Source organism: Dryobates pubescens, chromosome 5 (genome assembly GCF_014839835.1).
Source record: "Dryobates pubescens isolate bDryPub1 chromosome 5, bDryPub1.pri, whole genome shotgun sequence".
In the NCBI taxonomy this organism is placed as follows: domain Eukaryota; kingdom Metazoa; phylum Chordata; class Aves; order Piciformes; family Picidae; genus Dryobates; species Dryobates pubescens.
In genome coordinates this window covers 22,756,709-22,898,216 of record NC_071616.1, presented here as the reverse complement: position 1 = coordinate 22,898,216, position 141,508 = coordinate 22,756,709, and the positions used below count along the sequence as shown (strand labels likewise).

The window sequence follows — 141,508 nt, the reverse complement described above, 5'->3', positions numbered from 1 at the left end:
ACATAAATAAATGTTCAATTGTCTACTGCTCTCTAAGATTTGTTTCATACTAGTGATCTAAGGGAATTTATGCATTGACTAATTGGATCACTTCGGGCCAATAAAGTTCACTTTATTCACCTCTTACTCCTGTACTTTCTTGTATTATATTCTTCTTTGAAAACAAAACAAACAGAAAACCCCAACCCTAACACTTAGTACGGACAGTCAGGTTACTATTTAGCTGAGTGGCATTGTGGAGCTATGGGTGTGGGTTTGTGTTCATCAGGAGCATGCAAGAGCTGGCAGTATAGTTAGTGAGGAAATACATATATATAAAATGCAGCTCCTGCAGTCACGCTGTGCATACTGTGTACATCACCACAAGAGTGGGAAACCTAGGACACTGTGTCGCAAAACAAGTGACTCTTCTTACAGGGAGTAAAGAGCAGCCTTGCTTTCACAGATTTCTACCCATGGACAGAGGTCCCTTTTGAATTAACATCCTCCTCTATCCAAGGCAAGCAAATGTCTGTTTGGGAGCAAGAGAAGGTTCCAAAAACCCCTACAGATTGAGCAGTCTGGAAGAAGGCACAAAATTAATTTCTGGATTTGAGGCTGAGAAGGCAGAGCAGAAGAGCAGGAGCTGGTCCTTAGCATGAGGTTTGCATAGGCTCCTACAGCAAACTGATGCATGCACCACATTCACACGAGCAGTGCTGAAAGAGCTGCTGCACATCCACAAGGGCTACTCCTTCCCTTGCTGCTCTATATGGGCATTTCCTCCTGGAATGGCTTGAGTTTTCTACATAAAGGGCCAAAGATCATAGGATCTTGAGCACCAAAATTCATGCATAGCTTCTTTAAACATTCAAAGCACTATATAAACATTAGCGAAGCCTCATAAGATGAGGTAGGTAAGCATTATCTCTCCCTCTCAAGGTGTGGTGAAGTGACTTGGCGGAGGCCACAGGCTGAGTCACTGGCAGAGCAGGGTTTACCATTCACATCTTTTTGAAATGGTGTCTCCTGGTTTGGCTGGAAAGAGTCGCATGTGGTCAGGCAATGCAGGCAGCCTGGCACCACCACCAACCAGAATCCCCTCTGCAACTATGGGGAAGCCTGCTGTTTGGTTATCATAAACCCTGTCCTGAGGTAGCAGGGCATGAAGGCCTTTTAAGCTCACCCCACCAGCACAGTTTGTAAGCCTCAGTGAATTAGGTTTCATTGTTACTCTGTCAATGAGGGGAGTAAAATTGAAAGGAATTAATTGAAGAAGCCTGAACTCATGGTTGCCTCCTCAGTCACAGCTAAGGGTGTGACTGACAATGAGCAAACAGCCTGATTTTTGGAAGTTCAGGACATCCTCTCTGTTGGCTTCCCACCACCTCTAAAAATCAGGCCCTTCTTAACATTCCTGTCTTGGTTTCTTTGTCCTGACTTCCCAAAACCAAGCAGAGTGTTCTTCTCTAGGTCAGGAACACTCCCCAGCAGAAAGCGGGCTCTGAGTGCCTACACTGCTCCCCAGTAGTGCCTCCTCAGATGCCTTACCTGGGGAAACAGCCAGTCCGTGGTAAGAGTAGGGGATGATATTGTGGCGTTTTTTCACATATTTCTGAGGAAAAAACCCCACCTGACATTCAAGAGAGCAAAGCCACCAGTGAATACATCCAGGCTGGGGAGGGGTACACTGTGCTACCCTTCTGGAGGGCGGAGCAGGGCAGCAGGTGGCAATGTCATCAGACCACGCAGGGATATTAGGGGGCTTTTGCAGCTTGCCTTCCACAGGCAGCTCCTCACATCTGAGAATATTGGCGGTGGAGAAGGAGGCAAGACCAGGCTCTGAACACCTGGGATAGCAGGCAGAGGACCGGCCTCCCCACCTTAGGCCTGCCCAGAGGCAGGCTAAGTGGGAAGCAGCTTTCCTAGCCAGGCGCCGCGCCGTGCCGTGCCACGCCAGGCATGGAGACTGGGCCAAGGCGGGCATTCACATCGCGGCGATGAAATCCACCCCCTTCAGAGAACGTGACGGGCCGGTTTAGAGCTGTTTTGTTGATTTGTTTTTTTTTTTCACAGCTCCGGCCAGGCGAGGGGATGAGGGAGGGTGCCGAAGGCAGGCGGCCCGTCAGCGGCAGCTCCTGTCAAGAGGGCGCAGGGTGGAGTCTCTTACTCACCTCCCGGAGCCACCTCCAGCTTCGGCGAAACCTGTTGAGCAGTTTTCCCCGCCTCGGTGACAGGGCGGACGGGAGGAAACGCGCCGCCTTGAAACAGGTTTGTCCTTTTCTACCTGCTGACGTTTGGCTGCCTCAGATGATGGCTGGAAACAAAACCGCCCCGTCAGTGCGAAGGCAGCCTGGAAAAACTGGTCGTGTGAGGGGCGAGGGCTGCATTCCTGGCTGCCGCGGCAGGGGACGGCTCATCCACCGCGAGGTACCCGCGCGGGTATAAAAGGGCCCCACACGGTCAAGCCGAGGCAGAGGGGTGGCCACGGTGGGGTGGCGGGGGAGCGGCCCGAGCTGCCGCTGAGCTGGGTCCTCTGAGCAGAGTGGCTTTTTCTTGGTTTTCTGGTTAGACTTTTCTTTCTTTTTTTTTCTTTTTTTTTTTTTCCCTTTTTTTTTTTTCCCCTGTCGTCGTCTTAGTTTTGGGGGCTTGTTGTTCGCTTTGGTTTTTTCCCCTCTTTATAAAGAAAGCTTGTTGCCTTCAAGCTTTCAAAGCCCCCCCCCCCCCCAAGGCCGGGGTGATGTTCGCGGGACGGTGGCCATGAGTAAGTGGCGGCGTTGAGTGAGGAGCGTGAGAAGGGCGGGCGGCAAGTAAGAGGGAGGGAGGGGGCGGCGGGCCGGGCAGGTCCGGGCGCTCTCCCTCTGGTGCTGGAGCCGGCCGCCCGACAGTCCCGTCTGTTTTGTCTCATCCCCAGGTCCGCCGTGGCGAAAGGAAGAGCCAAGCCCGGGCCAGGAGCGAGGGGGAAGCGCGTCCCCCGCCCCGCTCCCCCCGCGGACCGCGGCTCTTCAGCCTCCTTGGTGCAGTGGTTCTTAACAGTTCAACAGTTCTCTATCATAATTGTGAAATGTTTAGGACCACTTGACCAGCGAGGCCCGGGCATCAGGCCGGCAGCGGCGGACGAACGAGCCCTTTGGCGCCGCCGGAGACCTGCAGTGCCGGCAGCAGAGGGGGGCCCCGCTCCCGGCCGGAGCGACCCGCCAAAATAGGGTTGCCGCCGGCCCAGCTACGGGGAGTGGGGCGGCCCTGGGGAAGGTGGAAGCGTACGGGGATCGGAGGCCAGCGGGAGCTGCCCGGCCTCGCGTCGCCGGGATCCCGGAGCACCTGGGAGGGGCGGTGAGAGGGAGGAGAAGGGTCCGGTATGGCAGAGAGGGGTGCCGAGCCGCAAGACCCGGCGATTGCTGGGGTTCCCTCTTTGGGGATGGCAGAAAGAGTAATGCCAGTGTAAGCGACTAAAACAAGTTCTTGCATGTACTGTGGGAACTGAGGAGTATAATACCTTCAAAAGAACAGGTAGGATCAATCCTGCAGCTGCTGTCGGCTGGTCTGTTAGCGGCAGGCTGTTACTATGGGACCATGTATTTTGTCCTGTATTCCCCTTATACGTTCAGATGCACAGTTGTTTTGGGTGGGGTTTTTTTTTGGTTTGTGTTTTCGTTGTTTGGTGGGTTTTTTGTTGTTTTTTTTTTTAATAAATCGGATTGCCTTTTGACTCTTCAGGCTTCATTCTTCAGAGGCTTCCCACATTACCCCTGGTAATATATGCAACATGTATTTGGCAATAGCACTTTATTTATTGCATTAATTTTTCCTTTGAATGCTCTTCATACTGCATTTTCCATATACAGACTTACTGCAGGTGGTTAAAGGATTATCTGGACTTTCCTACCTTCATCAGAGTGAAGGTATTTGCTTCTAAGACTGTTGCATTGATGGCCTGGTTTGGATGTCCATGGATGTAAGTTGGATGAACCTTAGCTAAAATGCTGGATCTTGCAAAATACAGCTGAAGAATTTTGCATTTTTTAAAAGAGAAGAAAAAAAAAATTCCAGAAACAGCAATTCTGCCAACAATTTATTGTTTGTAAAAGGATAGCTTTGTAAATGAGAAGTTCATCCTACCTTGTGCTCATTTTTCTCATCCTTACCCCAAGTGTCAAATGGAACCAGACTAATTCATAAAATGGAATTTTACTACTTTAAATTTGATCAAGGAAGCTCAATGAGCCTGCCTATGTCTGTGTTTTAAACCATAAAAACTGGCAAGGTGTATATATATATATTCTCAACATCATTTCTGTGGTGCTGTTTGCTCCTAAAATACACCATCTGGCATGAACACAGGATGCATGAGTATATTTGCAGGTGATTCTGGTCTTACTGAAGTCAAGAAGAGTTCTGGTGTTCCCTGCAGTCCAGGTATGATTTTCAGAGGAGCTTCCAGGAAAAGCTGGAAATATTTAATGCACAGGCAAGCCTGATATATAAAAATGCTTTTTGGAGGCAGCCTAGGAAAAGCATGAATTTTACCTACTGCTGTAACTTAGAACAAGTTAGGCAAGGTTAATTACAGCATAATAGGGTTTAATTTAGCTGGGAATGAGGGTATGGTGGCTGCTAGCAGTGTTTCTCAAACTGCAAGGCTGGCCTCCTTAGGCAAGCTTACACAAGCCCAAGGCAAATGGAAAAACACACTGTCTGGGACTTGGCAAAGGTAGAACCTCTACATCTATTAATGATGATTCCTCATTTGCCAAGGCAATAATGAAAATGGTCTCCCAAGAAAAAAATGAACCAACCTGTCCCACCTAGGGTGTAACAATTCAATACTGTTGGTTCTGGGTCCTAATAAATGGCACTCGTTATCAGTGTCTTTGAGCACCTCCCAAATATTTATAAAAGTAACACTAGTGTTCTGCACACACAGTTCTCATTAATTTCAGCAGATGTTGTGAACACTTAAACACAGCAAAGCAAAGCCCTGAAGAGTTGAAAATAGACTTATAAAACATGCTGTGGGTTAGATCCACAGCTGGCTTAAATTGGCACAGCCCTGTTAATTTTAGTGGAGCTACACTGATTTACACCAGCAGGGATCTGACCCAGTGTTTTTTGTCTCTTGCCCCATCTTCAGTTAAGTCAGATCCCCTCAGCTAGCTGTATCCAAGCTGTCTGATGCCTTCAGTGGGAATGTGTATGAAGCAGAGTTTCCTGCTTCCAGGGAATCCTCTGTGCTCTTCTCAGTACAGTTCAAGATGATGTGTTGTATATTTTTCTCTGTTTGAGTGCAGTGTGCCCTAGAAAAGTATGAAAGAAACATCTCTGATAGGGGTAAGAAAAGAGTTCAGTCTTTTTTTCCCCTTAAGGATAGCATCAGTCATTATGGGAGAACAAACCTGGGGAGGTTGTGTTTATGCAAAGACAAGACCTTGATGTTCTTGTGCTGGATTGTCCATGCAAAGAGAAACCTCCACTGATTACTCACAGAAACTGATTTTTCATTATGATCCATGGCTGTTTCTTTTATGTATATTTCATTCTGTGACATTTTAAAGGTGTGGAATCAGATTAATTTCTGTCTATTGTTGTTCCTCTTTCAGACTGGGTGAAATCCTGATGATGGGCTTGTAGTTGTCATAAGCTGGCAGTAAGCCATGTGGATGAACAAACAAACAAACAAAATCCCCAACAAATATGCAGTGAAAACCTCTGGGCAAGCAGCCCTTCCTTGTGATATTGTCTAAGCTAAGCAAAAGCCTAAGGGGATGAAGGGAGGAGACTCTTCTGCCAAATTTAGTCAAATGTTGCCCTACAGTTGTAGAGCATGCCTTTAGCTCTCAGACAATGCTCCAGTTTCTTATCTTTGGAATCTTGGCCTTTGGATAATAACATTTAATTGTGTTGGGTTTGGTTTTTTTTAAGTTTCCTTTTAAAATGAATTGCAAAGGTATTATGGCCAGACTGAAAGCATAGGTAAGCCTTCTGATTCTGGACTAACCCCTGGACTAAGGAGGTTGTCTGCTCTGCCCAAGAACAGGAAGTAGAAGCAAATTCCTCCCTCCCCACCCTTTTCTGTGGGCTGCTTAACGCTTTGGCAGCATCTTCTAGTTTCAGTATACACACGGATGTGTTGGATGGGATGCTGATTGGCTGGAGATTTGGGAGGCAACACCTAGTAAAGTATGCATTCAAATCAAATTCATGTTTGAATTAAGAAAGGTGTGCTTTGGGTTGCTCTTTCTTTGTCCTCCACTGAATAATGCCCCTCTGCGTAGGAGCAATCTAGATACCGGCGCTTCTCAGCTATTGAGCAATGCTGTAATCGGGGCATCCCAGACATCATACTTAGATATCATACTTGTTCTTGAACAAGAGGTAGTTGCATCTCTAGACATCCTTAAAAAAAAAAAGTGAAAAGTTGGTTTATAAAAAGCTAATTAAAAAAAAAAAAAAAAGTATTTCTAGTAATCTACATTCACAGGGGGTTCATGCATAGCTTCTGGAATGGTACTTGCAATGTTATTCACACAACAATTTCCATTCAGAGAGACCACACATCCACAACTTGAAGGATCAGAAATTTTTAGGCCTCATCTGATCATTTGCCTTTTTTTTTTTTTTAATTTGGGGTGGAAAAGAAGCTGTCAACTTTGTATCCTGATGATACGAATTAGTGGCTGTACTTCCTGCCCATAAATTGCCAGAATTTCAGACCACAAAAACGGGCGTATTGTGTTCCATTCTGGCGTAGCTATACCGATTTACTCCAGCTCATGCACAGACCTTGAAATTATTTTTCCCTACAAATAATTTTGTGCTCAAAACTCATGATGGAGGATTAAAAAATGTATTTTCCAAATACAGTTAATTGTCTGTATCAGCAGTTAACAGCATCACTGTGAGATGAATGGGGTGACAAAATCTGTGCTTGATTACAGTGAGGGCATGCTTTTTTTGCTAGCTGATCTGTTTCTGGTTCCCTTCTTTAACAAAAATGTGTCTAACAATCTGTGATTTTAGAATTTCCATTACTTTCATTTTAAACTACTTCATAGTATCCAACAATTTATATTGGTAGCTGAGGAGTGCTGGCAATTTATCCCATTAAATGCTTTTTGTTCTCTCTCTGTCTGACATAGAGACAGGCAATGAACATCTCCCTTTAGCTTACATGGCTTCATGTAATTTTTTATTTTTATGTTCTTCGACATGCTCAGGTCTCAGATAACATTTTATTGTTTTTATTTTTACTGATATCTGGGAATACCAGTAAAGGGAGTGCCTTTAAAAACATTAATGTCTATAAGCTTATCCAGTAAGGTTATTATATCTACTGATAGAGCTTGTTTCTTTCCCTCATTTTTTGTGACAAATTTGGATCACAGTGGGTTGGGGTATAGCAGTATTTGAAGCTGACTACTGTTCTGCCAATTTACCTTTTACTGGATACTTGAATATGATTCACCTGAAAAAAAAAATAATCAATATCTAGTTGCCTGAACTAACTTTATGGTTAGTGCAGACAAATGGTCATTCTCAGGTGTGATTCCTCTCATCTAACTGAATGGCTGAAGTGAGGCTCATTGTACTCTAAAAGTACCTATTTTTCTTACTTTGCTAGGTAGTGCTGCAGCATCATTACATCAGCCACAGGACTGAAACGTTGTGGACTATGGCTCCTTGAATCCCCTTGTGAGCCTCCCTGCAGTCATGGTCCAGTACAGGTCTTCTAGCTGTGCATAGATGCTCCGCTCAGTTGGTTATATCCATGTTGCTCCTCAGCTGCTAGGTTTATGTGAATCACCTTTCTTTTCTTGATTCCTGGAGTGCAGTGGGAAGCAATTTTTAGAACAACGGGTACTAAAACCTGGAATAATTCAGTGACACTTTTATAGTAGCTGCATGGAGGAGTACTTGTTCTGTAGTAGTTTAACCTTCACAGTATCATAAAACAGCTGTAGAGCTGGTTTTGGTGTCAAGATGAAATAAATTTATAATAATGTTTAGTTACCACATTTCATCAGTCTTATGCAGAGCCATTTTTGCCTGTAGCTTTTATCCTGACTCCATAACAAACCAGGACTGGGAGAACTGGCCTCAAACAAAAAGCCCTGGCTGGGTTTTTTTTTGTGTGACTTGTTGTTTGGTTATTTTTTCCCCCCCCAGGAACATTGAGCAGAGTTGACATGGATTAATACCCAAAGTGTGGAGTATTGGCTCTTTTTTTAATTTTACATGGTTTTAATCTTTTCTAGCAAATGTCATCTTTTCTGGGTCTTGCAGCATAGTCAACCTTATGAACCTGTTTGGTGTTGCTGGTTTATTAATTGCCCCTCGGTACCTTGTTAGCTTGTTATGTTATATGTTTTTGGTTAGGTTTTCCCCAAAGGCTCCAGTTTCAGGAGAATCTTACTTTAAGATTATTCCTAGCTCTCGTTGTGGCAGAAGAGTTTGGAACAGTAATCTGACAGCACAGAAATGCTCAGAAACTGGTAAACAAATGGAATCAAAGCCATTTTTACTCTTGTGACTTTTGTTGTAGGGTGGGGATGAATCATTCATTATGTACTCTTTCTTCATTTTCTTAGTGCTTGGAATTGGCAATATTGCATTGTAATAAGCCTCTAAAGATGTTCTCTATTAATATTATGACATCCAAACAGAAAGCAATTTTTTTTCTCTTGCACATGGGCTTAAAACCAGGAAAAGGCCTGTTGTTTGTGTGCACTGATGGATCATGACGAAAAAGATAGTAAAACTGCTATAATGATCTATGTATTTGTCATTTCATTTAAAACCAGTGATTCCCAATCCTAAATGCTGTCTGTCCCAACCTGCATTTTGCTGATACTACTACCAAGTCAGAAGGCCTGTGAAGCTTGGTGCATGGAAAGATTACTTTTGGTGGGCTGTTGAGAATAGCAGATTAAATTCTGGCAGCAGCAGACCTGGGAAGAAGATTTGTTGATGTTTCCATTACCTGTGGGGCAGAATTAGTAAGTACCTGGTTTCAGGCAAAAGAGGATCAAGAGCATGAAGAAGCAGCTCTTTGCACTGTAGTCTTGCTCATTGCAGTGTCTTGAGCTTCTTTCTGAATTTTTCTTCTCAGAATAAGCAATTTCCTGTGCAGTATGCTGACTTTTGTGAATCATGTTCCTGGGCACCTTAATCTCCATGGATGGATGGGATCTAAAAGGCAATTTAGAATTAGAAGGAGAAATTCTGACAGGATTTTTATTCCAACTTGATCCTTTCACTCTCATTGGAGCCTGTATGTAAACTTGCTTCAGCAAGCCATGCTTACCTTGCCACATTGACACACCTTGATGTGAACTCAGCAGAGCTGTCCAGGTTTCTGTGGGGCTTGCTTTTGGCTTTATACCTTAGCAGCACATTGCCAAATGCTAAAGGTCAAAGTGGTGGCATCCTAGGCTCCCTCTAACCAGATTCAGATGTAAAATTGTGAAAGGCTTATGCTCAACTCAAAGAATAGTGTATTATTGATTTTATAAACTCAAAGTTTATAAGGCCAGAAGAAGCTATTCGCATGACACTGATTTTAGATGGCATGTGTGAGAGGCTAGAAATATGAAATGCAATGAATATGTACAAAACATATATATTTACAATTTATAAATGACACAGAAACTACTCAGAGCCCCCTGGATAGATCCAGGGGACCTGTTCACCTCCTCCCCCCTCTCCCTTCCTCTTTCCCCTTACCTTACACAGTAGTCAAAAGAAAGATACCCCAGCAAGTCCACAGGAGAGAGAGCAAGAGAGGAAAGTTGTGAGCAGAAGCAGCAGCAGAAGAAAAAAGAAAACTGTTTATGCCTCTGCTCTATGTTCCCATTAGCAATCCAATTAATTATATAGATCTTATCATTATTTTCCTTTTACATCCAATGGTAATTTATTTTCAGTCTTTGCAGTCAGGGACTAGGCTGAAGTTCACCCTTCAAACTGAAACACCATTGATGGAGTGGAGAAGACAGTTTTAACTCAAATGGCAGGAGGCAGTGCTGAATACTGTAATTGGGATAAGCTAGTTCTCTCTCTTGCATAACAATGCTAATAGGATGTCCCTGAAATATTTATGGTTTGGAGTGGAACACATCTTTTACGAAGACATGTGGTCCCATTGAAAAAACTAGGGGAATTTCCACAGTCTCTAAAATAAACAGGAGATTCATCACATATAATAACATTGTTCACATCTTCCTTCCCTATTTTTCTTTCCCTAGTAAATACAAACATATTTTTCCTGGCTTTTCTTATGCATTCCACTTTGTAACAAGGGTTTGAGGAAAAAAACAAGTGACCACACTGTTTTAAAAACAGGCACTGGATTTTTATGTTTGAGCAGACAGTGTATTAAACGTCTAATTCCCAGAAGAGGCCGGCACCTTGCAGTCATGCCTTTCCATCCCCAAACCCTAAACTTATCTCCACAATCTGTATTTAGACTTAATTGTCAGTGGTCTAGAAAATCAATATGTAAGATACTGCATCTTGCAGCCTGTCAGCACCCAGGGACACAAGCATTGCCAGTATGCACTTACTGTCCAATACTCATCGCATCTGGGCTCTTGTCAGTCTGAATCCATACAGCCATGTTCAGATGCTGTTCAGTGATGCTATAGTGATCAGTGAACAGCATTTCTATCACAGAAATTTCATCCTCTGGATATGGCTACATGAAGCAATGAATTATTGTTACTTGTTATTTATTGATAGATACAAGCAAATTCAGAATGTGATTCTATGTGCTTTTGCATAAAGCTGTATTTTTTTGGACAGAGAGATAACTAACCTGGCTACAAGTGGCTTCCTACTGAGAGCAAGTATCAGTGATCTTCCATGTACTATGAATTCCAGAAAGAGCATAGATTAAGATTATTATTAGCTTTTTATATAATGTATTTTGCATTTTTTTCTGAGTATAATAGTAATAATAATTTTAAAAGTTGTTGTCTATCTTCCTTTAAGAGCTGACAGAAGATCATTCAGAGGCATGAGGAGACACCTCTTGGACTTGGGTGCTTCTCACTGTTCTGCCATATTTAGCTGTGCCAGCATTAATATAACTGAAGCAGTTAAAAATAATACTGAGTTGACATAGTTGTAACAGTAAATCACCCAGTCCTGTGGCACTTGCTTCTCATGTGTGGGTTGTTAAAAGAAAAAAAGAAAAACTGAAAGCAAAGGGCCATTTGTATGGTGACAGCATGATGTGTCATGTCATCTTATGTGTAGAGAATATAGAACTCCTGGAAGTCCTGGTGGCTTAGGCTCTAAGCCTGGTGGTTTATCTCTGTCATTTGGGTGGTTTCAATCATGACTTTTAGGTCACAGGTATTGACAAAATGGAAACCATCATCTTTCCAAAGATAACTTCAAGCAGTACAGCTGAAGATTTTTCTACTGCTGTCACCATCCCTATAGCTGTGAATCTGACTTCTGAGTGGTTGGTGAGTCCAGGGCAAGTACATGCAACTTTGTATAAACTGGGGTTATTCCTGACTCTGTACTAGAAACTGAGCAGCATCTATTATGGATGTAAAAATAAAAGGCTTCTGTGGGATGTGGGATAACTGCCTAGTTTATCAGGCAAGGCAAGTTGATTTAGTAGCTTTGGGACCAAGGTCATTTACAATCAGCAGGTGTTTGTATTAAATGAAGATCTGTGAAGCTGGCCTGCCAAAACCTAAAGGAAGATAAGATGGCCCTGTTTGGGCTAAAACTGGTGAAGCAAGGCTAAAGTAACATAAATATCCAACTTCAATACAGATTGTGAGGCCCGGGGTGCCCTAACAAGGACTTCTGCCTATTTAAGTGCAATTGTAATATTAAAGTTGACACCCCTCATATGCTGATGATATTCAGTACCATCATGCCAGCTTCAAAATGAAAGTGCTGGCTGGAGCAAAGTATCATGAGACTTGAAGTTCAGATTGTAACATGAGAGGCTTCCCATTCCGTTTGCTACTTCTGCTTTCTGGGTTTTGGAGTGTTCATCTTTTCCACTGGAGATGCTGCGAGGCAGGGGGGTGGGGTTGCTAACCTCTGCTTCTGAATTTTGCTGTGCTTTTCTGCAAATAGGATAAGGTAATTGTGTATTGTATCCTTTGCACTGAAACTCTTTATCTCAACCTAGAGGTTTGGTTTTTTTTTTTTTTTTGTATTGCTATTTTCCCTGCTGTTTGTGTGAGGAGACAGGGGGGCTTGTGAGAGTGGCCTGTGTTAGCCCAGGACCACGCTAAAGATATATGACTATGTTCCTCAATTCTCCTCCCAAATCATTCTAACATCACCTAGAAGGCAGGAATGGTCTGAGCTAGGCTCTAAAACCCATGAGAGGAACATCTCTCAGGAAGTGAGGCAGCAGCTGCAACAGGTATATGCAAGCACACCAGTACTAGCATGGTCAAGGATGGTCAATGGGTTGTGCCTCTTTTCCTCTACCCAGCACAATGACACCTTTCTTGGTAAGAATTGCACCTTCAATATGTGGCTGAACTTTTGCTGCATTTCTATTTTATATTAGTGTTATTGGGGAAGGGGAAAAAAAAAAAAAAAAGGCAAACATTAATATTTCCAAATAGTTCCAGCAAGTATCCTGGGCTTGAAACAGGAAGGCTATGGGATCTTACCCATAATGTGACTGTGGGGCCAAAAGAGCTACTATGTAACCAGAGGATCCAGGCTCTTCTGCTCTTCATGAAGAACAGAAATGGTGGATTGACAGTGTGTGGATGGGTGAGTTTAAATGAAGGCAAGAAGGGGAATGGATGCCCTGGTGGAGGAAGAAGAATCAGGATGAATGTGTTATGAGAAGGATAGAAAAGAAAGTGTCTCAGGCGATAATTTAGTTTGGGTTCTTTTTCAGTGAAGATGTGACTCCTTGCCTCTCTCCCAGAGAGGCATCTGCCTCTGTGTGGGAATGCTACTTTTTCTGGCCTTTTCTTATCTTTCCCTTGCCCCCTCTGTTTCCCTATCTTATCCTTCTTGACTCCTTACATCTTCATACATCTTCTTCCTGACTGCATTTCTGAAATTGTGTTTCATTCTGATCTCTTTCTCCAGGCCCAACTGCCAGAAGACCATCAGGGAACAAAGTAATCTTTGTTGCACAAAGCTGCTGGTGAGTCCCTGTTAAGGTTTAGTTGGCATAATTAGTGAACCAGAGAGATTGCTTCTCCCAGTTACTGTTTCAGTCTTCTGAAAAAGATGTTTCTGAATTCTTTCCTTCCCTACTGGAAGCAAATGTTTCCTTTGTTTGAATTGATGAGTTCATCATTCCTTTAAATGATGAATTTTCATCTGGTATGTGATGGACTGTTTTGGCTTCATATGCTCAGCAGAGCTGGCTGAATGCTTCTCAGCTATGCAGGCAAAGCAGCCAAAATTTGATACATTTTCCTATAAATAAGAGCAAGGGCCAAGTGTCTTCTGCAGTTAGAAGAAAAAATATTGACAGAGACATTCTGGCTTGACATCCCTATTTTTTTTTTTGGGGGGAGGGGGGGAGGGAGATGTGTCTGTATGAGAGAGCCAAAGATACCTTTCCCTTACTCCATAGCAGTATGTACCTTCTGGACTGGCTTTCTAGAGCTCTGGGAAAGGGAATAGAAGCATTGGAGCTCATGATCTTTTTATCATGTCTTATTGACTGGTGCTCTCTAGACAACTGCTTACTTTGCCAGTAGCTGGAGCTGGTCATGCTCTTCATTGCCTCCATGTTTGTTGTGTGCTGGTTCCGGATGGCCCAGAGGAGCCTTACATGCCAGTACAGTATTTGTAGTTTGAAAAATATCTCAGTCTGAGAGGGTGCAGAGGGAGTGCTTTCCAGTTTAGTGAACCATTTGTAGTTTTAAGTGTCATATTATGCAAGAACCTGTCATCACTTTGTTAGTGAGCTTATGACACAAAATGTTTTCCATGTGCAAGACTGATGCTCTTACATCCCCTCTCTGCCATGTTTTACAGAAAATTGCACTCTTTCTCCTTTGCCTTCCCAGCCTGTCAGTGTCTTGACACTGATTCAGCTCTTCACCCTTTCTATCCTACGTCAGAAACTATACAAAATGCAGACAAATTTCTGTGCAACTGAATAACTCAGAAAAGAAGTTTTTCTGAGGAGGACCCGTTGATAAATTGATTGGTCTAGCCACTTGATTTTAAAGCTTCCTCTAAAACACAGTGTCATGCAGGATGGAAGGAGTGGGACATGGAAAGAAGGGAGAACCATTGATACTCTGCTGATTCATTTGTTTATTATGATATGTGTTTTATTCATTTTTCCTAATGTGCAGAAAGCATGGCTAAATTACAGCACTTGCCAGGTAGATATTCCCTGGTGTACTCGACTTTAGGCCGACTTTTCTTTGGGTTTGAGAGGCACCCTTGGCGCATAGTGGGGCAAGGCTCAGGTTCCTGATCCGTTCCTGGAGGAGCAGTGCCATCTGGTGAAAGCGGGATGCTGCTGCGCTGGGACGGGTTTCAGGCAGCTCCAGGAGAGCTGCTGCTGCAAGGCTGATATGTGCTCCTTGATTTGTATTTGCTTGAGGTTTTGAATTCAAGGTCCTCTGGTGTAGTTCTCAGAGTTGCTAGTGTTTTCCAGTCAAAAAGTTCCTGCCTGTTGCTGTGAGTGAAAACTGCTCTGAGGACACACCCAGATGTTGAAAAATAATTACCTGCTCTGCTCTTTGTCTCTTACTGGCAAAGCAGTAAGATGAGATACAGAGTTTTCTTTTTCTAATAAAATGCATTTAACAGTGAAATCTTTCTGCTTGGTTAAAAGATTGCTAAGGCACGTGGCTTTGGCTGAGGCAAGAAGAAAAATGCACTCAAAATCCACTGTGGTGAAGTAAATAACTCAGCAACTTCACATGGTGCTGGGTGAGCTGAGAGGAGATGCAAGAAGCAGCCACGCTGAGCTCTCTGGAGCACATTTTCTGACTGTGTTCCTTACAATATAATCTTCATTCTGTAGAGGAGGACAGGGAATTGGGGAAGAGGCTGTGTTTCCAGGGATGTGTTTGGTATTTTCTCAAGTTGTAAAAGCTGTAAATGCTTCTGCTGTGTGTGGCCAGCAAAGGTGATTCTTTCTGTTGCAACGTCTTGGATATTTTAATGTTTGTTGTGATGCTGCTTTGCCTTTTGTGAAAATATGGATGTGTAGACCTTGATGTTTCCTTTTCAAATGAGTTGTCACAAAGCAGGGTGTCCCTGGGAGCACCATATCGAGGAGATAGGGTGCTATTTGTTGAAGGCTAGAGGCCGGGGCTGGTTTGTTTCCTCTCTCTCAGCTCTCTCCCAGGCACGAAGTTTTCCCTAGGTCCTGTTTGCTGCCCAGGGCACTCACAACCCCACAAGAGGGAACTCTGTCTGGAATTACTCCATTATCACAAGGAAGAGGAGGGGAAAGAGGAGAACACCTTGTTAACCTGAATTTGTGTCCCTGCAATAGAGTGAAGAAGGTTTGCCTGTGGAGCCCCGCGGTCGGTGCTCCCGCTACCACAGGTGATTTTTGTTTCTCACGCGGTTAGCGTGGGCTAGGTAACACCACCCTGCCATGGAAGAGAGAAGAACCGTCCCCAGGCCCCTGCGGGAGCTTCACCAACCCACAAGGAGACTACATCACGGTTTCCCAGCTGCGCCAAGAGCTCCTGTTTTCCATACCTGCCGCACGCGTCCACCGCGGCGGGGCGGCCCGGTCACCTTCTGCCGGGACACTTAGCGTGGAAGGAGCGGCCTCGGACGCTGACGCTGTCCAGGGTGCTGATCCACCGCCTGCCTCCTGGGCCGTGTCCTATCCGCTGCTCGATCCCCGGCGGGAGCCAGGGATCCCCGTCCCCAGGCAGCACGGAAAGGGGACCAGGATTTGTGACCCCCGTCCCGCACTTGCGAGGGACTTCTTGGATGCGTGTTCTCTCACCAAAGGAAAAGGTGATTCTAATCAAACGGGCAGAGCTTGGGAAAAGTAATCTTTACTCGTAACACCCTCTTTAAAACCCGTCCAACCAAACATTAAAACAAGGCAGGATTTTCTGGGGGGCATTTTTGCTGTTCTTCCTACGGGCTGCTGTGACGCATCTGGGCAGAGGTCGCTGAAATAGTGTTAGAACCATAGGTCTATAGTGCAAGCAGGACACTAATGAATGTGTCTGGGTAGGCTGTTTCAGAGAGGAGGTGGTAGCTCAGACCAATCGTAAGAAACACCTAGGCAAGCAAGTGAGGGCTAAACTGGCATGAGGGTGACAAAATTAAGTGGGAGACCATGGGCTGTGTACTGTCTTTCTTTATGACTTGCAAATTAGAATGTAAATTAAAAAGCTTAAACACAGAGATCCCCATGCCTCCCAGACACAGATAACTGAGCATAAGATTATCTGCAACAGTCTTTCATTAAGCAGTGTCAGGCTTTCCTTCCCCTGACCTTCACCAGTTGTTTAGAGATCTTTCGATCTCCTCTTGGAGAGCAGGGTCATAAAGAGACAAGAGATCACTCAAGAGCAGGCCTGAGATCAGCTCTGGGCTGCTAAGCCTGGGCAGTGACAGAGGAGCCAACAAGCTGCTTTACCTAGCCATCCTCTATAAGGCAGATGATCACCTGCCTGTCTTGCTTAAGTCCCTGTTTTGCTCCAGACTTGTGAGATCCATTCTGTGGCCTGAATTGCCCAAAGTGAAGGCAAGACATGGTCGTGGCATGGCAAGGAGCCTTGTTAATGTGGTGGGAACTAAAGCATCCTACAGACTCCTGACAAGGAAGCACCAGTGAAGTGCACAGAGCGGAGAGTCCCAGTGGTGCAGAGAAGAGCCATCCAAGCAGGAGAGCTGCCCAGGAGCAGGGCAGAGTTAGCCTAGCTCACGTCAAGAACAACCTGAGAACAAATTTGCCTTGGGAGGTGAATTCGGCCACACTGCTCTGTGTGATCTTTCCAACCCTTCAGATGCATCCCACATGCAGAGCCACCGCACAGAGCTTCCTCTTGGAGCCCTCAGGCTGCAGCTGGCGACGTGGAGAAGCCCGGGGGCTTCTTTGTGAGACACCCCCGAATCCCGGGGGTGCCCTAGGCAGCCTGTTCAGTCCTGTAGCTTCACCCGAGCACCGAGTCTCCAGGGTGGCCTCATCCCCATCTGCACGGGGAGGTGGCTGTGTTTGCTTTTCAGGCTGGTTTCACCGATACGATCATTATTTTCCTCCCGAGTCTGCAAGGGCTGAAGTTTCCCTTGATGGGCTCAACTGCCCGACCTGCAAATCAATTAAACCCAGCGTCGGCACCTGGAGAGGCCACACAGTAAGCAAGCAAACAAACAAGCCAACCCCAAATAGGCGCCCCCGCTGCTCCCCCCGCACCACCGGCAACGCCCCGAAACCTGCAGCGCCCCGCGGGGAAATCGGCTCCCCTTTACCCCGCCACAGGGAGCGGGTCTGGACCCCCTCGGAACCGCACCCCACGGTTTCCCCACCACCTCTGCACTTCGGCCCCGGGCGGGACGGGGCCGAAGAAACCGCTTCTCGGGGAGGGTAGGGAGGGTGTCCACGGGGTCTTGCCGGGCGGCCCCCCGCGGGGCTTTCCCGTCCCCCGCTCCGAGGTTTGGGCTGCGCTTGGGTTGCCCTCGGGGCAGGCTTTGAAACGGGACCCGCTCGCCTGCCCTGGCCACGCTCCCAGTCCGCTCCGCCATCTACCTCTTTAAAGAATCACTAATTTATTGTGTTTTCCTTATTATGTTTTATTTAGCTATTCATGAGTTGTTTGGTGTTCCCGTGTCTAGGGCTATTCCTGGTCTGCTTTCCTTTTTCTCCCTCCTCCTCTTTCCTCGCTTTGATGTCCTTTTGCATATTATACAAACAAGATCAAAAGCTACTTTTACCACCTCCGCCCACCTCCTGCAATATTTCCTACGGGAGAAAGTGTGTTTCGGGTTGAAGCACTGCCTTGTTAGAGAGAGCTACTACCTAGCTTAAACATGAGGGTCGGGGGGAACACATGGGGAGGAGGACACGATGCCAAGTACATGAACTTTAAAGTGAGCCCTATTACTGTGGTATTTAAAGGTCTGATCGTGTCAGATGTAATACTGAAGAAAAATGTTATGATGGACAAAATGCTTATATTTTCCTGCGTATTTAATGAGAAGCTTGCCCTGGGCTATTTCCCCGTCTCAGAGGGCAGCAGATGCGGAAAGTCCTTGGGGAGAAGATCTTTGAAATTTCATCAGCATTCATGGGTGACCTAGCCTTTTCAAGCACAATGATAGACATGATAAATCATCTTTACAATGAATTCTAATTATCCTTTATATGGCCTAGATGCCTCTTGAAAAGCAGAAATCTAACACTTTCCCATATTGCTTCCAGATTTCGGTGACAGTGTCAAAAGTCTTGTGTCATGTTTCTTCCCTGCTGTGGGCCACATTGAGTGATATCAGCCCCAAACCCATGAGTGTGCAGGAATCAAACTACTCTATTAAGTTACATGCTTGCCTGTATTGAACTAAATTTAATTCCTTTCCTCTCTTACCCAATGAAATTATGTGGTGCAGTGTAAGATAGGATTAGAAGTATATCATTATAGCAATTAATACTATAATGCCTCCATGATTAGTGTGCTACATTGAATTTCATGGATTTTTGCTCACTGTTGCCTAGATTTCCCTTGGGTCCTCTAGCCCAAACCATTGTATTCTTAGTAAATTAAATGTGAAATCACAGCGATATACTTAGCAATTCCACTATCACCTGTATGGTGTATTAATAAAGGAGTCCAGTGCAACCTGTAAAGTATCACCTTGCAGCATGGGATGCGGGAACTGGGAAGGCAGATTTGTCCCTGCTCTCCTTGCCCAGAAGAGCAGTATTGTGGGAGCCCAGCACCACTCACTCCAATGCAGGCCACAGAGGGAATGGGGTTAGGCTTTTGGTTCACAGAGGGAAGCCCTTGCTCCCCCCTGCCCTTTTTTGGCTCTCCCTCACCTGCCTTTCCCCACCAACCCTTGGGAAGGAAGGTGGGGGTGGTCTTTAAAGAGGAGCCTGTTTGAAGTAGCCCTGATGGAAAATTGGGTTATTTCAGAGGTACAGTAATGGCTGTCTGGTTATCTATAGCCAGGGCTCTGTGGCGGGGAGATAAGATATTTATTAAGAGACCCATTTTAGTGCTCAGGGATCGCTTTCAGAGGGCCCCAGAAAAATGGACTTTATCTAGTCTATTATTATATACAGTCACCCCGTTGATGTTTTACTTTAGTTTAGACACCATGAATAAAAGCTAATAACTTTCCCTTCAGCCTGTTTATCTGCAAGACACCTGAGGGCAGTGGGGTAGAAAGATATTTGCTTTAATACGATTGATTGAAGACACTTTCCAGGATTAGTGGTGAGGTTGGGATTGCATATGGGCCCTCAGTACCTAACATTCAGGGAATATTTTAGACTCAAACTTTCCCAAGGTCTGTACCAGGAGCTTGGGAAGAGAGGCAAACTCTGATGGAGAGGGAAGATCTTGTGAGCTGGTGGTGGCCTGTAAACAGGGAAGAGCTGGACTCTTCTTGGGGTCAGACAAGCATAGCATGAGTGCTTAAACTTGGGTTAAGCTGATAATGTGGGGGATGAGGACAGATGCCTCAGGTCATCTCCAAAGTGGGTAACAGGCCTCCCTATTTTATTTTGTCCTGGATGTTTCCAAGCCTCTTTCCTCAATGCACAACAAATGACATTTGGTGCTTTGGGGTCTGGTGATGGGCACTGTGCTGAGGGCCTGTGTGGGACATTGTTTACCTGGATACATGATGTCCATTCCACCATTTTGCTTCAATTGGTTTTCCTTCCACTCTCCCCTTCATCCTCTTCTTCTCATCTCCTTGGTAATGTGACATCTTCCAAACACAAGAATCTTCCCAAGCAGGGCAATGCCCCACCTGTGTAGGGAAGGGTAGTGGAAGGGGCTGGGGTGGGTTTGGTGGGGGGGGGTGAGAGAATGAGTCTGTGCAATGTGGTGCAGGGCCTGGGGTCCTGCAGACTCCATTCCCAAATGGGTTCAGGGACTAGCTGACATACTGGCACATTTCTGGTCTGAGATACCTATGTCAGGAAGGAATGTAATAATGAGCTGAAAAATCACTTCCGCTTTGCCATAAGCATCTCACCATTCCCTTCTTCCTCTCCTCAATCCCAGCACCCCTTCTGTAGCTGCCTATGACATCTCTATTCCACCTTCGTTGTTCAGAAATACCCATTAACCCACCTTCCTTGTCTAACACACACAGGCTTATCAGCAGCTGGAAGCCTGGAAAGGGTGACCTAGTAAATTCAGAATAAATATTAAAATTCAGAATAAAGATTTCCCTTCCCTTCCCTTCCCTTCCCTTCCCTTCCCTTCCCTTCCCTTCCCTTCCCTTCCCTTCCCTTCCCTTCCCTTCCCTTCCCTTCCCTTCCCTTCCCTTCCCTTCCCTTCCCTTCCCTTCCCTTCCCTTCCCTTCCCTTCCCTTCCCTTCCCTTCCCTTCCCTTCCCTTCCCTTCCCTTCCCTTCCCTTCCCTTCCCTTCCCTTCCCTTCCCTTCCCTTCCCCCCCCTTCCCTTCCCCCTCCTTCCCTTCCCTTCCCCCTCCTTCCCTTCCCTTCCCCCCTTCCCTTCCCTTCCCCCCCCCTTCCCCTTCTCTCTTCCCTCTTCCCTCTTCCTTCTTCCCTCTCCCCTTCCTAATCTCCATTCTTCTTTGCTCCTTCATGCTCCCTGTCCCTTCCCTTTCCTTCCGGAGCACCCATGGCCATGCAGTACAATCCAACGTGCCAAGCACAGCCAAAGCCAGGCTGCGAGACAGGCAGTGCTTTGTCAGGGGGAGAATTGTGTGTTTAGTGGGAAGCAGAGGGGAAGATATTAGTACTCTGTCGAAAGCCACCCCACGATTAGTCGGGCAGCCTGATCCAACCCCGACAGGCCTCGGGGGAGAGCCCCACACCAAGAGCTCTGTCCACAATGGGGCACGTTTGAGGATGCTTGTAGGTGGAGGGTGGCCGCAGAGGCGGACTGTAGGGAGGGGTCCCCTCTCCCCCGGGGCAGCCATCGGGCACCTGTTTTCTCAGCCCTCTGCATGAAGAGGAGCTCAGTCCCTCCCTGCAGTCCTCAACCACTTCAAACAAAATTAGGCAGAGGGGAAAATAAAGGAGGAGAAGCTTGTCGGAGAAGTGAAAGGCTGTCGCCCTTCTGAAGAGTGCTTTGCTTGTGCTCCTTCAGGCTTTCACCACCCGCAGCCCTTTTTTTCCTTCTTCCTCCACCCCCTCCCCTCCCCCCCGCCTTTTTTCCCTCCTAAACTGACTTCACTGACAGCTTTTCCCTCCTTGTGCTCACCCCGGAGGAGGAGAAGAAGGAAGGAAAAAAAATCAAAACCAACAACCAACCCAGCCACTAAACCCACCCAGCAGTGGATGGGGGGAGGCAGGAGGCTCGCAGTGCGGGCTTCTGGCCAGCGGGCGGTGGGAGCCCCCTCGCTCGGCGAGCTGATGGCCGGCGGCGGGGGAGCAGGGTGCTGCCGGCCCCACGCACCCAGCGCAGCGGCCACCCCGGCCCCAGCGCCGGCGGGGCGCTGAACGGGGCCCGCACCGCGCTCGCTCGTCACTCAAGGTGCGCTGAAGGGGGGATAAACCGGGAGGGAGAGCGGCGGAGAGAGGCAGATAGAGGCAGGGAGGCTGGCGGGTCTGCCCGGCTGCTGGCTACCTCACCTCGGCGGCGCGCATCCTGGCAGATGAAGGAGTAACTCACCCGCGCCTGGCTTTCTGGCTTTTTTTTCTTTCTTTCTTTCTTTCTTTCCGTTTTTTCACCCTCCCCCCCTCTTTTTTAAGGGGTAGGAGGTGTTTGCTATTTTATCCCCTTTTTTACTCCTCTGTGTGTGTGTGTATACAAATACATCGCCTCCACTCAGGGAGCTGGATATTTGCAAACCCAAACTATGGCTTTTAAAAATTCGCCCGATGTCTCCAACGCCACGAGGAAAAACCCCAGCCTGCTGGAGATCGGAGCCTTGTGCTTGGACTCCGAGATCATCTTCGGCTTCACCAGCCACCTCCTGCGGAGGAAAACCAAGGTAAGCGGACCGTGCACCGGCCCAGGGAGTGGTGGGAGACGGGAGGAGGTAGAGGCAGGGTCCGGCTGCCAGCCCTAGCCCGGCTCACGAATAGGGGCTGGCAAACTTGGCGGTGCTAAGTTGGCGGCGGCGGTGCCGGGGCCTGTTTCAGCACCACGAACAGTCCCGGCGGCTCCGCGGAGCAGCGCGGGGGTGGGGGTCGGTGATACCCAGCCGCTCCCGGGGTTCTCCTCCGAGCACCGCGGCGCCTTCTGTGCCCCCAGCTTCAAACAGGGAGTGGGGGCACCGCATCCTGGTATTTCCAGAAAGCCTTTTTTACTTAATAAGAAAAAGAGATATCTCAGCCCAGCAGCGTGGCTCTATACCAACCGAGGAGCACACCCCTTTACCCACCCCTCAGCCCTGTCCAACCTCGGACTTGGAGCCACGAGAGGGTTTTGCAGCCATTATCCGGTCACATGAAATTTCGGAGCAAATTCCCCGAGACTTGGAGTCCCCCAGGCAGGCCAGAGAAGGGAGCCAGGGCACGCCTCCTGGGTGCGTGGGTCAGTGCCAGTCCTGCTTCCCCGTCTGCCCTCGAGAGGACAATCAACAGCCCCCGGGCAAAACCCCACTCTTCCCTTGTCTCTCCTAGTCCCCTCCACACTCAAACTTTTCTCGGGCTCCGGGCTGTCTGGGGACAGCGGCCGCAATACCCTCAGGGGGTCTGCCTGTGGTGCCGGGACACACATGGTCTCAGCCCTCCCCCGGGGGCACGCATCCCTTCGGGGTGTGTGTGTGTGGCTTCAGCCAGGTGCTCGGGAGCTCCAGGAAAGTTTAACCGGAGAGGGAAGGTACCTTTTGGGGGTGGATGTTTTTCTTTTTTCCCACATATGTTTTTCCCCATTCTTTGTGCTCGACTCCGCTCATATCACCGCAGACCCCGCCCCACGCTTCAGCGCCACCAGCACCCACCTGCGCGGTGGCGAGGAAGGAGATAGGGAACCGAATTTGGCATCGCCAGCGCAAGCCGCTGCCGTCGTCTCCCGGCTTGGACCCTCCGCTTCCTCGCGGCGTGCCTGGTCCTACTCCTCCGTCCCGGGTGGGACCAGGTCCTCCCGCGTGCGGCGGCGCGGCGGCGCCGGCAGGTGGCACTCTGGTCACAGCGACGGCGGCGGGGCCCGCGAGAGCCCCGCGGGGCCGCTCCCCAGGCCCCGGGTACGGCTCGTCTGGGCCCGTGGCCGCCGCTGTCCGCCGCGGGTGCAGCGTGACTGGATAGCCGACGGGCAGTAACGATAGACGGGGGCTTATATCCCTCTGTCTAGGGAAAAAAAGGACCCCTAACAAAATGTGCTAAATAAAAGGGCCGGAGAGGCAGCCAAGTAGACAATTAGCTGTGAACGTTAGTTACTCCATCTGTCAGATCAATTTTCTCATGTAGGAATATCCCGTCGGCTGGGGAGTCGGCCCCGGGAAGGGCTGTGCGCCGTGGCATAGTGCATCTGCCCACAGAGCGGGGCTGGGCACCGTACCCCCAGCTCCGCGCAGGAGAGGACAGCCGCAGGGGCGGTTCGGGGGAAGTGTGCCGCTGCCAGGCCCCCGACCCCCGTTTGCAGCTGGTCCGGTACCCACAGAGCCCGCTTTGCGCCCGAGACAGGAACCGACCCCTGGGCAGCTTTCCCGCTCCCGGGCTCCGCAACAGGACCAGCACGCCCAGCCTGGCCCTTTTTCCCTTACTCCCGAGGAACTTGGGTGTTGGAGTGTGAAGGAGGCAGCTTCGGGATTGTCCTCTCTTTGGTTATATCGGTTTGTGACTATCCTGTTAGCGTCACTATAAAATTGCATTTCCCCCCCACTCTACCCCCAACACCAAACCTAAAAGCCAGCCCGCCTTGGCCGAGTTCCCCCCGCCCCGCTTACCGCACCCCACCCGCCCACGCCCAGTCCCGCCTCCCCTGCCCTCCGCGCACTTTTCCATTTTTTCCGACGTGCTCCCGGTCCTTCCCCGTGCCGCAGTGGAGACCTCACTCCGCCTCCCTCTCCTAACCCAAACTTCACTCCCTGCTCAACATGGGAGGCAACATCACCTAGAGCGGCAGCCCGGACGGCGGGGAACCGGCGAGATCACTGTTGTCCCCATCCCAACCTTCGCCCCGCCATGGGCGCCGCCGGCCGGCCGCTCCGCCGGGCACCGGGTCTGCTGCATTAGTGGAGCGGGGCACGGGGCTGGGGAGCATCCCCTGCTATCATGATCACGGCCGCCGGCAGGAAAGGTCTGGGACCTGAGCCCAGGGCGCCGGGGGTAAGTTCTTACAACTCTCTTCCCCACGTTTGCATTTATTTTTCCTCTTCTTTTTCCCCCCCGCGAAGGGAGGGTGCGAGCTGCGTTGCCGGCGCGACCTGCGGCACTGAACTCTGCTGTCTTCGTAGGTGGCGGAGGGGAGCGCGGCGCGGGAGCTTTCCCCGCGGAAGAGGCCGCCGGTCCCCGAGGAGGAGCGCTGCGCCAGCCGCCCGCCGCCCGAGGGAGCGGGGGCCGCCGCGGGTGCCGAGCCGCCGCCGCTAGAGCGGGGCTGGTGCCGGAGCTGCCAGGCCCAGCTGGTCGAGCTGAGGAGGCAGGCGGCACGGCTGGCCGCCGGCGGCTGCCCGCCCAACGCCCCACCGGTAAGTGCGCCCACGCTGCCCGTACCCCGCCGAGCAACGCCTGGAGGTGGCGGGAGGCGGGCGTATGGGGGTGTGCGAGGGGTTGCTGGAGCCTGGCACCCAGCCCAGGCAGGGTCAGGTGAGCATCCCTGCGGGTTTGGGAGGAGAGCGTGACGGCAAACCCAGCGATTTTTAACCAAGGAGGGTTCTTTAGAAGTTCATGGATTCCCCGTCCCGGGCTTTATCCAAAAGTGAAACTGTGCGGCTGGACGCTCTCCCTCCTTACAGTCACCGGCTGCCAGAAACGAAAAACAACAGCGAGCTTGGCCGCAGGAGCGGGAGAGCGGGACGAGAAGCTGTGCGGTGCTGTGCGGGACGAGCTCTCCGCTTGAGCCCAGCCCCGAGACCCCGGGTGCCAAAGGAGCTCCCCGCCTCGCTCCGCAGGGGCTGCTACCGCCATCCTTTGCCTCCAGCCTGGGTGATAGAGTTTTGGGGATACCGGCTCGGTGCTGCGCCTGGGCTTTGCAGCACCTTCATACTTCTTACGAGAAGCTGCTCACAGCTGCGGTCCAGCTCCTCCTCCTGAGAGATCAAAGTGAGGCTGAAAAGCGCACACTCGTGTTTGTGGCGCTGGAGGAAAGTTTGAGCCGGATTGTTTTGTTGGGTTTTCGCTGTGCTTAAGTGTTCCTCCCTGGCTGAGGAGTTTATTCCTGTCTTCAGTATCACTGGGGCAAGCCGAGGCTGTGTCATATTCCTCTGTTCTGTGCCTCAGGGTGACCCTTTCTATCTGGTTGTGAATGGAACATGAGCATGCCAGAAGTTTCCTTTAACACATGTGCAGCTTTATTCTTGTGTATTGTGGTTGTCTGCAAAGTCTTTCTGTGTTTGCTTTCTATATATGATTCCAGTCCATTTTCCCTTCAGTAAGGACTTGTGAAGCAAAACTTTCTGAGCATGATATGGGTGAAAAAATACAGTCTTGATACAGAGCCTTGCCTGGGCACCTGAACAGATCCTGAGCTTTAGCTGACGGGGCAAAATGCAACAGAAGACCCTGAGTTTCTGTTTCAGGGCACACAAAATGTGTGTTAGGTTTTTGATAACGTTTGGAAGTAAAGCATTGTTTTCTAAACAATGCTTATCTGGATGTTTGTGAGGGGGTGGGGGGAGGGTCTGAAGAGGAAGCCAAACCCTACTGACCTTCATTTTCATTCAAAGAGTTCCTGTATGATCTGCAGAATTCCCATTGAATCTAAATATAGTTTTGTTTGGAAGTGCATTGTGGAGCAGTGTCTGAATGCACAGTGAGGTTTGTGTTTTCAGACCGGATCCAAAGCCCTTTGAAATCAACAGGAGTCTCTCTATTGACTTGCTAGGTTTGGAGCAGGCTCTTATTTCTGTGGTGTAAAAGGTCACGTATCTTATCTCATTGAATTCAGGACTGCTGGACCTTTTGTTTTCTGGATTGCTACAAATAGTGGAAAGACGTTTAATTTCCCTTTGTGAAGAACATGCGATAGGCTGCTTCAGTGAGGAGCACATAAACCCCTCTTCCCATTGTTGGGGTGGGCCTCAGCTGTAAAGAATAGTGTCCTATCTGGGAGGGGATCTCTGTCATGGGAAAAGAAGCCGCTAGTGCAGGAGAGTCAGGAGGCCTTGGCCAGGTGTTCAGGTGAGGAGACCTATAAGCAATGCTCTGTTTGTGTGGTCTCCTTCCTGCAAGTCTCAGAGGACCTCCTTGATAAGCACTTGATGATGGGTAAATGAATCCCTCTTTTCTGTGGGGTTTCAAAGCATGCCTAGGTATGTAATAAAATAATAGTCATCACAGTGTCAGAACCTTGACAGGCCTGATCACAGAGTAACAGATACCTGGTGTTTACTTACTGAGTAGTACACACTAGAGTTAGAGGTTTAATTTTTTTAAACACCCTCCCCCTCATTCTCCAATGCCTGTGAGAACTCTAGCCTGATTGCAAACTCAAACCCCCACTAATCCTGGTGTAGTGAGCAGCTCCTCAGGAAGGAAGATGCAATAAACAGTCCCACTTACTGCCTTCTGAGTGTGAAGTAGGTTAGCGGGAGATAACAGTCAGGGGTTCGGCTACTCAGCTGCTGTGAATTGGCCTTGCAGTAGGAATCTGATGCAATATGCTGGCAGTGTGAGCACTCTGTAATGTTTGTGCCAGAAAGACAGCTTGCCTTTTTTTTTTTTTTTCCCCCCTCTCTTTCTTTCTTGTTTAATTGTATAACAAGACATCTGAAAAAGCAGCTCCTCTCCATAAGAGTTTCATGCCCATATGATAAAAGTCCAAAGAGGTTTTTTTATAAGCTCTTCTAATGTACTGTCAAACTAAGCAACTACTGGATGAGTAAACACCAGAAGGCTACTGCTTGGAGCATGCTGCTCTCAAAGGGTTTACCTTCTTTGCCATAATAATTAAGGGATCTTTCAGCACAGATTCAGAAAGATTTCCACACCTGGTTGAAAACTCTTTGGAAAGGTGGGTGGGTGCCTGGGAGATGAAAGAAGGGCTAGTTTCCTGCTGTTGATACCTTTCCTGATGAAAGAGAGGAGGTGTATTCTCATGCGTGGGGCAGCTGACAAGGGATTGAATTCACATTAGAATAAAAACCCAACACAATGTTTGCAGTCTGCAGGGATAACAAATCTAATTGCTTGAGAGGGCTGTGATTCATGCAATGTTTGTGTTGCTATCCTTCCAATTAGAGGTATTTAAAATATATAAATAATTTAAAGTTTCAGTGCTCAGATGATGTGCATTGATTACAGAATACTGTTAGTTGTTTGTGTCTCTTTAAAGTCCTCCACATCTCTGTGGACAGCTGATGAAAAAGATACACCTCGTGTTTTGTGTTAAAACTCTTTAGCAGTTCTCTCCAGTACAAGATTTACTGCACCCTACACTGTTAATTTTTTTTTTTACTGCTGCTGCCTTTACAGTTTGCCACCACAGTGAGGCCTGTGTATGAATCAAAATGTAATTTTCATTAAGCATGGATACAAATGAGCAAAGTTTGATCTGAAATTATTCCAGATTAGCATTTTGGTATTGCAGTATCATCATCAGTTTCTGGGTCATGTACTAGCACAGGAAGAAACACAAAAAGGTGCCTTGGTTTATCCCTAATTAAAAGTTTTGTATGTGCCTTGCAGGCTGGAAAGCTGGTAACGGAACAGAAGATCTCCTACCTCCAGGGTTCTGGCTGGTGTGGAGAGCAGGTTGTTGTTCCTGGAAGTTGTTGCTGTTGGCAGCTGTGGGGCAATCCATGGCAAAGGGGTTGGTGGTCTCTGTCTCTTTCCCAGTTGGCAGATAATCTTGTCACAAAACCGCCACAACAGTTACTGCTAATTGGCATCACTGTTGGCAGTTTCAGGGAGAGGTTGAGAACTGAATGGGGATGTAGATTAAATTAGTAGTAATATTACATAGCACCTCAAATCTTCACAGTGCTTCATAAATGCTAATTATTTAATTCATTTGAATGATGCCCCTGTTGGGTAAACCCAAATGTGCTGTTATTTGTAAAGAGGTGAATGTCAGAGTAAGGTGCTTGTCTCCAAAAGAGGACAAGCAGAGACTGTCCAATATGAGAGATGTGCTTCTGCAGCTGCTGGAAGCAAACCCTGCACTCCCTCTAGTGCAGGCAATAGCCTTAAGGATATAAAGTTGCTGTAAAGTGGTTTTAGTTTATCCCTTAGGAGCAGAGGAAGAAAGCTATACTTGGCATGAGGAACACACACATTGATACAACTACATGCATGGAAAGGTGTTATACTATTATAAGTATTTTGGTTATAGAAAAGTAATAATAGCACCTAGAATGAAAGTGGTGTTTTTTTTTTTTTTTTCTTTTCTTTTTTCTCAATTATCTGTGCTGAAAGGAGGCCAAGACCAGAGGAGGATCCCTTTGGAAGTGATTAGCTTTGAGGATTTGAGGTATTTCTCCCAGCCCAGGGAGGCCTGCTCCCGACCCCACCAAGTTTGAACAGTTTATGTTGTAGATACTGCCAGTGCAGGCAGGTGTCAGAGACAGCATCATGCATATTGTATTGTAGCTTGAGTTCAGCTGAGTGCTTGCTGCCCTGTTTTTTAAGGGGTTCTTTTCTTCCCTGTTTTGTTTTTTTTTCCTCCCTTGTTGCGTTTCTGCACTGCATGTTACATGAGGCACATCACTGAAAGGCTTCCAGGAAGTTTGAGGGACAAAGAAGTTGAGTGTGGGCTCTTCATTGCTGGTGGGGTGGACAATGCTTTTCTCCAATACCTGAAAAAACTGTATTTCCAGTTGGCTGAGTAAGCTGTGAGTGGGTACAAAAAAGCATACTGCCAGGCCTGGTCTGTAGACAGTCTTGGTGACCAGGACAGGTCATGCCTTTGGTTGCCTAATGATCCATGAATCATTTGAGGGGGTTTAAGCACATCTTAGCCTGCCATGTCCCTAGCAGGGCTCTGTTACACCAGCTAGAGTTGGAGGAAGCCTGTGTTCTCTGGAAAAAGGGGGAGGATAGAAGTGGGCTTTGAGACACACTGTTTGCAGTGATGTATCTCAGCTATGCAGATGCCAGGCAGTGCTGCTGGATTAAATTTGAAGATGACTGTGGGACTGGAGCATCCCTCACAAGGAAAGGCAAACAGATATGTGGCTGTTTAGCTGCAGAAGAGAAGACTGAAAGGGGATCTGATCAATGCTTATAAATATCCAAAGGGAGGGCATCAAGAGGATGAGGGCAGACTCTTTTCAGTGGTGCCAGTGACAGGACAGGGGGCACACACTGGAACACAGGAAGTTCCACCAGAACATAACCAAAAACTTTACTTACAGGAGTGAGAACACTGCAACTGGCTTTCTAGAGCGGTTGTGGAGTCTCCTTCTCTGTAGGTGCTCAAAACCCACCTGGATGAACTCCTGCTCAACCTGCTCTAGGTGAACTTGCTTTAGCAAGAGGGTTGGAATAGATGATCTCCAGAGGTCCCTTCCACTCCCACTACATCCACTTCTGATTAAAGCTGTGGTCTCTTGATACACTGATTGCATCACCTGAAGAGTAGATGAAGAACAAAGTTTTGGGAAAGGCATGCTCTTTCCTGTGGGTTTCTCCTCTATGCTAAATAACCCTCACATGTTTCCATGAGAAGTAGAACTAAGGAAGGATGGTTTGTTAGAACAGCTGCTTTGCTCATCTCCTTTGGTCATCCCATCCCTCTGCATTAATCCCAGCTGTTCTCTCCTTGTCTTTAATGATTTGATAAGAGAGAACACCTTCTCTGCATCTGCACATACACTGCTTGGTTGACACTAAGGTAGTACTTGGACATCTGGCTTCTCTCAAAGAATTAATAACAGGTGGGTCCTATCCAAATTCTGTTGTGGCTAGTTTGTGAGAGTTGTGGGAGCTTGCTCTGAGCCTTCTACCTCAGCTTCAGGTAATTTTATTGCTTTAGAAGCTGTTAAGGAGGACTGTCAGCAAGAAGGATTGAGAAAAGGGCAACGGTGCAGTTCTTACTGCTTTGGAAAACTAGTCCAAGAGGACATGTAGGGGACTGAGGACTGTGGTCTCAATGTATGAGGGCCAGGTATGCTTTGTTGTTCCCACCTTGGCCACTCTGATGGCATGGTATTGGCTGGACTAGTAGTAGCAAGGAGAGCTCATGTGATACCTGGCTGTTAGTGTCTGTCTCCTCCCTGTTGTGGGCACCATTGGGTCCTTCCAGAGCCTATGTTCCATGTGGAAGAGCCTGGGAGAGGGCCCTATGTTCTCATCATTTTCCTGCAGGCTCATGCTTCCATGAAAGAGCGACGATCTGGACCACGTGGGGGTGTCTTGCAACCTTTGAGGTGTATGCCAAATAGGTTTGTGCTTTGAGAAGCATCCACTGACTTTTTGTGAAGTTTTTTGTCTCATGCCTCTTGTATTCTTTGTCAGCCTTTTCTGCTGAGTGACATGGTCACCTGGAATTTGAGAGTCCTCTGCAACAGAGAGGCTGTTTTCTTATTTCATATGAGGCCTTTCTGCAACTGAGTTGATGTGGATAAGTGAATGAGTGGGAGAACTGTCTCTTACAGATTCCTTTTTAGAGGAATCAAGTTTTCAGGGCTCTTTTCAAGCACTAGATAAGCTTTAAAGTGTTCTATATTTAACCTTTCAAAAATGTTTCAGTGGAAAAGTAATGCCTTAATAAATATGAAACTATGGGGCATTTTTTTTTTGAGGTGCACATTTAATATTTAATTTTGTGAGAGAGACTCTTGCAGAGACTTGGCTGCAGAGTGCTTCAGGCTATAAGCTCAGAAGTAGATTCCAGGTACGTGTGCAGTCTAATAACTGGGTTAGTGACAACACCATGTCAAATGTGTTGACACGAGCAGTTCCCGTGTTCCAGTCAGTGCAGTAGTCCCCATGCTGTATGATAGACTGTGGAAACTAATTGTAATGAGTTTGATTTAGACATTTAGGATTTCCAAGCATGCCCTTTTAAAACACAGGTGAGTGGGATTATCTTGCAGCTCAGATGCCTAAGGCAAGAGACCCTCTCTCTGGGGGATCTGAAGTGGGGGAGCAGGGATTGTGCAATTAGCTGAAGGTACTGCAGTCTCCCGGGTAGTTGAGGGTAATTAGTATTGCTCCAGCTCTTTTTCTAGCTAATTCCTTCAGCACCCTGCCCTATTAGGGAGAGGGGAGGAAACACATAAACCATTTCAAAATCCCAGGGGGTGGAAAAGAGCATCTGCTCCTAACATCTGAGGTTACTTTGAACCTGTTGAAATATGTAGTAGCTGCTTTATTGTTTTTGCCAAGTTTCCACCTACAGTGATCCCAACCTCTGAGTTGTTAACTGTGAGGTTGTGGGAGGCAGTAGTCATCCTCCTCTTCTCTGGCCCACAGCAGCTGATAGTGGCTGCTGCTTTGGACCTGGCACTGCAGGATATTGAAGTGAGGATGGCTGAAACCATGAAGAGATTTGTCTTTCCTAAGGCTGGGATTGCCCACCATGTGCACAGTTGCTGCATGGGTCCCCTGCTGCTTGGGTAAACCCCCCACCATCATAACTGCACTCTGTGGGTCTGAATTCCTTTTCCTACAGTGATGATGTTGATGTAGAGAAGAGCCTGAGTTTTGAGCTGTCATATGAATGCTTTGTTGTGAAAAGTGAGTGGAGATTTTACATCACCCTGTCTAGAGGAAGGGAATCTGTCTGGAAATGTGGAAGGTTTTTCCATTATGATGATCTTGCCTTTCTCAAAATTGGATTGCCTTCAGGAACTAGATCAGACTGCATAATGGCAGGCAGATGTCCACTTGGGAGTATTATATCCTCTTTTTCCCCCCTTTTATTTATTGGAAATTTATGGAAGTTAATTTGTTTGGATTTCTTTCCCTGTTGTCTGACTTCAGACCTGCAGTACTGGAATAACTAGTTTGTATTTATGTGTCCAGTACATACCCAAGATGAAGGCATCTTTAGGAAGGCTGGAGACTTGTCTGTCATTGGCTGTGCTTGTGATCAGGAGCAGGTTGATTTCTTTTACAAATGTCTACTGATTTTGTGTAGTCTTTCAGATGAGTGGGTTATGGGGAAGAAACTTGGGCTTTACTTTCAGAATAGTCATGCCTCCTGCTACCTTTGTTAAAAGGAGAAATTGTGTCCCATTGTAGGGATGCAAGATCTGAATATAATCCCTAGATCTGTCACTGACTTGGTGAATTTGGGCAACCTTAATATCCATGTGCTTAATTTCTGCTATGCACAGCAGAGAGAAAATGCTTCCATCTTTTTGTCCATTTCTAGTAATAACTGCTGTGTTTGTGGTGTTGTTGTTGTTGGTTTTGTTGTTTTTTTCTTTCTTTTCTTTTTCCTCCTGTGTGGTGAGGATTCTCTCTTGCTTGTATGGCATCAAGCATTATTGACTGCTGTTCTTAGTAGAGCTGACTGCTCCTGTAGTATGCATAATAAAGAAGAATATATAATAACACAGGAACACAGAAAACCATGGACTTTGTGATTTGCAACTGAATTTCCAGGTCAGGTGTCAGAGAAGGGGTTCTGGGGCTAGGGTCTCTGCAACAGCATAAATGGCAAGCAAAGCTAGGGACTTCAGATAAACTGTGAAGACAGTAAGAGTCCTGAAAATCTGCCTGTTCACCAGGAGTGAAGTGCTGAGGCTGTGGAAGGGGACTGAAAATGTTGTGTTGTATGTTCAGGCAAAGAGGAGCTTGGATTTAAGCTGTGCTGATGCTATCAAAGAGGGGTTTATCTAAATACTGCACTGTGCCTCCTTGTGATGAAACTAGAAAGCTGCATTGTGGAAATGTGGTGTGGCCTTGTAAATCAGAAATACTTTTCAGTGGCCTCAGTCCCTCATACTGCTGTTGAAGTTTATGCCTAAGTGTTTAACTTACCAGTTTTTCATTAGAAGTGTTTTATTTTTAAACGGGAGAGAGGAGGGGAAAAGAAAAAGATGATTTTGTGGAAGGACCCAAAAACAAAGCTTCAAATATTTATTCCAAGTGAGGGGGGTAGTGAGGATACGTCACTTTGCAGGAGTAATATATTCTTCTCTAGGATAAGTTAAAGTGAAGGTAAATGTTTGACGTATAGTTCTTTGGACTGAGTGCTTTTCTTTGAAGCTGCATGAGCTTCTAAGGCATAGCTGGCAGACATTAATTTTCATGTTAGAGAAAAAAGTTTAAGTGGTATAAATATATCCACCTATTTTAGGCAACAGAATGCTATTGTTGCATGTTTGTTTTATCATTAAGAGTCTGACTATTGTATGCATCACCCCAACATACAGTGAATCAGTGAAACCTCAGCACTTGCTCACACACAAAGGCTTAGGTGTACCTAATTACCCTTTTTTCTGAGTCAAGCCTTAAAATCAGTCTTTGATCAGCATTCCTGGAATTTGGCAGACTCTTCTGGGTTTCAGCTGGGGCTGGGCTGTCATTGCCATGCATCAATAACTACGCAGAATTGATTGGAACGTGCAAAAATGATCAATTTTTATTTAGCTCTTAGCAAATCTTCCCCAAAGCTGCAGAGGGATCTTTACACTGCTCTGTGAATGGGATGGGAAGCAGCCTGTACAAAACTGAAATGTGATACTTCCAGCTAGGCTGGGCATTGACTGGCTTTCAGCATTAACTGTGAAAGTGAAGCATTAGCCTTAGTTCTCACAGCGTTCAAAGGATTATGTTTAAATGTGTTTCCTGTTTTACCACAACATGGAATTTGTTACAGCGTGGTTTGCTGCTGTCAGTGTGTGTGTATTGATCAGTGCTGATTATACTGTAAAAGGGCAGCGTTTGGCTTTGTTTTAAGTCATTTGGGAAGTTAGACGTACTCAGCTTGTGTTGTGCTCTTTTTTTATTGCCTTGTGGATGTGGTGCTGAGGGATGTGGTTTAGGGGCAGTGGCTTTGCAGCAGTGGTGGGATTGTGAGCTCTAGGTCAGTGATTGGACTTGAAAAGCTCAAAGGTCTCTTCCACAGTTCTGTGGTTTGGTGTTCTCACTGTGCTGTGTGCTGCAGCATGTATTTACTCCTTTTGGCACTGTTGCTTTTCTCCTAGACTTCACTGTACAACACTACAGCTTTGTATGTAACTTTAGCAAGTAGATTTTTTTTTTTTTTCAGGGTTGCCTGCTGTGTTTGCATATTCTGTGGCTCCTGAATAGTTTAAAGGTGGCAGCTGTGCCCAGGGTACATCACAACCTTCAGGAAAGTGGTACTGATAAGTATTTTGAAGGTTGTGAGTCTGCTGGGATGGTTGAGCTCAATGAGATCATGCTGGATTGGTGGTACACATCTGATTCTCAAGCCAAAGCAGTGCACTGGGAGTTGTTACCATACCCAGGCTATGACATGTCTTTGTGGACTCTCTGGGATGTGGCAGTTTCAACAGTGTTGGAAGGAGGCTTGCACAATCAAGGAATCTGTTCATCCTTGTTTCAATGCTTTACTACTTTTGGGTCACCTGTAGAGGCTTAGAGGCTCTCTGTACTTCCTGGTGTGGAGTCATGAAAGCATTCAGCTCTTTTCTTGTTAGCTGTTGAGTCTTCTTGAAGTGCCTCTGGGCAAAACATGCTGGTGTTGCAATAGACCTTCTCTTTAACATCAAATTGTCTAGTGTGAAGTATCTACTTGTGTCTGCTGCCCAACTGCAGCGAGGCTCCAGCAACCAGTGGCATAGTTCCCAGGTTAAGAGGCCAAGAGCTGAACCGTAAAATGTGTTCTGTGCTTTTTCTCTGAAGTGCTTGGTAGGTGTTGGTGTGGAGGTGGCTCCAGAAGCCAAGACCACTGCCAGACCTGAGTAACCAGTCAGAAGTCTCCAGATGCGGAGCATCCCACAGAGCTTGTTTTATTGAAGTAATTGATTTTCAGCTGGAATAAACAGCAAAAGTTGGACATATCTAGCCTCTGTTCAGCTGGCAAAGCTTGCCTAGTGATGCCAGAGCACCTGGCATCCAAATGATTGAAGGAATGGATAGCTGACTAATCTCTGTGGTGAGTATGCTTGGGACAAGTGTAGAGAACATACCAAATTCTGCCAGTGTTGGACTGTGTGTAGTGTTGATAAAGCAGCTGAGTTGTGTTAGAGTTTTGGCCTGGATTTAGTAAAAGTGATTGTTGAACATTAGGAAAAGGGAAGTTTGGCTGACTTTGATATTATTTGAGAAACATTAGGCATGTTGTGATGATGCATCAGTTTCATGTTGAACATGTGTACATGTGTTTACTTGTATAGGGACCTGGCTACTCCCCTGGTGACAATGAGTATTCCATGAAAAGAGAGGAAGTAGAGTTCAGACTTTGAGAATGTCAAATAATCCCCACATGCATACCCTAATGCTGGGTGCATTGTGAGGAAGAGAGATGTTCCTGTACCACTGCCTGGCCCTGGACCATCTGGTTCCAAGGAAACATTTACTAGTGATGAGAACGTGAATACGTTTTTCTAAATTTGTCCTTTGAAGGATGGAGGTGAGGTCCAAATGTCTTCTCCGCTGTCATTTCTGGGCAATGCTGGTGCTCCTTTTCTAGTAGATGGATGGGCTGGTTTGTCCTAAATAGCGCTTCTAGAAGTAGAGCTGCAGAGCTTTTTGTAAGCTATCTTGAAGGTGATGCTGCGGGTGAAACACAGGCTAGAATTTGGCCAAAGACTATTTTGCCTTTAGCTTGTAATTAAATAGAATGGAAACCCTGAATTTCCAGTTGAAAATGTTCCGATTCAAGTGTAGTTTGTGTAACTGTGAATGCAGAGGTGCGTTACTTTGTTGTCTTTCTTTGAACTTTTTGTTGCAAAGAAAGGCAAGTAGGTTTGACATTCCTCCAACAAGCTCTCACAAGGGTAATTTTGTGTGGATGATTGAGTTTCGTGGAAGCACTGTAAGATACTGTCCTTTTGTGGGTTTTGTAAAGAGGAGATACAGTTGAAGTAATTTATAATATGCAGAGTCTCAGCGGTGTGCTGAGAGCGCTTCTTTCAGCAATTACCTGTGAGAATAAAGTAAAAAGCATTTATTATTCATATTCCAATTCCATATATTAAGAAATATTTCTTCTGATATTGTTAATTTTTTATTTGTAGGCTCCAGAGGGGTGTAGAATAAGACAAATATGGTTGAAGAAGAAAAAACATACAAGTTAATGTATTGAGTTTACATATTTTTTTCATTTGATGGATTTATGGTTTTTAATTACACCTTCATGTCTTGCATTGTGATCCCTGGGGGGGTTCTTCCTGAATTTCTTATAAATATGAGATGCTTCAACCTGCCACTTTGTGCAGTCTTACTGCTGCTTGACTGACCTCTGGTAAAGTTACTTTTAATTTGCATTTAAAATTTGAGACCTCTGCAGAGAGCTAAAGGAGTATAAAAATATTTGTGTGATTTAGAGAATTTCTCAGTTTGCCACATTGTGCCTGTGAAACATGGGTTTCTCTGATGCTTGCATAGAATAGTAACACTTTGTGGTCAGCTTTTGCCAGCTGATCATGAATAGCAACATGCTGGCCTCATCTTATGGCCCTACTGACTCCCAGTGGGGTGTTTGGCAGTGGAAAATAGTCGTGTCTTTGGTAATGACTCTTTGGGGAACTGTGTCTGAGTTTAGGGAAGAGTATTTCCAGAAATAAGTTGTCCTGGATCTCTTCAGATATGTATGGAACTGGATTTTCATTTCATAGCAGTTTGCATCATGATTCTTTTATTGACAGTAGAACCAAACCCTTTTGTCAATGGGTGGAAAATGAAGCATGTTGGCATTGCGTAGTTTCAGTTGATTTACACTGGTGAAACAGAAGAGGAAGACAGACTGCAAAACTGGGTCGATGTCTGTAGCCCAAATCCATCTCTCTGTGCATCTCCTCTTCATTTTTCTGTTCAGTGGGAACATAATTACCAATATGTGGGGGGGAAAAATTAATGCCAGGATCTGTTTGGTATACTTGGTATAACATAGCTTATCCAAGAGACAAGCAACCCAAGCTGATAAAACTCAAAATTTCCAGAATGAATTTGCCTTGGTTCTGAGATTGAGTGGGAATATTCAGCCAAAAATTGAGCCCCTTTTTTTCCGATTTTGTTCTGTGTTCTTTTATTATTCTGGTTATGGATCCTCCTAAGCACAAACAGCTCAAGAACAAAATAGCTCTGATTTGTGCTGTTAGAATTTAGTTTGGCTTCAGTTTCTTAATGCCAAGTCTTTTGATGACATGAAATGTATAAGCAGGGCTAGCTTTTTTGACCCACCCTGAGTTCTTCCCTGAACTTTTTATTGCCTTGGGAGGGCTTGACTCATGTTGGATTGGGCACAATCAAAAGCATGGACCATATAGCTAAAGAACTGCAATGCAGAATAAACACTTGACCCTGGGAAATGAACAGAAGTGAGAAAACAAAGGCATTGTTTTCAGAGGTGAGGCACTGGAAGATCTCTACTTTTCTGAGATTTCTTTTTGTAGTTTCCATTTTAAATCCTCTTGCTAGTCCAGGTTAAATCTAATTTTTCTTTCTTCTTGCTATTGGAGCAACATATCTGTTTGGCAATGTCAGAAAGTAGTCCAGGGCATTGTCTTCTTACAGAAGGCTCTACTTCTGCTTTCCTTGGAAGCAGTGGAAGGCCTGGTACCGAAGGATATATCACTAAGCATAATGGTACAGAAGCAGTTCACTTGCATGTAAAGGAGTGAGATGACTATGATTGTTCAAGAGAAAAAGATGTTGATTCAGTGTGTGAAAAATCTGATTCTTTCTGTACCTCAGAGGTATTTCTTAAGTCTGTGCTGGAGCAAAGAGTTAAGGTAATCATGATCTCACAGAGGAGTTAACCCAGGAGTCTTGTAGCTCAGCTGAGTAAAATGCAGGAGAGACATCAGTGAGAGATTAGAATAAGCTTCATTATCTTCAAAGACTGTTTACTCAATGGTTGGGGAATTGCTGTGTTTGTAGGTAGAGGTAGGAAATGTCCTCAGGCAGACAAAAGCTGATACCATTAAACAGAGCAGTAGTGTGTCTCCTCAAGTATCCTTATGTCACTTGGGTGTTTCTTCCTGGCTGCTGGCTGCCTCTACTTTTGTGTACACCACTGGTATGGAGGCTTTAAGAGACTGCCAAGGATGCTAAGCATTGAACCCAAGCACTATCCTGGTAGGTTTCCAGTTATTTCTTCCACGTCCTACTGACTTTGGCCCTATATAAAGTAATTGTATGGACAGTCTGTAGCCTCTGTCTTAGTTTTTCATTGTGTGCCTATAACTATTTTCCAAATTCCTGATAATTTTCAGAGAAGATGTTCTTACAGGGTAGCTTCTGGAAGCATACCCTGAGTTTTAAGGTGTGTGTCTCAGGTATGGTGGGGAGGGAAGGGAGAAGGCAGCAGGGAGTGCTGCTATTCAGTGCTGGACTATCAGCAGCCTGTCCTGGGATGTGATGAGTACGGGGCATGTGTCACAGTGCAGCTTTGGCTGTGCTGGGAAGCACATTCTGTACTTGATTTGGAGGGTTTGGAGGATTCTTGTGCAGGACCTGAATCTCTCCTGCAGAGTTCATTTTGACAACAGTGAAGTTACTTGTGAACACCAGCAAAAAAGGACCGTTTGATTTGCAGACTGCTGTGCAAAAGCTGCTATAATGTTAAGTTGGAGCCCACTAGGATATATCCCACAGGCAAGTGTTTAGGTCTTCTGTTTTTCTCATAACAGTCCTGTAAAAGTGGTCTTTGAGGACAATTTCTTCCTCATTGGCATTTTTTTTAAAAAGACAAAGCAGAGATGCAGTGTTCCAGGCAGATATATTTGTGTTCCCAGCTGTTTTGAATGCTCATTTGATGTTAAGTCTTTGTTCAATCCACTCCTGTGTCATTAATGACTCTGGAGTAAGTAGGTATGCAGAGCTGGAGGAAATCCTGTTTTATACGTCCCTATTCTAGGGGAGCCTCAGAAAGACTAACAATAATGCCATTTGGTGAGGTAATGGGTAAGTAGAGTAAGAAATAAAAATGTGATTACTCCTGACCAAAGCAGAAAAATAGCTTATGAAGCATAATGTTATCTTTGATACGTGTAGATAATCTGACCTGCTTCAGTCTGTGGATTATGGCATTAACTGGGGCATCTGAAATGGCTTCTTGTAAAGAACCTGTCCCTCAGGTTGTAAAGGAGTTGTCAGCAAATGCTGATGAGAATTAAAAAGAAGTAGGAGCCCAGTCATAACCCAGTGAAGTCACTTGAAAGGCTTGTCTTTACTTCAGTGGTCAGTTAATTCTTGCCTGAGGTGGAGGGCTGTGTTGCATAGCTCAGTGTTATCACGAGTCCAGTGTGGGTAGTGGTTCCAGTCAAGATGGTGGGTGGTGCACAGCAAAGCCTTGGGCTTGTACAAGTCCTCTTCATGGTCCTTTCAAGACACTGCTGGAAAGAGAAAATGGGGTCATCCTCCAGCTTTTTTTCCCTTTGCTAACTGAGGGAAGTTTAGCGGAAGTCTGCGTTTTCAAGAACCAGTGCTCTTGTGGGTATTCCAATTGCTTATCAGATTCTTGAGCCAAGTCAAGGATGGATTTAAAGCTTTTGATCTTGGTCAGTAGATGGACAGCAGGTAGAAAAATGGGATGAAATTTTGGTAGGGGTTTTAGAAACTGTTAACATTATCTGAGAAGAAAATGTGAAATTGTGTGTTTCGTGGTTTTACTTCTTTTCTTTTCTTTCCCCCCCACCCCCCCGCCCCCATCCGCCAGCTTCCCTAGCAGCATGTGTGAGTACAGCAAAACATCTCAACTCCATCCTGCTCTCACTGTCTGCTACAGGCTTCCCTAGGGACCTTAGGCATGTCAGCTAGAATTACATTTTTAGATATACTTACCCCATTTAGCATACACATTTTGCTCGGCGTGTGATTACAGACCTGTGGGTTGCATGCCCCAGAGCCCCCCTGCTGCTGTTCTTCATGTATGTAATGGGTTTTATGTGCATTACTCTGGTGCCTGCACTTAAACTGTATTTTTAATCTCTCTCAACCTTCATATTTTTGATTGTGAAACAGTAGTGATCTCTTTTCTTTGAGTAAGTGGGCAGAGTCATACTTGTGACATATTTTAAGACCACTGAGAAGGTATAAACTTATTTCAGTGTGTGTGATTCATCTTGTTTGGCTTTATTTGATTCCTTAAATGTCAGCCACTCTAAACAGTTCCTAGGACTTCACACTTTTATTTGGTGTTAGCTCATGAGAAGGCAGCTCCTGTGCTGACAGAAGCTTTCCCTTAAGAATTTGGTGTGTGATATGTTTAGCTGGGGAGAAAACCCAGTGACAGTTGTTCTTCCCCTGAAAGTTGCCATCCTGTGCTGTTGGTTTAATGGTGAAAGAATGCTGCAACGTGTTTAGCTGTGAAATGCCTCTCAGGTAGTGAGAGACGCTTGAGTAATGACAGAACCTGTGTTCATAACTGGCTGGCACTTGGTTGACCTAAGCTGATGGGTCTATACATAGACCTGATTCCTGCTTGCCAAAAGAGCATCTGATGTAGACAGCTGCTGGGTGTGTGACCCCTTTCAGTAATTTGGGCATGCGTGGGCATGTGCCTTCTTACCTGTTTCATGGGTGCGACTACCTCCTACGCTTTCTGCTCTCCTTCTGTACTTTTGGAGAGGACAGACCCAGCAGGAGACCTTGTCCTAGGCAGAGGGTGCTCTTGGACCCCTGATGGCAGGAGGGAGCTGGGAACTAGTGCTTATATTCTGCAGAGGAGCAGATGATCATGGCTCCCTTATGCAAATGGTAATTAGGATAAGGGGATGAGGGGCTGAATATGCATTGTATATCATGAGCTTGTAACTGTCTGGTGAAAAGTGCAAAAGGGGAGGTTGCTTGAAATATCTTGCTCTCCTAGACCCCAAATTTTTGTCTCCAAGGTGTAAGAGGGAGGGAAACTATCCATAAAAAGCTGCTTTCCAGAAACACTTGAGATCAGAGCCTGATGAGAATGTATCACCTCTAGTGTATCTTGCTTGTTTCAGGTTATGTTGTGATGGCAGTCCTGATCAGTATCTCATATTAATTTTCTAGAGCATGATGTGTGTGGATACACCTACTGCACTCAGAGATTTCACTGCAAGATTAGAGACATGTTTAGGAAGTCGGTAATGAGAGAAAAACGCGTAATTAAAAATGATATCAGTTTGGAAGCTCATCCATCTTCAGCCAGCTTGCCGGAAGAGAAAGGAGTCTTACACAATGCTTGGTGGTGGGAAAACACATTTGGCTTTCTACGCTTTAAACAGGAAGGAACTATTTAAATGACAGACTTACAATAGGACTTAGGGCATTTACTTGGGAATGCTGGCTCACATTGTTGCAGCATAATGTCGCAGTAACTTACCCTGTGTAAAGTTCAGATAAATCTCATATTGGATTTCATTTAATGATACCATCAGATTTATTTTTTTTTATTATTTTTTTTGAACTCTATAAAGTAATTGGGTCCTTGTACTGAAAATAGCATTCATATTTGGAGGTAGTCCGATTTACATATGCTGAATATTGGCTGTAATGTTATGAAGTTGCACACTTAACAGTTTATTTTTTTCCTGAGATATGCCGTTTTATGTGAAATATCATAGAGTCTGCAGCAGAATTTTAGCTCTTCATCCCCAATGACCATTATAAAAGTGCCATATGCTTAAAAATGTGCCTCGCACAACTGTGATTGTTCAGATTGTGCATTTCCTCTCATTTTATGATAGGATCCTTAGTTCAGAATAAAAATATTCTTTAGTAGTAGGAGAAGCACCATTTGGTTGTATATGGTTCATTATACAGTGTGGTAACTTTTAAGCATTTCAAATAGTAGAGGTTTGATGTCATTTTTCATGAACAGCTAACAGTACCTTGTTGTCATTTTTGCCATAGTATGTCCCCAAACTCTATTATCTTTCTCTTTGGTCCAACTTGAAAACACACAGAAGATCTAAGCAGATGTCAGAGCAATATAGCCAGGTGTACGCTGTAGTATTTAGCAAACTCTTAATTGCTGCAGGGATATTTCTAGTTAATGGATTTGTTTATTAAGTGCTTCTCTATGTTGTGTGTTGTTTGGGAATGAGCCTTACATACAGTATTTTCAGGCTGAGTCTGGCTGTTTTATCTAGTGACAACCTCAGAGTAGCCTTGCAGAAGGATGAGCTTTTTACTTAGGATGTTCATAGTGTAGTTGTCAAAACTGCTGAATTACTTGTAATTACTTGTGTAATTTGAGATTTTTGTTAGAATCATTAAATGCTTTAGAGTTGCGAATCTGACGCAGGTCAGAGGGCTGGAGCACCTCTTCAGTGAAGAATGGCTGAGATTGGGGTCATACAGTGTGGAGAAGACAAGGCTCCAATGAGATCTCAATGTGGACTTTCACCACTTAAAGAGGGCATGTAAGAAAGATAAAGAGAGACTTTTTAACAAGGCCTGTGGCCATAGGACAATGAATAGTGTTTTTTAACTAGGAGAGTGTAGATTTAAACTTGATATAAGGAAGAAATGTGACAAGAATAGTGAGATTGTATAACAGGTTACCCAGAGAAGTTGTGGATGCCCCACTATTAAATATGTTCAGGGTGAGATTGAGTGGGGCTTTGAGCAACCTGATCTAGAGGAAGGTGTCCCTGCCCATGACAGGGATGTTGGAACTATACATGATCTTTCAAGTTCCTTTGTAACTCAAACTATTCTGTGATCTTTGGATGGCTGCTGGTGGCAGCTGTTGGGTGTCCCCTTGTTGAGAGATGATGGCTGTTATGTCTGAGGAAGGACAGCAGATAAGGAGGCTGTGGCTGAAGTGACTCTCCAAAGACCAGCAGCTTGTGGTGGTGCTTTGACTGGGGAGATGTTAGTGCTCCAAGATTGGTAGTCTTGTGTCTGGGAGCTGGAGGTCAGCAGCTGTGATGGAGAGTGTTGGCAGCTCCCTGGCATTCCCTGCTATGCTTACCCACAGAGAAACAGCCATCCTACAGGGGTGCAAGGGGAAACACATTCTATTTTGGCAGCTACTTTGGGGGTCTGTACTGTTGTGTGTGAATGGGGAGATATGGAGATGGTCTGAGGATATCTCCGATTGCCCTGTGCTCGCTGCTCAGAAGCAGTTGTGTAGTGGGAAAAGATCATGATCCTGTGCAATAAATCAGATTTGTGCCAAAATTAGTCCATAAAGCCAGGATGGGGTCTCTTATGAGCAATATTATGTACTGATGAAACAACAAGAGAGAAAATCTCTTCCCAAGAATTAAATAATTGCTTCATTGATGAAAGGACCCAGCATCTGGCTCTTGTGTTTCATGTATTTTGTCGTGTAGATGTAACTGTTTGCTTTGTTCCTGGCAGTAATGTTAACTTATTAATGTATGAACCTGTTTCCAGGTCAGTAGAAAGCTGTGTATAAATCTTTATTACATGTACTTGATTGTCTTTAACTCTAGAAGATAGAATTAGTGTCCAGTAATCATATTGCTGTGCTGTTTCTGATTACACTGGTAGTCAGTGTGCGGTGCAATTCTGGTTTTATAGACTGGAGCTAATGTTATATTGATTAAAATAAAGGATAAACATCGGCCTCTGTTGTTGGCTGCTTAATTTTGTCACCTTTCTGCTGCCCAGTTTCATTGCCTCCTGTAATTCTGAGATGTGACTGCCTGCCAAAGAATGGCTTCTGTTTATAGAGCCTTAAATTTTAATATGTGGCGCTTCAGGTTGAAGTGGAGCTGCTTTTAGTGTTGGTGGGAAGAAGCGGATTGTGGCAGGGTCTTCAAGGACAGTGACTTGGCAGAGCACTATTACCTAGAAATGTTTTTATCCTAATGTAATGAATAGCTGCTAGTTCCTGTCGTTGTTTCTGTTTTGATTGTGTGCCCAGCTGGTGTATGGTGGAGATAGGATGTTGGGACAGGGCAAGGAAGTAACTGTCAAAAGTGCGTCTCCCTTAGGAAAGCAAGAATGTGAAAGCATGGTAGAACTGGGGTTTAAATAGCACTTATTTTAACTTGGTTTTCATAGTGCACTGTCCATGTGCAACTTTCCACATGTTGGGTAATGGAAAGTTGGCCCCAGAGGAAGTCACTTTGAAAGTCAAGCTGAGGATTATAAAATCAGTCACTGTTGGGTCACTAATTGGTGTGGAAGATAGGAATTTCCTATACAGTATGATAAGTTCATTGGCTTTCTGGCAGTGTGTGCACAATGAGATGTTTAGCCAATGATATTCTTTCCTGGTTCTGTTGTTAACTCAGGAAAAGCATCAGGTCATTTATAGATACACCCAAATATCTGGTTTGTTTCTGAGCAGTGAGGGGGAGGGTGGGGGGAGTTTGATGTCATGTTAGAATCTACATGTATTTTATGAAGTTTGTTTTCATCTTTTTGTGGCATAATAGTGAAGCTTGGCAGCCACATGGGAATCGTGAAGATTGATTGCTCTTGGTGTTAAGCATCTCACATCTCTGAGTTTATATCAACACAAGCCTTCTTCCAGCAGCAGCATCTGGCTTATTGGCAAGATCTGTGGACAGTTGTTCTGATTGCTCTGGAGATGCCTCTGGCTGTCATGTGGCTGCTACCTTGGCTGTGCTGCTTTGTTATTCTAGCTGGTCCCATTTCCATTTATTTCTTTTTTGGCTTACCTTTGATTCTGATGAAATGCTCCTGAGATTGTGGTCTTGAATAAATCTTGTCTAACTTCCTCATGCAGGGACTTACATGAGATGCTGATGTTAATTTATTTCAGTGATTATTTGCTGATTGGAGCTGGAGCAATAACATCCCAGTCTGTGCCTTCTGTGCCAGTTTTCCCTGTGAATCACAGCATTGGTCATGTGAAATGAAAATGCACATCTTTGAGCATATTCTGCCTAATAGGTTTCTCTGAGACCAGAGCTGCAAGCCTAAATCAAATATTACCAGTACACAGCCAGTGTCTGGGATGGTGCTGAGAGTCGTGGAACCAGCCACTTGAATTTCTCAAGCTGACCATTTGGAGTGAAGTTTCTGGCCTAGCTGATATAAATTGGCACAGGAGCAAAGAACAGTGTATGTCAGCTCTGGATTCACGTCACCTCAAGTGCTGTACCTGTCTGATTGTATGTTTTTTTTATTCATATACCTTGTGCTTTAAAAACATGATTCTACCAGGAGAACTGTGTGTTTGGAAGATATATAGGAGCAAAAAGGGTGATTGTTTCTTAAAATACTAAAGCATCTGTTTTCATTAAATAAGCATATCAGGGTTATTACTTCTGGCTGAAATTAGCAGAGCTGTGATGTGCAGGAGGCCAGAAGAGATGGTTATCTTCATTGGTCTTTAATGATCCTTAGAACTGCTTCGGCACTGTCCACAATGGCAGTTGTTTGTCAAATTGTCAGATTTCATAAGGGCATTATCAAGGCATGATAATACAGTTTTCTGGTTTTAAATGTGTATTTACATCTGTAACAGCAATAATAATGAGGCAACATGAGTGACGTGTATTTTTAAGGGATTAACCTCAAATTTGACATGTTGGAAACTTTGTGTTAAAATGTGGAGGGAAGTTTGCACAGTAAGATGTAAATTATCTCATCACGCAATAACTACAAACATTCATTTCATGACCATTTTATGAAATGGAGAGGCATGCTGATGAAAGAGTTCATTGCTGGTTTGAAATTAGGGGTGAAATGCTTCAACTTAGAAGGGGAAGTACCAACTTTGCATTCAGGATGAATGTTGTGAGGGGATTTCTTTAGAGCCCAAGTCTTACTGGGGCTGTAATTTCTCTTAAAAGAACCCTTTCTTCCTCTGTACTTAGCTTTTTCCGGGAGGTGATGAGACAGCTTCTTTTCCAAGGTCCCAGAACACAAATTAAAATAAAAATACCCTTTTATATAGTACCTTCAATTGAATGGAATCATAAATGTATCCTCTGATGTTAGGCATTTGTCTACATTTGTGGAATTTCTGTACAAGCAACGTTAGATACTGTAAATGTTCAAGTGCTCTGTAAATATGACTGGTAGGATGAGCTAGTGCCTTTCATCTCCTAGTTGCTGGGTTTAATAGGATCTGGCTTGAAGGGTTTTGAAAGTAGTTGCCAGGTATTTGATTGCTCCTGTGTCTCAGGAGATAATTTATTTATTTTTTTTTTCCCCTGTGTGTGAGGAGCCCAAAAGTGTTTACAGTGGTATTTTTGCCAGTTATCTGTGAGCATGTCTACGTGTATGTGTGGTATAAATAGACACATGCTCACTTTGCCAATGTGTTAATATGTTTATCTCCTGTGTCGTAGCAGAGCCTATTTACATAGGTTTCAAGATGTTCTGAGTGTGGGTGGAGCTGGCTTTTGTCTGCCTGTGAGCGTAGCCATGTTGATTTATATTTGTAGAAGAGAGACCTTAGGCAAGGGGAGTCATTCCTCTTTGATTACACCAGCCCTTTGGATGGGAAAAGTTGCACTGATTGTAGGTTCCACAGGACCACTGCAGGGCTTCTCACCATAGGGATTACAGGTGAGTAGTAATCACGGGACTGCTGTCACATGAGTGTCATTTGCTGGGCTGACAGAGGCAATTCTTAGTTGTTGCTTAGGTCCCATAGAAAATGGATAATGTCTTTTGGTCCTCAATCAGGTGTTACAAGGATTCAAGGCCAGATACATGCTTTGTTTTTCACAATGCAGCATCACCATTAAAAGGCTTGTTGCAAGACTGTATGATCAAAGAGTAGCAGCCAACCTGCCAAAAATAATGTTGCTATGGGAAGCCAAAGTACTCTCATGCAAAGCAATCAATTGGTCTAACATAGGACTATAGAAATAAATTGTTTTTGTAGATAAGAGCTATGTAATATTGTTCAGGTTATGGCTGTTGAAGACCAACAGGATCAACAAAACCAGCAACAAGTACCTTACTACTGATAATATTTTTCTTGCCATGTTTCTGCATAGTGTCTCACTCTGATAGTGCTACTAGTTAATGGTCCATGATGTGGTACTAGACACTGAACTTCTCATTTAAAGAACTCTTGAAATAGGAGAAGTCTACAAATAAGTTACAGCCATAGAACACACTGAGCTATTTTAAGTTTTCAGGAGCTCTTTATTAACTAATTGTTATCATTCTTTGTTCAGTTTATATATTTAGGGTTTTGATGGTCTGTCCATCTGTCATTTGTGTGTGTGTCTGCAGGAAAGCATCACTTGTTACTCTTGAAAACCTGATAGAAATGTCTTGGGGTCAGAGGAGCAACAGGTTTAATGAGAATTTTTTTTCTGAGGATTGTGTGAAATGCGTTGATAGAAGAACCTCTAGAAAGATCTGGACATGTGTCTCTGTGGAGAGATGTGGATTCATCCTTCTCATGCCAGCCTGTTACAAACATTTCTGATGTACCATCAGCAGCCTTGAGATGTCTTCCAGTTGTAATCTGGAGTGACTAGTTTGCATTCCTTCCCAGCTCCTTTCAGTGGGCTTTGCAATGAGGTTTTTTTGAACCTTTGCAGACAGCCTAGTTATAGTAATGCAACTAGTACTCTCTGATTTTTTTATTTTGTGTGTGTGTGTTTGTTTTTTTGTGCTGTTTGTTTCTTCAGTTCTTATTTCTGAGATTTTAATCAGTCTTGATTACTGTGCTTATTTCCAGGATATTATGGTGTGGTCGTTTGAGGCTGTGCCTTTAAGAACAAACACTGCTGGAACACACTGGCTAATGTTTGAACAAACACTGCTGGAACACACTGGCTAATGTTTTTGGTACTAGAACCAAAACATTCTGATATTCTAAACGAATTTCATTGGTTGATAAACAAAAATTCAGCTTTAGATTGTGAAGCGGTTGGAAAATTTTTTCCTCAGTTCAGTTCAGTTCGGTTTGGGAGTTGGGGGAGTTTGGTGTTTCAGCCTGTTCTCCCTGCCTGCTTCTTCTGCGAACTGCTGGACTTGGCCTTCAGATAAGCAAACACTAATCCTGCATGGGCTTTTGAAGCTTGCTAACAACTCTTTTCCTTAGTAACTTGCCTTTCTCTCTCTCTAACCCCTTTTTGGGGAAAAAGGGAGGTAAGGGGGGGAGAGAGGGGGTTCCAAAGAGGGGATCCCTCCCTGAGGGAGGGATTTTTGTTGTGTTATTTGTCTTTGCTGTGTATTTCTGTGTATATATTGTAAATACCTATATATATTGTGTTATATATAACCTGCTTTCCATATATGCTTGTAAATATATAGCTTTTGCTCTTCGACTGAGTTAGCTGTGGTTTCTTACTCTGTGGAGGAGGGAGAGCTAAGCCCTCTCTCAACCTACCACATATGGACAGATGGGAGTGGTTTGACTTCCATCATCTAATTTGGATTCCTGATATTACCTCCTGGACCTGTAGAGAATGAAATATATCAAATATGTATCTTTTAGCTTTAAGGGTAGATTGAAAGTGGAATATATAGCTAGTATAGTTTTGGGTTTCATGATGATGGGCAAAAGAATAATTATTCAGGGAGGCATGAAATTAATACAGGAATGCTGCAAGATGGAAAACTTATTGGTAGCCTAGGTTCTTAAAAAGTTATCTAAGGAGAATAGCATTTTGAAGTGTATATTCCTTGTCTGTCTGTGTCACTTGAACCCAAACAACCAGTGTGTTTGAAGAGGTGTTACTCATCTTTCCAAAACTAGGACCATAAGAAGGTGGGGCTGGAAAAAGATCTTCAGATCTTAAAAAAACTTCCTCCACTGAAATAGGATCACACATCTCTTGATCACTTCTCATGGCTCTTTTTCACCTGCTCTTCAGAACTTGTCATGAAAAATTAGATTTCTCAACATCATTTTTGTAGCACTTAACCACTCACCTTTGCTGAAAAGTGGCTTGATTTCTTGCCTTTCCCAAGTGGATACAGAAGGTAGTTGTTCACCGTGTCTCTTTGTTGCTACTTTTGGCATACTGAAGGATTTTGCTCAGTTTTCTGTCTTCTAAACTAAATAAACTGCTGAACTTCCCACAACATTTGTGTTTTCTAAACTGCTTTTTGTCCTGTAGACACTCCTCAAATGGTCTGTTTGAATCTACTGTTTATATGGCTGAGATCATACTTCACTCTAATGAAATCTGATTGGAGGATCACTTGATTCTTTGGGCAGTGTCCCCTACCAGCACATGTCCCTTAGGATCTGTGTATTTATCTTTTCTTTCTAATTCAAGATGAGAATAGCAGAATGAGGTCAATTATTCTATGCACCAGCATCTTAACTGAAAGGGACAACTGTGGATCTTACTTCTATCCAGGTTCAGAGATACTGTAGGTTCCAGGACCCCAGTTTCCAACAGGTAGCTGATGGCAAATTTGTGAATTTGCTTGCTGAAGCTCCTCTGATGAAGTGTGGCATTATAAAAAACCACTCAAGGATCCACTTTAAAGAGCTGCTGTGCGATGAACAGATTGGAGAGGGAGGTGGTGTCTCACATGTGCCACCTAGTAAGCAAAGGAACTAGAGCAAACTCTTCAGGCAGTATGTGGTCTGCTTGTGGTGGGCAAGTTTTAAATACATTTCATCATTTATTTTATGTTCATTGCTCCTTTGAGTTGATTAAGTTCCAACAAGGAGGACGAGGCAAAATTCTAAACTGCCATAGTACTGCTTAAAGTTCTATATAAACCCGAATTTTTTCAGCCAACAGGTCAACTTCTGTTGAAGCACTTAAACTGATGCAGTGGCAGTTTAATTATGGTGGAGAAGCTTAATCCTCTCTGTTTCTGGAGACAGACTGCTTAGTGTGGTAACTGTGCACTCTATGCAATGATATGTAGCTTGCGCAATGGCCAGCCCTTTGGTTGTGAAAGCTAAATCGTTTCTGTATGGTCCTTCAGTATTCATTTGCAAACAAATAATTGATATATGAGTGAGTGAAAGACATTTAAGAGGGTGGGATCCAATGCCAAGCACTGATTTTCATAGTTGATTTTAAACCTGCATTATGCTAATAAAGTTCATTTGGAAAATGTGCTGCTAAACATTCTTCTAATTGGATTCAGATGGTTGGACTGAAACACTTGTAGGGTTTGTACACAGATGTCTGGAGTGGTCTAAGCACTTTTTTTCCCTATCTGGTTTTTCTAAACCAGAGTTGATTTCACTGCGGCTGGTGTCCAGACGTTCTTGAACTCACTCATTAGAGGCCTATCTGAAACAAACAGGCACAGCTCTAGTGGGACAAATGCAGTTATGATCATTTAAACATGCTGAAGATCTCATCTGGGGCAGGCATGACTCTTCCACTCCATCAGGCTCTCTGGGCTGGGTTGCTGGTCTCTGGCCAGAGTTCATCAGTGAAGAAGTCTATCTCACAAGGCTTACTGTTGCAATTTGTCATTCTGGAAACATGGGATAATGCCTAAATAATTGTAATAGCAGAAACTTGTTTGTTTGTTTGTTTGTTTTCAATAAAATGATACCAAGAGTTGATGTTTCTGAGGTGTTTTGACAAGGCAGAATATTTTTGGTGTAGTGGTGCTGTGCTCTGATTTTCATCCCTATGCTGAAATTCATAACTACCTTATTATCCAAGCAGCCTGACTGGACTCAAACTGTATGTAGAGTAGGTAGCATTCAGTGTGATGAAGGTATTGGGAAGCATCAGTTTCCCAAGTAGTTACTCTAACACATAATAAGCACAACATAAGCACTCAGTTTGCTTTTAAGACAAAGGAGAAGTTGTGACTTTTTAATGCAGTCTAATAAGCAGAGTTTCTGTAATCTGACACACCATGCTCATAGACCAAACAAAATTTACTCTTTAATTTCAAGGAAGAAACAATTAAGGATGAAAACATATTTATATTTGATTTAAACCTGTCTAATTTCTATCAAATATTTTGTCTGAATTTCTGAAAGGTGACTTTGTCTAAGTGTCTATTTCTGAAAGTAACAGTTAAACAGAGGCTTTTCTGACACCAAAATATTGAGTGGTGCTGGGTATGAAACCATTTCCCAAACACTTGGCTGTTGTTCGAAATGATAATACTTTAATGAAGCATTATTTATGTATTTATTTTAAAAGAGACATTAAAGAAAGGACACAGTGGGTGTTGGAAGGTGGTGCCTTGGTATGAACAAAATCAGTACTGAATTTGCATTGTGAAGTTACATTAAGCCACAGACCCAAGAGGGAAAATTAAAGGATTACTTAAAACCAACAATAAACATGCAAATTAGAAGTCATCATTTTTAAATGAAGTAATACACTATTAAAAATAAGCAGAAAATTACAGACTAGTTTGGATGTGTGGTTTATAGAATACACCAAATGTTAAAATTGAATGAAATTAAGAAAAACATTTTCCTAAGGAAAGTAAAATATCTGCCTAATTAGATCGTAAAGAAAGGAGATTAAAAGTAATATTTTGTGATACAGTAATTACTGTTTTTCAGAAGTAGTCAGGTTCCTGTGTGTTGATCTAAATTTAACTGTGATAGCAGGTCTCTTTAGGGTCTTTTGTTTTGTTTGTGTCTTTAATTATTTTAAATCACAACCATTGCATTGACTACACTGCACGGCTGTTTGCTCCGATACTTTGCCAACTCATGGAGGCAAATCTGGGAGATCAGTTCATACCCTCCGGTTCTGTGAGGTTAAAAGCCAACTCATTGCAGGGGACTATATAGCAAGATAACAGGAAAGGCGGCTGAAACCATTGGGAGGTGGGTTGAGGTGCTGATGGGAGCCTGAGATGTAAATAAACCAGATTGCTCTCATTTCCTCTTTCCACTGTATTATGCATTCCAATAGCACTATTCATCTTTATGACAGACACCTAGTGCTTTAACTTTACTGCGGGCCACTGAAGTACATTAAAGTGGGCAGGAAATGGAAATAAATAGAGTTCAGTGGAGGCTGCAGAATAACTAAACATACCACAGTCACTTTTAGTGTGGGGTCATGCGTTTTTTAGCAGATTTATTGTATTGCCTGACTTTTGTTTGAAAGATGGGGGCTATTTAAAAGAGATTCAGTATACTTATAAAATAAGTAAGAAAATGTTCTTAGATATTTTTATTTTACTTTTCAAATGCTTGGGGATGCCAAAGATGAAAATAAATTGGGTTGAGTCCCAGCTGGATAGAGTCAGTGGGATATGACTGTGCGCTACCTGAGGTTGTTGTTAGAAACAGAATAATGGGATTGAAGATTTGAAGAAGTCTTGCTCCAGATAGCATAGGGGGAGGACCATTGGGTTAAATTCATCTTCCCCCTAAAGTCAGTGAAGCATTTGGGTAGAGAGGCTGGCTGAAATTTGACCTTACAAATGCCTCTTTTTTTTTTTTTTTTAAAGTCCATATGTGTTCTTATCACTTCGGAAATGTGGATTACTCTCCTGCTTATTCAGAGGGCTGTTTTCAAGGACAGCAGTGTTACACTGGAAGTTCCAGATACCCTTAATCCTCGGGAGATGGGACTTCTGGTGAATTCTGGTTTTGTGAAAGCTTTGTGTGTTTGTTTTGCCTCGATTGTTTATATTCTGATAAGATTAGGTCAGTAAATGAAAGAATTCACAACATGAGTTACTTGAAGACTTAACACTCATAGTTTCACTCCCTTGACATAGCTACTTGGAACCTTTTCTTATACAAAACCCCAAAACTAACCACTCACACATTTTTTTTTCCCTTGATTGCATTGAGCAGTCTCTGGTTTTGCTGAGCATAGTGTTCTCCTTTTCTTATTTTTCCCCCCCTGCCTGACTGCCATATAGTTGAAAGGAAGCATCAGACTTCAAAGTATTTGTTTATATGAAAGATACTAGTGGATATTTCACAATGTCATGTAAAATAAAAAACTAATTTGTAAGCAGCGTGGGAGAAATCTGGAAAGATAATTAAGATAAAAGAAATAATTAACATTGATTCTTTTCCACTGGGAAAGTACATTCCTTTCTCCCAAAACATCCTTTAAAAACGTCGTTTACCCAGGTCTGCATTTAAGTATATATTTCAGTGTAACAGTCAGTGTTTCTTCTTTCTTTTTAATTATCTTTATATCAAGAATTTAATTCAAGATACTCCTCCAGATACACTTGTGTTGCAGGAACTAGTGCCAGGCAGAACTGCAAGTAATTACTGGGGATGGTTGTTGGCAATTTGACTTTTCATCATTTGTTCGTCATCGTTTGTTCACACTTTGTGGATAGTTCCTTGCTGAAAGGATTAGGTTACAGATGGGTGGGTATTACTCCAGGGACTTCTTAAGTGAGAATCCAGATGCTTGGCTGCATCCACGCCTCTTGGTTAGTTTGGGAGTTACAAGTCAGTAGCTGCAGGTAAGATTTAAAGCTTGTATCTATTTTTTTCTCTTCAGCAATGTCAAAAGCTCTCCATTGCTCTGTGTTAACTAAACTAACGATCTAACTGCAAACTTCAAATACTTAAGAAATTACAGATTGAGCTAAAATTTCAAAACATTCTAATTTTTTAAGTGCAGTGTCACTGACAGACTGCTTGAGGTTTTCAAAAGAGTTCATCAAGGTCATCTGGTATTGCATTCTTTTGAAAACTTGGCTATGATTTTGGTGCTTAAGCCGTAACAGGGCTTTTCAGTTGATGGCCTTTGGTCACATCTCAGCAGTTTGAGCATGTCTGTAGTTTCAAGGGCAACAGTTTCAGGACATAGTATCTTACAGTTGTGAGATGCGAGTTCTGTTTGTGCCCTACAATGCAGCACATTGGTGTTATCTGTATACTTGAAACCCTGCATGGTCCTCACTGGATTTCATGGAGAGGCATCAGCAGTGGAGGTACACATCTGAGAGGGAAACACAAAGTAAAATTATTCCTTCTGTCTTTCTTTCTGTTAGCTGTTACTGGATGTGTTTTCAAATATGAGCTATTTTTCCCTACTTCTAGTTTCAGAGAGAGTCTGAAGGCAAACTCCGGGCTAAATGCAGCTGGTGTTGATTTAAGTGAAGACTTTGCCTTGTGTTCTAGTTGGAGCACAGTCTTGGTTTCCCATGTTTAGCATCCTGCCTGGTAGAGCTTGGAAGGACTTGCAGACCACGTCCATGTGCTGTTCCTCACACTGGGCAGTTTGCATGTGTGTGTTTAATCTCCCAGCAGCAGTTTGCAAGCTTGCTTGTGTCTGTAAGAACCACTTGCTGAAAAACAGTGGTTAATTCAGGTGCTTCAGAAAATTCTTGCTCATAGAAGTATGTGTAATTACTTTGTGCCTTGACCTCACTGGGGACTGCTGGGCTCCCCAGTGCGGTGGTCCCTAGTGAGACCATGTATTTCACCCTTCCAATACTCGCTGGTGTTTGAATGTCTGAAAGTTGTAAGCAAAAGTTAACAGATAGAGGCTGAAATTAGGGTTTTGGTTTCTGTAGTGGGAGGGGAAGCTGTGAGTTTTATAGCATCACATATTTTGCTTATCCTGCTGGTTCAGAAGGCAAGAACAGCATTTGGAAAGTAGGTGTGATAAAGACAGTGTAGTTTATTTATGCTGTGCAGGAGCAAAAGGAGTCATCTTTGTAGCACAGCAGACAAAATTGTATGTTTATTTTTTGTGCCAATTCCCCCAGCAACTTGCACACTCCTTTGTCTGCCTTGCCTCTCTGCCCGCAGAGCTGCAAGAAGGGTGGCTTTAACTGTTTCACCCCTCCCATGTGAGCACCTAACACATTTGGCGGCTCAAGTTTTATTTCTTCCCTCTGTAAAACATAAGAGTGTAACTTCCACTCCCGTCTTGTTAGGGCATGAGCTGCTGAAGCCGGGGCTCCCTGGGACCAGACATTGTCACCAGGTAGTAAAACCTCTTTAATGGGGTGGCTTAACTTTTAAGTCATGGTTAATGTTTTTAACAGTAACTTGTGTTTCCTCTGCCCTTCACGCCCAACCATTAGCCAGGTGTTTTTGTTGCACAGAATGGAAAAATGAAAGTAATTTACCAGTACAGCTGAGCCCTTGGTGAGGGGCTGCAGGACGATGGCTGCTGATGCAAGCTGGGGACCACAGAGGCTGGACAAGTGGGTTAAAAGGCTCCTTGTAAATGCTTGGCAAGCTTTGAGCACTGAAAGTGAGATGGCTCTATAAATACATACATATATATAAGCTATACATAAATTAAAAGCTTTAAATTTGGCATGCTGTGTGCTTACATGCTTTACTCTATGTAATTTTCTAAATAAATAAAATTTCAAATTTTTTGTGGTTCCTCCCTTTAATATGGCATCCACTTGATTTCCTTGTAACTGCAGGACAGGCCTGACTCTGATCTGCCTTACACTCTGAACTGTGTTTATGGAGCTAGAATTGGGGTCATTAATTTTCTTTACATCAAAAGAAGTAGTTTCTTTTAAATGAGAAGCTTGTTTCACCTAGTAATTCGCTTTAATTGCTTATTTGAAACTTTTGACATTTGATAGCAATTTAAACATTGCCAGATGAGACTCATGCAGTTGGGACCTGCAGGTGCTTCCTTGTGTGCCCAACGCGGATCAAAGGAGTGAGCCCAGGGATGTGCCTGGCTGCAGATGGGGCACCCAGTATTGGAAGGCGCTGTTTGCTGAGGCTGTTTGAATAGAGGCTGTGTGTCAGCCTCGACAAGAATTTGCTCAGAGGGCTCCCCTTGGAAAGGCTTCTGCAGAGTCAGTGCTGTTTGTTTTTCTTGGGAGATTGACTGTGTGGCCTTTGTTTTGCCTGAGGCATAATAGTGCTTGCAGCATGGAGTCTGTATGGTTTTTAAGTCTAACTAACCAATAGCACTTTCTGCTGAAGGGTCAGGAAAAAAGTTTCTAAAATGTTAATTAATTTTTTTTCCCCTGACTAATATCTGTTAATTTAATATTCTTCTCTTCTGGGAGGTTTGGAAGGGAAGAATTTTTTTGTTCATGAGGGTGAGCAAATGGTGCAGCTTCAAAAGCGTTTTTTACTGGGATCTAAACCTCAATAAAGAGGAGACAAAAATGTCTTTTCACTTCTAATTTTGTAAACTGGTCATTAACATGAATGCAATTTATTGTTCAGTCAGCAGCAGGAGGAGCTTTCTTTAACCTGAAAAGTATTTTAATTTTTGTTTTAAGTCAGTAAATAAACAATAATTTAGATTATTGCAGAAAGAGCAACTTTTGTTAATGGGTTTTGGCTGTGGGATGGTGTGATATTAGATACGCTCACAAGAGTTTCAGTCGGCTCTGTGTTTTGTAAAACAGATTAGAAACTATTGCAGGAGTAGTCCAGCAGCTGATAGTGAGATAAATTCTGTGCTACTCCTGCTGCAGAAGTTAGGCATTGTTTTAGGTCTTTCTGAATTCAGAGCAAAGAGAAATAGCACAGCTGAAAAAGAACGAGCAAAGCCAAAGTATGGTGCTAAGACTTCATGAAAGAGTTTTATTGATGTGCCTTGTAATTAGAGCCAGAATTAGTTTTCTAATAGGACACTCATTTCCTAGAGAGTGATTTCAACTTGGCATAAAATAATACATTTTAAAAAATGAGTACCAATCTGGGGATACCCCAGCATATGTTGGATGGCTGACTCACTAGCTTTTCATGCCCTCATTATTAACAAGCAAATTAAATATTTTCACTTAAAATAATTATACAAACAGACCTTTGGCTGCTCTGTGATTTCATTAAAACCTTAATTGTTTAGAGAGCTCGAGAGTGTGTGAAGTTGGGTCAGTTTTACTGCATGGCATTAGTCTTAAATTTACAACAGGGGCTGGATTTGATCTCTTGACTAATCTTTACAGTAACAGGCTTGGGACGGAAAGGTGTTTGTGTGTTTTAGGAGACAGGTAACTCTGTCTCTGAAATGGAAACACAGAGCTGGGTTTTAAAATGCCTGGGCAGCCTTAAATTGGACTAGTGAGGGGGAAGGGGTAAAAATTGCCCTGTGGAAGCAAAATAGGTGTTGCGTCTAAATCAGCTTCTTAAGTGTAGACATTGTCACGCCTTCACACATGGTTGTAGACTCAAATCTATTTCTCATCAAGGCAACTGTACCGTAAGGGAATATTGTGGCCATCTGAGTTGGAAAGATCAGAAATAACGGCCCTTGCTAGCAGAGGAGCTAGCTGTGGGCAGCACCATATAAACTGCCTTTTTATGCCACTTGATTAATCATTTCTGAGAGCGAGGACAACAGAACATTTAGCAGGACACACGCTAATGTTTTGAAGTACTTTAAAGTCTAATTTTCTTGGGCTTAAGGTGATGGTATGCCTTTGAAACACATTATGATATTTTCAGGTTCAACATCTCAGCTAACATTGTTCCTGAGCATGGGAAACACAGGCACATTAGATGTCTCCAAAGGAGAGTTAATTAGAAAAATCAGTATTTATCAAGTACACCACAGCTTCACTGTTTAATTCTGATGGTGATTTTCATGCTGGTTCTAATACAAATGAATTCACTTACAGTTTATTAATCTGCTGTGACCTGTGAGTCTTCTAGGATATCTGGGAGGATGAAAGGCAGAGAATTATCAGAACAGATTTAAAGTGCTTCTGTGGGTGGAGAGCAAATCACAAAGAACTATTCTTTCTTTTTTCCATACTTTCCTCCTTTCTTAATTATCATAACCTGGTATGTTTTTTCTCCCTTTTCCCCCTTCTTTAGGACCCACGATTATCAGCTTTAATTTTTGACAAGCTTCAAGTGCCTGAGTATTTACAGAAAAACAGGAATGAAGGAGAGAGCAGATGTGAAACTTGTGCCACTCACTTGAATCAGCTGAAGCAGGAAGCCATTCAGATGATGCACACCCTTAATCAAACCAGCTACCTAGAAATGCCTGACCTCCCACCCAGTGCTGGGGCAGCGACCAGTGTGGTACCCAGGATGGTCACTGTCTCTTCCCAGAGAGACCTGCCACTCATTGCTGGGCCAGTGGGCAGGCAGCCTGGAAAATCAACAAAACTCTTCTCTGGAGCAGAGAGGAAGAAGGGACTTGGATGGTCTCAAGGCTCAAGTGGTTTTCCGAACTCCAGCGTTCAAGTCACAGTGGCCCCCAGTGGCCTCAGCGGTGCTCTGAGCTCCGTCACCATTCAAGCTCAGCAGTACCTTGAGGGCATGTGGAGTATCTCCAGAGTAAACAGCTTCCTGCCTCAGGCTTGTCTAGTAAGTAGTAATTCAGATGCTTGAGTTTTGTTTACATGTGTGGATATACAAAGAAATAAAATTTTAGGTGTATACATATTTATGTTAGAAATGATCAGCTAATAGTATTCTAAACCATGTTTCAAGAGATGAAGAGCTGAGAAGAGCTTTAAATGATGTTCTGTCAGATGTCAAAAGGACTTTGCTTTCTTTCCTCAGATGATTTTGCATTTATTTTAGCTTCACGTACGCAGCTGATGCTATTTGGTTGTCACATACCTAGTGACCTGTTTAGAAAAACATAGAAGGCCAAGTCTCTGAAATTTTGGGACCTCCACTGGATTATATCAAAGATGAGCTCAACCTTCAAGTCTAGCACTGAACTTCTAAGGCTGTGTTCAGTTCAGCAGGTGCTGTTGATAGACTGTGATGGGGAGCATTAATTTTCAGATTAGGTGTGCTGTAAAACAGTTTGCTGTAAAGGAGGGTGTTCAGAAGGTGGCTGCAGAGCCACGTGCCTGTAAATGTCATTGCACTTGGATTTTAAGCATTGATGTTGGTTTCCTGTGTTCTCTGTGTATTTTAACAACTCTTGCAGGAAAGGAAAAAGATGTGTAGAGGTACATATTACCTTTTAAAACCAAGTTAATTACAGATTGTAACCATCTATGGAACTGTGTTAAGAAGAATGAGGTAGTGACTGATTTTGACTAAGACTTATTCCTGAACCATTTTCACATGTTAGTGAACAGGGAAGTTTGACTAATGATGAAATGTGCATGATTTTTACTTAAAGGCATTGTAGTAGGTCTTGCAAGACCAGGTATGTTGGTACTAAACACATTTAAATGTAACATAATGCCTTATATGCTGTTGTATATAAACACTACCTAATATTGCTTGGTAGCTTCAGCCGATTGAGCTCTAAGACCAACAGAGATAAATATTTGGGAGTGTTGCTATGTGGCATTACTTTTGTGGAGTGGCTGTTGTGTTTCTTTCCAGAAAAGGCTTGGAGATGTTTCCTCCCTCCAATGCTTCTCTCTCATATGGACATCTGTGAATACACATACATCCCACCTTTGAGGGGGTCTTTGTTTACACACAGTGAATCTCTATAGATGTCAGACTGCTCTGTGATTATTTTACATTGAGAAAAGGGAAAAAGCCCTGGCCCATTCAGTGCTTGATGGTTTAAGAAACTGCTGTTATGAGTGTTTTTCTCTAAAATGTTGTTCCATGTGTTAGGGATTAATTTGGCCAATGTAAGGCAAATGTTAATACCTTTTAATTGTCTTTTAAATTCAGTGTATATTGCAAAGATGTAGGGGAAAAAACACAAAAGGAAAGATACTGGGTTAAGATGCCTGCACTCTCTGAAAGCAGAAGCATTTCCATTTCTGTGCTTTTTCCTTGTCTGTCCTAATTCTTGTCTTAAATAATTAACTATCAGTCAGCTCCAGATTTCTTCCTGCTTAACGATGCAGACTGATAGATGTGGTTTTCCTTAACCACAGCATTATTTTAAGATAAAACTGAGCTGCCTCATTTAACCCCTGTGAAGAAAAAGTGTGCATATGCAACAGAGCTTAAGTGTGATCTACAAATGTGCAAAGAAACTCAGTATCCTGAAAAATAGTGACCCTTAATGAAAGGACAAGCACTGCTAGACTGTGAGTGTTGGAGGCTGCTTGGATGTGATCCAGTCATCTGTAGTAATATGGTTTTGGTGTTCCATTATCCTGGAGTCACTACAAGCACAGCTTCCAGGCCAAGACATTACCAGGCAAAGATGTTTACTACGTTACACAGCAAAGATATATACTTTTTTAGAAAGCACATGTCACATCTCAATTGGTCATTTTCTACTGGCATGCATGTAATTAAGCCATACAACAGGTCAAAATAACAAAACAATATTTCAACACATCCCACCAAATTCTGCCAAGTCTTTCTCCTCAGTTACAAGATGTTTACATTCTTTTCTAAGTCAAAGATTAAACACAGCCTTCTCTAACTCAAGCAAGGGCAAATCTTCCACTATATTTTCCTTTCTTTCTTTCTCTCAGTTACTGGTAAGGTGTGCTTTCCTAACTCAAGGGCAAAACATAGCTCTTCCAAAGCTATCTGAAAACAACCCTTCTCTTACAGTCATCTGCAAGGACAGTTTATATTTAGAAGTGGTTTTTGGAGAGAAGATAGGCTTTAGGTTTTGGGTTTTTTTTGTAGATCCTGGAAATTGCGTTGTGCATCTCTTCCCATTCTCTGCTAGTCTGAATTCTCCTACTGCCTTTTGTATTATTAAGAGCCTTGTGTCTGATAAAGATGTGTGGGTGGGTAAAGAAGCAAGTGCTTCTCCTGTGCTTTTCCCCAGAGGTACCACAGCTGTCAAAGGAGATAGGATTGGAGGGATTTCAGGAATTAGTTAGCATAGCCCTTGCCTAGGACATCATCCAATGCAGGAAACATTCTTGTCTGATGCTCATCTTGCCTTGTCTTAAAATTTTGTAAATATTTGAGTTCCCTGACTTCTGTAGGTAATAGAGGCTGAACTTCCTTTCCTATTAGAAAATTTGCTTGATTGACTTAAATCAATGGTTTGGGAGATGCTTTTGGCTATTCTTTCTTGAAGCTGGAGTCAGAATTTAGATTTGGGTTAGCCCAGGAGAGTGCTGTGGATGTACATACTTTTAGAGATGTTTGTTTTTAATAACCTTTCCCTCCCATCTTCTTGTGGGGCAAAGCTGGTCCAGCTAGAGGAATTCTAGAGCAAGAAGAGTTGCAATAGAGAGGATGGCATGGAATATACTATTTATTAGCTCTCATATGACTGCATCTTGGAGTCTTCAGTCCCTATTTATGTGAGATACTTGCCAAATTTAGAAGAAAAATGCAGCCCCTTTCCTGGGTAGTTTATATTCTCAGTTATGTTATGAATTAATTTCACCGTTCTGTAAAAACCTGTTTCACTGGGAATCTGTGGTTTTGCATTGTTTTCTTAACAAAGAGGAGTTCTTGAAACAAGCACTGAACTCCCTGGTAGGACACTTACCCAGGTGCTTTACCGCTCAGCAATTTAACTCAGTGCTGCATGTGAAATGAGTGTGATTAATTTTCCAAAGATGGGAAGATGGACATAGATAAAGGCTAGGGCTCATCTCAACTATTTTTAGCTGCCAAAGAGATGAGTGTTTATTCCAAGCTAGTTACTGAGGCTTCCTTTGTAGTTGTGAGAGAGCAACTGGCATCTCTAAGAGGTACTTTGTCCTTCTCATCTTGGCTGTTTGTCTTGGCTTACTTTGTCTGATGAAGGTGCCTGTGGCTTTCTGCTGGTGCTGGCAGAGCCCAGGTGGGTGACGCGGAGCAAACCCTTTCATGGGTGGCTGACACAGGGTGCTGTGTGCCCAGAACCTTGTGGGCATGAAAGTACAACTTATGCCAAACCTCAGGAGACCTCATACCTACAAACACTTCTTCAGGATCCATATTTTTTTATTTGTGGTTAGTTGTAATAATGGCAGTAGTGGAATTGTAGGTGGAGAGAAAAAAATCTAGTCTTCTCATCTCTCTCACCAAACTCACATATATTACCTTGTAATGTCATTTAGGGTTGCAAAAACACTTCTGGCTGAATGGTCAGAATAATAGGACACTGTAAATTTTTAATATATGTTTGGAGTTCAAGTGTGAAAAATCCATTATAGAGATTATAAATTTCTTGAAAAGGAATGTGTTTTGAAAGCATAGGGTGGGTGCTGCTCAATCTGAAATGATAACCATGGGCTGTGGGATGCGTGAAAAGGAACAGAAATTAAAGATCTGGAGAAAGGTCCAGGGAGGAAAGGTTAGAATTAAAACCAAATTGTAAAAGGTGACAATGTAATCAGCTTCTTTATTCAAGTGGCTTGTTGTAAAAAATTACAAAGAATAATCACCAGTGGCAGAGATAAGTAGCCTGACCAGACAGCAAGCACTGTAGAGGGCAGGGAGGTGGCATAACTCCAGGCAAGACAGCTGATTTGTAGTGGACAACTGACAACTGTAATTAATAAATAGTATTATATTTATATTTTTAATTCTAGACCTGACAAGTGAATAAAAGATTACTACTCAAATAAAATATGTTAGCAGTGCTCAGCATTGTACTCAGTTGAAGAGCAAGGGGAGTTTAAGCTTCATAGATGTGTTGGAATCTCTCTGAGAGGTAGAACATTAAAATCACTGAAAATACCTTGTTATACATATTAGAAGTCTCTGCATGTATTGTGGAAAAAGGTCTTACTGTGTGCTTTCAACTTAATGTGTTATCAGTATGCAGTGTTATGTACTGCATAAAAGTGGTAGCCATGCCATGTGTATAAGGAGATCACAGCGAAAGAGAGTTTGTTTTGCAAATCGCATTAGCCATAATGAAATCCTTGCCATACTGTACTTGTAATTTGAATATGTACAAGAGGTACTGGTTATAAGGTAAAACATTGTGGCTCCTTGAAGCTTTACCAGTTTCTAAGCTGCTTAAAAAATATATTGAAAATGCACTATTAGGAAATTTGCAAAGTTGGAGCACTGGAAAATTGAAGGTGACTTAAGTGAAACTTTTAAACCATACATACATAAAATTGTAAATTTATCGAAAGACCAATGTATGTCCCTGAGTGTAGTCCCAAATTTCAGGTTAGGTCTAAATTTATGGCCTGATTCAGTGAGGTTCAGACAGGGAGGGCTCACCCACAGCATGTGAATATACTGTGAAGTTAAAAGGAATTTTGTTTTTGTTTTATATGAAAAATCTCTTTCAGTCACAATTCAAGTTCTCCTGTAGTTCCTAGGAATAAGCCTTTTGCTTTCCCTAATCTAAAGCAGATGGACTCACGTGAGAGTATGTAAGCCTCTGCTGACTTTCCTTAAATCCTCTTTGCCTGTTTATAACAAGGAAGACTTATATTTTGGTTAGAAGATGCAATAAAAAGCTGACTGTGGAAACCAGATGGATGACAAGATTTACTTTCCAGCATTTACTTTTTTACTTGGATAAATGTCATACTAAATGGATTTTAAAATTAATTTAAAAATTCTTTCTTGATAACTTTCTCAGTGACCTTTTATTAATACAATGCATGAAATACATTTTGTAACGAAACAATTAAAATGCAGTGCTTTGACCGTAAATCTTATCTCTGAGACATCTGGATGACTTTCAGCTTTCGGACATTTCTCAGACTCCTTGTATTATAACATCTCAATTCTGCATAAGTCAATAGCAAACCCCAAACCTGTGGTGGGCCCAGGACTGCATAGAGGCTTTTCTGATTTCCATTTAGCTTAAGCGGTGTTGGCACTGCTGCTCTTGTAGAGGAAGTATATAAAGGAAAAGGGGTGGCAAAAAAAAAAAAAAGCTTCAAAGTTAGTGTTGGTCACTCTCTGTAACAAGTCTGAACAGCAGGAGGAAACCTTTTGATCCAAGTTACTAAATGCTTTCTCATACTAATCTAATTTATAGCGCCTATGGAAAAGTTGTTCCTGAAACTTACGTCTTGGCTGGGCAGTAATGCCTTGCATTGCACTTTACTGCCTTAGCAAATGCACAGGGAAGGATGACGCTACTGCTGGCACCACACATTCAGTCAGTGAAACCTTGCCCCAGCAGCCAGGTATCAGACCAGTTTAGAAAGTGTGGATTGGGAAATCGGTCTTAAACATGTTTTGTTGCTAAGGTCTTCATGCTTGTTTTGTTGTAGATTGCCCCCAGTGTAGGATGCTGAAGGTGAAAATGAGATTACTTTTTAATGTGTTCCCAGAGCGACTTAAGAATCATCTTAAGAGTTGACAGAAAGGGTAGAATAGAATAGAATTAAACAGGTTAGAAAAGACCTTTGAGATTACCAAGTCCAACCTATCACCCAACACCATCTAATCGACTAAACTATGGCACTAAGTGCCCCATCCAGTCTCTTCCTAAACACTTCCAGTGGTGGTGACTTGACCACCTCCCTGGGCAGCCCATTCCAATGGCCAATCACTCTTTCTGTGAAGAATTTCTTCCTAACATCCAGCCTAAATCTCCCCTGTCACAGCTTGAGACTGTGTCCTCTTGTTCTGTCACAGATTTTCTGGGAGAAGAGACCAACCCCCACCTGGCTACAACCTCCCTTCAGGTAGTTGTAGACCACAATAAGGTCTCCCCTGAGCCTCCTCTTCTCCAGGCTAAGCAGCCCTAGCTCTCTCAGCCTCTTCTCCTAGGGCTTGTGCTCCAGACCGCTGGCTGCAAGACGGAAATGAGCATTCTTTTACGTGAGGGTGTGGACTGCATCTCTTTATGTTGTGTTTGACACTTTTGCCATAGTATCAGTTTTACAGGTGTGGGACAGGGTAACTCAGCCTCTTTTGTGGCTCAAATTACCACCTGAGAACAGTTCTTTTGATGCTTCATCTCTCTAGGCTATGCAGTTGTTATTACAGCACTCACAGGGAAACAAGTCCGTACTCGCCTTTCCTGGCAATTCAAGTCAAGAAACAATAATAATGGATGTTGGCCCAGACTTCACCTGCACTTGTCAGAGGTAAATTTAAGATGAGAAGACTTTAGAGATTATGTACAAATGATAATCTACTGGATTAACTTTTAGCCCACAGGTCATTCTCTCATCCAGCAAGTGTATTGCACGCTAAAATAAGATAAAAGCTCACCTCATTTTTTTACTCAAAATATGTAAATTTTTGACTCTTTCCTTTAACTAGTTTTTCAGGGATGACCTTTTCTGTTCACTTAGTTCCCTTCAGCTTCTTTTGCTTCTCACTGATCCATTTATGGTGTGCATGTGCTCTACTATGAATTAATTCTCCAAGGAACTGGAGAATTTTGTTTGTTAGTCAATGCAGCCTACACCACACCAGCATTATAAATCACCTTACAGGAAAGGTTCATGTGTTTTTGACTGGAGCTCAGAAATGTCATCCAGCATTTGAGAAAGACTACATGTCTGATGTAGAAGTGCTTTTATGAGGCTGTCGTTGCTCTGCACCAGTGACATTAGTTGTTGAGAGTGGGCTGCAGCTGAACAATGCCCTTTGGTTTCAGAGGTTAATACAGCAGAGAAACCAGAGAAATTCAGATAGAGCTCAGACCTTAGTCATGTGCAGGCTGGTGGAGAGCAAGTTTTCTGCAGTGGTCTCTTTGTGCCACATGGAAGGGAATGATTTGCATGGCTGGATGCAGGTATGGATTGCCCAGTCTACCTGTTTGTGTAAAACAGGATTGTGAACCATACATTTTTTAGAAGGTGCTTTGAATTTAGCAGCTCCATAGGGTGTATACTGGAATCATGGCATGTTCAGTTTGTGGCCCTGCAGGTAGTCAAGCTGTGCACACTGTGATCACTGCTGAAAGCATCTCCCATTTTTTATTGGCATGAATGGTTGAGCATGTGGGAAATACTGATGCTCTTTGTTACTTGCAACTAGAGTCACTGAAATGCCCTGGGTGGTAGCTTCTGAAAGATGTTTTAAAAGCATCAGTGGAAAATGTATCTTCTTTTGTGTTTCAGCACTTCGAAGAGAATTTAAGATATATAGATAGAGCTCATAGATGTTCCAAGCATTTCATACATGTGTATTTAATGGAATGGATTGCCACTTTACTGAACATAGCATCAAATCAGCTCTGCTAATTGAAAAAGATTTTTCACATTATTGCTAATGATGTGACAGTTTTGTTAGAGATGGTGCATAAAAATAGTGCTACTTGAAATGACATTAATGTACGCATTTAAATTCCTTTTTTCCCATTTATGTGCATTATTGATTTTATTTCATTGTTGAAGAGGTAATGGATTTATAATTAGGATACAGTCACCGTAATCAATGATGAGATTATTAAGCTTATAAATAGAACTTTAAAACTACGATGAGGTAATTTCCCTGTGTAATGAAGGATCAATAATGAGAGGTTAACTTTGAATCTAAAAGTAGTAGATTCAGGCGTGAAACACTTCCAGAGAAGTGAGTTCATATAAATTATTATACAAAATGATGTTGTAGTGAGGTATTTTCTAATACATACCTACCACTGTCTGAAAACTGGATGAGTTTGTTCTTTTCTGAAACCTTAGTTGAAGGAAGTGTTTGAAAGCTGCTGTAAGCAGGAGTCCATTGTTGTGGTTTTGGTGTTACTGAGTGAAGATAATGGATCTGCCATTCAGAACCTCCCCTTTCTGCTTCCCAAAAGTGATGGTGGTAAAGCTGGGCAAGGCAGTTAGCAGTTGTAGTGGGAAGATTAGCAGTGGAAGAGTGAAGAAGGGGAGATGGGCCCTTGTGATGCACAGTTTGGGAAGCGGCTGAGGGCTCATGCAGAGTAGCTGTGTAAACATCTCCTTGAGTCTCACCAACTTCTCCTGGTGATCCTGAAGTACTCATAGACGCCTATGGGAATAGTGCACCCTTCTGTTACTAGATAAGCTGAGAAAGACTCTAGTGAAGAGACTGTGTGGGAACGATAAGAACATTAGAAATATCCTACTGGGTCTCAGCTGTAGTCTGTCTGGCCCAGGGCTGTCTCCAGCAGTGCAGCTGGAAATGGTGCTTAGAGCTGTGGAGCCTATCTGCTTTCTGCAGTCTGCTCATACTCCCCAGCATGCACAGTTGGGGAAGTCTCAGGGACAGATCCCTGTCAGTTCCCCTTATAGGCTTTCTGTCCAGGAATTTATCTAATTCCTTTTTGACTCTGCTGGCACTATCTGCTTCCATGGCCTCCTGTGTCAGCAGGTTCCATAAGTTCACTATCCCAGTGCAAAGAGTTGCTCATTTTTTTTCAGCTAACCCACTACCTCCAATACCTTGTAAAGCTCAGTTGGAACCCTCTCATCCTTTCCCTCTCTAAACAAGAGTCCCAGCCTCTTTCATCTCTCCTCCTGAGGCAGCTGCTCCATCTTCTTGACCATTTACTTTCTTGTCCCTTATTCCACTACCCCATCTTGAGATGAACTAGGACTGGTACTCAGTATGTGGACATCCTTATTGTTCTTTGTACCCTGCTTTGTGATGTCCAAAATTTCTTTGGTGCTTTTTTTTGTCTGCTGTTACATCTTGATTTCAGAGGAGCTGCCTCACTGACCCTTAGACTTTCCAGGTTGTAACTGCTAGTTTTGAGTTCAGCAGTGGTTTAGGTTATGTTCCCCTTATCTATGTCTGATCTCACCTGATACTACTTAGCCCACTTGCATTTGGGAAGTTCTGTGGCAATTCCTCAGTGTCATGGCATTTGGCTACTTGAGAGAGCTTTGGGACATTTATAGGCTTGAAGATTTCAGTGTAGATGTGGTGAATCATGACTCATTGCATCTGGATCACATGGTTCCCACATGGGCATTAAACAGCAGGTAAGGAGAGAGCAGCCACAAGAAAAGGAGCAGCATCTACACAGCTCCATCCCTAATCTGGGACCTTGGTGTCCTTCAACATGCAATATTCAGAGCTCCCCCTGTGTTTGCAAGCTTAACGCTGTTTCATGAGCTTGCCTGTAACTGAATCTTGTGCTCTAGATGTGAGTGTAGTGAAGACCCAGTTTTTATTTTAAGTGAGGGCTTGTACCTCTTCGAGCAAGATACTAGTCATTGGGTGCCCTGCATGTGGTAGCTGTCAGGCAAACTGATCCCAAGAGATGTTGTCTTTAAAGCAGTTACATCTAATACACAAGCAGTTAAAGCATGATTGAAATAGAAATGAGGGACAACAGTCTGTGTCTACCTTTGCCTTTATTTACTGACACTGTATGTCAGTCATTACAACAATATGATTGTAACAAAATTTGAGACCTATATTTCTTGGCAACATGGTTATTCCATTTTGCTGAGTAGAGAGTAATCAAGGCACAGTGAGATTTTGATTGAGTTGCCTGAAAACACTGAGAAATTATTTTGCCATAAGGAAGGTGACACAAGTTCACCAATTCAAAGCTCTGTATGTGTCCTGTGTGTTGCTGCTATTAGACACATCTGGCCTCTGGAAGTCAGTCCTAATGGAAAAGCGTTTGTGTTCCTGTAGGAAACCCAATCCTAAGCTGACAGACATTTGCATTATTATGAGCTTGTTAATGAATTCCTTTGCTTGCTTATATCAGACTCTGACAAAAAGCGGGGATTCAACTGTATATTTGTCCACTTGAATAAGCAGTTAATTTTTAATTTCAGCAGCAACAGTAAATTAAAACATCTAGAGCAGTACAGAACTGTAGTTTTTGGCTTTTTTTGATGTGCATTGTAACCTATTGTAATACATGTTAACAGGGAGGGCTCTGGGCACTGCTTTCTGATGCTTGCCTGGAGGCATTGCAATAAACAGTTCTTCTAGCCTGTCTGTTTTAAATCCACTGCACTGTGAAAGTCACAGTATGAGAGTATTTATGTGCAGCTGGATCTATGTCCCTCTTGACTTCTTTTTCATGTCCTCCTGACTTTCCAGGTCATAAGTTTACATGAACAAATAGGAGGGTGAAGTCTGCATGCCTGGTGGTCAGATAGGTGTGAAGAAGGTGAAAAAGGGCATCACTTGTTGCCTCCTTTGGTACTGGTGTCCTGAGTGGCCGAAATGTGAAGCAGCTGGTCCATTGTTGCATAGTGGCATCTCTGCCCTACCAGAGCCTTGGCTACAGAGACCTTGCATCCTGAGAAAGTAGGCATTTTCTAGTTGGAATCTTGCCCAAGGCCTGTCCAAAACCCTAATAAATTTCTCAAGGACCAAGGAGCATGGTTTAGGAAAGATCTTAGTCAAACTGAGATTCAGAGCCCCTAGTCAGAGAGGAACAAGCTGCTGCTTCTCCATCCTTGTGCTACCAAGAACAGCAGCACTGGATGGAGCTGGGTACATGTGCCCTGCATTTGGAGGATGAGGTCCTTTTTTTGTGCATGAACCACAAACTGGTAGTGATTTTGGGTGGTGAGGATCCAAACCCTTAACCTGTTTTAGTAATTCTGATATTAAAATGCCAAAACCCAAGGACCTTGAGGCTGTCTTTGAATCTCCCATATGACTTTCCAGTCTGTGAGAGCAGATGTGCCCTCCTATTTCTATTTGATTATACTTCTCTGTGATTTTTCTCCTTCTGTGTCAGCCAGGCATTAGCAATTCCTGTACCTGAAAACCTGTTTTGTGGGATATTATGCTCTGCATTTAGTTTACACTAAGTGTGAGACGCACGTAAAAGTCTCAAACTGCAGGTTTAGATATTCGTGTTTCCACATCACAACTGCAGGTTATAAAATGACTACAGTAATGTATTGCATTTAAAGAGTGCTCAAGTTATTTTATAATGTGCCTTGCACAATATTGTCAAATGGAAGTGAGGAGTTTATCCAGAACAGGTTTCACTTCAACCTGGTGTATAGGGCAGTCAGTCAGGAGGAGATATTTCACATAGAAGGCATGTGGAGGACTTGCTCATGCTTATTGAAAAGAAGGATTTTTAGCAGGAGCATTACCCATGTAGGGAATTACATCACATTTGTTCCAGTTAGTGGCAGCAGGTAGTAAAAGTCTTAGCATGAATCATTTAGGGGGAAAATGATTGTCTTATCATATACAAACAGTAGATGTAATATATTGAAAAATCATTAGATCAAGCAGCTTTTTATAATTTAATTGACTGTGATGTTCTAGTCTGAAAGGGGAAAATAGTAAGTTAAGGCAAATACTCAAAATTCTTAAAAAAAAAATTTAAATCCCCGTATGGACACAGGTTTGATTTTGCTAGCACTTCATCTGCAATTCACTGTTGAAGCCCTGCTGAATGTTTTCCTATGGGACTAATTTTGTGAAATAAATTGTGTTAAGTTCTGACTCTAATTACACAAATGTCAGACCCAGTGATGCTTTTCTGATTTTCTTGATTCCCTCTTCTGTGAATATGTTCTTGATACTTGTGTTTAGATATCTGATTATTTTGTATCTCTATCCAGCCTTCTGTCTGTACTATACTGCAATTATATATTTTTTTTTTCCTGGATTTTTATATTCCCATGTTTTCCTTGCCTGTCACCGGGCATATATTTTGTAGACAAAATAGCAGCACCTAGCTTGGCTTCTTTGGATTCCTGGCCAAAAGTCAATGTTCAGGGAAAGGAAATATTCAGGAAACTGGAAATATTTTTTTGGCTTTGCACTTCAATGTTGTAAAAAGCATGTTAGGGTCATAACTGTCCTTCAGATGGTAATGGCCTGACAGTGTACTGTGTACAGTACACAGGGCCAACTTTGCTACAGTGGAATTTTGGTCTAGTCTGACTTGTTTAAATCTGGGCAGATGTTTCCTGCCATCTGGTCACAGCAGGGAACTTGCATGCTGGGAATCAGGAATGGGGCAGGGGATGCCCCTGCTCTGCCCAGCATGACTCCATGGTCTGAGGATGTCAGGTCTCTTCTGTCTCATCCTGCCCTCTCTCCCAGACTTTGGCCATCTTAACTGGGAACAGCTCATGCTGTCATCGATTTTTGTGGCCTGGCCCAATTAAAATGCGTGTGTGGATGCTGCCAGACAAAATGCAGCTCTGCTCCCATACTCTCAGGACAGAAGCTGGGATCCAGTACTGAAATGCTTCCATCCATGACACAGGCACTGATATAAAGCACTGAGACATCATTCATTCCTGCACATACAGAATGCGTGCTATGACATTTTCAGATGTTATTGCTGTGCTCTTCCTAATACCAGTTTTTATGTGGCTTTGGAGAGAGCAGAGGGAAGGGGTCCTATGAAACAGTTTTAGAAATCCTTCCTTCAAGGATTAGCTGGTTTCAAAAGGGTTAATGGCTTGTATCCAGCAAAACTTTTCATAGAAAATGAAAACAAACATTGATCTCTGGATGCAGCTGCCTATGATACTTCAAGTATGCAGTGTAGTCAGTAACACTTTCTAGTACCAAGCTTGGAATTTCTGTGTTTGACCAGGAGTAATTTATGAAAATGTAGTAAAAGGTGAAGCACAATTTCCTCTCAGCTGCAGGCTGGAGTCCTCTCTGTGCACACTTTAGTACTTTAAAACATCGTGCAAAGTTGCTTTCATTCCTTTAGCAAATTTTTCCACATGCAATCCCCAGAAGTGCATGAGTTGAGGTGAGAGGTGCATAGGAAGTAATTCCTGTATTTAGCTCAAACCCAAATCCCTTTTCTCTTACTCATACCTCTTCAGCATCTGTAAGTGACAGAAACTGAAACCTTGTTGTGATAAACTAGTGTTCAAGAGGGTCCAATCACTTGTCTTTAGTTCTTCAGCTGCAGCAAATTTCCTCATACATGAGGCCTCCTTCATCAGCTAAGACATGTAGCTGTCTCAGGAGAGCTGAACATGGTTGTAAGAAAATTCTGCCACTTTGTATGGTGCAAGCAGTCCTTGAGGTTAATTCTAAGTTCAAAAGCATGTGGTTTGTGCTTTTTCAGCTTCTCACCATGCAGCAAGTCTGATACACAGTTGGACCAAATGACCCTTGAGATCCCTTCCAATCTTGTATTCTACAGTTCTATGATTGAATGACCATTGTTACCTCTGTGTTTAAGAATATGAACTGGATAACTGAAGACTTAAAAAAGATCATTTGTCTTCTGTGATAGCCTTCTGATGATTTTATCTTGCAGCCTTCTCTGCATTTTCACATCATTCTCCTTTCATGCATGCACAGAACTGAGAATAAAAGTTTCAAATTTACCCAGAAATTACAGATGGACTTTTCAAAAGTGTCTAATGTGGCAATGGCAATTTGCAGACATCCAGCATAGGTATGTTCTTTTGGAAAGTATGTTCACCATCTAGAAATACCAGGTTTGATTTAGATATTTAATGTTAGATGCCTGTAATGTTCATAATCATTGGTCTCTTAGAAATGTAGGTTTCTAAGTTCTCAATGAAGTCAAAAAGCAGTTAAAAATGAATGTATGGCACATATTGCTCATCTTTTTAAGGTATGAATAGCTTTTACAGGAACTGATCTGTTAAGAAGTTCCAGTCAGTTTTTGCAAATCTGTTACACTTTGCTGTAAAATTCACTGGAGTTTCATTCTAACTCTACAGATTTCATATTCATCTTTAGATTATGCCATCATTTAGATTATGCATAGGTTAAAGTGTGATTGATTAGAAACACATTGCTACTTCTGCCTCCTTTTTTCAACATTTTGATTACATCTGATTTTCTTTCTTGAAAATTCTGGTTGTCTAATATAACACCTGTTGAAAGTGAATGGAAATAACAGAAGATTAATAGGGGATTATTCAGACACTGTGACAGCCTGCTAGTGGTTGCTGGTTGGGTTTGCTTATAGAATTGCAGAATCATAGAATGGTCTAGGTTGAAAGGGACCTCTGAAGGTCATATAGTCCAACCCCCTCTGCAGTAAACAGGGGCATCCTCAACTAGATCAGCTTGTCCAGAGCCTTGTTGAGCCTCACTTTTAATATGTCCATGGATGGGGCCCCAACCACCTCCCTGGGCAACCTGTTCCAGTGTTCCACTACCCTCATGGTAAATAATTTGTTCCTAACATTTAATCTAAATCTGCTCTTCTGTAGTTTGAAGCCATTGCCCCTCATCCTATCACTACAGGCCTTTGTAAGCAGTCTTTCTCCATCTTTCTAGTACCAGTACCCCTTCAGGTACTGGAAGGCTGCTATCAGGTCTCCCTGGAGCCTCCTCATCCCAGGCTGAACAACCCCAGTTCGCTCAGCCTGTCATTGTAGCAGAGGTGCTCCAACCCCCTGATTATTTTTGTGGCCTTCCTCTGGACCTGCTTGGTCAGGTCCATGTCCTTCCTGTATTGAGGACTCCAGACCTGTATGCAGTACTCCAGGTGAGGAGTCATTAGAGCAGAGCAAAGTGGCAGAATCACCTCTTTTGATCTGCTGGCGACACATCTTTTGATGCAGTGCAGGATGTGATTGGCCTGCAAGTGCACGTTGTCTTCTCATGTCCAACTTCCTGTCCATCAGCATCTCCAAGTCCTTTTCCACAGGGCTGCTTTCTATCATCTCATCTCCTAGTCTGTATTGATAATGAGGACTATTCCTGCTCAGGTGCAGAACCCTGTACTTACTCTTGTTGCACCTCATGAGGTTCACCTGGGCCCATCACTCCAGCCTGTCCAGGTCCCTCTGGATGATGGCCTGTCCCTTTGGTGTATTGACAACACCACTCAGCTTGGTGTCATCGGCAAATTTGCTGATGGTGCATTCCATCTTACTGTCTATATCACTGATAAAAATATTAAACAGTACGTGTCCCAATATGGACCCCTGAGAGACACCACTTATCACTTCTCTCCATCTGGACTTCAAGCCATTGAGCATTACGCTCTGGATGCAACCATCCAGCCAATTCCTTATTCATTGAACAGTCCACTCACCAAATCTGTATCTCTCCAACTTGGTGATCAATGTGTTGTGGGGGACCCTGTCGAAGGCCTCATAGAAATCCAGAGAGAACACATGCATATGTTGTCCCTTATCTACTGACATATTCACTTTATCGTAGATAAGCCACTAGGTTAGTCAGGCAGGATTTGCTCCCAATAAAGCCATGCTGGCTGTCTTGAATCACCTCCCTGTCCTCCATGTGCCTCAGCATGGCATCTAGGAGGATCTGTTCCATGATCTTCCCAGGCATGGAGGTGAGGCTGACAGGTCAGTAGTTCCCAGGCTCCTCCTTTCTACCCTTTTAAAAAATGGGTGTGATGTCCCCTTTCTTCCAGTCTCCAGGGACCTCACCTGGCCATCATATCAGTGTGTGTGGCAGGTTGACTTGCATACTGCTCCAGAGTTTCTGGTGTAGATTTCCTGGTCTGTAAATTGCTAAGTCCATAGTAAGCTCCACTTACTATTAGCACTTGTGTCAGTTCACGTCACTCGGAAGTTCAGATGTCACATTGGATTTTTCCATGCCTGCATGTTTTAGAATAGAATAAACCAGGTTGGAAGAGACCTTTGAGATCATCGTGTCCGACCCATCATCCAACACCATCTAATCAACTAAACCATGGCACCAAGTACCCCATCAAGTCTCCTCCTAAACACCTCCAGTGATGGTGACTGCACCACCTCAAAATCTTCATTACTCCATCATTTAGTTTCCAGCAATTAATCACATGAGTAGTTCTGTTCCTTTTCTAAGCATCTCCGTTCCTGGATGTCATTGCCAGTAGATTGTGGATGGGATAGACAGACTCCTGCTTTTAAGCATTTTTTTCCTGTCATAACATTTCTTTGTGTCAGTCTTGACTCTAGCAGTCCTTAGTCTCTGTTTTTCTGCCTGCAATGCTAAGAAATCTGATCTTGTGAGACTTCTGTATTACGAAGTGAAGGGGTTTGCAGAGGGTTATTCAAAGTTTCCAGTTAGGCTTCTAGGATTAAATTAATCCGTGTAAATATTATTCTGTGTCTCAGCTTCAGACTTCTTAGGTAGGCTTTATAAAAGCATGTCTGTGATAAAGCATTAGTCAGCTACTCCATAATACTGACAATAGTATTAATCTTTTAAAAGCAGACATTCAAAAGATCTGGGTGCACTTTCTTCTTGGTGACTTTGCTGGGTACTGGGAATTCAGTGCTCAGCCCATGGGAATGAGTCCAGATGAAACTCCAGGTGGCCTTTCATGCACCAGTTGAACAGCAGTCACTTGGTGGATTTCCCCCCCCCCCCCCCCCCCCCCCCCCCCCCCCCCCCCGCCCCCGACACTTGGTACCTAATAACTAGGTTGCCTCAGTTCTCGTGAGAAAAACTCTGTTTGGGTTGTCAGTGTGTGAGAAAATTGAGGGTGTGTATGTAACTGGAAAGGCCCTGTAACCATCTCTGCATATCTCTAGTTGTAAAATATGATCTATGGCAGCACAAAATTTAAAATTTTGTGGCGTCCTAGGAAGTATTTAATTGCATTTGTGCTTCATTACAAGGCTGTCTCCTTTGGTGGAATTTATTTTAGCTAATTAGTTGGAAATGTCAAAGTAATATTTCAGATGACAGAAACATCATATATTATCATACATGAAGCAATTAACTCTTTTGACAAATATTTATTGTGGTGTCGTCTTTAATTAAATCTTCAGTGCTCCTAGACATAGAGCAGGTTCTCCCAAAGAGGAGACCTTCCCAGCACTGTCAATGACCATTTGACTGATGGGGCTTAATTGAATTTGGTACTGAGAGAACTGGTGGCCTAAACATGAAGATATCAACAAGACGCAATTTCACAATGTATGTGTCTGATATTTTGGCAAAATCCCAAAGTAATTTTCCCCCTCCAAACTTTGTGTCAGATACCACAGATGCATTATTCTAGAGAAGGTGCATCTCCAGTGACTACTGTTCTTCCACTGGAACGATTTGCAGGAGGAAAAAAATGTTGTGTGCTTGTGCTGCTAAAACAAATAATACTGAAAAGCAGAGCTGTATGTATGTTTTATAATATCTTATTTATTTATTTAACTCTTGCAGTTATTCATGTGGAAACGTGTTATAAACGTGACTTTTTGGTTAGTTCCTCTTAAACTGGTAGGTCTTGTAGATGATGTGCCACTGAGAAATAATTCCTGACAGTTATAACTGAAGCAGATAAACAGTTCTGCCACCTTCCAAATAACACTGTAAAACAAAAGGGTTCTGCTTACTGTTTTCTATTTCTTCATGCCTGTCAAATTATTTAACTGTGCATTACCCATCACAAATGGCCTCTGTGTTTTTCTGCTCATCTGCTGTGGTCATGGTTTTTACCTTCCTCTGTTGCAGGACCTACTGTGGTATGCTTGTCCAGCTGTATAATCCCCCAGCCTTCACCCTTGAAACGATATTCTTGGATTTGCTGTGTGAGACTACCCTGTCATAGCTGTTCAGCAAGTGCATTAACCCATACACCTGTTGTGTTTGTTTTTCTTTCAGGCAGAAACAGCACCAGAAAGTGGCCGAGATGGTCCCAATGTTCAGATCAGCTTAGGGCAGAACAATTCTGATCCCATGGCAGCAGGCAGCTTGGCAGCCTCCCAGAGCATGGTTGCTCCAGCCGGGGTCTCGGCAGGTACCTCAGCTGCAGCTTCATTCTTCATAAGGTAGCTTTTCAGCTTTCTAGTTTCTGTAACTGCTCATGGGTCTTCAAATGGTTGTGAAATGCTGTTGAGTTTTTGCTGTGGGTAGAAGGTGTAGTGTGTAGTTCTGGATACTAAGAGGTGGAGTTGGTCAGCTATCATGACCCAGGCTTTCCACTGCCACTTGGGAACAGGGATGTGATGGTGATGTCCTATTTTTCTCTCTGAAGTCCTGAACAGGAACCTCTGTTGACCAAAACAAATGTCTAGTCCTTAATGGCTATTACCACCTGTAGCAAGTCCATTATTCTGCTGAATAAAAGTGCAAATAAATTTTTTTTTCAGTAGTTGGTAGCAACAGTTAAAACAGTTTTAGATGCTCTATTATTTTAGCAGTAGCATAGGACAATCTTTTTTTCCCATTCTTGGGTCTTGTAACAAAAATGATGTGTTAGTTTTGTTTGTGAAATGTTTGTTGTAATTAGCAATGTTGATTAAATGCAATACGCTGTCAGGCAGATGGTATTTAAAACAACAAAATTCAGGGCTTTGTACTTGCATTCCAAACTCCTTTTTTAATTCAAAACTGAACATGTTTTGAGACAATATTGAAAAACGTATGTCTGTGGATGGCATTAAAGTCAAATTTATGCAGAGTGGGAATCCTTCTTATCATGTAATCACTATGGTAATTGTTTTGTTTCCTTTGCCTTGATCTTTAAAATGTTTTGCACCCTTAGATAAATCATGTGTGCTATATGTTACAATCTGACCTCTGAAGTAGCTCAGCTTTCCAAGTCCTGTTTTTAGAAGAACATAGTACAATTAGTCTTAAGGATTTTATGCCCACACATCTCTGTCCACAGCAGGTTGAGAAATGACTGCCCCAAGAGTAATGTGTGTAAGCCTCTGTGCTAAGTGTAGGTTTACAGTCAACACAGAGAAATGGTTGCCTACAGAGGATGATTTGTTTCATTTTAAGATAAGTGTCTGAAATCAGTGGGAGTGGAGAGGAAAGGTAAGGGGAATAGATCAGATACCTTTTTTTCTTGGTTAGTTACCAGATGAATCCTCTCCCAAGGATTCCCATCAGCACAGCTTTCATTACTGTATTTCATATTGTGGATATGAACAGTGTGATTTAGCTTAATCTGCTTTGTTTCAGTGTGAATCTCTGTCATAAGTAAATGTAAAGATTGTCACTTTCACTGGGGAATCCAGGAAGTGGAATATCCTCCGTGGAATTGAGAAAAAGAAATCAATGCCTAATAATAAGAAATAATACCCCAAACCTTTTTGTGCCAGTAATGCTTCTGTCACTGGTCAGCAAACCTCACTTCTGGTTTTAATGTAAAATGACAGATCCTTACTAATGTTTGTCATTGGCTTGATTCAAAGATGCTTGAAGTGAGCAACAAGACTGAAAATGTCATCATTGTACGTTGGATGAGGCCCTGATGGTTCCTTACGAATTTATCTTTGCCTTGAGTTTTACAGCTATGTGCCAGCTAAAACATTTAAAAACCCATTAGTACATTGCTTATTCCCTGCCCACATTTCCTTTGTTCAAAATTGACAGTCCTGAATTTTTTTTTTTTTGGTACAAAGCACTTCTGTTTCTTTTCTTGTGATCATTGTTGTTGGAGAGAGAGACTTAAGTAAGAAATAAATTTTTTCCTTTAATAGTTATCAGTTATCTGAATTAGTTTTGTAGCATTTTCATCATCTTTTCATGAATCAAAGAATCATAAATTGCTGATCAATGCATTCTAGCATTCATTTGTGGTGGTGAATGGTGCCACATCCAGCTGGCGGCCAGTCGCTAGTGGTCTGCCCCAAGGATCAGTGCTGGGCCCCATGCTCTTTAACATCTTTATTGATGATCTGGATGAGGGCATTGAGTCCATCATCATAAATTTGCTGACGACACCAAGTTGGGGGCAGGAGTTGATCTGCTGGAGGGTAGAGAGGCTCTGCAGAGGGACCTCGACAGGCTGGACAGATGGGCAGAGTCCAACGGCATGAGATTGAACACATCCAAGTGCTGGGTTCTGCACATTGGCCACAACAACCCCATGCAGAGCTACAGGCTGGGGTCAGAGTGGCTGGAGAGCAGCCAGGTAGAGAGGGACCTGGGGGTGCTGGTCAATGGTAGGCTGAACATGAGCCTGCAGTGTGCCCAGGCAGCCAAGAGGGCCAGTGGCATCCTGGCCTGCATCAGGAACAGTGTGGCCAGCAGGAGCAGGGAGGTCATTCTGCCCCTGTACACTGCACTGGTTCTGGGCCCCTCAGTTTAGGAAGGAGGTTGACTTGCTGGAACGAGTCCAGAGAAGGGCAACGAAGTTGGTGAGGGGTTTGGAACACAAGCCCTTGAGACATGCAGTCCTCAGCAGAAGGGGTGAGGACAAGGAGGAAATGTTCAGTGATGAGTGAGAGATAAATGCTGGCAGAACCTGCAGTAGAAGTGACTTACACAGAAACCACAAGTACTGGTGTATCAACATTTTTTTTTTTTCAGTGCTGATAGGATGTCAGGCTTCTTTGCTCCAAGTTTTCCAGTTCCATCTCCTTTTTCCCTTAGCACCACCCAGCCTTGAACATTTTCAGGGAGGTCATCCCTGACATGAACCCTTCACAGCAGCATCTACTTCTCTGTCCTTCGTCTCTCTGTTCAAATAATCCTCTCTCAGCAAGCACCCAGAGATGAAAGAGGAGTCATAGCACTAGCGTTGTGCTGTAGTCCCTATTAATTGTATTTGCTGATTCTTTCTTGACCATGTTTCTCCACTCAGCCACTTATGTTCTGATCACAGCAGGGCCAGTGTGTTGTTACTTGTGTTACACAGAGCCTGGCACATTTTGTTTCTTGGAATAAATGGAATTAATATACTGACAATCACACACTAATTATCTTTTTTTAAATTTATTTTATTCTTCTCCCCCCTCTCCAATTCTTTGACCACTCTGACCAAATCTGCTGAGTACTTCCATCTTTTCACAAGAGCCTTTATATAAAAGGGGCTATAGTTGGAACTTCAGCTTGGGTAAAGAACTATTTTGTCATAAAAGCGAAGTAGCTAGTAAAAATCTGTGTGTATATTACTATTCAGTGTACTGGAGTGCAGTTAGTTACTCTGGAAGACAGAAGTCTTCATACGGTGCCTGTGTAAACCACATCTGTGGTATGCTTAGCAGCTACAACAGGAGATAAAGATTTTGTTCACATGAATAAAGGACTCTAGTCTTGTTCTTCATGGGACAGCATTAACTGTACTGTGCAGGTCCTAACATAGTTAGCTTTTGGCTCATGGCATGGTTTCCTGGCAGGAAATGTGTCTTTTTTTCACATTAAAACTAGACTCTTTTTGGTTAAATGAAACACTTTGACTCTTGCTTGTGGGCTGTCTTGTGCCTGAGGAGGGGGAGGTCTGTGCTGAGGTTTTCTTGGTTGGTTGATTGAGTTTTTACACCAGTTTGTTCCTCAATGAGAGTCATAGCTTTTTGTGTGTAAGATCACAAACTCAGAAGCCTGTACAGAGACTTCATATCCTCACCTGGAAAATAACTAAGATCAGCAAAATGTTTACCTGGTGATAAGAAGTACACATGGTTAAAATGAATATTTTTAAGATAGTCTTTGCAGGGAATATATTGATTTTGTTAAGCATATGTGCAGTCCCAATCTACATATTCATCCAAAGCTCACTCTCATTTGAATGTCATATTTAATTTCTTCAAGCTTAATTATGTTCTGCTTTTAAAAAGAAATGCAAAGTGTCTAGCATGGAAGTGCTAAGTATTCGAAATCAAAGCCAAATACTAGAGCCAACAGACAGAAGGGTATTAAGAAATTAAATCAGTTTTAAGCTTTTTTCCTCACTCTGATCTGTTATAGAAGAAGGAAAGCTTTGATTTACATCTGACCGTGTCACACAAGCAAATTGCCAGACATTACTCAATGGTCATCTTAGTGAAGAACCAGAGATTTAGCAGAAAATGCAGCTTCTTAGTAGGTCACTGCCAGAATAAGAAAGGCAGAACAAAAAGTGCAACTCCTGGGCAGAGATGACTGTTAAGAGGCTCCCAGTTCACCCTTACAATGCAGGAGAAGTCTAATCTTGCATTCTTAGGTTTAAGAAGAATCAGCTGGGCTTTGTCCCTTGGTGTGGCATGAGCCATGCTTTGCTTAGTGCTCCACAGTTTATGCCTTTTTCAATTTCTTTCTTTTTTCTTGTGTATAAGGAACCTGAACAAACTTTGTATTACTATGTGAAAGTATGTGAGAGAGTTCTAGGACCCTTCTGTGGGCTATGCTTGCAACTGTGTAAATATTGAAATCTTAGGGTACAAAGCTGTCATAAGCTGGTGTGTTGTTTTTTTTTTTAATAATTTTTTTTTTGTTTGGTCACCTGGACACCTGGGGAAGAGAATAAATGGTGTTTCCAAGAACAGGCAGGAGAAGGGCAATGAGGAGGAGGAGGAGAAGAGGCATGCATTTGGGAAGAGGTAAATGGGCTATATGCCCAGAAAGAAAATAGCACTCCCTTAGGAGGAAAATCAAGGACCCTGAGAATCTGAAGCTTCTGGTGGCTGGTGACAATAGTGGCAGCTGGGTGTGATTATGGTATTCTAGTGAGCGCATGGATGTCTGGCCTCGATGCACAAGGACAAGCTGGAAGGAAGGTTTGAGCAGTGACAGGGCAGCTAGGAGGAATAAAATCTGTTCAGATGAAAATATATATAAAAGCAAGCAACCCTGAACAACATTGAGCAGAAGACAGCCTATTAAGTCACTCTTCTTAAATTTTAACCTTTTTTTTGATGTTGGGTTATTTTCACATCTTTTCAAAGTGATTTGGACACAGTGTTGCACTTGCTGCTGTGGAACTACTGCCTTTGAAATAGGAAAATTGCAGATACTTTACCGTGCAATTGCTGCTTTTGTTTAATGAATTAGTCTTCCAAACACAGCACTCACTATGCACTCAATATTTTTCAGGTTCTAAATTCTTTCTAGTATTGCTGGGTTTTGCTAGATTAAAACCATTTAAGTTAATAAATCTCTAGAATCATGGTGATGAATCACACCCATTATCTTTCTACTCTCATGTTTGGGAAAGCTTTGTCAATTTAGACATGATATAAAACATTACACATGGTATGCTTTTTACAACCAGCTTTTCTTGACAAGATATACAATCTCTGAGTAATATAATTGAACAACTTAAGAGTTAAAATAAGCATGATCATCTCTTTCTAGATTTAGTATATTTAATTGCATTTTAATGCTTGTGAGTTGTGGATTAAAGAATCTAATTATTCACTAATGAGCAGTAATGGTACATATAAACTAAGGTTCACTATCCTATTAGAGGCACCTGATGATTCACTGATAAGCATTTGGTCATTAGATTGACCATAAAATATAGTCAATAATTGAGGTTACTCATAGAGCAGACACCTTATCAGCTTTCGGCATGGTGGGACAGCTTGTCAGTACTCTGTGGACTGATTGTGCTGTGACTGAGCATATGATTAGGGTATTGAAGCAGTCTGTATCTAATGAAACTGCAGGAAAGGCATAGCAATATTAGCACAACCACTAAATGACTAATGTGTTTTTGTTCCAAGCCTCAGACACTTCAATTAGTTCCAATAAACTCTGATCTAGTGTAGTGGTAGGCAGGGAATTCAGATATTTTGTGTACGAGCTTTCATTACACTAGTCAAAATTTGTAACATTTCGGGGACAGATGAAATCTGTGTGGCTTTGATTGAAAAATGATGGGAATAATAAAGGCTGTCATTACCATTTATACTTTTTTTTTTCAGTTTAATTTTTGCATTTTTTCAGGTTCAGAATATTTTCTGAGACAATGCTTAGTGCCTGATTTAAAAGATGAAACTGACAGCAGCAAATTAGATGTCTACATATTCAGCTTTAAGGTCCATTCATGCAGTTCATCTACACTTGTACATATGGATCTACAGTTAGAATGGGTCCTATTTTGTGCCTTCTGGAACATTAGTCAAATAGCCTAGTTCTTGAAGGCTTTTGTAGAGATATTGATTTTACCATGCTTCAAACTGTTGCTGAGAGAATAACATCAACCTATTCTTCTTTTTTTTTTTTTACATGAGGATGCCTTAACATTCATAAATTATTTAATATGGAAAAGAATGCAAAATGCCTTTTGTCTTTCTGAACTCCTATTCAGGCTTCTGTGATGCAACCTTGGAAAGTAACCATAGAAACATGTTAAAAGCATCAACGAAAATCAGTAGTTTGGTTTGACAGTGATGCAAATTCTATGAAAGAAGATTATAATGTATTAGGAACACTTGAGGCATATATTACTGCTAACCTGTTAAGCCTGATTATTCCATGACTATCAGTACTTTTGGAATTTAATGCAGGGGAAAAAGGCACAAAATTTGAGACATACTTTTAAAAAGAGTTGTCATGTTTAAGTTCTTTCTAGCTAAATCACTTCAGCACATCATTCTCTGTCCTGTTCAAAGCTAAGCTCATAATGTAGTTCACCATGTCTCTGTTTTTAACAGCTGTAAACTTTTCCCCTGCACCCTGCTGGGATGCACTGGTATCCTGGCTTTGTGCAGAGCTGGCACAATTTAAATCTCTTTGACAGATGAAGTGGATATCTGAGTTATGAGTAAGCAGTAGTTCACCAAAAGGTGAAGGAAATGTGTGACTCATTGGATCTTGAGTTAGACCTTTTTGTGTTGACCTGTGGTAGTTAAGCTAGTCTGTGGGGTTGAAACAAAAGTCCTTGCTGTAGTTACAAGTAATTGTAATAAATTCTTGGTGAATGACAGGTCAAGGGAAGAAGCAGATTCACTTGTAAAGCTTCCTCATTAAGCATAACCCACACTCAAGAAATCCTACATTGAAGTCATGTGGGAAAATTAAATTTGGATTGGTTACCTAGGAAAGAAGGGTACCAGTTCTTCCCAATTAAGACTGCCTTGCTGGCAGATACATCCAAAACCCATGCATGGTTAATCCTACTTCTTGGTGTCATAGTAGTATCACAGGGGCTTCGACTCTTCAGGGGTATTGATAGCTCACTGGCGTTAAGCTCAACAGCCCCTCAGTGCATCAACCCATCTTAAATGCTCCACAATGCCCTAGTTTCTCTTGCTAGCATTTGGTCACTGTTGGAAGCTGGTCAGGAAGGTTGATTAGGAATTTGCATCTTGGGAAAGAGATACGTATGTGGAGATGAAATGGAACAACTAGCTGTTTCAGAGCAAGTCAGATACATAGTTAGCCTTTTCCCCTTAATGAATCCCCTCTCTGAATCTAGTGGGATGGAGAAGCCTGGTCCCAACAGTTCCTCCTCACTGCATCGTGCTGATGAGGGGAATGTCCTCCTGGCTCCATTTTCCTCTCTGCATGGAACCCAGAGAGAGCTAGAAATCCCTCATACAGGTGTGGAAATGGAGATGGAATGTCTGCTACTGAAGGGCTTGCCTTGTCTTGCTGGTGCCATGCCACGGCTGCTGGAATGTAGTTGCTAGCTGTCCCTGAGGAGTAAATGTGACCTGTGCATAGCACAGTGCAATGCAGAAACAGGAGATGGGGCAGGGGGTGCAACACGAAGCAGTATCTTGTATCATCTTAGGGCAGCTTAAGCTTTCCAAGTTGCTGTGGCAGCATAATACTGTCTGTAATCAAGCACAAACAAAAGAGTGTATGCTTTAGGTATATCCCATTTCACGTTAGCCCCTAAGGAGGATAAATTAGATGATAAGCCTGAATTTAGTAGGCTTTGTTCTTGGAAACAGCAGTGGCTCAGGACAGCATGTTTAAGAGCAGACCATCATTACTGGTATCATTGCTAATGCTGGATCATACATCTGCACAGTGCTTTGTCAGCACATGGTAAGCCAGGCTTCCTGCGATGAAGGGCTCATCCATGATGACTGTGAGACTGATGGGCAAACAGAGATGAGACACAGAGGTCAGCAGAAGGAGGAGATAGAGAAATTGGAGTAGCTGAGCAATGGCCTTTTGGGAATCATTGGCCTGGAAGACAAAGCTCCCTGTATTAGGGAGCTAGGGATCAGGAAAGACATCAGTGTTAGGGAGATGTTTGGAAGGAGAAGCCTCATCTAGATAGCACAGAGCACAGGGGTTATGTGGGAGCAGGGTGGGCTTTGCTGGAGGTGGCAAAATGAAGGGAGCCTGGTACTAGTCACATTGGTAGGAAATATACAGAGGAGAAAATACGAAAAGGAGGAAACTGAAAGATTTAGTGATGTGGGGACCTCATGCTGAGGTCAGAACTTTGGAGAGGATGTTGTAGTTCTGTACTCCGGCTTCACAGCAAAAGCAGAACTTGGGCACAACAGAATACTTCCATTGTCTCCAGTTGATATTTATCATGTGAGGCCATTTTTGTCTGCCATGAGTGCCTTGATGGATGATAACACAGGAGGTACTGGAGCACCAGAAACAGGCACACCCCCCCCTACCCACCCCTTCTCTGCCCCCTCCATGGCCCACTCCCTCAGGAAGTGTGACTACCCAAGTTAGAATTTATTTGTAGTAGTAAACAGTGGTCAGTGGAAGGGATTTTAAAGTAGGAAAAGGTTTGAAGCACTTGTGGATAATCTTAACTGGAGTTGTGCAGATAATTCTTCTTACTTTGTCTTCTTTCTTAGTCTGTTTCATCTGCTTTCCTCAATTTTAATATTTTCTCCCTTAAGGATTTTTCGTATGACCCTTTCCATATTTTCTTGTTCATCTACAGCTGAATGTATCTGCTTATTCTCCTTTCCTGAACATATGGAATTGCACTGTTGTCTAGCAACCAGAGTCTCTTTTTGCCTTTGGCTTCTTCCCTTCTTTCTGCCCTTCCTAGCTTGTCAAAAGAAGTGCCTGCTTCTCCCCCATACCAGCCTTCCCAATCTGCCTGCCTTTTTGGTTCCTGGACTCTTGAACACCACTGCTTGCTTTGACTCTGTTGTTTGGGGCTCCTGAGCTTGGTGGCAGTGGCAGCTGCACTGGTGTTTTGCTGCAATGGGAATGGAGCATTCCATAGGTAAAATGATAATGGTGACTTTCCTGTGGGGATGTAATTTGACAGTTTGCACCTGTTTTGCAAATTTATTAGTGACTTTCAGACTCTTCCAATGTGTACTTAACCATTTTAATACTTCATTAAGACCAACTTGGCAGGTGAAATAAGAATATCAGACTGGTAGTTAATTGAATATTTATTTCTCATGGCTGACTTGCAGTCACTCTGAAACTTGGTTTACAGAGTGCAGCATGTGGTTTGCAGAGTAAAGGCACTTTCAAGTGACACTGTCTCTATTCTGAGCTAGACTGCTTTGCTTGTGGCAAAATATGACATGTCACATTATCATTTGTAGCAAAAATGAAATGTCAAGCCGAAATAATGCACCAGCACTATAGCTGCAGTACTTGGTCAACTGCAGGATTGCTCTGAAGGTACTTTTAAATTCTCTGTGAAAGAACAGTGAATTTTTGCTTTCTAAAACTTCCCTCATCTTTCCTGCTGAAGGATGGAAGACATTTCTTTTTGTAGAATGTTTCAAAGAATTTAGCCAGTACCTCACTTGGTGTAAGTTATTGTTGTTTTGCTGGCCATCACAGGGTGATGTTCTTGGGGTTGCTTTCTGCTTTGTTGTCCTTTCTGTGTCCTCTGTGGTTGAAGTCACATATTAAGATGCACTGCCCTATAGAGTTATAACCGGGAGGAAATGACTCTGTGGAAATGAATCAGCATAAAATTAATCTGAATGTTATTAGTGAAGCTAGTTGAAGTCTGGGGAAATCTTCAGAATATTCCATGTAAAGTGTCCTGAGCAGGTCTTCAGGAGTTGCTTATTTCTTCTGAAATTTGAAATTACCTACTGTTGGTCAAAAATAGTCAAATATCTGCCTGCAGTGATGGAACAGCATATGCCACGTTTTCCTGCTAAGTGCTATCTAAATAGTGCTGCAATTTCAGCCTATTATACGTCTGAGAAGTATAATTTCAGAACTGATGTCAGTTAAATAAATCACAGGAACACTGGGCTTTAAGAAGCTTATATAGCACTCCTCTGTTTAAAAATACTCATTGTGAGGCAATATGGCTTTTGTACTTGAATGACTTGCACTGCATCATTTAATGCTGTCAGTGACCATTTAACTTACTAACAGTAGGAATAAGTAAATGCTCCCCTGAGAAGTTATTTGCTTGTCAGTATAGGTGTTAAGCCTTTGACTAAACATCTGAAATAAAACCCAGCTGAAGCAGGAATGGATCCTCTGCGGATTTTCGGGATATGCACTAAAATGTGGAACTAAAGGAGCTGGAGGTGCTGAGAAAGGTATGTCTGTGGGATTGACTTGTCAGGGCAAAGTCACATAACTTGAAAACATAACCCACTCCATAACTTTTGTGGTAAAGGAAGGAGGCTTTACAGTCACAGATGTTAACTTGTATTCAGTCTGCTATAAGTGATTAGAAATGTGAAAATACAGAAATTCTTGCTTGTTCAGTCCCATATCCTGTGTTTTATCTCTCATCAGTTACACTTGAAGATGTGCCTGTTTCTTCCCTGGAGCAGCCTGAATGAGCAGAATACTTTTGTTTTTCATACCAGATCGTTTCTGATGAATAGCATGGAGTGTGGTATTATTTGTAGGAAAAATAATTTATTGCCTGGCAAGTAATTTTGATACTAGCTTCCTTTTGTATGCAGAGAGCTGATATTACAGGGTAAAATTTACAGTTATCTGTGTAGGTAATTAATAATGAAGGACTAGTTCCTGTTTCATTACTTTGTAGTTTAAAAAATATATTTATTACTTTTTCTTGATAGAATACAAATGAGACTAGAATTTTATTTTGCTCAACCTAAGTCTGTGTCTCACTGGCAAATAAGTCCAACTTTTGCCCAACGAGAGGCCTTAGATTGATGTGGTTCTGTCTACTTTAGCTCAGTTAGTTCACGAAAGAGAGCAAGGAAATATTGCTGGCATTCAGGTAGCTGTATTTTCCACACATGCTATGCATGCAGCATGCAGCCCAGGAACTGACATGTTTCTATATTAGGTGTTGACAGTCTTGCTTACATAAAGATTAACCTACGTAGGTTTTCAGCAGTTTGTCATATGGTACAATTGTAAACAGCGAGTATGGAAGTACAAAAATATGTTCTGCTCTTGCTTTGTTTAACATCATTAGTGAACAGAGCTGGAAATGGTATGTGGCAGGCTGTGGTGACTAGCTGTTGTTCTGGTATATATATATGTATATTTAAAAAGTCAGCTCTTGAGCCTTGGTCCTGGCTGCTGAAGCAATGTTCTTTGGCCAGAAAAGTGTCTTAAATCTGCAAGCTGAAAATAATACAGAGGTGACATCACTCATGACAGTTTTGCAGCATCAACCTCAGAAACTGCTGGTTTGGGAGAGCAAAACAGACTATACCAGTGCTTGTGACCTTTGGTGGAGCTCAAACCTGTGGAAAAATTATGAAGAGTGGTGAAAAATCCTACTCAGATTACTATATGCAAATGGATTGAATGCATGAAGGTGGCCTTGGTAGTTTGTTTCTGTTTAATAATGTGCAGCTGAAAGGAGGGATCAGCACTTGGGTCTATATAGAATAAGGAAGCTCTCCTGATGTCAGGGGTACCCTGCAGGGTTGTTTTAATGTGTCATCTTCCAGAGGTCTTTTTGAGTTTATCTGAAGGTGGCTTTGCTTGATCTTTCCCTGTGGTGTCTGAATTCAGGTGAGTTTTTATTATTCCTCACTGATGCATGAAACCTTAATTCCATACTTCATGAAGATGTTAACAGAGTAGAGGAAGATCAACATGGATGGTCAGAAATCAATGTAACTTGGCCTTTGAGGAATGGTTGGAAGAATGTGGGCTATTTTGTTTGTAAAATAGAAGACTGGAATTTGGTACTCGTCTTGATACAGGTAGCAGCTGCTGCACAAGGAAATAAGCTACTCTGGATGTCTGCTGGGGAGGTGAGAGGAAAATAAGGAACATTTTTTCCATCAAGTCAGATTTATGAGAGATATGAGTTGTGAATTTTCTAACAGTAGGTCCACTTAAAAAAATTGAATTGGTTGCCTTGGGAGGCTGTGGACTTGCTTTCACTGGATATTTCTAAAAATAAGTTGGACCTGTATAGATTGGAATGTATTAGATAAAGTTCATCCTACCATGGAGCACTGGGAAAGTGTAGATGGCATCTTAAAATCCCTTTTGGACCCATCTCCTCGGATCAGCTGTGAGCAGATGATGTTCTAATATGTCAGTATAATTGATTTTTATTTCTGCATTGCCAAGTTTAATAAGAAAAAGAAAAATTAAGAGATCATTCAAAGTGAGAGGGTGAAAATCAAGCCTGAATCATAGTATTATGCTATATTCAAGAGACAAAGTGTGAACTCAGTCTCATAATATTGGCTTGGTAATATCCTGACAATACTAGATATGGTTTGTCAGTTTGGAATGTTTCAGAACAATAGTTTTCTAATGAAGCTTTTTTAAAAAAATACATTATTTTTACATTTGCCTCTGGTTTTGGGGAGCAAATGCCCCTTTTCATTGTCTACCTTTCTAATTTTAGAACCACAAATCAAACAGTATTAGTCATAATGAAAGTAATAATACCAACCAAGTTTATTCTGTGAGTTGTGGAAGGCTTAGGACATAGTGCAGGAGGGTGTATTGTAGGACATCCGTGTATTTGTTGTCTGTATTAATGAGTAATTAAGGAAACAATAACTGGAACTGCAGATACAATGACAGACTGTGACTTTCCCACTGCTTCCTTTGGAGCTGGTTTACAGTGGGAATGGCCTGGGATATTGGTTTTGTGGCAAAGGAGTGGTACCTTACTGGGCTGGGAATTGAGAAAGTTTGGAGAAGTCTTCCTTTAGAAGACTGATTCCCAGCCTAAACCTTTGTCTGTAATTTTGCAAGCTTTGCAGAAGGTTCAGAATCAGGATAAAAATTTCTCCCATGATGTCTGTCAAACCAAAACTCTTGAGTAAATGTACTCTTGAGTAAACTCCAAAGTTCAGGATATTTAAGGCTTGGACTGTACACTGGTCTTGACACTCTCTGTGAAGCCTTTGAGCATTCTCACAATATGAATAATGGCAGTGATCCCTGAAAGATAAGGCTGGCTAATGACACTAAAACTGTTAATATGTAGTGAGTTGTGCTGAAATGAATGTGCAGGAGTTTTCTTTTCTTATTTTTGTCAGTGGAGCTTAAAAGTGGGAAACAGGACTCCCAGTTCTATTTCTGAGTTGTGGCAGGTTGTAAACCCATGTGTGAATTAAGCCCTCTCTAGCTCAGTTGATTCATTTCTAGTATGTGTTTCAGAGTGTATTTTGTATCACTCTTCCTTCTGAAGCCTAATAAATTCCACAAAGTGTTAAGCAAAGAAATTATAATTTTGCATGGTTATGAAAGTTTCAAATCTTGTTTTCTTTTTCATGGAGAAATTATGCCAAGAAGGATCACTGTTCTTTAGGGATTTAAATTGTGCCGTTTACTTTCACAGCTATAATGGGCAGAACGTGTGCATTGAGTGTAAACTAGAAGCAGCTTGCTGCACATCAGACTATCTGAAATGTCATGTTAACTACATAGGCTGAATTTAGAATAAAAATTAGATCGTTCTTTTAATGGGCAGGCTTTGTAGCTACTGTTGTTGCACAGTCTTATTCCCTAAATGCTGAGCATTATGTAATTTGTCTGGCCACGGTTTTCCTCAGTGGTCTCATCCATGCATGGCAGAAAACCCAGTAATCTGTAAATTATGTGGGGGAAAGAACAGGTTAGAGACTGTCCCTTGTCATTTGGTATTTGAGTGCCCCTGCATGTGCCATATATTAGTTTTATTTTCCACTGTGACACCTTGCTATGAGAAAAGAACTCTCCAGAGCATCTTAAAAGACATCTTCTATTAAAGATGGAGTTAAGCAAAATGCAGGCAGTAGATCTCACAGCCATAGGTAAAAATAATATACAGGAGTGTCTCTCATGCTTTAATTGGAAGAGAGGCAGAAGAGTGTGGAGCTTATTTTCCCTTGCAAGAATGTTTTGTAGAAGAGCAGTTGGTGGAGAGTGAATGGGGAGAGTGAAGGTAGGTGGAAAATACCCCAAAACCCAAATGACAATAATGCTTAAGTTTTGCATAGCATTCCTTACAGGTCATAATTTTCCTTGTGAGGAAGCAGAAGGTGATACTGGAGAAGGTCAGACAGCCCCCTGTGATGCTGAAGATGGATGTTAGTGTCTCCTGTGCAAGATAAAACTTGAGAAAAAGAAGCAAATCAGAAATAGACATGGCACACAATTAGGCTTCTACTGAAATTTATCTGATATGAGCCTGATTTCTCTCCTGCTGATGCTAAGCAAAAAGGACTCGGTTCACGTAAGCTTTGTCTTCCTTCACTCTAAAGGATAAATTTCTCCTGAGAAAAGGAATACTGGAGAAAAAAAAGGAGCTAGAAATCTAGGTGTAAAGTCAGTAATGGCTTGTTAAATAAGGACTGCAGAAAATCCAGCATTCTGGATCATCTCAGTAGTGACTCCCTGTCTCACGTATTTTGCTGAACTAAGGAGTTTTGTGAAGCTGGATTTTGTTTAATTTAGTTTGGCCTACTGTGGTGGGTTGAAATCTGTAACTAAATTTTGAAGGCATAGCCTGAAACCATTACACCTATGTTCAAAACAGCCTGGCCTATGTTTTGGCCTAATGAGTACCTGACTGGTTTGACACCAAGTATATTGTTGGTGCTGAAGGAAGCACGTGAGGACTGATGAGTCTTTGTGCTGCTTTTTGCCTGGACCAGTCCAGGAACTCGATCAAATCAAATGAAGGCAGCTACACAACTGTCTTTCATAGTAGCTAAAGAATTGACTGTGCTTTTCCTAGGAGCTGAGGATGAGTTACTTCAATTTGTGTTCAGAGTCTACAGTTTGCTAGTGATGTTTAGTTTTGCCTCACTTGCCTATTGTCTCCTCCTTGAATTTTCCCTTTAAGAAAAAAACCAAACCAAAACCCCAAACTGTTTGATAGTGCTGTGCAAGATGTCTGTAATGTTCCAACTTGAGAAACAATCTCATTTAATGTTGTGTAAAGTAATTGGTGCACCAAAACACAGGTTGTAATTAAGCTTTGTGCACTGCTGCCTGAGAAGAGATGCTTTTCAAATGTGAACCAAAACATCATTATTAGTGCAGTTGGCTTGCTGCCCATCAAAGCACCGATTATTTTCTACAACAGCTACTCCAGTTCCTCTGCTTTTTCAGTTTCCTGTTATCTCTCATGGACATCAGCAGTCTGTTTGCCAAATTTCTTAGTAAAATTGTGGCACTTCAGACTCACAGGAAGAGGACTTATCAGCACTATAGCAGTTAATTGCTTTAACTAGCATATGGCACTGTCCTTTGAACAGTGGAGATGTAGAGACTGCATTGAATACTGTTGAGAGTGAATCAGTTTGAAAGTTGTTCTGTCTTGGTTGGGAAGTTAAGACAACTAGTAAAGGATTTGGTATCTTAGATCTGCTTTTTGAAATGGTCCCAAATTATTACTGAGCTATTTTGAGAGATGTTATATTAAAAAGGCTGAATTTTCTGTTTATTTGTTTATATATACTTTTCTTAGCTTAATCTTTTTGGATTCATTTATTCATGGAGTGCTAGTGCATGTGTAGGTGCTTGAGTATACAGTCTCTGAGTAAATTGGTCCTTTGCTTCTCGTTCTCTTTCATATATGTTTCCCAGAGGAGCTCCTTCAGACAGATCTATTGAAGGAACAATTATTTCATCAGGATTTAATGTATATCTTGACTGCACTTTGAAGACATTCTATTGAGGAGCTTTTATAATTTCAACAAGGGATCATAGCATGTAAACAAGGAAATAAACACTATATTTCATATTAATCAGCATGACGATTAAATAATAATCACAGTTGTTAATTGGTACTTGGAGATAAAAGGTAATGACTGTTTTGAGCTCCACAATGAAAGTGCCAACAGGTAGAGGCTCTTTTTTGCACAATAAAGCTGCATATAATTCAGAAGGCATTATGGTTCTAATGTGCAGCTGCAACCATAGTGAAATTATACAAATGTTTGCCTGGTGTCCTATTTCAGGCATATGTTTTCATACCGAATGAGGTATTAGCAAGGGGATTTGGGATTTAGGCAGTTAAATCAGTTCTCATTGCCACCAAAACCCTGACGTTCTGTAAAAACCCATGCTTGTAGTGTTTTGCTTCTCTGCGGGATGCTGTTCCTGCTGCTTTCAGGATGTAGCAGGAATCAAAAGCTGCTTCTTTCCTCAGAGGCAGAAGTCCAACTTGTCCCACACAGGACAGTGGCTTCTGGCTCCGTCCAAGTTTGGAATTAGAGCCTGATTCTTTTTCATCACATGAGTCTGTCTTTTTCTAAATACTGCAGTGTTTATAGAGGGTGAAGGAAGCAGGTAGGTGGTCTACATCTCCAGAAACTGATGAAGTTAAAAGGTGTAAGAGTTTAACATTCAAGCTTGGGAATATGGAGCATAGGACTGGGAATTTTGTAGATCTGTATTGAAAGTCCTGCCTCTTGTAATGACTAGCTGTCAAGTCTTGACCCAAATGAGTGATTTTGCTCCTCAGACACAAGTTCTTTGTACTGTAACTCATTTGAAGCCAATAGTGCTCCTGGAAGAAAACATGCAGCCCTCCTGCCCTCAGTGTTCATTTTTACTTCTATGCCATAAATACAAGCAAAGGAAGGGTTTACTTCTCTGATCGGCTTACTAAGCTAACTCAGCCTGAGGCTGTCTGATGATGAGATTTGTGGCAAGGTTAGGGGTCTAGATTTACCCTGAATTAGATATGACAGCAAAGCACTGCCTTAGTTACTCCATATGTCTGTTGCTTATAATACTTCACAGATGCTAGTGCCAGTTTGATCTCACTGAAGAATAATTGAAGATCCTGGACTGAAAGACATGATGGAAATATAAAGTAGCCATTATACAGAAAAAGGATTTTTTCATCACGTATTACAAACTAAGTTGTCCAAAATGACTAGCCTTTATGTTGCAAGTGTAGACCAGAATAGTGATTTGTCCCTAGAAGACTTCTTGGTATCTCATGTTGCCCACAGATGCTGGCAGTGTAACACTTTGTCTTTTTGCTGGCTTAATAATGATTCAAAGTAATGTTAAAAGATAGCACAGAGGATGCATTCTGCTGGAAAACCTGGCTGCTTATGGCCTGGATGGGTGTACTCTTTGCTGGATAAAAAATTAGATGGATGGCCAGGCCCAAAGAGTGGTGATGAATGAAATTAGATTCAGTTGGTGGCTGGTCACAAGAGGTGTTTCTCAGGGCTCAGTGTTGGGGCCTATTCTCTCTAGTATTTTTATCAGTGATCTGGACAAGTGTATTGAATGCACTCTCAATAAGGTTGAAGATGATGCCAATTTACATGAGTGTGTCAATCTGCTTGAATTTAGGGAGGCTCTGGGATCTGTCCAGAGGGATCTGGACAGGCTGAATTGATAGCCTAAAGTCAGTGATATGAGGTTCAACAAGACCAAGTGTCGAGACCTGTGCTTAGGTGACACTAACCCCATGCAACACTGCAGACCTGGGGGAGAGTGGCTGGAAAGCTCTCTGGCAGAAAAGGACCTGGGGGTGTGGGTTGACAGCCATCTGAACACAAGCCAGCAGCATGCTCAAGGGCATCCTGCCTCGTATCAGGAATAGTGTGGCCAAGCAGGACTAGGAAAGTGATTGATTGACCCATTGGCACTAGTGAGCCTGGTCTTTGAATACTGGATTCAGTTTTGGGCCCTGCACTGCAAGAAGGGATTTGAGGTGCTGGAGTGCTGGGCAACAAAGCTGATGAAGGGTTTTAGAGGTCAAGTCTTATGAGGAGTGGCTGAGGCAACTGGGGTTGAGGAGAGATCTTTTTGCTTTCTACAAATACGTGAGAGGAGGTTACAGTGAGGTGAATGTTGGTCTCTTCTCCTAAGAAACAAACAATAGGACAAGAGGAACTGGCCTCAAGTTGCACCAGGGGAAGTTTAGTTTGAACAGTAGGAAAACTTTTGTCATTGAAAATGTTGTCAAGCTCTGGAACAAGCTGTTCAGGGAAGTAGTGTTATTGGAAAGACTTGTAGATGTAGTACTGAGGGACACAGTTTAATGGTGACCTGTCAGTGCTGGATTAAGGGTTGGACTTGATGATCTTGAAGGATTCTTCTAACTTAAATGATTCTGTGATTCTGTACTTTTCCAATATGTATCTAAGGGTGAGCTATCTAATGACAATCTCAGAGGCAAATCACACATCTTATTCAGGTGGCAAATATTTCCTTGGCTGAGATTTCATCCTCACTGCCATCTCCAGTTGCCTAATGTGTGCTTACTAACATATAGTTGTTATACTTAACTCTGCAGGATAATTGTTTTTCTCATGTTAGTTTCGATGTGGAGTCAAGTTTCTGTTTTTGTTTCTTGCTGTACTGTTTGGTGTTGCTGATGGGGAATAGCAGAAAAAATGTTTATGTTCTTGTTCTCCCATGGAAAAATGTTACAATTTAAATAGTATCTTTTAATTTTCTCTTCTTCATCTTCTGTGTTTTGAATTTCTGCATTTCAAAAAGCAGGATCATTATAATTCAAAACATTAAAGCATGTCTTTTTAATAGCTTTCCCTTTTAATGTGAAAAAAAATGGAATTGAGGAGGGAAAACCAATCTGTCTTGAAGGAAATTCTGTGTTATCTAAGAATTTTCAGTGCAGCCAACAAGAGAGGATCTTGAGCTCAGCTGACTTGGAGTGTTATTCTCTGCCTTGAGTAACTTGAGTACAAAGAACCACTTTTATGTTATCACCAGCAAAGTCCATCTGGTCCTGCCAGTGACAAGGGGATTATTTCAGCTTTTTGTTGCATCAGTGAGAGTTTAGCATTTTAGGATTTAGCAGTCAAGCTGTTGGGGGAAAGAGGGGAAAGTTAGATTATAATTGAAACTCTGTGGGGGGGAGAAATTAACTGAATATTTTGCCAGAATCTTCCTACCTATATTTCCTTCTATGAGTCTCCTGATGGTTTATCCTTATAAAACCAGGTTAGAGCGCAATGACTTGATTTGTTAAGCGGGCAGTGATGACAACGAGCATCTGTTTGTCTGGTCCAGATTCTCATTAACACCTAGTAACGTTGTCCTTTCTTACTATTACTTTTATACAGAGCAGCACAGAAGCTTAACCTGTCTTCGAAGAGAAAGAAATACCATCCGCCCCTGCCACACATGCACGACTTCTCTGTTTATGCTACTAACTTTAGTGGCGTCCTGCAGCTCTGTCCTCCCCCAGCACCACCATGCCTTCTGAGAGCTGTGTCCAAAATCAAGGACAACCCTGGCATTGGAAAGGTAATTTTGGATTTCAACTTTTAAAAGTAGCTTTCTAAATGAAATTTAACAGGACTGGAAGCTTTCAGCCTTGAATAAGCTGCATAGGCTCAAGGGAAGAAATTAACTGTGATAGAGAGAGAGCCACATCCATTTGAATGTACCTGCAAGCTGTTATGTCCTGTTGACTTTGGAAAGAGACGGCAGGCTCAGTGCAAATTCAGGGCTAGAATGTCAGCATTCTTGAAGCCAGTTAACATCACTGACAGCAACATTGGTGAAGGTTGTTTTGTCCTTCCCTCTACTGAAGAGACGAAGTTTTCTTTGACATCACTGATCCAAACCCAATGCACATACAGGCTTTACCTTTGGCAGCAGTAGTCTCTGCGCTGCCAGCAAGGCCCAGCCACTGGTGCTGTGTGTCTGCTTATGTTAAGGAGATACATTGAGGGGGTTTTATTTCCCTCTACTTCACGTGTCACTGTACATCATGAGTGTGGAAATGAAGTAGCAAGAGAGAAATAGATGTCTCTCCAACTCAGGAACCTTTCAAATGGTAAAAATCTTTGCTAATTTTATTTAAAATTAATTAAATTGCAATCCAATTATTTATAGCTATTTATGAGTGTTCAGTCATCTACACAGCAGAGCCTGAATACTTATTTACATAGGCTACAAGAGATTAGCATTTGAAGGTAGAACTGGAGTATGTAACGTGCACAGGAGAGCTAAAATATGCACCTTGAGTAACCTCACAAATCAGCATTAACATAAAGAAATAGTCAGCCTAAATACCTATAGCTGACACTGTTACTCACGGAAAAAATATTCTGTATTTCTTAAGGTAGTGAGTTTGTGTTAAATGTAAAACAAAAGGGTAATTTGAGCTATTTTAAGCAGCTGGAAACACAGAGAGGAAAATGGGGTTTCTTTTGATTTTTTTTTTTGAGTGTTGGAAAAGAGGATGTAGTATTAAAAGGTGGAATACGGCAAACCTTGCACAGTAATGTAGAGATTCCCAGATGGAGGAAGGTTTGCTGAGTAACAATTTATGTGTTAGTTTTAGCAGAGCCCACTTGTTGTGCCTGCCTCTTCTCTATGGGTTTTAGACATTGCATCAGAAATAACAGGGAACATGGTCCTGTTGAGGCTCTTTGCCTTAGGTAGGCTTTTAAGGCATGCTTGTACCTCCTTGTGCAGCTCAAGAAAACTCTGCACCTCATTACACTTGTGCCTGTGCTTATGTGTAGACAAGAGACTTCAGGCTTTTTTTCTATGCTTTGAGGGTGGTCAGTGGAGCTTACCAGCATGACTTAAGCCTTGTGGAAAGCTCTTGTTTATCTGATGTCTTCAAACACATCAACAAGTGTTATTAAAGATCAATGGTATGATCCTAGATGGTAGGAGATTTTATTCTTTGGCTCATGTGGTCTACCTACGTTCTTCATTAGTGAGTACAACAAAGGGTTTTCAAAGAGAAGAGCACTACCAGAATGCCAAGGGACAGGCAGCTTCTCCTCCAACATGGGATATATGTGTAGCATGCTAGCAATGTGGGTGGCATTTCTCTCCTGCCTGGCACACCACATCAAGAATTTTCAGACATTATGGGTCAGCACGCCACTGTTGACACTAGAAAGTCTCTGTTTACCTCTCAGCTGAAAATGTTATTGAAGATACTATTCATTTGAGCTCAGGGTTCCAGCTGTGTCCTTCTTACTATGTACTTGCTGACCATGATCTGGAAGAATTTTCTGCCATTTGAATAATCTCTTTAGTTCTCAAGATCTAGGCCATCCAAATGGTGATGGAGTGTGCTCCTCAAAATATAAAGTAAATAGGCATGCTCTCCAATCCAGTTCCAAAGAATGCAATATCTATTAAATGCCTGTCTTAACTGATTCCTCTTTTGCAGCTTTACAAATTACATTTACCCATTAAAAAACCCAACAACTGCCATATATATATCTACACAAATTAAATCTCATGTATCCTAATTCTTAGAACTTGTCATCAAAGGGTTAAGTCTCAGTCTTATATAAATATCCTTTTAGTACTTAAACACTCATAGATACGCCATCTGAGCTGTGCCAAGTAGTTTTTGGTAACATTTAACCCACTGTGTAGTGACATTTTCCATTATAATTTCCTCTTCACCAGCTTCTGCTGATCAAGATTTAGTCAGCAAGTATCTCATTAGGAGGATGATGAGAATAAAGTAATTAGCTATCTTCCTCACTCCTTTCAGTATCATAGCAATTGAGAGAACAATCAGCAAATGTTGGCACATGAGCTGTGGTCCTCTGTTAACTTCAGTCCCTCCACTTTAGTTATCTTTTTCTTCATCTTTTTCTTGCAGCCTGCTATAGTAAGTAGAAGATACATGCAGGGAACATAATCATTGATGATTCTGGAGTCACTTTTTCCTACAGCAGCTGCTGTGGCTGTGGCTGGAGCTCTCCTTGGTTTGTGTGATTGTTCCCAGGTCAACAGTGTCCCTCATCTTATTACTACTGTGCGGTTACTGTGACTTAAGCAGCTGGTGGGTTAGCCTTTTCCTTCCTCACCTTCTGGCTTGCTTGATGCTGTTTTGTCTTTCATGGTTAGTTAAGATGTGGAGGACTGGTTCCTTGCTGCTTTCAGCTGTACACATAAGAATGTAGCAGAGCTGATGGGTCACCCAATTACTATCTAACTTTGCTGTACTAAACTGAGAATAACTGCTCGAGGACCAGTCCTTATTCTCCTCAAGGGGATAATTTCTCTGAGCACAGATAACTTGGCAAGCTTTAATTTCCTATTTGTAAGTAGAGTATAAGTTGTGCAAGAGTGAAAAATAGAGTAACAGTCTGGAGTCATGAAGCTTCCAAGATACTTCAAAGGGAGCAATGTGGCTCCCTTTATGAGAAGTTGGTGTGGTGAATATGTGACCTGTGTGGAAATACTGTTTATTGTGAGTAAGGCCTGAATACTGCAACTAGTTATTATCTTTAATGATGCACTCTAGGTAGTCTCATTTCTTTTGTAAATCTTTTGAAAGCTTAGAGCAAAGAACATGTTGAAACATTTAGGATGACCGATATGATTTGCTTTCTATATTTCCCTTGCAATGGTATTTCCTGGCATTTTCTTCCCCTCACTGGTTGTCTTTATCTGGTATTCAATAAATTATAAGGGACACAGGAATGGAATGTGGAAAGAGTGACGTCCCTTGGGAGTCAAAAAGGGAATCTGAAAGTATCTTGTGGTAAGGGTGACTTTCAGAACAGGAAACTGGACAAAGTGGGTGAAACAAAAATAAATACAGAAATTACCAGGCAGGAATTAATGTGGTATAGTAGGGATCAGCTGATGAAGCTTTTATAGGTGATACACCTATGTTAGTGTTCTGTGGAAGAGTCAGTGAGCATTTGAGTGAGATTGATCTGATTGAGTGTATTATTGCAAAAGCTTTTGACAAGTGCCCTGACCTAAGTTTCTTTAAAAAAATATAAGCTGTTATATATTCTCTTGTGGTGTAACGACTGGTAAGAAATAGGAGGACAGATTTCACTCTGAAGCAAAGTTAGCAGTGGTGTCATGTGGAGGTTCATGCTCTTTGGTATCTTACTAAACTGTTTCAGTGAGGTGCCATTGTGGAAGACGCAGCATTAGATTTGTTATCAAAGAAGTCTGAGCTTCTAAAGAAGTAATTTGTTGACTGTTCAGGAGGCAAAAAGATGAAGCATCTTTAGGGGGTCTCTAAGACTAAGTGATACAAATACATTTGCTGCTTTAGGCTCGTACTGCTTAAATAGCAGCCACTTTGTTTCTTTACTAGGCTTCCTCCTTGAGGTAACATCTTTAGAGATCTTTAATAAAGGATGGAAACAACTGAAGAAATGTGAGGTTTTTGCCTACTTTCTCATGCATATATTTTTAAATTACTTTCTCAGAGGGGAACTATTGCTGTGGCTGAGCAATGGAAGGGCTGGATTCTAAGACCGCAGCATGCAATAGCAGCAACAGTGTATAATTTGGTTCTGGTACAGACTTGAACCCCAATAAACCTAAACCTTTGGGAAAAAAACCTTACCAGACAAATTAATATCCATTCCTGGAATTTTACCTTCTAACTGAGTTGGTCTGGCAAAGTTAATGCTGGGGGGAAACTTCAACCCACCACAATTTGTCATGCATTTTTAAAGATGCCCTACTATGACTATTGGCTTACCTCACCAAAGAAATTTCCTTCAGCCAAAGCACTGATTCAGTGAGGAACTTCCTCATGCATTAAGTCTTTTCATTTTTTCCTCCTCAAAGTTAAACACATGAATAAGAGTTATTTTGAACTGGATTAAGGGACAGTTGAATCTAAAGAACTGACTGAATTGAGCTTAGGCAACATCAGGAATATCTTGGATGTTTCTGTGGTGATTAAAATTGGGCAGATCCTGTTACCGATTGTGGGACCTTGTCTTGAGCTTGTGGGCTTGATGGACATGCAGAGAAGGGAAGAGGCTTGAACTCTTGTTTCACATAAGATGTGAGACTATAGCAAAGGTAGTAACTGTTCATGGTGAGAACTGCTAGAAGAGATAGGAATGTGGAAGATCGTCATGGCTAGTTCTTGCATTTGAACTCATTTATTGATTATTTGAGTCTAAGACCTCAATTTCTTCTCAATGTGTATCATACAGGTCTGCTGTGGTGAAACTGCTATATGGCTTTTATGCTTGAATAAATTTAGAGACTTAATATATGTTATCAGAGAACATGTATGTCTGTCTTGCAATTTCTAATTATAATTTCTCATGATTTCAGGTATTTTCATGGACTGTGGGAAATATATGTCCTACTAATTTCTTTAACATTTCACAGGTATAAATTTTCCCCCTTTTAATAATTTCAGCAGGAGTTTGTGGACTTGTCCTATGAAGCAAACCTTTAATTAAGCCTTTTGCTTCATTTTCTTTGCTAAGCATGCAAAATGCTGCACACTCTCACAGATGCTTGCAAGGTTTATCAATATTCAGGAATACCAAGAGAAAAGTTTTTATTAAAAAAAAAAAAAGAGAGACAAAAATTATAACTTTGTGTCTGCTTGGGACTGGCATTTCATATTATCAACAATTATTAAGCTCCAGTGCATAAATGAAAATCCCTGTGCCAATTCAGACTGGATACTGAAAGAATTTTGCTCACTACTGATAAATGTTGTGTGGCAAATGTCATACCTTTCTCCTGAATGTGCCCAAAACATCAGAGTCCAAGTCATTTAGCTGAATCCTACTTAAAAGGCAATGATCCGGTGCAGTATGATTCTTGTAACTGAATCATTTTTGTGGTCTCTCTGGGTGTTATTAAATTTAATGTCAGAATAGTAGGAAAGACGTCTGAAAGCCATTTAATATTGTCACTGGAAAGAAGTTAGATTATGCTCAATTTCTGACATTAATGTGCTACTTAAGATAATTTATCGTATTGTGGTATTAAAAAAGACATCCTTTTTACAGTAGCTGCTGTGTAGCATTCTAATTTGCTATTTTTCTTTAGCATGGTAGGAAGTCTTTTTTTATGCAAAATGTTGGTTTTTTTTTTTTTTCCCAGGGTTCTATTCAGTTCATTCTTTATAGTACTACATTACTTACAACAGCAACTTTAAGTGCTTGTCTCTTTCAAGGATCCTGTCAATTTTTTATGTTAGAATGACAGAATCCTCCTATGTGAGACAATTGAAGAGCATTTAAAGAGAACCTGAATTGTCAGACATGTTTCTTGGGCAGGTATATGCATACTGGTCTCCATTTATGTGTTTTAGACATTTACTTTCATTTATGCTAAGGTACTGCTAATTTGATTTACTGATCATGCAGGGTTTTCTTAAGTGTGCAGTATGGCCTATTCACTAGTTCTTATGATGGTTTGATGACAGATAACAAATAGGTACTTAATTTTGTTATATTTATTGCTGCTTGTTTCCCAATGACTAGAGTGTTATTTATGATATAAATCATGCATCTTACTAGGTACTCTTTTATCAGCATATGTGATCCTGTATCATTCAAAATACATATGTTCCTGCCGAAAAGCCTTGAACTGCTTAAACAAAAATATGTAAAAAAAAAAGATAGAAATACATAAATACTTTGTTTTCACCTTTAAAAACGAAAAAGTTTTCTTCATGTCTTCTGGGACCAGAGAATCAATTGTTCTCTAATACAGTACAATACAGAAGGGATTTTCTTTTTTTTTTTTAAAATAAAGTTCTCCCAGGGGAGCTAAGTAGTCTATGCTAGCATAGCAATTTTGCATATAAATTTGCCATCTATTGGCAGTGGCAGTATATGAAAGACTTGAAAGAACTACCCGCAGTAAACCAGTTTAGCAGGGGTTATATATCTGTCAGTTACCATTAAATCCACAAAAAATATTGGCTCTGAACTAGGGCTTTTGTAATTTTGTTTACACCATAGTTGGAGAATAAGTGATTTCACTGGAAAATGGTCTTTAGTCAAATGTGAATTCCTTGTAATTTCTTGCTGAGAAATCTTAATTCAGAATGGTAGATGTCTAAACATAGCTATTTAATTAACCTGCTGTTATGCACCATTTTGTGAGCATTGAACAAAATTAACTTCCTGGCTGCACCATGCCTGTCAAGGATTGTATTTCCAGGGAACATTTAGTGTCCATTCAAATTTGATATAATGACATTTATTGCTAAAGACCAAATTGCTTTTTCATTTAGGCAGTATGATACTGCTGTATCACAGAATAGGGTCAGCATTTTTAGAATGGATTTCAGTACAGCACCAGCCCTTTCCCAAAATACAAAGGCCAGACTTCTTGTCAAAAAGGCTTGAGCACATCTATTTTAAAAATTTTGCAGGCTTTTTAATTAACTCCTGCTATTTTTTCCTTCTCATTATGTTTCATTTGAATCTTGACAACTATATAAGCATCAAATTCTAACAAAGCATCACTATGAACACATGAACATTGCACATCCATTGATTTCACAGGAGGCACCATATGTTACAGTTATGCCTCTACCAACATATTTGGCTGGGTCAAGGTCTTAATTTCCTCAGCATTCAAAATGCCATGGAGTCTAGTTATTTTAGTGAATTAGTGGAAACTTCTCTGTCTACATGTCTGCCCCAAATTAAACCTCTTAAAGTATTTGGCATCCCGCACCCCACTGACAGATGATGATCAGCTTTCTGAGATGTATACAATATTTTTTGCATTTGTTGTCCAAAATGTGTAGTGGAGGTCCATCATACTTTTAGGAACAGAAAATGATAGTCTTGGGAACAGAATTCAAATAATCTGGTTCTGTAAGTGTCAAATGGTCCTTCCTCTTCCCATAGTCTCAGAGCTAATAGCTCTTCCATCTCTTTTGATTACAGCATAATAACCAATGTCAACCTGACTGTCTCAGTCTCATGGCTTTTCTGTCTAAGATTGTGTAGTACTGTGTCATTCTTTCTTATCACTGGCTCTTTTCTCTACAAACCCAAATCTGGATGTGATTTCTTCTGGGACAGCGCATGCCTGTGTGTTCATTGATGTTTGACTTTTCTGGTGCTCTATTCAATTCAGCATTTCTAAAATGTATGGGCTGTAATAGACGAAACTGCTAGCTTGCCTCTAGCCATTAGTCTCACATTCATGTCTTGCTGTCAAAGAGCTGCTTTGAAATTTGGGGTTCGTGACTTTTTAGTCTATCTCTTTTTCCAAAACTGCTTTCTATAACTGACATATGTCTGATCTTCTGCACTATCTTGACCAGTCCTGAAGCCAGCATCAATTTTGGTTGCTATGAGTCCTATGTTCTGTCCTTCTCAACTTCAGCATGCAGAGGGAGGTCTGGAAATCATGAGTCCACACAAAGGGAGGGCATGGGAACAGCACTACTAGAGAAGGTTACGGCATGGAAACAGCAACTGCTGTGTGACAGTAGGGCAGAAAGTCTCTCCTTGTGACCCTTGGAGGTGATCCTTAGGTAGAGGTAGACATTAGCAATGGAAGAAGGCAGCTGTAAGAGGAGGAAGGGCTGATACCACCCAGGATGTATATTCCTCAGTTTCTGAGGAATTGTTGAATATGCATTTAGATTTGAATTTCATAAAGGCCAAAGATGTCCAGGTCTAAAGTTTTGTCTCAAGTTTTGAGTGTACTATATGGATTTGTGGTTCTCTAGTGGTCTCATCAGATGTTACTAAATCTGTATGGTGTTTAGCCTCAGAGTGCCTCATGTAGCCATTGTCCTTTACACAGGGTACTCTCTTTTTTCACCTCTCATTTTTTATATCAGAAATCCACCCTTTGCCAATTCATCTACCATAAAATTCCTCACATATGCATAAAATTGTGGTATGATTTTTGGGTTTATGCTTCAGCATCCACCCACTGGGTTTGCTCTTACACAGCTGCAGCAAATAAATTCTTGCTTGCAGATACTTGTAACTTTTCTTTTTAATTGATATCTAATGTAGGCTGACAGACAGATAAACTTTAAACAAAAATTTTAAAAAAATCCCTCAATTGCTATGCATCTCTCTCCCAGCCTTTCCAGTGAATGTTAAAATTACACCTGCTGCTGTGTTTGATGGGGTGGCTCTCTGACCTCGTGCCATGCATTTCTATGGCTTTTCCAAATTAGGTACTCATTTATTTAAAAGAATTATTTATCTTTTAATGGCATACTCAGGAATATCTGCCATCTTCTCTTCCCATGCACTTTTGATTTTAATAGGGTTTCCTTCAGCAGTTCCGCTGACCTTCTGGTTCTTGCAGAAACATGAATTTGGAAAGTTCAGCCATAGTAGAGCGTTAACCCCCCGTGTATGTAGCCCACCAGATTAGCGCCAATTAATTAATCAGATACTTCAGTGGTTTGCATGATTTAGACTGTCTTCAGGCACTGAGAAAAATATGCAAGTATTGTGATGTTTGCGTTTCTTTTATTTTTATTTGCAGAACTTGCACTCAAATACAAACCTATCCTACTTTCCTATCATCATCCTCATTAAATGGAGCCTCTATTCAATATTCAGTGTCTGTCTGTATGTCTGTGTATGAATCCTTGTATCCTTCATAGTGATAAACTTCCACGTGTAATTTTTTTCTTACACTGATTCTTTCTGTGGCATTGAAGTAGAAATACACAAAAGAGGGGGGAAAAAAAGAAAAAGAAAAAAAAGGACATAATAAAAGTCTCCAGTTCTAAAAGCAAGGATCACCCCCATCACAGGATGGATGTGCCATCTTAAATTTCCATGAAGAATCTGACAGTGATCAGGGCAGAGATGCCTTGAGCCTTCCCTGTTTATGCCCTACACCTTGCCATTACTTTTAGCTCTCTTCCCCTTCCCCCCTCCCCCCCTCCCGACCTGTTGTTATTTTCAGACCTATCTTATTCTGCCATTTCTTCATTCATTCTTCTCTAAGTTATCTTGTGTTTCTTTGCTTTGTACAACTGTTAGCAGTAGCTGGTACCACTGCAGTTGAAAGTGACCACCTGAAAGCTGACCATGTTGTTGAGCAACTGCCCACACAGGGTGTGATTCTGAGTGGGCCTGAAATTAATTTTACTGCACTTAATTCTAGCAATTCATATTCATAAACAAATAAAAGCATTAGAATGCAGTGCAGGTATTGCTGCTTTGCCCCTAGTTGTGGGTCAAAGTTACTTTAAGATTTACAGGTTCCCATGTGTTTTTTGAATCCTCTCTTCTCTGCAAGCCCTTGTACCTATATGATTTCCTGCACAGCATGTTGCTGTCTCTACAGGTGAGAATGACTTTTGTATGACAACTAGACAAAGAGACCCAGGAGAAGATGCAGGAACCATGCTGGCTCTATTGTGCAGTGCTTTTTTCTGCACTACTTATCCCAGAAGAATGCTGGGATGAACTTCAGAGCTGAAAACCTAAGCCTGTCACTCCTGTAACACAGGAAGGCAAGAAGTAAAAGAAGAATAAACAATTTAACACCGAACCTTTCTTTTACATACTTAGAAGTGTATGCATGCACCTGGGATCTGCCTGCACATACTTTTTGCTGTTGCTGAGGGATATGTTTGAATAATCTTTGTTCATACTTTTGTGGGCCTTTCTGCTTCATTTATAAGTGAAGTCAGAGTCTGGCTCAGCATATGTCTACAGGTTTTGGAGGACATAATTTATAGATAGATGTACTGGGCAGAGTAACTAAATTTGAAATCAGTGTCTTTCTACTCTGCAAATCAGCTTTTATACACAAAACACTAAAAGAGGAATTCCCTTAAGCTGCTTTTCTCTTTGCCCTTCCATCTGCCTTAAAAGCTCACTTCCACTGTAAAAATCAAGCTCACCCTAGAGGCCTGTTAAGTTTGGGATGTGATCCATTATGGGAAGCTATTTTAGTATTTGTCTGCTTCAGAGAGGTGGTCTCAAAAAGCTGATGTGACACACAAGGATTTTCTATGGGCAAAGCCATCTTTGTGTTAGAGAGAGAAACACCCTGATGGAGGTAACTTGCTGTTTAGGTCAGGAGTAAACCAATTTTCCTCTTATCCAAGCTCTGGCTGCTATAATCTAATAATAGGTGGAAGAGAGAAGAGAAAGGACTATTTAGAGAAGTGCTTTGGAAACAGCATGTATTTTAAAATTCATTTTAATCAAGTGACTCTGAAGTGGGCATTTGTACTTACATATTTATTTAGGTTTTGTATTTATTTTTTTTTCCCCTGAAGGGAGGTTATTTTTCTCAGCACCTTGGTAGCATGTCAAGGTTGAACTAGCAGGCTGATACACAAAGCTGACTTCATGAAGCTTTTATGGGGAAAAAGCCTTGAGTGTGTCACCTCTGATGCACTTTCCTTTTGAAACAGCTGTTTCATTTATTCTAAGGTTTTCTTATTTTCTAGGACTGTTTTTAATATTCATATCACTATGAAAAGGGAAAGAAAAGAAAGTGTTGAAATCAGGGGACTGCTTGAGTCAATAGGTGGAAGAATTTGCTGATACATTTGTTGGAGCCTCTGCTGTGTTTACTGGAGAAGTCAGTTGTTTCTTAACCTCTTTGTTTGCAAAACAATGCTAGAGAAAAGCTTTTATAGCCACTCCATGGAAAATATTTTCTATGAGGATGCTTAAGTAATTATGCAGAGATGCCTGTGTGCAGCTTAGCCCCTGTAGAAAGGAGGAGCTGGGAAAATAAAACAGTTGAGGACCTAAATGAAATCTTCAAATTAGCCACCCTCCCCAGTTGATAAAGGCAGGCACAGTTCAGCACGGTGCTTACTGATAAACTGACTCATGTGCTGTGGATCATTCTGGTTTGAGTATTATACGTACATGTCTTTTAAATACCTCAAGAGATGGTGATTCTGCCACTTTCTTAGGCAGCCTGTTACAGTGCTTTACAACCCTTTCTGTGAACAAATTTTTCCAAATCTCCAATCTAAACCTCCCCTGGTGCAACTTGAGACTATTTCCTCTTGTCCTATTGCTTGTTTCTTAGGAAGAGACCAACACTTACGTAAATGCTGCCACCTTTCAGGTAGCTACAGAGACTGATGAGGTTTCCCCTCAGCCCCCTTTCCTCCAAGCTGAAGAATCCCAGCTTCTTCAGCCGCTCCTCAGGAGACTCATTCTCTAGACCCTAAAGAAGGGCTTTGTGCCTTTCTTTGGACAATCTCCAGAACCTCAATGTCTTTCTTGTAGTGAGGGGTCCAAAACAAACATAGAATTTGAAGTGCAGTCTCACCAGTGCTGAGTGCTGACCATTCAACAAGCAACTGTGTGCTCTGTGAAAGGTGTTTAAAAAATGCTGGCTCCGGCCTGGGAGAATTTTATAAGGATAAATGGTTGTAAGTGGGTGTGAGGCAGTATTCCACTATTTTTCAATGTAATACTATGATTTCCAGGAAGCTTAGAAGCAGCAGGTGTGCAGCCTTTGCTAAACTTTTGTGAGACCCAGTCACTTGACTCCCAGAAGCTGCTATGGAAATCATGGCCAATGCCTGAGCTCTCTAAAAATGCTGTCTAAAATTGCCATGTGTAGGAAATCAGCATTTGCAGTGCTGCAATAGAAAAGTACTTTGTGAGTGGTTTCTTTACAGTCTTTTTGACCTTTTAATATTTGTTTTGGGTTTTTTCCCTCCCTTTTTATCCCATTAAATCTGCAATTAACCACCAAAGGGCCTAGCCATGACAACATAAATGCATCTCACTGGGAAGCCTCTAAGGGAAGCAGATTTTATCAGAAGAATGTGAACAAGGAATTGGAAGTTTCAAGATTTAGTTCAGTTTGAATGCACTAGCTTTCTGAGCCTTGCATTATCCAAACTGATTTTCAGAGTGGATTGGTTTGTGCTTTTGGTTACACTGAATTCTGGAAAGGTAGGAGACTAGAGTTTCCCTTTTATTTAGCCATGGTATTGCACCTACAGTTGGATTATACCTGTAGATCAGACATTTATTAATTGAAATGCTAAAGGTGGAATAGAGTCAACCAAATGGACAAAGCGCACTTTCCAAACCAAGTTCAACGAAGATACCAGGTTGGAATATGAGCTGGAAAATCTGGCTCTCGTTTTGTCCCACGGTTGTCCTGACACACCTGAATATTACAAATGAATGTGTCATGGGAAGGGGAGTGGGTTTAGGAAGAATGCTTTGCATGATGTTTATCTGTAGCTGGGAACTCTAATTGTTGTTTTCTTCTAAATTCTTGCAGGTGAAAGTGATGGTAAGAATTTGTCCTTCTCAAGGAGCACATGAAACATCAGAATCCATGTCCTTTCTGAAGGTAGACCCACGAAAAAAACAAATCACATTTTATGATCCAGCAGCAAGTGGGCCTTCCAATGCAGGTCACAGAAGAGGTGTTGTTGCTGTCCCAAAGATGTTTGCCTTTGATGCAGTTTTCCCCCAGGATGCTTCGCAGGTATTGGAGTCACTCAAATAAACCTGAATCTTCTTATGGCCACTGAATTTGATTGCCTGAAGAGTTCTTTCTGGTTTTGGGGAATTTTATTTGAATGAGTTGCCTTAATGTGTGAAAAGACACAGTAACTAATCAACAAGTTGGTAGATTCTTACATTTTCCCTTTATTCAAGATATAAAATTAAGGAATAATGGCTGGGGAGATGGATTTGCTGACTAAATTATCTTCCTGTGTTTTCTCTTGTTAGAGAAAGACACATGGACAATTTGAAATTCACTTTTCCATCCAGTTAAGTTTTAACCCACTGCTTCAATAGGAAATAAACATGCTTAACATTAAACTAAATGTTCATTTTAGGAGAATAGATACAGCTAACCCCATGGGATTGCCATGCTGAAATAGGGAGCTTTTATATTTTCCTCTCCTTTTCCTGTTTGTTTAGACTGTGTTTTTGACTGATTACTTTGTCTTCATGGTTGCGTTGCTGATGGTGCATATTTTAATTTTGGCCTGCAAAATGTTCTATTTCTATAGTAGCAGCCTCAGACCTGAAATCTGATACCCAGACAGGATGGCTGGTATTTGCATGGGTTGTGGGCTGCAATATATACGATGAGATTGTACTCATGGGTGCCTGACATTTCCACTGGGAACAATCTTTGGATCAGGAAAAAAAAAAAAAAGTCCTAGAATAGCTTTGAAAAGAAGAACAAAATTCAGGGGTGTATGAAGAATGACTTTAAGTTGGAACTGCTGATGAAAATTAGGGTGAAAAAAACACCACCAAACATCCAAAATTAAAATGATATATTAGTGTTGAGAAAGCAAGACAATATTTGGTTCAGAATCTGACCCTCAGACATTCTTCTAGGATTTTTTTTGTTTTTGGTCCTAGGCTAGAGACGTGAAAATATCTATTAGGCCCAATTTCTAGACAAGCATTAAAGATGGAGAACAACTTTCTACAGACAACAATGCCTAAACCAATGCTGAGCACTTCAGAAAGCTGGATTTAGATCCTGCATAACCTGACAGTGTCTTTGTGCAGAAATAAGCAACAGTGATCTCAACATTAGACCAGAACTGGAAGTTGCTTTTTCTTACTTGTGTTGCCAGACCTGCTGCAAAGTGGTCGTAGGGTGCTTTTCTGATGTTTTTGGTGCCCATCTTTCAGGTTCCTGGCCCCTGGTTTGGACTAAACACTTCAAGGTCCTTGCGGTTGGCCTACTGGGTTGCCTGTTTGTGGTATTACTGGGTGATGCTGGACAGTGCAGCCACTTCTGTGCTGGCATCATGCACCTGCAAACAGAGCCTTATCATTTCACTGTAGTTACATATTTACACCAACCTTCTCTTCTGCCCCTAGTTGCTGTACTTAATAGATCATCTTTGTGTATATTTGAAACCTTCACTGATGTGGATAAACTGGATTTAGCACACTCAAATATTTTAGCAAGTTGTCTTTACTGATTACAACGTTTCCTTTAGAAAAGGAAAATGTGATACTGTGATATGAAATCTTATTCATGGATCTTAATGCATTTTCTCCAGTCTTTCTAATTCCTGTGAGCATTCTTGAGTAGCTTAATTTCAGTGGAGTTGTTACTATTGCTGAATAGATTTGGCTAAGCTATTATATCAGCAGGAAGCCTGGTTGGATAGCATTCAGTTTGCTACATTAGTCATAGAATCAATATTCCAAGAAAATTGGTTTAATAGAACTGGAAACTATTTTAGGCTGGAGTACCATATTTTTTTTTTTTTTTTTTTTTTTTTAAAGACAGCATAGTTAAAAAATAATAGGACAGGTGCCATAAAAATGGGGAGAATATTGCACCTCAAAAGTATTGAGTCATTCATTTTGTTACAGAAGAATAGTAAAAACCATAGCAGTATATGCTCTTACTTATTTGTCTGCAATCTTTCTTTCAGGCTGAGGTATGCTCTGGAACAGTAGCAGAAATAATCCAGTCTGTTGTGAATGGTGCAGATGGCTGCATATTTTGCTTTGGTCACGTCAAGCTTGGTGAGCTCCCAAATTCGTTACAGTTAATTACTATGTCAGTGTGGTAATTACATGCTGTCAGCTCCTGGAACAATAAACCTGGAGTATATGAATAGATTAGAATTTCTTTTTAATTAGCTTTGCAAACTTATCACGGTTTATTTCTACACTGGGATTGTAAGTTTTAATTTGAAAAGGTAGAATGTAACAGCAGATTAGTTTATTCAAGAGGAAGTTTGTATCGGTGCATTGTGATGAAAATCTGAAGATCAGAGATGTTTTTAACGTTAATCTGCTGTGGGTCTGAGTTACAAAAATTACAAACCTAATTGAATAAAAACCAATGGATTAATAATTAAATAGTCTTAATTTCTGCCTTTATTCTTTCCTGTTATCTGTGTAGTGCGTGGCATTGCATGTAGTTTACAGTGATGATATGAAGAGACGCTGTCTTGTAAGAGAAAAGTGAATTAAGTTCATGTTCATCTTTTCCTTCTAGGAAAATCTTTTACCATGATTGGGAAAGATAACTCCACACAAAGCCTTGGTATCATCCCCTGTGCAATTTCTTGGCTCTTCAAATTAATCAATGAACGTAAAGAAAAAACTGGGACTCGTTTCTCTATTAGAGTATCTGCTGTGGAGATCAGTGGCAAAGATGAAAACCTTAAGGATTTATTAGCTGAAGTAGCCACTGGCAGCCTTCAGGATGGCCAGTCTCCCGGGGTTTATCTGAGGGAAGATCCAATATGTGGAACCCAGGTATAATGGATATCACAACATAGATTTTTCTGAGACTATCCTCTGCTTTTATCTGACAACAATTATGAAAACTTTTAAGACAGTAAGAAAAAAAAAATTGCTTTTAATTTATAAGCCTTTCTCCCATGGTGTACATATTTGTTTCTCCTAGTGCCCTAGAGATTTAGCTAGTTCAGCAAAAAATAATAAAACAAAATGCCCCTGTGCTAATTAGTCAATTTCTTGTTTATATTCAAGCTTCAAAACCAAAGTGAGCTAAGGGCCCCGACAGCAGAGAAAGCTGCCTTTTTCCTTGATGCTGCAATTGCTGCCAGAAGTACCAGCAAACCTGAATGTGAGGAAGAAGATAGGAGAAATTCACATATGCTCTTTACTCTTCACATATACCAGTATCGAATGGAGAAGAGTGGCAAAGGAGGAAGTATGAATCTTCTTACCATATTGTTTATTTTCAAATGATGTGGGTTTGGGTTAGTTTAAACAATAATTTGTAATAAACTTTGAAAGAAAAAGTGATGTGAACCCTCAAGCCAATCAAGTCACCTTGAATTTTGGTTGCTGTAGCTAATATCTAGTTTCTTTACTATTAATATTTAGTTTGGTCATTATCTTATGCTGTCATCATTGTTTTCTGAATTTGAATATATTTTGAATAGCAAGGTTGGCTTGAGTCCATGCAAGAATGTGATGTACAAACATTTTTCCCTCCTTTTTGCTTTAGTGTCTGGAGGACGCAGCCGTTTGCATCTTATTGATCTAGGGAGCTGTGAAAAAGTGCTGAGCAAGAGCCGAGATGGAGGCGGGTCTCTCTGTCTGTCACTCTCTGCCCTGGGCAATGTAATTCTGGCCTTAATTAATGGTGCTAAGCATGTGCCATATAAGTAAGTGAATTATTTTCTGCATTGTCTTAAATTTGTGGCTGGTGTTAAATTAGCAACGGATCGTGTCAACAATTTACTGTTTACTTAAGATGAAGTTGAAAGAAGTTCTATCAGAGAGGCCTCTGTCTTCTTTTAAGGTCACTGAAGTGACATCAGAGGTGCTTATATCTATTCATACACCTGTCTATATGTATATATGCATGCACACAACTTTATAAAATGTCAGCTAGGAACATGAAGTTCTTAATTACATGGCTGAAAACTGTATGCATATTGCTATATACGCGAGTGAAATGTTGGGGAGGGTTCAACTGTTGAAAAAAGTTGAGGAAACGGCCACAATGTTCTATCTCCTTTGTGTGTCCTGGATTTGGAATTTAAACTGGTCCCAGCCAGCTGGTCATTACTGAACAATTTCGTCAAAATGTTATAGGATTTTCTCTCCTTTTTCCAAATGAAAAAATTGTATTGAAGTTTTAAAATCTGAGAGAGTTTATCAAGTATGTTCAGCAAAGACTGTATACCTTTCTGAATGCTACATATTTTTGATTGGAAAAAAAAAGAAAAGGACTCCTCCATGTTGCACATTTGTTTAGCAGAAGTGAACATTAAGGTGTGTTCCTCTGTGAAGTGTACTTGACATTAATGTTATGTGAAGCACACCTGTGGGGAACTGACCATAAAGACAACAGCCACATTCTAAACACTCTTACCAGAACTTGGCCTTCAGTCCTTAAATTTAATTACTTCTTGTCTTCATGCATTATAACTTTGTGCTCTTGTTATCAATCATGTCATTTCACATATTTATCTAGTGCTGCATCTCAAACAGGTGTACTTTCTTTCTATATTAGGCAGAAAGATAAATTCCTCAGGCTAGTTGCTATATTTGTGGATGGAGTGGAGGATGTGGGTTAGAACAGAGAAGGGCAGATCCTCAACTTTGTCACTTGCCATGGTTTAGTGAGCGACCATGATGGTAGTCTCCACGTGTTGGCCCAACTCAAGGGTGTAATAGGAAGCAGTGTCCAGGGTGCCCTGGGAATAGGTATCTTGGAGACCAGTGGAGGACAAAATATCACCTGTCTTGTCTTTGCTGTCCATGGTGGATGATCTGCATCACCAAGAAAGCTTTCAGAGAGAAATTCTGCTTTCCTTTTCCTACGGCAGAACAGACAACAGCAGACAGACTGGAAAATAGATTAGTTGAGGTGGCACTGGTAACTGTACTGCAAATACAGAGGCAGATAGATAATGAAAGTATCGGTATTTTTGTATATGTACATTTAGATACATTTTAAGCATGTTCAAATAATAGGAGCATATTTCTTAACTGCATGTACCATACATGCATGTATCCTATATCCTATGAGAGTGAAAGCACAGCTTGTGATGCAAAAGTATGCAAAAAAAGAGACAGTAATTTCTTTAAATTATCTTAGTATTCTCATTTGTTACACAGGGACAACAAGTTGACAATGTTGTTGAGAGAATCACTTGGGAACATCAACTGCAGAACTACTATGATTGCACATATTTCTGACTCCCCAGCCAATTATGCAGAAACTCTCACCACCATTCAGCTTGCATCACGAATCCACCGAATGAGAAAGAAGAAATCCAAGGTTGGTTTATAAAGAAGCATAAATTAATTAATTTGAAAATGAGTTTTCGTAGCCTCTCAGTGGGGGAACATGGGATTTCTCAGCACTAAGAAGTAATACAAAATGCATAAAAGCTCAGGAGAGGAACTGACAAATGACTTGGCAATGAGCCATCATCCCACCCCTGATCCTTAATCCTGAAATTCCCTTCTTTTTGTTCCAAACACATATTCTTTCTTTTCTTATATGTGGAACTGTCTCAAAAGCTCCTATTTCTAGTAATTAAAAACCAATAAGGAAGGAACAGAATGTTGTTGAAGAAGAAAAACAATGTGCAGTATTTAAGGGAAACTATTTGAAAATATAGGATTGTCATATTACTTCTAATACAGTTGTCTTTGGTTAACACAGACTGCTCTCACAAGCCCTGCTCCCGAAACACAGATGGGAGGGAAAGTAAAACACAAAAAACTCCCCAAACTCTGGGTTGAGGCTTTGCTGGAAATAAGATAGTACAATGCACAATTCATGCAGCCCATTTGCAGAAAAACACAGCAAAATGCAGAAGCAGTAGCAGAAGCCAGCAACCTCCCCTACCCCCTGACCCACAGCCCACCCATCAGAAAAGACCAATACCCCAAACCCGGAAACCACACCAGCAACTGGAACAGAAAGCCTCTCACGTTACTTTGCTCTAGCTACCACTTTCATTTTGCAGCTGGCATAATGGCAGCATGGTAGTGAATATCATCATCATATTCAACCCAACCCATGACAACAGTAAAATCTATGTAGCATGACCTTGTTATTTTAAATCACACTAACATTTTTCCACTTGGCATAGTTGTGATAGTATGCACAAAGCACGGAGTATATATCAAATCCCACCTTTTAATCAATTATAGGTACATATAAACATACTTATGTATCAATTAATACTAATAACTTCTCCCTTATTGTTCATTTGCAGTATGCCTCCAGTTCATCTGGAGGGGAGAGTTCATGTGAAGAAGGACATGTCCGAAGACCACCCCATTTGCGCCCATTCCACCCAAGAACTGTTGCCCTTGACCCTGACCTTCCTGTCCTGAGTATATCTAGTGATCCTGATTATTCCTCCAGCAGTGAGCAGTCTTGTGATACTGTCATCTATGTTGGTCCCAATGGTGCAGCTTTATCTGACAGAGAACTGACAGACAATGAAGGTCCTCCAGAGTTTGTTCCCATAATCCCATCCCTAAACAAGAAGAGAAGTAAAGACAATTCTGCTACTGGTAGGAGTTCTGACAAGGACCATTTTAAATGCAACACTTTTGCTGAACTGCAAGAAAGGTTGGAGTGCATTGATGGAAGTGAGGAACCCATCAAATTTGCTTGTGGAGAAATGTCTGTTGTGTCTAATTGCAGCCCAGTCCCTGGAGGTACAGAAAATGCACAGTCTAAGCTGATAAAGGAAAAGATATCTCCTCCTTCTGGAGGAATTAAGAAACCAGTTCCACAAGAAACTGTATCCCCCAAAAAAGGTCATAACCTCCCTTTCCAGGCTGTTGCACCAAGGGGCAACAATGGCAATTGTCTTGAGAAGAGCACGTCTCAGTTAAAAACAGAGCTTTCCAAGCCACAGAGCAGAACTGACAACAAAATAATAGACTCAATACTGGAGGGAGAGAGAAAGACAATCACTGATTCTCTGCAGTCCTCAAGGTGTAGCCCTTCAAGGAATCTGGAGCAGAGTAAGGGCACAGCTGAATGTGTCATTAATGAAAAGGCCTTGTATGGAAAGAGACCCTTACCAAGCCCAGCACCTCCGCCTCCACAGCAGAAGGAGCACGTATTGAGCTTGAAAGCTGAGAATTTGGAGCTGGATAACAGCAATGCAGTTCGGACTCCTCCTGTGGGAATGAGCAAGCAGATGGGAAACAAATCTGAGCAAAACCCTGTAGGAAGTATGTTCCTGGTTGGTAGCAACACCCAGAATCAGCCAGGTGCAATAGAGGTCCACAGTTTCAGGTCAGCGTTCAGAGCGAAATGTTTTGATCGGGATATACTAACCACCACTGTGACTTTGCAGCAGCCTGTTGAGCTGAATGGAGAGGATGAACTCGTTTTCACTGTAGTGGAAGAACTATCCATTAGTGGGATTATGGATAATGGAAGACCTTCCAGTATCATTAGCTTTAACAGTGACTGCTCCCTTCAGGCCCTTGCATCGGGTTCAAGGCCAGTCAGCATTATCAGCAGCATAAATGATGAGTTTGATGCTTATACCTCACAGGAGACTTCTTCTGGTGTAAATATTGATATTGTTGTGCCCTTTGCTAAGGATCCCTTTACCAGCAGCAGACGTTCCTCCATCAGTTCATGGCTTAGTGAAGTCAGCATCTGTACAATTGAAAGTGATGGAGCCCAGTCTAGTGACAGTTTTGTTGCACAGTCATCTTACAGCTGTAACAAATCTGAGGAACACTTCACCTTGGATTCGTCCCGTTTATCAGTCCCCCTGAAAAGTGCTATGAATGACAGTGGATTTTGCTTCTCTGAGCTGGAGAGTGAGAGCTTGAATTCCAGCAAGTTGTCCTCAGGCATCAACAAAAGCCCTCAAACCCCTGAAACTACCAAAGCATCTCAGATAAAAAGTGCTTTTTGTGTCACTGATCAGCCCGTAAAAATAAAATTTAGCAATTCTCATGATATGCCTGTGATAGAAACCATACATTCTAGTCTTCCTAGAAGAACAAAAACTACCTCGTCTTCAATCCACAATAATACTCTCCTCAACTATAAAGAACTGCAGAATCCACATGGTATATTTGAAGATCCCTGGCTGTTGCGCGCTGATTATCAGTCTGAAGCAAAACCTGCAGACTCACTGCTGTCTCCAAAATCTCACACATTTGGTACTGAGAAGCAGCCAGGAAAACTTGCCCAGTGTTTTGGCGCAGCATCCAAGCCAACGAAGTCACAGACTATGCTTGCCTGTTCTCAGAGAGTTGTGGATGGTTGTGAAATGGCCTGCAAATCCTCCAGCGGAACTGCAAAGAAGTCAGAAGTTGTGATGAAGATGCCACAGCTGAAGAGGGGAGCCACTACACTGGGAGTGATGCCAGTGTCACATGCTAACAGTACTTTGCCAGAGGCTGTGACTCGGGGGAATTCAGATGCTCCCTTGGCCACTGGCAGCTTGAAATCATCATTAGGAAAGAAGAGCACACCACAGAAGTCAACTGTGTTGCCCAGGCCAAGTGGGCCAACACCGCCAACACCTCCTGTACGCAAATCAAGCCTGGAGCAGAAACCTGTTGGACTGGGTAATGGTGGGGGGAAAGCCTCTGGCCTGGACTTCACTAGAATTGCCACACCAAAGGTTGAAGATGAAGCAGATTTGCAGTTGAAAGCTGGGTCTTACTTCGGTGAAAGTGCCAACAGCAAAATGAATCTGAGGGGTGACCACTCTTTGCCTAAGATGACATCCAGTTTAAAGACGAAGGCATCAAAGAATGAAGCCATGCACCGCTATGGGAGCCACATGTCCCTGGAGAGGTGTGATAGCCTGACATCGGTTGGATCCAAAGCAAGCATGACAAGGGAGAGTGGGACCATCAACAACCGGGCAGGGCGCTCTGTTCCCAGGCTGGGTGTCCCCACTGTTGCCTCTGGTGTGGGTTTACCACCAGCCTTCAACACTGCTGTGCCCAGTAAAAACAACCAGGCGAAACCCACTGCTAACCAGAAGCTTCAAACAAATGGGAATAAAACTCGGGGCCTCTCCACCAGTGGGTCAAAGTCTCTTAGTTCCTCTGTGAAGTCTCTGGCACAACCTGCAGGGAAGGGCTCTGGCATGGCCCCCAGTGGGAAGGTGGCCCCTCGTTCTGTGCAGCCTGTTAGTGGCAAACCTGGCCGAGGAACCATCATGGGGACCAAACAGGCCATGAGAGCAGCCAACAGCCGTGTGAATGAGCTGGTGTCAGGTGGCTCTGGCAAGGTGGGACACTTCCGAGGCTCCACTGACTCTGACAGTGGCAATGACAGTGGCATTAACCTCAGCGATGAGAAGTCGCAGATCCCAGTACTGCCATCTCCATACAGCAAGATAACAGCTCCCCGGCGGCCTCAGCGGTACAGCAGTGGACATGGCAGTGACAACAGCAGTGTCCTGAGTGGAGAGCTGCCACCAGCCATGGGGAGGACAGCTCTGTTTTACCACAGTGGGGGCAGCAGTGGCTATGAAAGCATGATTCGAGATAGTGAGGCCACAGGCAGTGCTTCCTCAGCACATGATTCCATGAGTGAAAGCGGAATGTCATCACCGGGCCGGATGAGGAGCCTCAAGTCCCCCAAAAAACGATCAACAGGTAATAAATGAAAGGGAAGCTGACTGTGTGTCCACTGGCACTCCAATGTATCCCCAGGGATGAAGGCTTTGTGTAGTGTGTCTGACAGAAAGGGAACAGAGATCTGGGGAAACACCAAGTAGGGAGGTGGACTGTCTGCAGGCATTTGTGTGTGCATATGTATTGCAGTGACAGCAGATACTTGTCATTTATTTCACTTCAAAGCTGCAGGTGTGACACAGGTGCTGCAGCAGAAAGGGCAGTAGAGGCGCCAGGTGCCCTGGGGCGCCAGCAGCCTCCCTGCAAGGGAGGAGGCAGAAAATGGTCACCAGCAGATGAGGAGATACTCCTTCCACCCTCAGCAGGATTGGCAGCAAGCACAGCACCAGGGCAGCCCCAAAGTAGGAATTTTATGGGTGGGTTGGAAAAGGTGAGGCTGCTGGCTGGGCTTGATGTGTTTTTGTGAAGATCAGGTGAGTGTCAGTGATGACCGATGAGAGAAAAGCAGTGAGGAGCTTGTGTACTGTGTCAGGGCAGACATTTCTTACCACGCCATGCAAAGGTGGGCTTACAAGAGCCAGGTCTCTGTTCCTGCTCTCCAGAACCTTTCCTAATGGCTTTTGCAGTTGGTGCTCATTAAGTGCTTTCAGTTGTAGCCAGCTTCAAAATCAAGCTCATATTACAGTATTCATTTTTACTAATCTAAGTTAAAGTCCTACTATAGTATCATAAAGAATCACTGACAAGCAGTGCCATGCAGCTAATGGTCAGCAGCCTCGTTCAGCAACCTAAGCACAGACCATTGGAAATATAGTAGGGACTAATACTAGCAATGCACTGAATCTGAGCTTTTGATTGGAAAGTGGTAATCATTGCAGTCCCTGTAGACACCCATTAGGCTCAATTCTAGTAGCAAAACCAAATGAGTTAAACTGATGTAGATCTCATGGTGCTTTCTGGTCAGAGCAACTGAGTTGCTTCAGAAAATGATCAATCATTTTGGAAACTCAGGGCAAGATTTGCTGGATTTCTTTTTCCATAGCACAACAACCTTTTAAACCTTTCCTACAAATCAATATTTACAGCTGTCTAAGTTGCACACATATTGAGAAGGCATTAGCTGCTGATGGATTTGTATTTGCTTTTGCCCTAGGAAATGTTTGTAAGGTTTTCAAAAATGACAAACTGTTTCTTTTTCTAATTGAAATTTCTCTATATCAGTAAATTATGTATTCCTTTTTTTGGAGTGTTGTAGACTTTGAAACATTAAATAATATGTTTTATACATGAAATGAGGTTTCCTAGGAAGTTCATGGACTATTTCTTTAAAGAAATGTTTGGTGCAGGCCCATTATTGGCCTAAAATACATTGCAATCCTTGCAAAGTGTTAGAGATTCATGGAATGGCTTATGTTGCTCCAAATAGTGTTGTAAATATGCAGACTCTGAATTTTAGGACAGGTCCAACTCCCATATATGTGACTGAAAAGCAAAACCTGCGCTGGTATAGTAGGATATGAAATTTGTCTGCTTAGTATACACATTTGACTACATCTGTTTTGGTGCCATCTTCAGAGGGGTCCTGATGTCACCAAAGTGGTTACAGGATCAGAGTTACAGTGGATGATTTCAGCAGGCAAGACAATAGGGATAATTCAGGCTAAATGAATTGGGGTTTGGAGAGTGATGAACATAAGTTGCAGAGGTAGAATCAACTCTTCCCTTTCTAAAACATTTCCTTTTTGATTATTCTTGTTACACAGAAATTAGCAAAGATGCAATTCAGAATTACAGATATTTTTCTTAAGAACATGTAAAGCAGGTAGCTCTTCAGGTGTTAGTGCAGATTTGTTGCTTTGAGGATACCTGCTAGGATTTTGTCTCCTTTTTATGTTGAAGTTTGTGGCAGGGCTTACCTGACAGCCTTAACCTGCACTTAACTCTACCGGAGAGGTCTCAGCTCAGAAGGTGTTTTGTCAGCAGTGAGCTCTAAGCAGTACTTTCTTGTCTGTTTGATGTTCTCCCTTTTGTAAGAACACCAGAAGAAGTAAGACTCCTTACCTCTGAGTTGATTTCTGTAAGAGGAGACACTAAATTTATTGTCACACATCACCCAAAAGATGCTTATACTTACTGCTACCATGTGACATTTCAGCTTGTTTCTTGTAGCCTTCAACTTTCCTGTTTACCTAGGATTGGACTGCAGTCTTTTTAACATTGCCTGACCAGTTCTATGCATGTACTTATCCTTGACACCCAGAGTGTAAAGGTCAGCCTTCTAGAGAAGGAAGAGAGACTTACAATTGCAAAAAATGCTGAACACCAAAGTGCCAGCTCTTGTGTACAAGAGAACCAGCATTTTTGAAGGATGTTACGTCAGTCTCTGCTTCATGAAACATGAGCCCTGGTAGATGCATTGAGGTAGCAGTATACTTTTAGTAAATCTGGGAGCACTCCTGCTGAGGAATTTGTGAGTTTTGTCATGCTTTGAGCTGCTGGGTGCTGTTGCAAATGGGTGATGATGTGCCTTGATGTTGGAGATGGTTCAACTTGCAGCTTGGTTGGTTGATGCCTTCTGAATGCCTCCCAATCCCACAAAGTCATTGAAAACTGATAGTATTTAGCACCTTAAAACATTGATAATATCTCTGGAGGGAGCTCTGGAGCAAGCAAAGAGGTAATACAATGATCCTAGGTAGCCTTGCTTGGTGTGAAGTGGAGGAGCAGGAGATTTCCAGATTTGCCTGCCATTATCTGTATTGGTTTTAAGTTACTCACAATCTCGGTGCCATGGTTTAGTAGTCACGAGGTCTTGGGTGACAGGTTGGACTTGATGATCTTTGAGGTCTTTTCCAACTTTATTGATTCTATGATTCTATTCTATGATTGCAAGGTAATGAATACCATTGTAGCCCACCAAAGAAAAATTAATCTGGACAAAATATTTGTTGCAAGAAGACAATAAAGAAATGATGCTCAGACATCTGCTTTTAGGAGAGGAACTGCTGTTACTGCCATCAATAAACCAAGTGAAACATAGTTTGCCAAGGCCGTAATTCAATTAACAGCCTGAATTTATTTTACTAAAAGAAAAAGATCAAGAGAAGCATTTCTTCCCAAGTATCCCGAGACCCTAGATCTCTCTTTAATTCACTGTAGTACATTCTGCAGTTTTTTGGTCTTTTTCAAGTCTGAGGAATGCTTGTCTTCTGTATTTTAGGTCTCCAGCGCCGCAGACTGATTCCTGCTCCCCTGCCAGATGCTGCCTCCTTAGGAAGAAAACCCAGTGTCACTGGCCAATGGGTTGATCTACCACCTTTACCAGGCACTTTAAAAGAGCCATTTGAAATTAAAGTTTATGAGATTGATGATGTGGAACGATTACAGCGACACAGACAGGAGGAAACTGAGGTCAGCACATATTTTACAACAACTGTAGACAACTTAAATTACAGTATACAGGGAGAGTCCTTGCTTGAATGCTAGAATGGTGTTCAGGAAATTGATTGCAATTAAAGCACTATAATTATTAATTTTACAATTCATATGTTGGGGTACCCTTAACAGAAAATGAAAATGATTACTGTCTAAAATTAATTGTGTCTAACATGACTGATGGTATAAGTGGAAGTTACCAATGAATACGTTATGAGAAGACTTTATAATCTCAGCCTGGATCATGAAACCTTACAGTCTCCCTCAATGATAGGGTCATTAACTCTTTATGTAAATGACAGGATTCTATTAAATCAGGGATATACTGAGTTTAATTTACTTGTAATTGGAAAACACTTCAGCTAAATCTATTTTGGAGACTACGATTCAATGTTCTTCTGATGCATTTTTCCCATTTCTTTCATAATAGCCTTTCCAGGATGTTGAGAAGGTAGGAATGCTTTTAAGAAAATAAGTATTCATGTGTTTTAGGATTAAATACAACTCTTAACATTATTATTAGGCTGAGTTTATCTTCTGCACTGCTGGAAAAACAATTCCTCTTCAAAACCCAGTAATTTCACATTGTATTATGAGATGTTTGCTAATGCAGAGAAGTGCAACAAATGCTCAAGTGATGTAGCTTGCTGTTTCTCGAGATTAGAATCCATTAATGTAAATTTCAAATAAAAAAAAAAAAGAAAGAAAAAATAAAAAAAATCAAATACCCTGCCTGAACACACCAACTCCACAGACAGGCAAAACAACCCACCTGCTAACTCTTACAAGTAATAAGCTGGGAACAATTTGTGTCAAACTGTTGGAGGTCATCTTATAACAGGAAAATTCATAAAAGGGCTTTTCTGTGTCTTAAAAGGGTCTAATGTATTTCCATACCAAGCTGAAGATACTAGAAAGGCGCCAGCAGCGTATCAGAGAAGTAAAAGCAAAGCATGAAGTTTTGAAGGAAGAGCTGGAAGAAACAAAGTGCAGATTGATGATGGATCCGAATAAATGGAAAGAGGACTGTAAGTATTTCACAAAACCAGGACTATTATCCTCCTGTAACAAACTTTCAGCATGCGAGCAGTCCCACTGGAAAGTTAAGCGCTTGCTAAGGCGTTTTGCTGAACTGAGCCATAAGATATGCTGTAGCTCTGTTTGTATTTCTCTGATAATTTGTTCAGTGCTGAGTGCTACCCCCCCTCCAAACCAACCAGAAAAGAATATCAAAACAATGCAAATACTCACTGTGATCCTTATTAATATTAAATATTTGTATAACCTTTAATTATCCTTCTATCATAGAGTCACAGAATCATCTAATGGGTTTGGTTTGGAAGGCACTTTAAAGATAATCTAGTTTCAATCTACCTTGTCATGGGCAGGGACACCTCCTACTAGACCAGGTTGTTCAAGGCCCCATCTAACTGACCTGAAATCTTTCAGGATTGGTGCTTCCACAACTTCTCTGGGCAACCTGTTTCAGTGCCTCACCACTCTCAAGATGAAAAATTTCATCCTGATGTCTAACCTAAATCTTCTTTGATGTCTAACCTAAAGCTTCTTTGAGTTTGAAGCCAGTGCCTCATGTCCTGTCACTGCATGCCTTTGTAAAGGGAATAGCTCTTTCCATATCCCTGTTACGGCTGGGAAACTGAGGTATTAGATTTGTTCACAGACTGAGTGCTTATTAAATGGAACATCAAGGCAGAGTTTGCTATCTGATGGGAAAAAAAGTGAAAAAAAAGTCAGTCTTGGTTCAAGAGAAATAAAATTGTACTCTATATTGTTTGCACCCCTTGTGATAGGAAAAAAGCTTTGCTATGAGATGTTTCTCTTACAAATTTTTTGTCTGACAGTTGAAGTTGATCCTGATCTCGATAAGGAGTCACAGGAGTACCTGGAGGCACTGGAACAAGTGACAGAGGAACTGGAGCAGTGTGTTAATCTGTGCAAGTCACATATCATGATAGTGACGTGTTTTGATATTGGAATAACGGATGCACAAGATGGAGTAAGGGAAGTGGAGGTCTGAAGAAAGGTTTTTCAAGGGACTGAAGGAAGTGAAGCTGGTCCGTCTGATATGAAGAAGTAAAGAGTTAAAGTAGCTGGGAAGTGAAGGAGGAAAGGTGAAGACTAAAAAGCAACAATGAATGTTGTAAGAGAAAGAAACAGCTGAGGGATGGAATGTTCATAAATCATTTGGTGCCTCAATGTGACCTGAACTGTACAAAGATAAAAGTAGGATCAAGTGTTGCTTCTGCCAGAGGGAAGCAAAGAAATTTAGTGCAAACCAAGATGTTAATTAACAAACAAACAAACAAACATACAATGGAAGTGCCTTTAAAGTTGATTTGATTTTCTTTTTAATTTGGTGCTAGAATTAAAGCCAGCAAACCTAAGCAGACCACAAAATGTATTCCTACAAAGTATTTTATACTGTATAGTGTATTTATGACTATATGTAAAAAATGAACAACATTGTAGCAAAAGCAATAAGTAAATTATGTTTTCATACCTGAACTTGCCTTCTTGTTTCATAGAAAAGCTGTTTTATGTAGCAGAATTAAAATTGTATTATAATTGTTTTCTTTGTTAGGGTTCAAGATATTTTTATGAACATTTATCTATTGAAAAGGTGTATTATGGCATTTTGAGGTGATTGTTTTACCTTCAGGTTTTGTATTATTACTTTTTCAGATCAAAAGAAATGTTTGTTTTCCATTTTATATATACATATATAGATATATATTAACTGCTTACCTACTTCCTTGGTTACTAACCTCAGTTATCACAGACCTGGTCGTTTTGGAGTTGTAAACTTAACATGAGGAAGTCTACAAAGGGCACTGTGGTTTGGTTTGGTTTTCTTTTTTCCTCTCCGATTGCAGGAATTGAGAATTGTTTATTACCAAAACCATAAAACAAGCAAAAAAAAAAAAAAAGGAGCAAAAACTTTTTGTAAATGTTAAGTTAGGTCCATATTTTTATATAGTTTTGACTATAAATATAGCATTTGCATTTTGAACTTTTAAGACAAATAGTATATCTTTTTACAGTTTTTCTAAGGAAGGCAAACCCTCAGGATCAAGTTTATACATGCTGCATGAGATTTGGGCTTTTTTGAAGGAGGCCACTTAAGTGTGGAAACTATTGATAAATTGTTGCCAAACAAATACTTTTGAAAAGGTTTAATAGTGTATGTAATACCACATTTCATAATGAATCATATTTTCTAATCATCTTCCTTTTTATGGTTTTTTCAAATCCTTTGTACAAATATGTATTATAACAGCTTGCTTCTGTTTTTATCTGTGAATAAAAGAAACATCTATTGTTATGATTGTTTCTCATTACATGTGTGATTTTAACATTCAGAAGAGAGGATGCCTGTGGTACATTCTATTAAATGTGATGTTGCATTATATTATCACCTTGCCCAAGAGAGAGAACTGGAACCAAATTTTTGACATTAGTCATCATAAACCAATTGAGAAAGAGAGGCAAAACACCAAAGGGTAACATAAATAGCATTGATAATAATTAAATCCTCTTGGCACTTTGGAGTTTACAGAAAAAGACCTGTGGCTCACATGCTTGTTCTCCCCAGTGAGACAGAGCAATTAAAAATGGGTTTAAAAGCACAAGAAAACTTTAGGAACTGAAACCACACTCTGCACCCTGTAGGTCCATCATAACAAATGACTAAATGCATTTTTCTTTGATACTGCTGCATTTGCTCTCTGGTTACACAGTAGCTGTGTTAGGTCCTCATCTTCCACTGATTCTGGATGGAGTAACTCCAGGCAGATTTAGTGTAAAGCTGGTGCTTCTAACGACACCATCTCCAGCTGTTTGGCCAAGTGGTCTGTAATGTGTGAAAATTTCCTCTCCCTTTTTCTCTCTTTACATAACGCTAACAGCATGGCATCCAAACACTAAATTCTCTTTGCCCTCACAAGAGGCATATGAGAGAGTGTTAAATACTTTCCTTCTCATTCAGCAGCTAGAGAAGTGGAAGAATGAGAGCAAGAGTTTCATGGTTTACTATGTGACTTTGCATGTGGTACAAAGGATGCCCTGATCTTGCCTACCGCTCTGTGATTTATCCCTGGAAAAGGGTGCACCATATTTCATACTGAAATTTGGCACTGGGTTAGGTTGTATGGAGGGGAATGTAGAATCTAGAATTTCTAGAGGATCCCCTTGCTGATATCCTTGCCAGATAAATTTATTAAGTTGTAAATTCTTGCTGTATTTACTTTATGTATGTATGTGTTTCAGTTCTTCCAGAGAAGGAATCAAACTATGTAGTGATTAAGTATGTTGTGGGATTTACTTTTTTTTTCAGAGCAAGGATCAGATAAATGTACTTATAAAAAAAGGCAGCAGCATCCTGAGGGACAAGTATTAGCAAAGGGGGAAACTTCCAAACAAGAGACCCAAAGGAGCATATATTTACGGGAGCTCTGCATTGTGGTGCTAGGATTTGTTCTGGTAACACTGTACCATCCGCAGGAGATGCAGATCTTAATGGTGATGCAGCCAAATGAGTTGACCTGTGGTATCCTCTGAGCCCTGGTCACAGTGGGGCTGATCTCACAGTAATCATCCATCCCAGTTTTTATAAACCTGATAATTTGTTTAAATACAGTGTTTGCCTGTGCTGTTTGATGCTTAATTTCTAACTATGGTTGTATTTGGCACAAAGTGGGAAAAGAGCCATTTCAGGGCTGCTTAGTTCCACATCAATATGACAATAGTATGCGTATTAAATGCATTTAGCCTCTGGCTTAGAGACACAAAACAAGCCCGAGATGCAAAATGAGGTGAGGTACTGATGGATGAAATAGCAGACTATTCCCTGTGCAAATACTGTTCTTTATTGATAGTTGTGATTAGTGAATATTTTTCATATCTCAGAGATGGTAACATTCCTTTTTTTGTGTGTGTCTTATGGTTACTTTTGCAGTTCTGTCCAGTTAAAATTTATACAGGTATATGCTAAAGTAATGATTCATGCCTATTTTGTAAAAGGCTCAGTCATACAAGGTTAGAAAATTGCAAAATTAAGCTGGATGCTTTATTTCTTTAAATTTATGTGGAGATATTATGATTTAAAATAGCCATTAGATTGCACATATAAATATGGTATCAAATAAAACCTTAGAACACCTCTGGTGTTGGAGAATTGCCTGAGTTACTTTTGGCAAGGCAAAATCAAGCTAGAAGTCTTTCTCCTTTGTTTGCAGATCTTCCTATGAAATCCTTCACCTCTCCCCTGCTAAGGCAATACTTTCTAGGTCCCTTTTAATGGTCCAGTTTAGCAAGCAGATCACATCATGCTTATTTCCCGGCAACAGGGAATATGTATTGATGGCTGCTGGTGGTTTTTTTTTTTTTTATCAGTGCAGTGGTGACTGTAAATAACGCCTGAAGATTAGGTTTCAGAAAGTGGGATGTAAATTCCTTTTTCCTCAAACCCACCTCTCACAACATTTCACTAACCAGAAGGCCAGCATATGAGAGGCAGGGAAGGAAGGGAGAGGTCTTCACAGTTTCAGTCACATGGTCAAGCTGCTTTCAGGAAGACATGAAGTGTGGACTGGAACAGAAATCAAGTGAGAATGCAGGACTCTAATCCGGTGACCAGGGACTCAGAAAAGTGAGGAGAACCTTTTATTCTGGACATGGTCTCCAAGCTTACTTTTGTATTTTCCCACCCAAAAGGCACAGTCTAATGTATAAAACTGCTGCTGGGAGGTGGAATTTCAACTCACTTGTCAGAATGTGTATATTGGATGGGTAAATTGGAGGAGTCAGTAGCCACTCATGTAAGCCGTGCATTTGCTGACCAAAACTAAGTGGCGTACATCTGTGGAGACACTGCCGCACTGCTAGAAGTGTTTGGAAATGTGGTTATTGCAAACATAGATTCCCTATAGAGAAATCAGATGGTTTATGAGCAAAAAGTCATTTAATGTATGTGTAAAATGTGTGGGGGGGTTTTATTATTTATTTTTTCTTTTACTTTATAATGCTTCTGGTCTAACCGGTTCCAGTTAAGGCATTTTTAGGACACTCTAAATGCAATATTAAAATATCATTACTAAAAGAGAATGCAATAGAAATATGAGATTATTTGTTCTTTTCTCAGCATGCAGAAAGTGTTTCATTTATTTCTATTTCAAGGTAGCCATGTATTCTGTTTCTAGTTATAAAGCCATGTTTTCCAGTCGCTTGAATTTTATTTTTAAAGCTGTGCGTGGAACATAACTCCACAGGCAGCTGTTCTATATTGTGGCTATAGGCAGGGTTTAAGGCAAAAATGTTAGCCATAAGATGATCTCTGTATCATATATCCAAGCTGGCAGAATGGGACACAAATAAGAAGCAGTGCCATATTTGGGGCCCAATTCACTAGAGCACTTAGGCACCTGTTTAAGCAAGCAAGTAAATCTGGTTTGTATCCAGCAAAAGACTCTGATTTTGGCTTATGTCCCATTGACTTGGATTTTTTTTTTTTTTTGCTCCAGGGTTTCAGATGGTGTAAATTGCTTCAGCAGTGGTTCAGTGGAGCTGTGTTGACTTTCGCCAGATGAAGATCTTACTGAAAATATTTTACTTATGAGTGGTATTTGGGAGAAAGGAAAGAATAATTCTGTTGATGTGCAACAATATCACGAGTGCAAATTGGAAGGTGGAAAATACCTCCCAGGCTGCTCCTATACGTAACATCTCATGGCTTCATGCAGACTTTGACTTGCAGAAATCTGTTTGTGGAGTACATATAAGAAGACATAACTCTTGACAGTGTAGATGGTCAGAGAGATTTATTATTGGACCTGGGGGTGAGCTGCCTGATGATAGGGTGTGTTTGGCACAATGGCTTTTGTTTAGTTGATTTGTCTTCCAAGTGGACAGCCCAGGTCCTGGTGTGAGCCTGTACAACTTCATTCTTCAAAGGTTTTGCTTCATTTGTTTCTTTAATGTAAACATTTATGTGGGAGCTTCCTATCAGGACTCACAAAGGACTTACTGCACTGCCCTGTGATGGCTGAAAGACCTTGTCTTGATATATGAAAGTCTTGTTTTTGGAGTTTTGCTCTTGAACTCAGTGAAAAAAGAACCTGGTCTTACAGCACATGACTAGAAGCCTTCAGTCCCAGCATCATGAGAAAGCAGGTTCATGCTTCCTTGTTATCTGGCTTTTCTATTTGAGGTCATTAGAGTGTCTTAGATTCTGCCCTTCAGAGTGTCAGGGACCTAATCAGGGCTGAGAGCTCCTGACACAGCTCACGTGACTGTATTTAAAGCATGTTTTAATTGATCCGACCTTGTATGGGAAATACCTTTGGAGTCCTAATGTGCTGCTCTCTGGGAGGCAGGCGCAGTGCTCCAGGGCACAGGCAGTAGAGAAATAAGCAGTCATTTTAGAGTTTGGCCTTTGACTGGAAAAACTGACTTTTAAATATTGTCTCACTGAGACCTTTCCCTGCATCTGTAACAATGACCCTCCATTTGTCAGCACCTGGCCCAGATATACTGATAAATGCTGCTTGTTTTGAAGGGTGCCACTCATTTTGGTGTACATTACCATTTAAATGACTTACATTTGTACCTAAAGGCTTCAGGCTCATGGGGCTAAGTGCTATACAAACCCATTTTTTTTAGCCCAAATAGGGTATGAGGAGGAAGGACAAAGTGGACTACTGTGTTTTCCTCCAAATTGAGCATGTAACAGTTCTTCAAATATGTCTCTCATGATGTTCTTTTCTGATTACGGAGCAAAACCTTCAACCACAGCTCTTGAAACCCTGCAGATGGGTTCCAATGTGATATCATTTTCAAACAGCTCTGTTTTCAAAGTGAAGATATGTTATTTACCTGTATGACAGGAAATGAGGCAAAGGAAAGCTTTTCCCTTAGATTTTGATGAGAGAAACCAAAGGAAGAAAATGTAATAAAGTATGCAAATAAGAGAAGGAAGAATGCACCAGTGCCTGGACTGTGCATTGCCTTGCAAAGCTGTGCATTCAGGCAGGCACAAAGGAGTGGAGAAGACTGAAGGCAGCTATGTGCTGCTCCCCCTCCCATTTATATCCTTGGTAACATTTCTGCTCGGTCTTAAGCAGACAATTTGCAAAACCCCCATGTATAGCATCAATGCAGCAATGTTATAAAGCACTTTTGCAAAGACAAGTCTCTCAGTGTTCTGTAGGACATAACCTATTTTTCTTGCTGTTGCCTCTTTGTATGTCTTGCTTGGTCTCTGATTTGATCTTTGGTATCTAAAGTAGCTACACTTTTTCTTCTAACTCTTCTTTCCTAATATTTCAGCTGTAAATGCATTTTGCTATTAGTGCTGTGCAATAGGAGCTGGCCCTTTCCAGGAAAGGATGCAACATAAAAAGAGAAGTGTTGGTGAAGGAAAGCAGCCTGGTAGAAAAATCTGGGAATGGAGAAACGAGGGAAGGTATTCTGGCTAACTGTGTCAGAATGGACTTTCAGATTTACTGACAACCCATGGGATGTTTGCCATAAGGACTAAAGATCCCTTTTTAGGTGTGTAAATTGTAAATGCAGGTTTGAAAATTTCATAAAAATTACTCCTCCATGATGCTCATGTATGGATGTGATATCAGAGTCATTGATGTTATAAGATCAATTAATACCGTAGATATGTTGGGAATACAGCCAGGAATTTTGGTTCCATATGCATCAGGCATACAGCTGTGCAATCCTTCTCTTCCAAGGCCTTTCCCTATTGGTTATGTTAATAACCAGGCTGGAAATGAGCACAAAAATTTGATAATACTGTATGTAAACTAACTTGGAACCTTTGGAAATGCTAGCACCCTACCTTTTCTTCTCTGGCAAAAGCCTCTTTCTGCCTCTTGCATACAAGCAGATAGCTAATATTTTTCCAGCTGATACTAACTCTAGGACCCATGCAAGTTGTTGCATGCACTTCAAGAGGCTTCCACTGTGTTGCTATTTACACAGAGATCTGATCCTTTGCAAGAGGTGATTTAACTGTAATCTCCCACAACAACAAACTGCACAGGCAGTAGTTCTACTATTTGTGTATAAGTTTGAGATATGGCAGTAGTTCAACAAAGCCAGCGTGCCTTTATGTTTACAAATGTGTTGCATCAGCCTTGCCTTTGTTGTGCTATCATCTTATCAGAATGAGAGACTGATGTGTTTTGCCAGCCTCCAGTGCATTGGCACATACTCTTCCAAGGGAACTATTGCTACTTTTCATTTCTGGAGCCCACAAGTGTAGGCTGGGGGAGAGGGTCAGTTCACGATTGAAAAGCTCCACTGGTTTGCAGAAGTACAAGTGGCAAACAGACTGCAATTCAAGCTCTTTTGCTTCCGGTCTTTGGAAAGTGCCAGGTATAGTTTTAGCAATGACACAAGTGTCAGTGCTAGCATGGCAGGACCCTGTTGGCCACCTGAAACCTCTCCAGCTTTTGTCCTTATTGCACTGCAGTTAGTGTTTCTTGTACCTTATGTTTTATACCAGTTAACATAAAGATGGGGGTTTTGTTAGCGTTTACATGCATCAGATGGCAATCACTCCCATTGCCTAGAGGGATGTGGGCCTGATGAGGAAATAACAGATTTCACTGTGCATGTGGAACAAAGAGTTGAAAAGGTTGTAGTCTGTTCTTCCAGCATACAGGAAGGGGAGGGGTGACCATGTGGATGGTCTCAGCTTTGTACTGTAGCCAGTTTAAGTGATGACTTGTCAGCCCTGGCAGTGTGTTGGTGACTCATCGCACCTAGAAATTCAACAAGTGTTGGAGATTTGCTCTGTATAAAGACAAATTGCTCTTTCTATATGCTTTATGTTGATTTTTGCCTGAAGTTGCATGATGAACCAAGGGCAGCATTAATATATTTCATACCTTAGCAAACAGTTTTGTTTTTTTTCCCCTCATTTTGTCCAAACTTGAAATTATCCAGAGGCCTTTAAAAAGAAGCACAGCTTGCTTTTTATATTGGGTGTTTCAGACATGTTCTGACTGCATCATAAAATGACAATAAGAAAACTGCAGAACTACAACAAAAGAGACCTTGAGGCTATTAGTAAGTATCTCTGAGTTTATTGTTCTCCCAGTACCATTTCCCTACACTCCAGTAACAGATTATATTAATGCAAGAGAGCTTTGGCCCTTGGTTTGCACTTCAGGCTGTGTATGGGATCTGTCAGGAACAGCAGAGAAGCATGATTTCTTACGGACTTAGAATAGCTCCCCTCCATCCCCTCCCACTAAAGTCGAGCTCCTGACGTTCCCAGTGACAATCCCAGCAGACAAAAGACAACATATACTGCAGCTAGTGCACAGCAATTGCTGCCACGGGGATTGCATGATGCCTGACTTACATCTGCCCTTCTCTTGGTGGAGGAGTTAATTTTCTCCTCTATCTTGCTGCCAGTTTTCATGAAACCCTGTGAGAATGTAATTATCACTGAGATTCCTGCCCTTGCTTAGATTTGTTTGATGTTGGCCAAACCTCTTCACAGTTGCTGGGGATAAGGGGGTGAGTGGTGAGATGTACTGTAGCTGTTAGAGGAGTTCCTACATACTGTATGAATCTAAATAATTTGCTTTCAGAGCTCAGCATGGCATTAAAACAAAAGTACACGATGAAGCTACACACTCCTGTGTGATTCAGTGACTTCTAGTCCTAAACCTGAGGTCATCTCCTGTAATGAGATACAGCTGAGAAAGGGTTTTTCTCTTCTCAGTAAATAACACCTTTCTCTGCTTCCAGGAATGAATTATAAGTAGTTCAGAAGAGAGGATATTGGTGCAGTGGGTCAATTTGTGTTCAGTGAGGTTAGGAAAGCTGAAAATGACTGTGCGGAATTTGCTTACAAGGATTTCTTACAGTTCCAGATTCTGGTTACAGATTACACCAGTGTACTTTATCTGAAAGTATTCTCAGGTAAATTTAGTTTGTTTAAACTTATATCAGTATTGCTGAAAGGAGGATTTGGTCCTTAGGCCTTAATTCAGGAAAGTAACTGTGTTTAGAAAGGGTGCTTACACAATAGCTTAGCTCACTGCCATGTTTCAGAAAGCCATTTTCTAATTTACATTCTTTGCCTGCATTATTGAATGGTAGTGAATTAACCGGAGGTGAAAACTATTCCTGCACATTTCTTCAGCTGCTGGCAATACATGTAACTCCATTGTCTTTAATAAGGAGTGTTAATTTTACACCTGTTAAGGATTTGATAAAGAGCAGTGCTGGCAGTGCTGTGCCTTTTAGGGTAGATGTGTCTTTGAGTCCTGGCTTTTTCACTTGCTTGTGCTGCTGAAGCATTGTGAGAGTGAGATGTGGATTTTGTTTGCTGCTGGGCTTTCTATATTATTATTCTGCCTCTCCCATGCTGCTAGCTGCTATATGGATGACTCTTTTGGGAGCACACAAACACTGTATTTTGACTTGCACCCCTGTGGAAATGGTTTAAATAGCTTTCCTGACCTGTGTGATTGGTCCAAATGTGAGGAGAGCATTTGAATAAAAGTCTTGGGTTGCACATACCTTTGTCTCTGGAAGTAAGGGTAGTCATGTCTCAGCTTTGGAGAAATTCTAGTGAGAATTTTTCTGAAGTCACTTAATGAACAGGCCATCTGCTGTCAGGGGGAAGGTTGAAAAATGGTAGATATTGTCTTAAGTGTGCATAACCCAATTTTTGTGTGTGAATACAGCCTTTAATCACCAGTCTTGCAAAGTGAGGCATCTGTTTCTGAATGGAAGTAGCTGAGACTAATCGGACTAATTCAAGTCTTTCTGCAAAAGGCCTAACTAATCAACCTAATATATTGGGGGGGGGGGGGGAATTTTGTTTATTTGTTGCCTTTACAGTAAGGAAGTTGATGAGTCTTTTAATCACTTTACATGGTAATTGCAAAAGTTGGTGCAGAGCTTTGTTTACAAAATATGCCTGTTCTCATTTGTTGCTGCTTCAAAGCTCTCACTGTGCTTAAAGAGAGAAGAAACTGCTTATGTGTCTATTTCCTACCAGAGTTCTCTTACTCTCATAGTAGTGCGAAATGTTCTGTTAGTTTGAAATGCAGCTTAGCCTGAAGTGGATGTGAATTCTTCCCATGTAAGTTGTCAGTATGAACCAAAGCATTTAGTCTGAGCAAAGCTTTTCTTTTAAGTATTTTCTCATGTTATTAAGGAACACAAAAAACTTTATTTTCAGGGCTGCACACTGTGCTGTGAAGAAAAATCATTAGTATATGTATTTAGGTGCACAGTGCCTTAGTACACTTTGCAAACATTGAAGCAAGCTGTTAGAAGATTCTTACTGAGGGTAAAGGAAAGGCACATAAGTCAGTTAAGTTAGCAGGCTTTGCTCCTTGTTTTTCGCTTTGGCTGTTGGAAAATACAATGCATCACAGAGCTATCAGTCTAATACTCGAACAGAAATGTTACTTACAGGGCTAAAATGTGCTTCTGAAAAAAAGATACTCATCATTGTAAAGCGAGCAAATCTGAATTCTGCTAATCTTGTCTCAGATGGGAATTCACTGATATTTGTTCAGTTGGATATTGTCACATTCCTGGAGAAAGCTGATGTGGACTAAATGATTCACTTTATTATGAGCACAGACACACATTCAGGCAGAAAACTGTGGCAGCAGAAAAAACAAAACAAACGTTGGTTTGCTTGGTGAACTTGTTAAAATAAGTTGTTTTATTTGCTGCTGTTGAAAGCTCAACAAGCCTTCCTTATATAAGTTTCAGATAAACCCTGACACTTCATGCAGCTTCAACCCTGGGCAGATTATTAACCCTTGCATGAAGTTACATTTTACTTCACTCTACCGTGTAGTGAAAGTTATTTATATACCTAAGCCTTTATCTTAATTATCATTTGCCTAGGGAATGGTTTACTGTGCCAAGGGCAAAAAAAAACCAAAACCACCTCTGCAATTCTATCCTGTAAGTACTGATGGGGCCAGACCTGTTTCTTAAAAGTACAGAGAATAGCCCTTCTTCTGTTGCCCTTGTGACGGTAACATACAAAAAGAGGAAACTCTGGTGTTGAAAACAGTAATTAAATAATGTCTGTTGTTTCTTATAGTTGTAGTGAAAAATACCAAAGGGAGAAGTCAAGAGTAAGCCAGGGAGAGTTAACATGCAAAAATTTTGGCATTATACAAAGTGAGAAACACATGGCAATTGCCAAATTACTTTTTTTTAACTTAGTTAATATTTTGCAGAGTGTTTGCATGTGCAGTACTGATCAGTAATAAGATCTAGTCTACCCAATTCTTTCACCAGCTAAATAAAACGTTCTCCAAATAAGCATAGATTGTCATCTCGGCTTTATCTGTCCTTTCCCCTACTCTCTTTCAGAAAGGCCGCACTATAAGGTTTATGGCATATATTGGGGATGTTTCTTAACTCCTAGAATGCATTGTAGCATAAATAATTTTACTAAATTATGTTTCTTGAATACTTGCCATGGTTTAGTGGTGACCTATCAGTGCTAGGTTAATGGCTGTAGTTGATGATCTTGAAAGTCCTTTTCAACCTAAATGATTCTATGGTCTAGTGACATTTGTTAAATGTAATGTCTTTAGCATTCTCTTACTGGAGCTGAAATAATAGGAACCTGCTTGGTCGCTGGGCTATTTAGTAAATTTGTACTCCTCATGAGCTGAGAGGCTCAGAGCCACTTTTCTGGAAAACACAGGGCCTAGGCAACTTGTTAATTTTTATTTCTTTTGCATATGCATTGGCACAAAGGGAAGGAAACTGTTGTGAATGTGGAAGAAATAGAAGGAGCATTTAGGGAGACCAAGTTAAAAAGGCAGACTTTTTTTTTTTTTGATGGCAAAGTAACTGCCTGCTGCTGTTTGGTGGCAAGGCTTGGTGTGCATCTTCTAGTACTGTCCAGGACAGTACCCTAAATTTTCCTGAGGAGTAAAGAACTTGCACTAATAATTACTAATGGGAGCACTATTTGTCTTGTTGTTTGGTTACAGTATCTACCACGATTGATGTAGTGTATATTTTTGTTTGTTTGGGTATGGTTTTTTGTTGTTGTTGTGTTTGGTTGTTGGGTTTATTGTTTTTTGGGTTTTTTTTGAGCATGCGTATGAAGACTTAAATATGTGGGAAGACTCTTTCCATCCTCAAACAGTTTGGTAGTAAAAACTTTCATGCAGAAGAAGTGAGATCATTGTATTCTCCTCAACTTGGCAGTCTGCAAGAGCATGAGGTAAGAAGCTTTTGTCACTCAATAAATTAGGATATACATTATGAAAGTCAGCTCTGATTAAATTTGCCATTTTCACAGTATCACAGTATCACCAAGGTTGGAAGAGACCTCGAGGATCATTGAGTCCAACCTGTCTCCACAGACCTCATGACTAGACCATGGCACCAAGTTTAATAATCTCTCAAGGCACTGTGTGATCTCTGACTCAATAGGCTGAACATGAGCCAGTAGTGTGCCCAGGTGGCCAAGAAGGCCAGTGGCATCCTGGTCTGCATCAGCAGGAGCAGGGAAGTCATTCTGTCCCTGTACTCAGCACTGGCTAGTACTTAGTACTGTGTCCAGTGCTGGGCCCCTCAATTTAAGAAGGACATTGAGACACTTGAATGTTGTGACCATTTTAGGCTGTGCCTTTAAGAGAGGGACAGTTGCTGGAACACTCTGGCTGAATGTTTTGGTGAAATAATGAAAGCAAGATACTCTAAAGGAATTTCATTGGTAGATTGGTAGAATGAAACTTTAAGTTTTAGTTCAGTTTGAATCTCAGTCTGCCTGTCTGTTTCAGTCTCTCTCTGAGCAACAGCTGTGTGAGACAGAATTGACCTTGAATTAACTGAGCTAACAAATAAGAAACTAATTCTTGCATATGCTTTGAGTTAACATTTCCTCCTTAATAATAACCTTTTCTCTCTCTCTCTAACACTTTTTGGGAAAAGGAGGTAGGGGGAGAGAGGGGATACTGTGGGGGGACACCCTCCTTGGCTGGAGGAGGGAAAGTTTTGTTCCGTATTACCTTCTTTGCTGTATATTTCTGTATATATTGTAAATACTGTATATTGTGTATATATTCACTGCATCTCATCCTACTTGTAAATATAGCTTATCTCATTTCTGCTTCTCTGACTTTGTTAGCTGTGTTTTCTTTGTGTGTGTGTGAGAACTGAACTTTCTCTCACCACCACAAATGTGTCCAGGGAAGGGCAACAAGGCTGGTGAGAGGTCTTGAGCTTAAGCCCTATGAGGAGAGGCTGAGGGAGCTGGGGTTGTTGAGCCTGGAGAAGAGGAGTCTCAGGGGAGACCTTATTGCTCTCTACAACTACCTGAAAGGAGGTTGTAGCCAAGAGGGGGTTGATCTTTTCTCCTAGGCATTCAGCACCAGAACAAGGGGACACAGTCTTAAGCTGTGCCAGGGGAAGTTTAGGCTGGAGGTGAGGAGAAAGTTCTTCACAGAAAGAGTAATTGTCCATTGAATGTGCTGCCCAGGGAGGTGGTGGAGTCACTGTCCCTGGAGGTGTCCAAAAAAGGATTGGATGTGGCACTTGATGCCATGGTTTTGTTAGTCATGAGGTGTTAGGTAATAGGTTGGACTTGATGATCTCTGAGTTCTTTTCCAACCTTATTGATTCTATGGTTCTATGACTCAGAAGTGCCAAGATTGGAATAATCTTGGTGTTTGGGAAGAGAAGAAACTTCATATTTAAAATTCTTGTCCTTTTGGGATTTTTCCAGTCTCCCTTGAAGTGACTTAAGGTTGCTACATGCATCTAAAAACAGGTGACCTTAAATTTTACAATAAAGGTAAGTTTTTGTTTTGGTAAAAGTTAAAGGCTTTTGTAAAACTAGGATTGCATGGTCTATTCAGCCTTAATCATCTGCAAACACCTGGAGTGACTTGCTTCCTACTCTAGGTTCAAGTCTTCTACTTGAATCAGAGAAAACAGATTTGAAAGTAACACTTGCACCCTGCTCTAATAAGTGCCCTTTTGAGGATGTTCTAATCTGAGTATTACTTCATAAATCTAGTACTGTCTGCAGAAGCTAAGGATCTTGTCTTTTTTCTCACATCTACCTTTGTTCACATATCATACATTAAAATTCTGGCATTTAGATAGGGTGTTGCAAAACCTGTACACATGCATAGGGATTTAAAAAGTACATGAAAATGTATGCACTTTTGTCCATGTATGATTTCTCTCACTGATTAAAGATGTTCTTTGTGCTACAAGTTTCTTAATCTTAAGTAGTGTATGTGTACATAAAGCAAAGACTGCTTAAGACAAGTGAATCCATTCAGCCAAATTTGTTAGTTCAGGTTTTTGGGATCCTTCCCATTTACACAGCCTCAATAGATTCTGCAAACAGGGATGCTGACAGATAGCATATCTGGTTAAGGGCTAAATGGAAATGGACATGTCCTTAAGACAGTTTTAAACTCTCCTTATGTTGCAACAGTTCTGGTGCTGAAAAGTTTTGAGAGCAGTTAGACTGGCTAGGGAAGAACTGGGATTTGGGGACACTTAATTATGTCTTTTTTCTTTGAACACAGATACTTCTTCAGATTTTCTTTTATGGGAGAAATTCAGATTCTTAGGCTGTATCCTTAACAGAGGTAAAGCAGCATGGCTTTATGGAAGTCAGACTGACACTGACTCTACAGCATCTGTCTTTAAGCTTAAAGTATTTTTCAATACTTTGCAGAGCAAAAGATGTGTGCTTTCCTCGAAAAGACATTGTGTTCTCTGTGGAGCTTCAGTGATGAGCAAAGAGAAATCTTTCCATTTAAACAACTACAATTTATGTTGATGGTAATATGCTGATTCTATAACTGTTTCCATCTCTCAGAAGGATCTTAATACATCCTTGAGTTTTGGGACACCGTTTCATCTGGATCTAGTAGATGGATGTAGATGTCATGGGGTCTTTAATTTTCACTCCTTAGATTCATTCTCCTTTCTGATTAATTTCTCTATGGGGTGTCTGCCTTTTACATCATGGCAAATGGAGTGCCAGGGGGAGGGAGATGTAATGTTTTATTAGCAGCCTCTGTTTAATGTAACAGTGCTAGTCCTGTGAACTAAATATGCTATCAAATGTAATTCCCCTGAGATGAGCAGACTTTCTGATATGGAGAGAGCTGCAGAAAAACATATGCAGGCTGTAGAGGAAAGCTTGAAAAGCCAAATCTTTTCTGTACCTTTTTGTTTGAAGCATGACCCAGAGATCTTCTCTTAAAGTTTGCTTTCTTTAAAAGAAGGAAATATATTTCAATATATCAACTGATTGAATAAAAAAATTGAATCTAATGTGTGATATGAATTGTACTGCAGTAACCCTGGAAATGTATCAAAGAAATCAACATAGAGTATCAGCAGCCGATTTAGACGAGATTTGTGCTGATATTAAGCAGGTTTTTGAATAAGTCTGTAGAAGCACAGAACTGACAGAGTTAGGAAGTCAAAGCAAACATCACTCCCTTATGTCTCTTTCACATCTTTAATTCTATAAGAATGAGGCCCTTATTGCTGCTTCTGTAAGTTTCAGGTCACTGTTTCCCTCCAGTTAGTATGAGATGAGGTGGCAGCACTGGTGCTAAAGCACACAGGAATAAATTTTTATTCTAGAGCTCTTCTCTAGGAGAGGCTGAGTCCCATTAGCATTTACAAGTTTTTCCCCCAAATCCTTCTGCTTTATTACTTGTGTCTGGATGCCTCAATCGTGACGAAACAGAAACTGCACAACCAAAGGATCATAGGGTATCTATATGGCCCTGATAGGTGTGAGCAGTAAGTTGTGATGTGAAGTTACAGTGAACTAGTATGAACCTACCCACATTCTTGGGGCTCCAAGACTGCCTTGGTGTGAAATCATTTAATATTTTGAAAGGAAAGTTGGAATAAGCTGCCTCATGTAAAGTGTGTCTACACTAGGGGATGGTGTGTGCTGTCCTAGAATTAACCTGTACTTTAGATTGTATTAAGACTAAGCAGTTGGAAATCTGGAGAGGAGTTTTTGGCTTTCTCTACTGCACAAGCAGTACTTGCTCATGCTGTGAGACAGTTACTTTGAGAATTTCTGTCCTTACATAATGAGGCCCAGATCTTATGCCTATCTTAGTTTCACCCAATTTCACCCTGGGACAAACCTGGAAATGTTTGGAAGCATGCCAGTCACAAAACAACAGGTATATGGGGAAAAGTGGCTTCATATCTTCCAAGAATCAATATGGTGCTTAGCTATTAAGTAGCCTTCATTTTTATTAACATAAAGAATGTTTTGAATCTGAGGGCAAGATCCTTAGCTTCTCAATCTCTGCTTTTGCAAGGTATGGTACAGTAAATGCATCTAACTGGAGTATTATGAAGTTTATGGTGACTAGTAAGTATTCCTTGAGAAACCTGAATGGAATATACCGTAGAATGATGTAACAATGATAGCTTTATGGATCAAAAAGTGTTTAGTTTAATTTTAGAGGAGCTTAATTGTATCAGCATATTTCATAGACAGTAGCAGCAGAGAGCTTCATTGTTCAGAGACCCTGCTACTTTGTAAAACAACACTGCAAATGTTATATTGTGAAGTCAAATTTACCTTAACCAGGTGTATAAAGGACAGTGCATCCTTAGTCATGTAAATAACTGCTTTTTAAATGAAGGTGATGTTCTAAAAAGAACTAAGGAACTTTTTAGTACCTCTTTTCTAATTAGAAGGGGAAAGGTAATACATACAACTGAAACTTCCAATGGAAGTTTTGATGCTTAGGTTCTGCATGCGATATTGAGCTTGAATTGGTGACATTTCCATGTAAACCTACTTGTCACGACAAGTGCTCCATTGAAAATCCCCACCCTGTTCCTCCCATTAATTTCTTTAACACCATGGCTTCCACTGATCTATGCATTCCCTGTCCCTCTCCTCTTGTGATGGCATTATGACATATAGGGAAGCCCATCATAAATTGGTATAGTTTTATTACAAAAAAGGACTGATTTTTTAAATTGCATTTTGCAGTGTTTTTTCCAGGAGCTCTCCAGAAGGATTACTGCTGTGCAAAGGTAGGCACATTGTGATCACTGACATGTTCACTACTTGCTTTCCAAGTATCAGCTTTAAAGCAAAAAGCTAGGGAAAAAAACACAAAAGAAATCTCAGGAGGTATTGGAAAAGATTAATAGAGTACTCCAATAACTTTGCTAGCAACAAAACCTGTACAGGAAAGAAACATACACCCATGATGACTTGTTTGCTGTGTTTTAGGCACTGTTTCTTCTGTAGCAAACTTAAGAGTTTATCTAGCCAAACGTGAATCATGGTCCAAGAGACCAGATCCTTGTATACGGTAGCATGGACTGAAGCAGCCTTTGGCACAAGTTTGGACATGAGTCCAGAGTCATACTTTTAAAGCTGTGTGCTTCATAATGCCACCCCACGACACACTGACCTGGCAATGCTTGTTCCATGTGAATGTCCACCTAGTTTTGGGGAATTTGGCCCTTAGTTCTTCCACATCCATCTCTGAAGCCATGAGCTACTGAACTACTTTATTTCCCTGTTGTGACAGTCTAAGGAATGCAAGTCATCAAATTTAAGGCAGTGGGGGCTTGCAGTGTGCCATGAGTAGGCCATGAAACAATTCCTGCTGGTTACCACTGCTGCCAGCCAACTCTGAGGCAGCTGGAAAAAATAATGGCAACCTGTTGCAGGCCACAACCTCAGCTAGGGTGCATGATACCTCTGCTCAAATGCTTAAACATGA

The 141,508-nt window shown here is 41.8% G+C and overlaps 1 protein-coding gene across 1 annotated transcript; it reads left to right on the top strand.

Moving 5' to 3' along the window:
* Positions 1-24,033: 24,033 nt before the first annotated feature.
* KIF26A (kinesin family member 26A) lies at positions 24,034-124,663 on the top strand. Its single transcript, XM_054161774.1, has 16 exons — positions 24,034-24,338; positions 24,467-24,697; positions 57,805-58,305; positions 76,192-76,358; positions 95,613-95,796; positions 108,487-108,696; positions 110,630-110,723; positions 111,202-111,464; positions 111,702-111,885; positions 112,186-112,345; positions 113,808-113,970; positions 114,920-118,301; positions 121,501-121,691; positions 122,146-122,166; positions 122,593-122,743; positions 123,578-124,663. Exons 1-16 carry the CDS (start codon positions 24,285-24,287, stop codon positions 123,751-123,753), a joined length of 6,132 nt encoding a protein of 2,043 aa, XP_054017749.1. The 5' UTR covers positions 24,034-24,284; the 3' UTR covers positions 123,754-124,663.
* Positions 124,664-141,508: the final 16,845 nt, after the last annotated feature.

Bases quoted from the DNA above. Each gene is read 5' to 3' on its own strand.
- KIF26A (XM_054161774.1), top strand. From the start codon at position 24,285: ATGATCACGGCCGCCGGCAGGAAAGGTCTGGGACCTGAGCCCAGGGCG. The intron at 76,359-95,612 runs GTAGCTTTTCAG...ACTTTTATACAG, and splicing joins GCAGCTTCATTCTTCATAAG to AGCAGCACAGAAGCTTAACC. The intron at 118,302-121,500 runs GTAATAAATGAA...TCTGTATTTTAG, and splicing joins CCCCAAAAAACGATCAACAG to GTCTCCAGCGCCGCAGACTG.